Source organism: Sylvia atricapilla, chromosome 1 (genome assembly GCF_009819655.1).
Source record: "Sylvia atricapilla isolate bSylAtr1 chromosome 1, bSylAtr1.pri, whole genome shotgun sequence".
Classification (NCBI taxonomy): domain Eukaryota; kingdom Metazoa; phylum Chordata; class Aves; order Passeriformes; family Sylviidae; genus Sylvia; species Sylvia atricapilla.
The window spans coordinates 82,117,594-82,240,700 of record NC_089140.1 but is presented as its reverse complement, the minus strand read 5'-3'; the positions used below and the strand labels follow the sequence as shown (position 1 = coordinate 82,240,700).

The following is a 123,107-nucleotide window of genomic DNA, read 5'->3' as shown; positions in this document are numbered from 1 at the left end:
GGTGGTGTCCTGTCTGATTGCCATGTTAACATGGCAGATCAGGGTTCCAGGGTGCATCCTCACTAAGTGACTTTTACATGAGCTTTCTCACAGCTTGTCCTCTCGTGCTTTCCCCAGCAGAAAGCTTACACTCAGCAGATATGAAGAAAGAATTTTTATTCTAATGTTTTTCCTAGGAGGAACAATGCCTTATTTACAGATTCTTCTCCTAGAAGACAGTCTAGCCACATTTACTTTTTCCTTCCATAGCAGTGTACGTGCAACTACTCTGTGAGTTGGGATCCCTCCCCTCTGCCAGGATTCACACATGTTCTGCATGCCTTCAGCTGTCCTCCACAGTAGCCTGGAGAGTGACAACTTAAAGATGATCCTGGGACCCACCTAGATTGCAAACACGAGTAAGGCAAGAATCCTGACCAGTTTATTCCTATGAACTTTCATGAGAGTCTCCTTAACTCTCAACCTGTCATCCAAAGGCAAGCTACCCTTCTGACAAAAGCAACTCTTTGCTTTTGGGGCTCTGTGGCTCGGGGCTCTGTGTTAACCAGCACAGGAAGACAGAGCATCTGATTTCATGCAACTCTTTAGATACCACTTAGAAAAGCACTTTCAAAAGCTTTATAGATATTTAGCATAAACTTAATTTGTTTATGATCTCTCTCATAGACTATTTTCTACACTAAAATTTTTCTTAAAACCCTCCTTTTGCTTGTTATCACAATTTAATTTCACGTCTAAATAAAGCTTTGAAGAAAGAAAGTCTGTGAGATTTGTCTTCAATTAAGTGCTACTACTGGCAGAACATCCTCTCTTATGAAAAGTGACAAGTCTCGAAGACTGAATTCCTAATCCTTGAGTTAAAAAACAAACCTTCCAAAACCTGTATGCTCCCAAGTCTTCTCTAAATTATTAAAGAATAGAAACCAGAACACTAGAACAACTTTGAAACGTTCACAGGCATCCTTGATACAGAAGAATTAAATATGTCACTGAATACTGTAAAAATATGCTGTGTAAAGTATTAAATTACCATGTAACAAGCTAAGATAAACATTCATAATAAAGCAGACTTTTGAAAGTAATCCTTATCAGAGTCCCAAATATAGCAATGTAAACAGTCTGTGGTAATGTCAGGGTGGCACCTTTACCTTGCTCCTGTTGTAGTATTGCACATGCATACTGTGCATAGAGTGATGAAAGGTCTCCAAGGCAGAGTTCCCTCCAGAAGCCTTGACACACATCCAGCAGCGTGAGGCAAGAATCACACCCGCCTGTCCGTGCACTCTCTCCCACTGTGATGCCACCCTGAACGCAAAGAGAACGGAATGGCTTGTGAACCGCCTCCCACACTTTCTCCATTTACCACACAGCTATTTTATGTAGGCAGCTAGAGAAGGATTTTCATGTGCATGAACATGCCTGGCTGGAAGCTGCAGCTGTTCAGCTGCTGATTTATGATGTGTTCAGTTTCTGTGGCACAGGGCTGGCAACCCTTGTAAGAGCAAGGAAGACAGGGTGGGAAGAGGAGATGGCTGGTGGTTGACAGCTGTTTGAGGCTCTGTGCTTTAATTGGCTCTGAATATACCTCAACAACCTAAATTTGGCTGATGCTTACTGTTCATCAGAAGAGGCCATAGAGCCTTCAAGAGAGGAAGGACTGAGCCAAATAGCAGATTTAAGGGAGAATATATAACATGATTTAAGCCTGTTCAGGGTTACTTATGCCCAGCCTTCTTTAATGGGAGGCACAAGCCATTTTGAAGAAGGTAAAAGCCCCTATTTCCAGACAACAGATTAAAAGATTGCCCCAAATCATACCTTGTAAGAACCAGAAATTGATGTTCTGGATTTCTACTTGTCTTCCTATTGTGATCAGCTACATTTGAGACACGAAAATTGTATCTCCACACTCCCATTCAGGAATGTGTTTACTGAGAAAAAAAAAAAAAAAAAAAAAAGTGATGATAGTGCAGCTAAGGAAACCGTCTCCCTGTTACCTCCTCCCCAACATTATCTCCTGGTGACTAGCACACTCTGAAGGTCACTTGTGAGAGATGCACCTCCTTTGGTGCAACAGCCTTTCTCTCACACCCTCATCTAGCTTGAGACCTTGATTTGTTCAGTTCTTTCCTTTTCCTGCCTTCATCAGGTACAAGTGTGGTCAGATATACTGCTGAGCCCTAGTGTCTCTGCCTTCTCAATCCATCCCACCGTAGAACCACAGAATATTCTGAGTTGGAAGGGAACCTCAAGGATCATTGAGTCCAGCTCTTAAGTGAATGGGGCTACGGGGCACAAGGGCTACAAAGGATATCAGAGCTGGTGAGCATGAAGGAGGTGATGCATCAGTGGCATGCAGTGTGTTTCTGGGTGGCCAGAACCAAGGTCATATGGGCCAAAATCCAAATTTCATGTCCAGTCTTTCCTTACACGCCTCTAGGGATGGCGACTCCACCACCTCCCTGGGCAGCCCATTCCAATGTCTAATCAGCCCTTCTCTGAAGTAATTCCTCCTAATGTCCAACCTGAATCTCTGCCACAGTTTCAGGCTGTGTCTTCTCATTCTGTCATTGGTTGGCTGGGAGAAGAGACTCACCCTCACCTGGCTACAAACTCCTTTCAGGCAGTTGTAGATAGTGATAAGATCTAAACAACCTCAGGTTCTCTCAGCCATTCCTTAGAGAATTCATGCTCCAGACCCTTCATCAGTTTTGCTGCCCTTTTCTGAACTCACTCCAGTACCTCAATGTCCTTTCTCATTTGAGGGGCTCAGAACTGGACACAGGATTCAAGGTGCAGCCTCATCACTGCCAGGTAGAGGGGGAGACTTTTCATTATCTACATCCACACAAATTCAACAGGGGGAAGGACGCTTTATTGAAAAGAAAGGATATTTTCCTTATGATCCAAACTGTATTTGACTTTCAAACATTCTGAGAATTTTACCTTCAGTATGGAGTTTCACTAGTAAAGGACAGCTGAATTAAAATCAAGCAGACTTAAAAAAAAATTAATCCTTGCAAAGGAAGTTCTCGCTTGCTACATTTAGAGGGAAATTCTCACTTTAAGAAGACAAGATTAGAAATGTGCTTTATTTAGGTTTCTCACTGGAGAGGCTAGAAACAGAGGAGAAAAAAACCTGATGTTAGAAGATGATAATTTTTCTTGTCATCGTGCCACAACAGATCACACTGGCTATTATTTCCCCATATTGTACACATTTATGTAGGAAACATGTAATACCTCCTTTTTTTCAGAGATATTTCAGTGATGTGCCACAAGCTTTGACAAATCATCATGAGATAGATAAATGAATCGGTGTACTGTCAAACCCTTGCTTATCAATTTCTCAGAGATCTTCTTCTCCAAGTACTTAGAACGTGGACCTTCAAGCACATTGTGCCTACCCATCCCTCCCATGTCCTGTATTACATATATCTGCTGTCTTGAACCCATACAAAGAATTGAGAAAGCATTACTGTAGCTTCAGAAATTCTGTGTAACACAGCTTAGGCCAGTTAGAGATAACCCTCTCTGTGACTACTTCAGGAAACAGCCTGGCCTCTTTCAAGACAGTGTTGGAATGGGTGAAAGTGTCTCCTCATTCAAAAGCTGTTTCTGAGTTACTGCCTCTTACAAAGCAGTGGTCTCTACCACTTAGACCCGACAATTAAGTTGGAGATAATCTTAGCAAAGAGGGAAATCAGGCCCTCTTGAAAGTGCCAAGTTTTAAAAGATGGCAACAGGGCAGGGAAGGAAATAAAGAAAACAGGTCATGAAAATGCTGAGCTTGGAAAGGTCTCCATAAGATTAGTCATTGTGTCTTTTTGGTTTCCCCCTCCACCTCTTCGAGCAACCTGATCTAGTGGAACCCTGTCTATGGCAGGAGGGTTGGAACTAGATGACCTTTAAGGTTCCTTCCAATTTAAACCACTCTGTGATTCTATGATCCAATGAAAACATTGATCAGTATTCCTTTATTTTAAGAGTTTTAATTCAGCAGGTGGAAGATGTGATCTTTATTGGTTGTATGAAAAGTCAAAACATGGAAATAAAAAGGCAGAGATGCTGTAGCTCCCTCAGCCTTCTCAGTATTTCAGTTGATCTATAAAGTAACTCTTCCAAACATTGGCATACCACAGCAGCTACTATTTCTGGCAGAAATACTGTGGATCCTCACCTCTCCTTGCTGTACCCAGGCCATCATAGAGGCAAGAATGCTAAAAGAAGAGACAGTGTAATTCTCTGGTTTATTTCTTACACCATTTATAAAAAAAGAACAGAGTCCAGGGGCCGGGTTGTCTTTCTTTCAAGTTCAGTTAAAACTGAACCAAAAAAATCCAAAATCTTTTGGAAGATGAACCATAAAACCACGGACTGCTATCAGTAACTCAAGCTGAAATCTCTGCTGAAGACCTGAACACTTCATTGGCCATGCAAGAAATTGTGGTGAACATACTCCCACATGAGACATTAATTAATAGCTCTTTCATGTGGTTTGGGTTTGGTTAGTTTATTGTGTACTTTTATGTGTACTTCAGCTGTTAGTCCTGAAAATAGGCCTATTCCTTAACAAAAACAAATTAATGACCTGTTTTTTCTAAATTACTTCTGGAAATAAACATTAGGCTGTCACTCTCAGATCTGTTTCCCTTGCTCTGAAGTCTAAGGGTATAGTTCCAGAGTACAACTGCATGAAGCACAACTACCCTTTGCTAACAAATGACAGTCTTGTTCTCTCATACTCTCTCTGCCCCCTCCTTAGTGACAACTCTGATCACAAAGTAAGCTAACTCAAAATGAACTGCTGAAAACTACTACTTTTCTTCCAAGTGTGGTCTTTGAATTACCAAGTTAAATTAGCTCACTGATCAATATCAGGGATTGTGCAAAGCAGCAGGAAAAGGAATTAGCAGGATTGTGGAGAGCGGGACCTCTCCTTTTCTCACCTTCAGGGGCAGCTAGTTCATTCAAGTACCATGTAACTGCGTTGGAGAGCTGTTCTAACTAGGACTCCCTGATAGCATTTAGCTTTATGCATGTACAACCCTTTTCTGTGCTGTTCTGCAGTCAGGTTAAGGATTCTGGAGAGCCCTAGACAGTGGGAGTTTCTGGGGGTACCTCAGGAGAGGACACTTTATGCATATGCATGCTGAAGCTGCTCAAAGAAAATAGGCAAATCATTGAATTAGAAAGAGAACCATCATGGACATCATTCTGGGAGGCTGGCTGTTAAAGCCCACCTTCACACCATGGTGTGTCTGTGTCTGATCCCATTCCAGCAGCAGCATGCATTTTGCTCGATGATCACTGCACACAAACCCCTTCCATTAGAGATATCCCCTGGAACAGACACTGTCTCCCTGGCCTGTCCACAGTCCTGGACTCAAGCCCGATAGAACCTGAAGCACCCAGTGGAAATGTGGGGCTTTGCACTGCTGTCTTGGTGCTACCAATCCAAGGAAAGCCTTCCCTCGGTTATGAACTGCATGGTGCTGCCTGGACACATCACCCAGGGCTCCCCTTTCCCCCAGGGAGTGAGCGGCCCTGCTCAGCCTCCCCAAAGGAGGTCTGCCTGCACTTGCTTCTCCTCTGAATTGGCCCTCAAAACCCACCCTTTTATTTTTGTGGGAACTGGGCTACAGTTCTCCAGAGGGATGAGCTGGGGCATGGTGGGGTCAGACAATGCAGTATTTGTGAGAAACCAACAGAGGCAGGGCTGTGGCTGCACCAGCCGCTCAGGGAGATGAAGGGAAGACAAGTGAGAGGGATACTGTAAGTGTCTGAAGGAAAGGTGCCAAGAGGATGGAGTCAGGCTCTTCTCGGCGGTACCAAGCAGTAGGACAAGAAGCAAAGGGCAGCAACTGATGCAAAGGAAGTTCTACCTAAACATGAGGAAGAACCTCTTTTCTCTGTGAGGGACTGCACACTGGAGCAGGTTGCCCAGGGAGGTTGTCGAGCCTCCCTCACCGGAGATACTCAACAACTGTCTGGATGCAGTCGCCTGCCACGTGCTCTGGGATGCGCCTGCCTGAGCAGAGGCGCCGAACCGCTTCCAGCCTGCCCCATTCCGTGACTCAGGGAGTCGGGGAGCCGCGGCTCCCGCCGCCGGGCCCGAGGCACGGCATTCCCAGCTCCGCGCCGGCGCGGGCGGGCGAGCGCCGGGCGGGGGAGCATTCCCAGCTCCCGTCTCCCTCCCGCTTCCCGCGCATGTGCGGTTGCCAGGGCGGCCGTCTCCGGTGAAGGTTTAAAATCTGCGGGACATGCGCAGTGCCGGTTCTGGCCCTGGCGAGGGGGACACGCCACATTGGAACGGCGAGCGGAGCGCTCCGGGCAGCGCCGGGTACAGTTTGCGCCGCATTCGCTTCCTCCGGAGCCGCGCTCGCCTCGCCCGGCTCTGCCTCCGGCCGCGCTGCCGCCCTCCCGCGCTTCCTCCTCCCCGCGACACATGCCGCTGCTGCCGGGCCGCTCCTAGCGCCGCTGCCGGGCCGAGCGAGCGAGGGAGCGGGCGGTGAGCGGGCGGCGGCGCGGAGCTCTGGCCGGGCGGTGAGGGACGGCGGCGGCGGGCGGGCGTGGATGGATCCCCGCGTGGCCTGGATCCAGCCCGAGCAGAAAGGACCCGCGAATGCGCTGTGGATGCAGATCTGGGAGACCTCGCAGGGCGTGGGGGGCCGGGGCGGCGCCAGCTTCCCGCACTACCTCTGCCTCAACTCCCCGGCGCTGGACTCCGCCGCCTCTCCGCCCCGCGGGCACGGCTGCGTGCGGCTCGGGGCGCCCGGCGCCTGCTGCTCCTCTTCCTCGCCGCCTTCGCCTTCGCCTTCCCCGCCGGCCCTGCTGACCGGACTGGTGCCCGCTGTCCCCGGCGGCCCCGCGGCGGTGACCGGCGGCGGCGAGGGAGGGCGGCGGCTGCAGAAATCGCCTTCCGTGTCTTCCTCGTCCTCCTGCTCGTCGGTGGAGTCCGGCACCGAGAGTCCCGGCTTCTCCTCCTCGGGATCGTGCAGCGGTGGCGGAGGCGGCGGCTCCTCCTCTTCCTCCGGCGGCCCCCGGGCGGTGGCGGTGGCTCCTCCCGGGCTGCTGGGCAGCGGGGCCGGACCCGGGGAGTTTTTTAACTTCCACGAGAACAAAGTGAACGCTGTGAATGGGCACCACCAGCCGCCGCACCCGGCGCGCAGCCCGCACCCGCCCCCGGCGTCTCCCCAGCAGCACCAGTACCACCCGGGCCGCAGGAAACGGGAGAATAAAGCCAGCACCTATGGCATGAATTACCTGCTCTCCGGCAGCCGCGGCGTCGCCGTCAACAACTCCCCCCACCAGCAGCGGCAGCCGCCTGCGCCGGCGCTGCAGAGCCCCGGCACCCCCTGGAAGACCAGGAAATACAGCCCGGGCGTGCAGGGGTGAGCAGCCGGGGCCCCGGAGGGAAGGGGGGCCTCGGCCGCCTCCTGCGGCCCCGCCGGGAAGGGGGGCGGTGGGTTGGGATCGCACGAACTCCTTCTGGAGCCGGCCGATGGTTAGGGGATGGTGGGGCACAAAGCCGTGCCCTTCCGTAAATCACCTTGGTCTGTGCCGGCCTGGTGGCTCTTGGCCGAAGCAGTGATTCACGCAGTGCCAGGGAACCCATAGATACAGGGGGTTAGGCCTTACCTTGTAATGGGTTGAGAGGTGAAGTTGTCAGGCCATTATCAGAGGTCACCTACAATAATGAAAGCAAGGATGTGTGCAGGATTCTTGTCAGAGCTACCAAGTGTCAATTGACATTGGAAGTGGAAGGCTTCCTTTCAGCAGAACTCACAACGCTTGTGTAAATTTTTAAATGCTTCTGCTTAGGCTGCAGCAAGCTCCTTAGCTTGGGGAGTGTTAGTAACATCACTTGAAAAGGGAGGTGCCGAGTTCTCTCTGAGGTAGGCATGAAAGTCAGTGTGGTCTTAGAACATTTCTCTCAAGTGTGTTTTAGCTCTAGGATAGGTTGAACCAGCCAATACCTGTACAGAAATGTTGTCTTTTTGAAGAGAATGCTTTTATGAAGCTTATCCTATCCTGTAAGCCATACTTTCTTGTATAAATGGGTAGTTAGAAAGGCCGAGTGTTCAGTTTGATCTGATTGGCATGGAGAAGGGACTAAAATGGAACAAAGTGTGTCTGGGATGCTCTATGAGATTGCTGTGCTTCACCTGTCAAATTTTATTCAGTCAAGGGGAAATGTTACTTTCTAAAGTTAAGATTATTTTATTCTTGGAAAAAGTGCTAGCTGCATTGACTGACTGTAGCAGATTTCTGATGTGACTTCAAAAATAGTTTGTTGGAGCATCCTAACATCAAGACCCTTGGATGCCTGTGGAATAAAGGCACTGCATATTTGTAGAGGGGAAATAGCTCAAAATAACAGGGTATGAGCTGGGGATTTTCAAGTGAGAGATATAACTTAAGGACAGTGTCTTCATTTTCTCTTTTGTGTAGTACTGTCAGGTGCTGAGTATGTTAAAAGTTATGAGGAAGTATTAAAACATATTTTTAAAGTTACATTTTTGCAAACCATAACCTCAAGAGAGGGACAACAAGACTTGTGACTACTGCTTTTTAATTCTGGACTGGCAATGAAAATTCAAATATCTTAGAGGAAGTTAGAATTTGAATCTTTTAAACGTGTCTTATGGTAGGAGCTTTGAGTCCTCTACTAAGAAGTTTGTATGTCTCAAGTTCCAATAGTATCTTTAAAATAGTGTGAAGATTTTGTTTTATTTTTGTAGAGACGCGGTAGAGCACTGAGTTAACTTTTTAATTTGAGTCAGCTCAGTGTAAGTGAGGCAGATCTTGAGGCAGGTGGAGGAAGGAGCAGCCTGAGTTCACCCAGCAGCTCTATGGCAAATGGCAAACTTGTCAATCAAATCCAAGCCTTGCAAGTTATGTCCTGTAGCTGTTAGACAGCACCACCTATGCCATTCACATACACTTATTCTTCATCTTCTCTCCTCCTGTTTTCTTTTGGCTTTTCTGTAATAGTGGCTGTGCCACTTCTCAAGTACGAGTTTACAGAGAAGCCATACAACAAGAAAATTGTTTAGCTAACATTCAGTTGCACTATTCAGCTCCATAATGTAGGTAGTTCTTTTTCTGATGTGTTAATGACAAGGTTTTTGCTAAGTATCTTTGAAAGTGGAAGCTGTGTTTCCTGATCTTCTGTCAAGGATCTCTGTTACAAAAGTGGGACCTGATTCTGGCAGTGGGATGCCAGTGACTGCAGCATGTGTGATCCTGTAGTTCCAGAGCATTCCTTAAAGTAGCAGGGAACTAACTAGTGCTGAAGGAGAGCATGAATCTTGAAACCATAGACGTAAATATGATAAGCAGTTTCTGCCTTAAAGTTTGAGTTCTGTTACCCAAGGTGAATCTTGGACAAGTGTATATTCTTAAACAATTTTCTGTTCAGTGTTAGTAAAATTTTTATGAAGTGCTTGCATGATTGAAGTGAGAATACTGTCACTGATGGAGTGGATTTAGGTATCTCTCTTCTGCAATAATTCCTGCTTAGTGGTGAGCTTAACTTTTTCCTCAAGCCTGGCTGGTGTATTATTTGGCAATTCAAATAAAAATGCACTGTTTAGGCTGGGGTGGGGACAGACCCCTACAGGAGTTTCTTGTGGATCCCTTATGTTCCTTTAGTTGCCTGCTGTTCCCTGGAACCGTCAGCCTGGTCCTGAAGTATCACTTTGATAACTTATCATCTGCTGACAGAGCATCTTCAGTGTTGCCGTGCTGGTATATCCAACTGTTGAAAAATGTGATCCTGAAAATCTTCAGCTGCAGTCTGGTTTGGGCATTGATTATAGGATGCAGGCAGGACTTGATCATAGATGCTCTTATGCTCACCCTGTATGTTAGTGATAGAGCTTACTCTGCTGTGAATGTTGTTTGTAAAAGAACACTTTTCTACAACATGCTGAAATTCCAAGTGATACGCCGTGGCTCACGGTGTTACTGTATTGTCTTTTGGTAACAGAGTAAGCAGGGTAATCTCTGCAAGCCCTCTCCCAAGCTGCAGCTGCACTTGTTAGGAATTGCCTGCGTGCTTTGAAGCAGTACTATGCTCTCCTGCTTTCTCATTCAGAGCTGAGGATGGTCTGTAGCACTGCAAGTCATCGTTGTATTCACACGGCTTGTACTCGGTGGCTTTGTGATGGTAGGTGTGGTGATGTTTAGGAATGCTGTATAAGCACTGTGTTTTCCTGTTTTATATACAGCTTTCCTTTTTTCCCAGTGGCCTCATGCTTCCACTACTATAATGGCAGCGTGAAAATCTTTGTAAAGGAAATTTTTCCCATAAAACACAAGTGTGAAAAACCATGTTTGATTAGGTTTCGTCCTAAAGCTGTGCTTCTGGATGCCCTAGATTGCCCCATGTTACGCTTTTACAGAATTTTGGAAGGAGTGAGGAGATTGAAGCCATGTTTATTCCAGTGCTTTAACAGAGTGGTTAGTACAGCAACTGTGTAAATTCTTATGTGCTTGAGTTTAGTTTAGGACTACAGATGACAAAATGATTGGTTTCAGATGCAAGGCAGAGAAGTGATATTATGAGGTTAATTCAAACTGTTGTGACTGATGTTCAGAACTACATGTTATTTCTTCGTACTGTAGAGTGTCCTCTTATGTGGTTTAAAACTGCATCTAGAATCTTAGGGTGTGCATTCTTTGTTCAGTAATACCTTCTGTTTCTGTAAAGTCAGTATCTTAAATATATCTGAGTAATTTAAACATCCAGAGAGTTTAAAAGTGCTTGAATATTACTTCAAAAGAAGTACATCAAGCTATTCTAAACTTTTTGCTAAGGCCTCTACTGCTTTTGTTTGGATGCACAGCTAATACAGTACTTTCTCTGAAGGTGTAGCTGATAGCTATTAGTGAATAGTATAAGATCACATCAGATTTAATTTTTTTGCTTCTTAATATGAATTTTACAAAGTAAGTAAAAATTTAAAGCATTTATAACAATATGAGTCTGTTCTGCTTAATATTTTCAACTAAGTGTTCAATCTGATTGTGGATGCTCAGTGGATTAGTGCTGAAATACCTGGCATATGTGCTTGGCACATTACAGTGCTGTGCAGAAACAACAGAATTGGCTTGTTGAGGATTAGTTTGGATACCAGAACTGTTATGATACATTGGAATGGTTCTCTGCCTGGACTAATTAGTGTTACATAGTGTCTGATGACTTCCTGCGTTCATTTTTTCCCCCTATATAGCTGTTGTCTTTAACTCTCTCTTGATAATGACACATAAGTTCTGCCATAGAGTACAAGAGCACCAAGACCTCAACATTTCCTTATGCTGAAGGAGGGTTCAGAGCAGCATTCCCTGATGACTATAGCAGGTACTTGGGGAGATTCTCATAAGCAGGGTAAGGTTATGGCAGTGCTTCCAGAGAAGACTTGCTTCAGTGTTCACCAGTTTGCAGCTGAATGATACTGTGCACAAAAAGTGATGTCCAGATATGGTGCACCTGTATGCTAAGCCTATGTTAGGTCATCTTTATTTCTTCACCTGTGTACAGTGTTTCTAATTCCAGTCTTAGAGGTTTTTGGTTTTTTTTTTTTTTTTTTTGTATTTTTGATACATATTGTAACTTTAAGATAAATTTAATTACGGTTTAGTGCAGTGCACTATCAGAAATCCATTGCATTCAGAACTGTGCATAGCTCCAGTTGCATGTTTGTCAACCCTTGCTTCTTAATATCCTGCTGTCAGAGCTGTCAGATACAAATTAATGTGTGGGCATGCCACATTGTCAGCCCCTTCTGCAAATTTTCTTGTACTTTGAGGTGAAAGAATGTAGACTTTGGAAATACTCTGAAGCCTTTACTGTCTACAGTGAAATGTCCATCTCTTGTAAGGGCTTTAGGGGCCTTCTTAACTCCTCCCTGTGCTTAACAGTTCTGTCTGTCTTGCTCCAATACCTTCTAGTAAAGAATGAACACAGTGGGCTGTGCTTTACCCACACTGCTGTCCAGTCCTTGGTTTCTATCTCTGGTGCTAGCTGGACACCTGTAGTGGAGGTGTTCGTACAGGAGGCAGGTTGTGCTGGCATAGTACACTAAATTCTTGTTTTGCTTGACTATAGGGTCCAGGGTAGATCTAGGCAGTATGTGCTGGAATGTATGGAAGGAGAAGTGGGGGAGTAGTTGCCTGTTAGTCACAGTAAATTTCTGGAGAGAGCATCAGGATGTAGTTAAATGGATTGTTTTCATGCCTGAAGGTTGGTATGAAGGAAAGTTCCAGGTTAGCTGCTGGATGAATTGTCAGAAGAACAGAACCTCTCTCTTTCTCTGTGGTCAAGTTGCCTTGGTAAAGCACAAAGTTTCCATGTGAAGTGGATACCTACTGGAGAGTTAGAGACTGCTGCTTTGGGGAGTGGAATGAAAGGAATGTTTTGGCAGCAGTAGGCTCCAGAGCCATCAGAGGTACTAGAGTTCTGATGGGCTGAGCTACAGTAGTAAAACATGAGAAGGCCTTCTGTGACAGGTGCTCACATCTGTGTGTAAAGGAGAATGGACACGTTTGGAGCAGTTTAATCCTGGCATCAGCTTCATGGTGTTTTTGCCAGTTGTTAAGCTTTGGCAGTAGAGACAGCTGGCACTAAGAACATCAACAGCTGTACTGGGTGAGACCCTTAGAGGCCAATGCCAAGTATTGGGAAAAGAATATATGAACATGAGCTTGTGATATCTCCTGGAAGTATCTCCCAGCTTTAAATTATCTGTGGTTTTTGTACTACCTGGACTATAGGCAGTGCATTGTTATGCTTATTGTAGATTTTGTCTTGATATTTTATCATCTGGGATTAGTAATGACCTGTGGGAAGATGTTCCTCAGTAAAGCTGTGCATTATGTAATGATTCTGGTTTTTTATCCTGAGGCTGTCACTAGGGTTGTAGTGGCTGCCAGTTGCAGGTCTGTGCATTACTGAGGCAGACCTTGAGTGCTTTTTGCAGGGGACTTGAAAAAGGAGGAGGTGGGAGGTTGAATCACCTGACAGTTGCTTGTTTTTTAGTCTGTTAAATAATTTCTTGTATTGAAACTGTTTCCTGCCTCCAGATGTTTATCTCCTCTGTATGCTTTGCAGTCCTGTTTTATCTTTGGGACTCACATAAACCACACCTGTGTGTGACAGTGTCACAGTATTCCTGCATCTTGGGCTGTCTTGTTCTATCTCATGCTTTGTCTCCTGATTACTGACATGGGGCTTGCCTGATGTTTTTGTGCTTTGAGGCTTCACCTGTGATCTTTCCTTAATATTGAAACTGAGAGTTACAGCTGCTTGTTTCCTCTTTAAAACAATTCTTTATCTATATGAAGGGTCCTTCCCCTCATCCCATCAGCTTAGTTGCTTCATAAGCCTGCATAAAGGTGTATGGGGCCATTGTCACAAGCTATTTGTAAATCCAAGGGCATAATAGGTTTTCCTGTGTGGTTCTCTGATTCTTCCAAGTAGCTGTGAATGTGGGTTTTTTTTTAAGATACTACTTCCATTTATGATAGTTATGTTAGCATCTTGGCACAGTCATAGCGATTAATTTATTGCCTTGATTCTACTTTAGGCTACTTTGACTATTTTGTATGCCAAAGCTAATCCTTTTAAATTAAAAAAAGAAAATTGCTTATTGTTCTGGTACAAATGCAGTATCGAGTGAGTGTGACTTTTGGTGAGTACTGAATTACCAGGGATAGGTTTTGCTGTGAAGTATTTTCTATTAAAAAGTTTGGGACAAGTTCTCCCTTCATAGTTGTGAATCAGGGAAGTCTCTGAGGAATTAAAAAAACCTAAAATACTAGCTTCTCTACATATCATGCATTGGGATCACTTAACTTTCTCTGTGCTGATCACTTAATTCACTTAACAGAAGCAGGTTTTTGGGCTCTTGAACTAGTTTAGCCTTTCTCAATCATAGCTTTGCATCTCATTAAGTTGTTCCTTGTAATCGTTTTTGATATCCTTAATCTTCCAATCCTCTTTTCCTGCTTTGTACGTCTTCAGGATTTCTGAAGACATCTTCTGATGGAATCCTATGACAAAGTAGTAAAAGCTCTTTTTCCTCTAAAACCTGATGAGTGGTGCACACTAAACAACTAATGTGAAAACTTTACACACCGAATCACTAGGTTGGAAGAGACCTCCAAGATCATCAGATTTAGAAGTCTCTGAAACACATTGTTCTTTTGGTTATGATTTTAAAGGAGGTTCCTCTATTATGTGGCAAAATGCAGCCATGTAAGATTTTTCTAGCTTTTTTTTGCCTTGCAGAGATGCTGACTTTGAATGTGAAGGGTTCGTTGCCAGTAGTGGTTTGATGGGTGCCTTTTGAGTTAGAGTCTGCTGGTCAGAATTATGTCAAGAGTTGCTTGTCTTTAATGTTTTGGTGGCTAGCCTGATGTAATGAATACCTGATCTGCATGGGCATAATTAGTCTCTCATATGTTTCTGCTGTTGCCATCTGACTTGTCTGGGATGTTAATCTCTTGCTATCTTTGAGCATTTGGAAAAGAATGGTATTAAGATGGGAATTTCAGGGTTTAGTGGTTCTACTTATTGGCATAGAAAGCTTGTCCCAAGGTTTAACATATGGCATTCTCTTTCACTGGTGCAACAAAATGGTTGTGATGTTTCCTTGGTGGTGTAGGGAAGTCCATCAGTCCAAGTCAGGACTAATGCACTTCAGAAGCTTATGTAGCAGATCTACATTGCCGTGTACTAACTTGGGGATGTACATCTGCTTATTTTTATTTTTTTTTTTATGATGCAACTTTTTCAAAGTTCATCCAGCCATTAGTAAGGTAATTGGTTGAGTTTTATTGGATGGACATAGTTTGCAAAAATAGATTAGTTTCCGATTTTCTTCAAAATGTAGGCTAATTCTGTTTACTTAGGTCTGGCAATCTGCAGTGTAAATCAATACAACAAATGTAGTTTCTTGGGTGCGTTGACTGTCAAGGTGTTCCTAGGAGGTAAAATCTAATTGGCAAGAAACTTGGTCTAAAGTTAGGATGGGCTCTGACTTGCATGACTGTGGGGCAAAGAGAAAGCTTAGAGAGGAAATAAGAACAATATGATCTCTTGTGGAAAAGGTACAATATATTTTATAAACTACTCTTTGTTCTGTGGATGAGAACGAAGTACTTTTTCCTTCCAGTCTCTCCTTTGTAGCTAACTTGCAAAGTGAGCTCAATTCTTATTTGAGTTTGGTATTTAGGGTACCTGTCTGTGAAACATTTCACAGCTCTGATTCATAGGTTCAGTATAGTTGAGAATTTTTTTTAATTCAGTCACTGTAGTTTGCTGCCTTCCATACAATTACAGTGACAAAGATAATTGCTGTCTGAATAATGTAGTAGTGTGAGACTGATTTGCTGCAGCAGTACAGTCTGTGAATGTAGCACTGCATTTTCATAGTTTCTCTCATCTGTAAGCTTAGAACATTGCACAAGGTATAGAGTAGTACTGCCTGAGCCTTACTGGTTTGAGGAGGACTAGTGTGTAAAGGTAAAGGCATCTGATGGGTGTTGTGAGTGGGAATGTGAAGAATTCATCTTTTCTTGGTCATAGTTGTATTTTAGCCCCTTTTGCAGATGTCTTAATCTTAGATCATACTGGGAGAAATCTGTCTCAGAATGCATTGCTTTCACACACTCTCTGTCTCTGTGTGTGTGCATATATATATATATATACACACACACCTCGATATATATCTCCTTTATTTCACTGAACTGTGTTCCTTAGTTTTAGACTGTAAGACTGACTGATTTCAACTGTTGAATGCACTTGATGGTTGTGGTGTGGGATGTCACCTGCATTTCCAACATAATGCAATTGTGCTTTGCCCTAGTCATAAGTGAAGGTACAGTTCAACAGATTTCCGAAATATGTGCAGTGACTGATGTGCATTCATCATTTAGTCTCAAGACAGTGAAGTCACACATGTTTTGGAATTCATGCTTCATTGAAGGAATGGATTCTATGACTTTTAACCTTTATTTCAACAGAAATTCTTTGGAGATGCTGCCTATATCTCCCCACTTATTTACCTCCATTTTTACACACCCTTAGTGTTAGACCCCCATGCTTTAATGCTGGCATCTGTTCTTTCTTTTTATAAGGACTCTTGAATGATGTGTTGGCCTTCAGCTAGAAAAATACTTGTTCTAGTAAGTAAAGAATGTTTTTAAGAAGCGTTAGTTGTTCCACATCAGAGATGCAATCATGTTTCTATCTGTTCCCTTAGAATAAATTAATGTGCTTAGTAGTGTAGTCATGTTGAAAAGAAACCAGATGCTTACTTGAGGGAACAAAGTCTCAAGTAGCTTTTCATTTGCCTTCTAGTTTGTTGATGATGTTTGAGAATTTTGTTTCACTGTATTGAGGTTGGCCCTTGAAGTAATAATCCTCAGATTATTAGTCAATCTTATGTATAATAATGTTTGCAGTAAATGAGTAAAATGGATGATCTCCTTTCTTAGAAACCTGCCTTTGAGGAAAAACATTGCACAAGTCTGAAAATGTCACCTGAGTGTTACTTTAACCTAGAGACTAGAAGAGTGGAAGAGTGGCTGCCTTTCCTGAAACAGTAGAAGGGGTAATTTTTTGATAAAGAGAAGATGTTAATTCTGTTGCAGTAGTTCAGCCTGTAAGCAGCAGATGCTTGCTGTGCTTAGCAGTAAGAATATCAGTAAATGGTAGGTTCCTGCAGGCTGTTAAAATTAGCAACCTGAATGTTGTTGCAAGTATAAGTAGCCTCTCTTCTGCATCCCTGTGTTCTAATCTTTGCCATCTTTTATTAGGTAAGAGTACATTTACAGCTTACCTACAAGTTTCTTTCCCACTATTTCTATAAATACAGTAAAACCATCTTGTGAAAAAGTTGATTAAAAGGCCTACATTTGCTAGTAAAGTAATACAATAGGCATTTTAAAATGTTACAGGAGATTGCTAGGTGCTATGATGCTGTTGGGAATCCAAATTCTTTAAGAAGGCAGAAGAAAATTGAGAAGACTGATCTGTCTAGATGTTGAAGGAAGTTCTATAAATAGGAGTTAGGATGTTACTTGTATCTGCATGTATATCATGTGCTGCAGATGGAAATTGTGTTCCTAATGGTTAAAATACTGTCACAGTCCTGACTTAAGAAGTGCTTATGAAAATCGTAGAGGCTACATGGACAAAATACTTAAGTAAAAACGATCCCTGTGTTGGCTGGCTGAATATTCCACTGTTATCTCTTTTTTTCAGACACTGCATTATTCTTTCAGCTAGTAAGAAGTTATGCTGGGATTATTCCTGAACAGTATACAGGATCTTCTTTTATATACATGAGAGCTGTGGGTTTTTTGTGACAGTGTTCCAGTAGCCTTACCTGAGTGAAGATGTTTACAAAAATTCAAACTACTGTAACATTAAATTTTAAAAAAGCATCTCTGTTTTGAGAAGCTTATTCAGGTGTAAACCAGAAGGTAAAATGCTACAGTCAGTGATTGTGCTGCCATATGCTGGCTGTGAGTGTCATTGATTTTTATGTGGATGGACATAGACCAAGATGCTGATCTCTAAGAAGCAGAAACTTGAATTAAGCAAAACTGGAAACAGCAAACAAAATAGAAGTCTGTTAAGACAGAGGGCTGAGAACTGGTTTGCCATGTGTATTAAGACCTGAAAGTCTTGCAGATCAAAAAAGAAACTCGACAGTCAGTAGGGCTCAGAGAGAGACATGAAAAGGCACCAGGGGGAGCACAGATCGTGTAGTAAGAACTAAGTGAACTAATTGCATTCTGTCAGAGAAGGACTTAAGAGACTTCTTAGCAGAACTCTTTGACTCCAGGCTACGACAATTTTAAATTTCAGTAAGAGTTTAAATCCAGTCAGCAGAATGATATCTGTTATACACCCATGTCTTAGGGTATATGCCAGAGAATTTCAGAGGAATTAGCCATAAGTATGGCTTGAACTCTAAATGAGCTTTGATATCTAGACCTTTGCTGTTGTCCCATGCAGACTGAAGCATTAAACCAAGTACTGCCTTGCCAGTGCAAAATAGAAAATATGAACCTGACTTCATTACAAAGTAGATGAGGGAAGGAGATGTAGGTTAGTGATGAGTGATACTCTTCTGAGCCTTTCATAAAGTGGTTAACAATTGTGACAGTGTTAATCATCAGAGGAGAGGCTCAGTGGGGCATCAAAGTGAGAGTGCTGTTGTGTGTTGGCTGTTTTTCTGAGCTCGCTAAGGCGCTGGGGTTGTTTTTGAGAGGCTGTGCTGTGTGTGGTGGAGGTTGTGAGGGGATGGAGACCCCTTTCATGCTCTTCCCTAATACAGGATGGCTGCTGTAAATGCATTTTTTCCCAGGAATGTCTAGATCTCCTGGAGTGGTTGGATGGAGCTGATACCATAAAAAACCAGAACTTTTTGCCTGGCCAAACATAAAAGGGTCTACTGCATATTTTGATAAAGGTAGTTGTGTCTCACTGGTCTCATTTTCTTGAAGGATTCATTGTTAATCAATCTTCCTGTGTTCATTTTGATAACACAACTACTGATTTTTTTTCAGATAAGTGTTTGAGATTCCTTTCGTAAAAACCAAACAGGTTTGCTGCTTAGAAATAACCAAAGGAAATAATAAATTATTTCCTTTATAATAAGGGAAAGTTACAAATAGAATTACTCAAGACTGTAGCTTGATATGTTCATAAATACCTGGAGGGAAGAAATGAGTGAGAAAAAGATAGGAAGGATAATAGAAAGCAAAAACTGACTGCAGACAGACACAGTGGGAGTTCATTGTTCATTAGATTATAAAATTGCTGGTAAAATTAAATTCTAGTAAATATAGAATCATGACTGAAGAAAAATAATTCAGGCTGAATGCACTCAGTGAGTGGGCTTTATGTTGGTGATTTTGTTCAGAAAACACCTTGAAGCTCCTTCATTGTGGTCTCTTTTCAAGAGCAGCTGTGCGCTCAGGTACCCTGAAGCAGCAACAGTATTCCCAAGTGTAGGGACAATAAAATGAAAACAGGTGTGTGTTCTGGACTGAATGGCAGAATTACGTGTTGACTCTGTGTGTGTTTCTGCCCACCTGTCAGAAAACGTGGTGCGGATTGAAAACAAGCCGAAGAAGGTTAACAGTGACCAGACTTTGGACTTACTCTTGTGGAAGGAGATGGAAAGCCACGAGGGTTAATGGCTTGGAAAACTGCTGGTGGATAGAGATAAATGGATTGAGAGCCTGAGGAGTCTTGTGTTTTGAGATGAACTGCCAGTAACACCTTTTTTTTGCCCCAGGAGAAAACATCAGATAAAATCATTACCAGGCAGCAGTTTAAAATAAGGCACTCTTTATTCTGATGCATACTTAGATTCTCATGCAATGCCATGAATAACACAGCTGAAATGGATTAAAAGACTTGGAAAAATCTATGGAATGTAGTTCTTTGAGCTAGTATTTATCATGGTTGAGATTCACCTTGAGAGTATACCAGATGAAATTACTGGAGGCTTGGGAGAATGACTGCCCCTTTGCTTTTCTTGCCTTCACCCTGTACTTCCTGACTGCAGAGCATTATAGGCAGAACAGGAAGGCTTTAGATTATTCCCATTGCTATTAGGTATATTCAAGTATTTTGTTCATTGGTGGCTTTGTCTTGGAAAGGCAAGAAAAAGGATACTTTCTATAAACTAAACAAGAGCATTTTAGTTTGTATTTTCTGTCTTGCTCTAAAAATTTTGGAATCAAGTAGATTCATCAGTAAATTGAAATGTTGGTTAAATGTGGTGTGTAGTTAAATGTTCAGTTGTGGGTCCAGGCTCAGTTTAAGATAAGAGAAAGGGCAAACAGTAATTCAGAATATTTATGCTTTTTGGAAGTGTCTTTGAGCTTTGCTGTGAAAATCTCTTTGTGTGTGGAAAGGAATACTGACACTTAAAAATTAGGCATGTGGTCTCTTGGAAGATACCTGTTAGCAGGGGAGTTACCTAGTAAAATTAATTGCAAAACTCTCATATGAAGAGTTGAGTTCTACTAGAGAGGTATTAAATTTTCTTTTTGGAGGGCTAAGTGTATTAACCGTAGATGGATTTTTGGGTTTAGGACAGTGTTTGGATTTCTCTACAATGTTGACTAGATACATTTTGTGAGTTAGACAGAAATCTTAGAAATATGTCAACATCAAAAAGATGTTTTGGAAAAATCTTACGGCAGTAGTTAATTTGCATTTTCGTTTGGCATGGCTTGATGCTTTTCCATTGGAGGCAAACATGACACTCACCTGAAAACTCAAATTTGGCAGCTAGAGTTCTGTAGTACTGGTGGATGTGAAACAAAAGGGCTTAATAGGTGTATAAGGTTCCAGTGTCAAGACTCCTCTTGTAACATTGGTATAAAAATACTTCACACTTGAGAATATATTTAACATTTCTCACTTTGAGTTCAGCTGGAAGGTCACTTTCTATATGAATGAATGGCTTGAATGTCTGAGTGGATGTTTTTATGTCAAGAAATACTCAAACGTCCTTTTTATTGTCCTTTGCAAAAACTCACTGATGCCAGTGGCCTGTTTGTGGTCTGTGTAAACTACTACATACACAGAACTGAGGACTGCTGGAAGAATAAACCTGCTTGAAGACTTTGGTTGGTCTTGTGCTGCTTACCTTTGCATCACTATGTAGTTTTCAAGATTCAGCTTTGTTTTTTTAAAGAAAATAATCATTAAGAATCAGGAATTGAATTTGGCATTCACAGTTAAGCCAGTAAGAAATATAGTAAATGTCTCCTTGAGTTAGTGTTCTGAGCTCTCTGGTTAAAGGATGATACTAAATAAAGCCTTTGGCCTATAGAATTTATTGTCATAGTTAAATAGTTCAGTTGTCACTTTAACTGATCCTACTTTCTCCATTAGACTACATGAAGAAATCATTGACTTCTATGACTTCATGTCCCCTCGTCCTGAAGAAGCAGCTATGAGAAGAGAAGTGGTAAAAAGGATAGAAACAGTCATCAAAGATCTTTGGCCTACCGCTGATGTGAGTGTAGCTTCAGTTGTGACTTGCTTCTCTAGTAAATTGTAGGGCTTGGTTTACTTAACCTTGCTATTGCTTTTATTTCTTTTAGAAATGAACAGGTAACTCCTCCAGTTCAAGGCAATTGACTTAATATCACAGTTCTTGCAGTGTTTGGAAATTGATTTTAAAAAGTGGAGAAATTTCAAATCTGGATTTTGGGCTAATGAATTCTACTGAATGTTTTTTTCATTTTGAGAACTGGGAATGTGAAGAATTGTCAGCTTTTAGTAGTGCATTTCTTAAAGTAAAAGCATATTAAATTGATTGCCTCTGTATAACTTAATTTTGAATATTAAAGTGAGACTGACTACCAATATATCCTTTAGCTAGAAGTCCTGAATGTGTAGATATTTTTAAATCAAAATATTTAATGAAAGAACAATTAAATGCAAGGGTTTTTTTTTGTACTCTTCATAAATTTGACCTTCAAGGAATTACTTTAGCCCTGCTCTAGTGGGAAAATTGTGTTCCCTGAGATATGTTGCAATCTCAGCTGGTGTAATTTCAAACACTTTGTTACCCAATGAATAAGTCTTCTTATCAAAAAGAATGTATTCCGAACTGTATTTCTAGTATCACCTTTCTGATTGCCAGCTTGCAGCATTGTCATTAACAACTAGAAAAATGTTTCAGACCATAGTGATTTCATAGCATTTTATGGCAGACAGTGAGGGCTCAGGCCACAGAACTGATGTGAAAATACTGTAAAGCTCATCTGCTTCATCCTTACCCATGATTTTCCCTCATAGTGAGATTTTTCTGCCTTGTGGAAATTGATATAAACACTGGAAAGGGCATGTGTTGCCCAGGAAAAAACTAAGTGAGCTTGTAAATTGGGCTCTCCTGTATCAGAGAGGGATGAACATATCAATTCTTAAGATAGGAAGCTTGCTGAAAATATTTGTTGTGGTCTCTGGATGTATCTTCATTGTACCGGCTTTGCAACATACAAACACCTGCTGTTACTTCATAGTTATTAACAATAACATTTGGGGCATTTATATTTATCTGAATGATATATTTAGATGCACTTGCTAGTTTTTAAAGCTAAGCATTTGGAAAAATTTTCACTTAAGCTCTTCCAATTTCAGTAAAGCTGTCCTGTAAGGAAAGGAAGGAGCAAGAAGAAAGGAAATTGATAAAAGCTTGTATGTCTGTCAAATTGGAAATAAATAATGAAAATTGGTTAAATTTATTCTCTGCTAGCTGGATTGGTAGTTATTTCATGTTAAAGAAGCCAAGTTTCCTCTAAAGTTGCATCTGTAAGAAAAAGTGAGTTTGTACTAAGAGTATATAGTAAAGTAGCTTTTTTACTTGGCTATATCCTTAACAACTGGAGAAAAGTATGAAGTTTTGGGAAAGTAAAAGCAAGAGAGCATTCATAATTGCAAGATGTTTTCCTGCTGTGTTCTTTTCAGGTCCAGATATTTGGCAGCTTTAGTACAGGGCTTTATCTCCCAACTAGGTAAGTAATAGTTTACTCTTGTCTTCTTTTAGAGAAATGGTAAATTTCAAAGAGGCGTTAAGAATGAAATGTGCAAGTGTGTCAAACTTTCAGTAAAACTTGCATCTAATATTTCATGTGACAAAGGGAAGAGGTTTTGAACTTCAAGATTTGTGATAAGTATTTGATATATCATGAAGTATATCAAATGTGCTCTGCTCTGCTTATTGACCCTTTGATGAATTACTTTTTCTTCCTTATGTCTGGGGTTAGTCTTTAGGGTTTTTTTTTTTTTTTTTAAGAGACAGTAAAACTGAATGTTTAGCATTTCTTTTGGGAAGATTGTGTTTTGTTAAATAAGATGAATTACTGAGAATGTGTCACTTATCACAGTGTTACTGTGTAAAGTCGAAAAAACTATCATAGTGCTGTATGCCCATCTTTTTGGAGAGGGAAAATGTCTTACTTAATTTGGCATTTTATGTCACTTAATGGTTCAATTGGATGTGGAAACCTGTGTAGCTCTCCTTAAAGATGATGTTGTCTTTACATCAATTAAATTTTCAGAAGGAAAGCACTGGAAATTTTGTTTCTGTGAATACCAATCACTGATAAAATTCTTTGGATTAATAAAATGCCTGTCAACATGACTAGATAGATGAGAGATGGAATTGGACTGTGGAAGTCAGAGGGGAGGGGAGCACTCATCGCAGTAATGGGAGCAAGAAACTAGAATACTGCTTTGGGCCCTAAAACGCCTAAAAGTTTCTTGCTGGACATTCCTAGAAGAAGCTTATTGGGAAACTACATTGCAAATTGCAAAATCATTACCTTGTACAACTCATAATATGTAGAATGCCAATCTCACCATGTTTTTTGGTAGTGTGCTGTACTTTAGACTTAATGGATTTTATACTGTGTTCTTTTTGTGTAGTGATATTGATCTAGTTGTTTTTGGGAAATGGGAACGACCCCCTTTACAGCTGTTGGAGCAAGCACTGAGAAAACACAATGTGGCTGAGCCATATTCCATTAAAGTACTTGACAAAGCTACGGTAAGTAATGGCTTTGGAGCACTGAACTGAAAAACTTTCAGACTCTTTCAGATACTGGTGATAAATAATGTTCTTATTTCCTGAAGCAAGTTACATTGTCTTCAGCTCTCTGCAAGATTTCAGTAGAATCTGTATGTGCTTAGCAATACCATGGAGTCTTTTGCATGGACGTCAGTAATTATGTGTACTGTGTTTTCTGAAGGCCATACTTTATACTTACATTGTCAATAAAGATCTGAAAGTTAGTATTTGCAAAATATTCAGTAAAATAAGTTAATTATTTTCATAATGTTTTTCCACTGACCTTGGAGGGAAATTTGTTAAGCCAGTAACTAGAGCTGTCTAGCTTTCAACATGGTTTTCGGGTTGTCTTGTTTCTCATGGCATAGTGAAGTGTTCCAAACCTAACACTGGTTTTCCCTTCCAAAATATACTACTTGAGAGCTTTATGCCATTTGTGAGACTGATGTGTGTTATCTCTTGCATCTTTCTTGTGAGCCTGAATCATGTTGAATATGTTAAAAATTTAATGCATGAGAATTATATGTTACTAGGCAAGTGAGGTTTTCTTCAGGGGACTAAGGTGAGTATTCTAAACTTCTGTTAGCAAGCTTCTGTTTTGTGGTCTCTAAAACAGTCTTCCTCTTTTAGGTTCATCATATTCCTGTGGCTTTCATTAGAGTAGCAGTACATGAGAGTAGCTTTGGTAGTCTTTGGTTTACCTGAGAACTAATGGGATTTTCAGAATCTGTATTACCAGTTAATGATGGAAGATGGCCCTAGGCTAGGCTTACAATTCTACTATGCCTTCTTACTTTTTTTCTTCTGATGTTGGTGTAAAATGATGCTGTACTTCTGCTCTTTTTTTGTTTTCCATTTCAGATTAAAAATATGAGAAGTCCAATTTAAAAGAAACGCTATCAGCTGAAATTTAGATTATGATTGATTGTAAGATGATTTTGTAGGGCACTGCCTTCCAGGCAGTGGTGTGAAGCTAAACTTACATATTCATTCATTTTATATTAATTTACTCCTGCCATATTCCTATGACTGCTTTGCTTTATCTCTTCTGGCTTCCATTACTCTGCATTGAACCAGTTCATCTTGATAAACCAACAGGCATTACTTTATATGAGGTTGGTTTTCTGTCAGTTCAGTAAGTGAATGATGCAGTGCTGGGTCAGAGGAATGTGGTTCCCACAGGTTAGGAGATTAGAAGATCTCCTATTAACTGGAATGAGTCATTAAATTAAATAAGTTGAACTGTCATATGAAACACTCCTGTTGCAGTTATGAAGGCAGATAGCTAATGGCTATGGGAGAGTACCACAGTGATGGTAAGTTAATGTGATTGTATGTTAATCACCTCCCTATAAAGCATTTACTTGTCAGTCAGTCAGGATTGTTACCTCCTCTCAGACAGACTTGATAGTTGCATTCGTTTGCACTGCTGGTATCCATGTGTCTTGAGTAAGCTAGGGAACAGCACCAGTGTTCTATTTCTGGGGATTCACATTCTTGTCTTTAATTTTTTCAGGTACCAATAATAAAACTCACTGACCAGGAGACAGAAGTGAAAGTTGACATCAGTTTTAATGTAGAAACTGGTGTAAAGGCAGCTCGATTTATCAAGGAATACATGAAGGTATCAGCTGTGTATTGAATGTTATGCTGCTTACCAAGGATATGCTAGATGCTTAGCTAACTTTTTGATATGGCTTGACAATTTATTACTGAAGACTGCTCTCATTAATACTAACTAAACACAGATTTTTTAATTTATTATCTATTGCTGTCCATTGAGTGTTCCCTTTGATTGCTAGGTGTTTGAGTGAATAAATCTGTATACTGTGAAAGGACTTCTACAGTCATGTCTAGATTTGCAGATAGGCATGAAACTTTGCTTCTGAAGCAAGTCTCTTACCACGTTTTGCTTACCTTGAATTTAAGTGATGCTGCATTATGGATACTGTCCTGCTAAACTGTCAAAAAACAATTCTTATGTGACTACACACTTAAAAGTTTCCTTTTATGTTCTGTAGTAAAAGTCCTATTTAGAGTGAAAGCTTCAACTATGGTCAGTGACAGTGGCCTTCAAAGAAGGATATAAAAATATTACTGTTTAGGTGGGAAATAAATTTGATATGTAAGGTCTTCAATTAAATCAGAGTTGAAGTATGTTCATCCGTTTCTAGAATTAAAAAGCACATTTCAGTTCTTCCCATGGAAACACTGTATAGCACAGCACTGGATGGATTTTTGTATTAGATGAGTTGTGCGCTGAGACTGTGTACTTATTTTATCTGTTTTGGAATGTTGACATTGTCATTGATAAGACTTACTTTGCTTTGCAGAAATATTCTTTGCTACCTTACTTGATTTTAGTATTAAAACAGTTCCTCCTTCAGAGGGATTTGAATGAAGTTTTTACTGGTGGAATTAGCTCTTACAGCCTAATTTTAATGGCAATTAGTTTCCTGCAGGTAAGTTTGTTCCTTATTTGTTTCTATGTTCTTTAAAGTATTTTGGGTTCTGTACCTGTACACTTTTACTGTACTGTTTCTCCAGCTGCCCCTTGCAATGCGCAGCATTACTGTTATGGGTCTGAGTGTTTGATCCTGTGGACTACCTCTCAAACATCCAGGATCTATCCTGTGTGGACTGGAACAGCAGCAGGGGCCTTGTGAAAGGCAAAGAGGCTGTGCATTGCTCTCTACACCAGGGCCTGCACATGAATCACCTTAATGGTGCTTCATAAAACTGCAGGATGCATTTCGTCTTTTACTTCCCAGACTGCTGGGACTGAAGATGCAGAGTAGTTGATTTCAGTGTTTATAAAAATGATGAAATCCAGCAATCAAGTTAGTTTTTTTACTTACATGTTGGTTAGGTTTTGACATGCTTAAGACTGTCAGATGCTGTACTTGACTGATGAAATAGCCAAGTTACAATGTTGCAAAGTTACAACTTCTCAATAGACAGTGAGCCTGGAACACTCAGGTATGGGGTTAGCATCTCTCATCAGCTGTGGTAATGGAAAACTTCTGTATTCTGCTGCTGGTGGCGTTGACTGAAATATTACTATAAATTTTGTATACCAAACATAATAAGTGGAGATACAGACACAAACTGTAGTTCAGGTGGGGCAACTAGATTGCCCCTCACTTTCTGAAAACATTGAGGGGTGGATTTGCTGTGGAAAATCGGGTACTACTTTCTTACTAGCTAGGCTATAAATTAGCATGCAGTCCTTCTTTGTTGCTTTTGACTTAGGGATAAGAATTCCCTAATCGTCAAAAAGCTCCATGAGGAAAAACGAAAGAATTCTTTGGCTCTTAGATACTGCTGAAGTGCTGCCCCCTCTCGGTTATGTGAGTGCTTTAAGTACGTGAGGAGTGAATGACTCAGTTGAGACTTACGTGAGTTGTTTAAATAAGAGCTTTTTGTTGCCCTGTGTTATGGTCTGGAAAATACTAATTTTTAATAGAAAAAACTGATTTGTGTTACAGCTACATCCAAGAATTGATGCCAGGAGAGCTGATGAAAACCTTGGAATGCTTCTAATAGAATTTTTTGAACTCTATGGAAGGAATTTTAACTACTTGAAAACTGGTATTAGAATAAAAAATGGAGGTGCCTATATTGCCAAAGAAGAAATCATGAAAGTCATGACTAATGGATACAGACCATCTATGCTATGTATTGAAGATCCTCTTCTGCCTGGTAAGACTGTAACTTCTTGCAGTATTCCAGAGCTCTGTCTCAGCTTGTGCTCTCAGCTTGCATTAGTCTGTCAGACGAGTTCAGAAGTTGCACTGCGAAGAGGCTGCTGCTGGCACAGAGGTACAGTCGGGTAGGAGGTCTGAGGGATTTGGACCTCAGGTCTCACAAGATTCTTAGCCTGAGTAAATTGGATTACATGCAAACAGTGCAGTTGCATAATGCTTTGGAGGTCCAGAACTGTGTTGAGTATATAATAAGATTCTCTGAAAGCCCTGAGAGGTAATGAAAGAAAGAATTCCAGGAAATCCTGGATGGGGGTTGTTAGCAGAATAGCTCTCCATTATTTGTTGTGAGAATGAATTGGAAGGTGTAGCTTTTCCTGCCACAGTCTGTGATGCTATATAAATAAATCATACCATCTGGGAAAGAAATGTCTCAGATGCAGAACCTGTCCTGCAGGGCAGTGCCACAGAGACTGCGCAGAGCAGGGGTGGGTATCTGTAAAAACCAGTGGCACTGTGGTGTGGAGAGCACTTTGCATAACTGGCTTCTGTGCTGCACAGGGATCTTTAGGGAATGCCAGTTAGAGTTTTAGAGTTGCATGTTCTTTTGAAAGTACTTAACATAATTTTTTTTTAATGTATTTGGTTTTGATTCAGTAACTCTCAAAATAACTGAGCTTAATTTTGGCTAAGTGCCACAGGAAAATTTCCAGCTTTATAGTACTCAGTTTGTAGTCTATTTAGACCCTCACAAGTAGCTGAAATTCCAAACCAGCTTTTTAACAAAGTCAATTTTCAGTTAATTTGGACTTCAACACAAGTACTTCTGGAATGTAATTGGCAGTCAAAGTCCGTACTGTCCCATCTTGTGTGTAGATTGCTTATTTACAGCACTTTTAAAGCAAATACCATGATCAGGAGCTGAAGTCTGGCACCTTTCTAAATAGTCAATAGCTGAATGTTCACAGTTTCCTAGAACAGGTTGCAGCCTGTGGTACTCATTTGTCTAATCATATCTCTGATCTGTTTGTAACTCAGAGTTTATGTCCGTCATGACTCTTGTACTTGGCCAGGCATAAGTTAGGGTGTGAATGTGCATAACTGTCATCAGTGAGATTTCCTTTAGGAACTGTGTACTTACTTGCCTGAAGACCCATTTGAATAGCATCGTGAGGCACAATTGTTTAGAGTCAATAACCTTTACTGCCCTCCAGTTCTGGTCCTTTCTGTCTCCTGGGGTTTGAAGGAGAATAAATTGCATGCACTATGCAATGTTTTAATCACTGCTGATAGTACTCTGGAGAAGAAAAAACCTTTCAAGTCTAATAGGGGTCTGAACTGTTCCTCCTAGCATTAATCTTGGAGAAACAAAGAACTGTAGTTTAGGAGAAAGAACAGCTGTGCGCTGTCAAAGAGTTGATAAGAATTAAATTCTAGAAGAGTTTGTATGGTTCGAGATAATTTAATTCTTACAGGAGAATGGCAATGGAAATGAAAGCTGACAATATTTTGAAGTTATCTGACCACTGTGCCTCATAAGGATATTTTTTAGCAGATACCACAGACCCTCAGAACTTGCCAGATGAAGGTAGGAGAAAAATTATGTTGAACATATAGGATGGCTCTTTGAATCAGATCTCATGAGTACAGCCTCCTTAGATCCAGACTCAATCACTTATTCCAACAGTATCTAAAATAGCCTGTCAAGTGTATGTCAGTGACATCTAGAATTCTGTTAATTAGTTTAGTTCTGTTAGTCCTTCTGTCCCAGTACAAAAATCTTTTCCAAGGGTTCAGGTCCTTGCCCAGTTTATGGGTCGTTTCTGATTAGTTTGTGTTCAGATCCACTCTGTGTCTGACTCTGAGGTTTGGTGGAAATACTGTGAAGGAGATGGGGAACAAGTTATTTTGATAAAGAGTGGACACAGATGTCTTTACTTAAAGTAGCATAAGCTGGTGCAGAGTTTTACCCCTGCAAACTTATGTTTGCACTGTATGCACAAGTTTTTAATTTTGTTTTTCAATCCTTTTTTTTTTTTTTTTTTTTTTTTTTTTTTTTTTTTTTTTTTTTTTTTAGCCCGATCAAAACTGTCTCTAACGTTCCTGTTAAGCCATGGAGGAATACCTGAAAAGATGGCTTCTTAATCCCAAAATGAGATTAAAAAATACAAGGATTAAAAAACCCTCTCCCTTTCAATTTCTCAAAGATTATCAAAGTAGTAGAAGTTGCTCATGTGAGTGCATGCACTAGTTAAGCAATGAGATAGTGAAGGATATAAATGAAAAGAATATCTTTAAAACAGTCTTGTAGGGAACACAAGGACAACATTGTAGGAATGTGTTTAGTGGGATTAGTTTCTTTAAGTTGGAGGAACTGTTTTTTATTCAGCATGGAATGGTGGGTTATATCTGGCTGAGAGATGAAAGGTGTCGCCAAAAGGATGTGATACATCATTCTACCTGCTCATTATCTTCTGTTAGTTCCTGGATTTGGGAGGAACAGGCATCAAACTATTGTGTTGTTTTGGTTGTAGTGAGTTTTCTTAGATTCTTTTAGGTACTGCAGATTATTCAGAGACTGATTATTGTGTGCCAGAAGATAATTTCTGTGATTTAAGAACCAGGATTCCAACAAAGATGTCAGAAGTTTACACTTCAAGTGGGAAGCTTGTTGCGGTCTGGATTTGAATTATCAGACTACTATAGCAGTGATGCATTTTGAAGTAATCATTTATACTTGATCATTGTACATAGTCTAAAAGCTTCATCTTGAGTTAGTGTCCTAGGACAGGGTGATGAGTCATTCTCTTAGCATTGTCTAAAGGAGGGAGTTTCCATAAACTTTTTGTAGCTGCCCCATTTCAGTTTCTCAAAGCACTTGTCCTTTTTGTGAAATATGTCAAAAGTAAAAGCATTTATTAAGGAGAACTGCAAAGCCAGGCACCCAGAAGTTTGTTCATGGGAGTAGGGAGCTTGTTCATAGGAGGAGGGTAGCTGATGTCATCTTGAAAGAGGTTTGTTTGGAGTTGGTCTAGCAATATCCTGTCTTGGAAGACATGACTGTTTGCAGTTGACAAATCTTTTAATCTGTGGTTGTGAAACAAACTTGGCACTTATCCAGCAGACTGCTGTGGGGCTTGTTATTTTATGCCTTTGTGAATCAGGTGATTATCAAGGTCCTCCAGTCACTTCTGATGCTCAGAACAGGAATAATTTTGGTCTAGTTTCAGACTGGCAGTGCCTAGAGTAGCTAAATTGCTACTCTTTAGCACCAAGTTTTAAAACTTGGGGTTCCACCTTGTGCCACTCCGTACATGAGAAAGTTTGTTCTTCATTTTGAATTGTTATGGGCAATAATGAAAGTTCTAAACCTTAAATTCAATGTGTTTTCTTTGAAAAGAGCATCTTTACCTTGCAGGGTTTATTATGCTTCATGTTGCTTGCTTCTGCATCTTGATAGGTCACAAGTACAGGAAGTAAATAGATCTGAGATTGGCAACATCTATGAGATTATCTCTTCTAGCCGTAGTGGCTGCCTAAAATTATTCATTGTAGCTTTTCAGTATCAGCTATTTGTCATTGGAGGCTGCAAATATATATGTTCATGTGTGTGTGTCTAAAACGTGTTTATAAAAATACACAGGTTCATTGAAGTTAGCATATGAAAGAACCTCTTTAATGCTGAATGTTGCAAAAAGCTGTTTACTGGCTAATAGCTTAACATTAATGGGTCTGCTTCAGTCCTAGCTCATGGTCTTACCTTTACCTTTTCAGGCCGTGTTCTTAAAACTGCTTCAGGTAAAGGAAGGCTACCTGATGGAGTGGTAATTCTGATAGCAAGTGATGGAAATTTTGGACATGCTCCTTTAGGGATGAAGGCTTTGTAAGAAAAAATAAGGATTGAATAATACATGAAATCACACACCATTGTTATCTGCTAATGTACATCTGAGGATTGAAGTATGTATGATTTTTTTAAAGAGTGACAGCATTTGGGTTGCGTGCTTTAACTGATCAGTCTAGATTGTGACAAAAGAAGGATGCTCAGTTATGTAAGACATGGTTCTCTAATGAGAGTGATCTCAGAAGAAAATCTATTCAGGGCAGCAAATGCAAATGTGTGATCTTCTGGCTTCTTTAATATGTTGCTCTCTGGACTGGCTAGAGTCATCTTTATACAGACTTGGCAGGTGCAGTTCACAGTAGCTCCAGCTGAAGTCCAGGTAGAAAACTCTGCAGGTTGTATAACTGATTAAAACCTGTTAATTCAGACATTTTTATTAAGTAGCTACAGATGCAGAATGAGGCAACCCAGGTACCTAAGCGTGGTATGGCATGAGCTATTCTGCCTCTGTTCTCAAATCTGCCTCAGTCAAAATTCAAACATAACTTCATTGATTTAGACTAAACTGCCCAAGTTTACTCTAAGTGGTTTAGGGAAGGCTTATGATTTCTTTTGCTGGCACAACAGAGAAGGTAGTGACAACTGTGAAAGGAATAGGCAATATTTTGTGGCAGCCCTGTCTAACTTTATGCAGGATATTTGTCAAATGTACCTACCTAGCATTAGATTAGACTAAACTAATACAGATTCTTTGAGTGTGCATTGAGTGTGTATTCCTAATTCATGTTATGTGAATTTATAGAATCACTTAGGTTGGAAAAGAGCCCTAACATCAAGTCCAACCATAGATGGACTTGAATTTAGTGGTGGTTGTGATTACGCGTGTTCAGCCACTTGTATGTATTCCATTTCTGTATTGCTTCTCAATTTAATTCTTTTACATATCTATGTTTAGAATATCATTATGTGGCTGGATACAAATGTATTGCCTCTGAAAAGCCCATCCTGAATTAATTGTTACTTTTCTAGTAGAATTAACATTGTGTTCTGTTTTCGTGACCGCTAAAATATTTTGGTCACTTTTCAGCCACCTTTGGACTAAGTCCTTCGTGAAGTCCTCTGTGAAGAGCATTACTGTGTGTTTTCTGCTAGATTTACTGTCCCACACTGATCTCTGTTTTTACTTCAGAATAGAGTCCAATAGTAAATAAACCATTTGGAGAGGCTTCTATAACTTTAGGCCTAGTGGCTACTGGATGCTGCAGTGGTGCATTCAGAGCAAGATACTCAGTTATGTCAGTAAATAGGAAGTGTTTCTTGATCAGTTTTTATTTCACCATGTGAATTACTGGAAAAACTCTGTTTTCCCACAATGCTTTTATGTTTTCAGTTAATTTTCATTGATTTTGCTTTTCTGTTAGAGTGGCATTATGGTTGGAGAATTTTGAAAGGAATCTGTGGTTTTTTTCCCCCTGGATGGCAGATCTCAGCATGTTTGTCTATAGCAGCTTGCTGGACAAAACACTCAGGGGAGTGAAGTGTTCCTCTAAAGTCTGATTCAGCCTTGTTGGATTCGGTCCTCCAAAGGATGGATTGTCCTTTACCCATCAGTTTTCCAAAGCAGAATTTTCACTGATTTCTTTTATTCATGGGCCCTGAACTGATTTTCGTACTTGGTGGGATCATTGTTTTCTGGTGTTCTCATAGCATTTTGCACACCGGTCTGAAGGAGAGAACCTTTCACTGTAAGCAGTTTTCTACCCACTCAAGATCTAGTCCATATTTTATGCAATTTGAAAGCAGTTTTATTTGTTTCTTAAATTGAGTGCTGCCAGTGAATTTTGATGTCTGGTGCCAAATACATCCATAGAAAGCCCCCAGATGCTTTCTGCTAGTAACAGCAAGATTGTTCTAGGTATCAGATGGGTGATTTGTTCTCGTACATTATCACTGATACAGAAGGTGTCAGAATGTTCTTAACTTCTGCAATTCTTCACATGGCAATAGATTTGGAAAGGGTTCCAGTTAAACTGTCACTCATGCCTAAAGTAGGGCAGTTGAGACTTCCACAAACTTTATCAAAAAACAATACAATAAAAGCTTCTGGAATATTCTATGATAGATTTTGAAAAACTGGCTTATCCTGTGGAGATAAATATCTGTATGTCCTGGTTTATTAATCGGTAGTTTTGATAAGGTTAAATAGGGTTCGATGTGAGTCTGTCTGACCTAATGAAGGTAATGTGGTTGCACAAGTGAAATTTTAAACTGAATTTGGTCTTCAGGAACTCTACTGGTAAGTGAGATATGATGCTTTAAGCTTGATAGGTTCCCTCTTGAAGACAGCTCTAAGAGCTTTAAACTGATCTCTATGCTCTGTTTCTTTCAAGCACTATATGTGAGTATCTTAAAAGTGGTAAATTGAATGCATAATGTTAAGTATCATTCCTAAGGTCAATTTCCTTTGTTGAAATAGGCACACTTAGGTGTTCCTGATGTGGTTAGGATGGGATAACTGGTTTAAACAGAGTTAAGCTGTAGTGTTAAGGCTTCTGAACTTTAAGTATGAGTAATGTTTTGGTAACTGATATTAAAAAAAGATGATCTGATGACTCTCACATTATTTCAGGAAACGACGTTGGCAGAAGTTCTTACGGTGCCATGCAAGTGAAACAAGTTTTTGATTATGCCTACATTGTTCTTAGCCATGCAGTATCACCACTTGCAAGATCATATCCAAATAGAGATTCTGAGAGGTAATTAGTTCACTTTTTCAATATCCATTTGTCTGTGTAATCAGTTAGGAATGCTTGGGTCTGGATTCATAAAAGGAATGTTACTGTTTTAACCATGGTTGTATTGAAATCTGCACAGAAATTTAAGCTGCCCAGGGATATGAGTGCAATACTTCAATGTACAACACTGAAATGAAGAGAGTATGATAAAAGCCAGGATGAGTCCAGTGTGAGATTCTGATAGTGTGGAAGGGAGCCAGAAGATAATTGGTCTTTCCTCAAACATTCTGCTTGAAGCATTTCAAAGGAGGGTTTACTGATTTAATGTTTAGTATGATGCATGTCTGTATTGTGGCAAAAAAGAAATATGTGTGATAAAATTGCTTGTTTAGACAATTAGAAAACTGGACAACAAGGCTTAGATTTTCCTTGGTTCTTTAATACATGCCCCCATAAGCTGGTTTAAAAGACTTAATACTTATTTAAGCATTTAAAAAATAATTAAAAGTACTATATTAAAAAAACCTAATAGAATCAGTCCCGTTTGATTATAATGCCAGAACTGCCATTAAAAGTGGTATACTTCTGGATGTGCCATTTTAATGTAGTTCTTAGTCTCTTTCATAGAAACGCAGCCAGTACTTTGAGCTCTCACCTTTGCAATTTCTGTTGTTTGAAAGAGAGAGGAGAAAGGCAATGAAGGCATGGCAGCCATGTGGTATTTCCATTCAGGTATCTGCTCTAGCACCTTTTGTTCTAACCCTCAGTGTGAATTTGAGCTAGATCAGAGGATGTCTCTTCCCCAAGACTTCCTTAAAATCCCACTGGCTTTGAGCTCCCCAGCTAATGACAGGGAAGGATGGCTGTAAGATGTCACATAAACAATCTCAATACAACTGCAAAGTCTAGTCATGATGTAAACTTCCAGCATTAGTGTCACTGGAAGGTGAAATAGTTTCCTCTAGTAAGTTTACATCAAAGTGGACAGAGTCTTTCACTTTGAGTTTAAAACTGACAGTACTTGAAGAGTGCCTGTAAATCCTTTAGGTTTTCAGTGGTATTAAATTCACAAAGGTTGAGACTGCGCTGTGATGGAGGTACAGAAGAAGTAGAACAGAGTGTTGCACACTGACATTTGAGATTGCTGTTTTAAGATATTAAAGGTCACTGTTAAATGCACATTGGCTGACAATTCTTGCTACTGAATGAAACCTTGTTCTTACCTAAGTAAGATAGAGTAACTTGGAGATTCCTGAAGTTTTGCTTGTCTTGGGTCCTGGCCTCTATTAACTTCCCTGTTTTTTGCTGAAGGATATAGTCAATCTCTCATGAGGTATCTGTATTTACTACTATATTTGTGCAGGATTTAACGGGAGCCTCAGCTGTCATCAGTATGTGCATTTTGCATGGACTTGCACTTGTTACTGTATCTGGGAAATGTCTGAATGTTTTTTAACTACTGCAAACGTGTGGAGCAGTCCCAGCAGCAGTGTTCAGGTTCTGTTCATGTCTGACCTGTCCATGAGTTCTGGGCTGTCTGGGCCAGTGTCATCTGAATCTCAGACCCCATCATGCCACTGGCTTGCAAGAGGAACAGTATTCATCAAAGTTCTGTACACAAATAGTTCCCCTAGCACCAGTCTTGTCAGTGCCAAAGGAATTGTAAGTGGATAATGTTTGGTAACAAGTGCAGAAATCAGCTGTCCATGTTTGGTCTCAGTTAAACCTGATGTCCTTGGGTGATCCAGGTGTGTATGTGGATCCCTCTTCCTGCAGTAGGGCAGAGTGGTCCATGCTCTGTATGAAGACCTTTCTGGTGGCCTGACCATCTGGGAACCCCTTGTCCTGATCCATTTTTTCGTTTTTCTAGACTTGTTATTAGGTAGGTTAAACTATAGCATAACTGTAACTATAAACAATAGGCTCCATTTAAGACCAGGGTCTGACTTCTAGTAGAACATGATGTTCTACTAGAGGTATCAAGATTAAATAGAGTGCTTGAAAGGATAGGAGGTTGCAGGAGGCTGAACTCCCCAGGCTGAGTTTATTCAGTTTTGTCCTAACTGGGCGTAGCTTTTTCCAAAGTGGGCTGGTTCTTGACCTGTCTCATGGGTTTGTATTTCCTGTTCATATTTCCTCTTCCCAGGGAAGGTTTCTGTGTACTATTTCATAGATGACACTCAGCAGATTTCACATCTTTCTTGGTGACTGTTGCAGTTCCTTTTCAGGGTCAGTCCAACACAAAAATATGTCTGTAATAATTTAAAGCTTTCTAGAGATCTTCTGCTTTTGATAGTCCCAATGGGGAAAAAAAAAAAAAAAAAAAAAAAAAAAAGTCAGATTGTAGTCCTTCAGAAACATAGGCCTTCTTCTTCATGTTCTGTAGTAGCAAGTCCCACAGGACAGTAAGGGATAGATTCACATCACTCTTACTACCATAGTAATTTAGGCTTCCAAATAGAACATCTGAGGGGTGGGAATTACAAGCTATCTCCTGTCATGGAAAAGCTTTCTTCTCAGTGGGAACAGTAATGAGCTGAATCCTGAAGGTAATACTTATATCTACAGAAATTACCTTAACACTATTTTGTCCCAAGTCAATCTCACCTATCCCCTTCTAAAGGGGAAGATATCCTCTCCTAAGAACAGCTTAGGAGAGCTTGATTGACAGTTTGGTTGATTTTACTTGAGCAAACAGCTTTCTGTCATCTTGGAAAAAGGAGGTTTCTCTTAGGAAAATAAGAGACTGATCCATTTTGAACTTGTACAGCTTGTATGCAAGGTGAAGTTTGGTGTTGTGTCTTCAGCTGAGGTTACTGAAAATCATGATTGATTTCTTAATATTTAGGGCTACAGAGACATGAGTCTAGCTGTGGAATACAGTTATGGACAGGATATCTCCTGCTTAAGGATTGGTGTCAGTATGTGCTTTGAACAGCTTTCATATGATCTTTGCCCCTAGCCTGTCTTTGGGAAAGTGTATGCCATCTCAAGTGAGCTCATTTCTTTAGTCTGTGAGGAATTATAGTTTTATAGACTCATTTAGGTTGGAAAAGACCCCTAAGATCATTGGGTTCAGCTGTTAACCCAGCTACTACTGTGTTCACCACTAAACCATGTCCCTCAATGCCACAGTTACATGGCTTTTAAGTACACCTAGGGACAGTAACCCTGTCCCAGTGCTTCACAACCTGCTTCTTGGTGAAATACTTCCTTATATCTAATCTGAACCTTCTGTGGTGCAGCCTGAGGTAATTTCCTCTTATGCTTTCACTTATCTGGGTGAGGAGACCAATGTCCACCTGGTACAACCTCCTTTCAGGTAGTTTTAGAGAACGATAGGGTCCGACCTGAGCTGCTTTTTTTCCCAGGCTAAACAACCCGGATCCTCACAGGACTTGAGTATGTGCTCCATACTCTTCACCAGCTTCATTGCCCTTCTTTGGACTTAGTTTTGAGTCAGTGGCTGTTGCAGCAGCCCACTTGTTAGAGGGTAGAAACACGACAAGATACAAACTTTTTGTTAATCACAGCATGAAAAGGGTCCAGGTTTATTCCTCTTTACAAGCTTAGCCATCCTGACTCCAACTGTTCATTGACTCTGGCTGCAGAAAGCTCCTACAGGTTTCTCTTGCAGCCTCTGACTCCTGGTTATTTCTTGCTAAACTATGACTGCAGGTATTAGTTTGCAGACTCTGACTGCAGGGTTTACCCAGCTAGACTGTGACTGCAGGTTCCAACAACAGGCTCTAACTGCAGGCCCAGACTGACCTCACAACAGTCATTCTCTCTCCCCATGACCCTTCTTCATGATTCCCCCTCACCAGCTAACCCAACTCCCGTTTATCATACTTACCTTATTTGATATAGCTCTGACTCATCAGGAGCAAGGTTGTATTGTGTAATTAACACAGCTGTTATTTATCAGGAGCAAGGTCACCTCTATTTCCTTCTCCTACAAGTGACCATTTTTCCAGTTCTATTTCTTGATGAACCACAGGAAACCTTAGCAGATATTTGGCAACAAGCTCTTGCTTATTGATTCATGTTCATTTAAATAGTGGATTATCTGGTACCACCCTGTTCCATGGCTTTTATATTAAGGTGTAATTTCACATTATACCTTGCCCAGGCTAAGTACCTGTGTACTGTCTTCTGTCAGCTGTGCTGTTCCTTCCTTCTCAGTCTGAATCTTGCCTTGTATGAGCTCTAGCAATCCTGCAGTGAGGTGGTGAGTCAGGTGGATTTTCTGGTCTGACTGAAAAGAAGTATCTCAAGGCACCTGTCATGTCAGGAAGTTGATCCAGATGATGGGCAGATCAGAAGCAAGAGAAGCAGCAGGAGTTCACATTTGGGTCAAGAGGGAGGGAGTGGTGTTGTACCATTTCACAGCCTTAAGTTATGCTGCTCTGGATGTGACAAAAATGCATCCTTAAGTTAATATTTGTTTAGCAGATTTGGATGTTGGCTCACATGCTGGTCTGTCAGATAGTTCAGCTATGAATATGTGCTCAGACTGTGTCTCTAAAGAGCTCTGTAGCCACATTTAGGAAGCTGAGGAGGGCATACAGAATGAGGAATGGAAGACTTGGTTTTGCTGTCACAGGCCCTTCAGTATAAATTGGACCTTAGAAATCTTCTATATTGTGCTAGATGTGGTGATGATGGATTAGGGAAAGAAGCTGTCATGCCAAAAGGTCAGAGTTTGAGAAAGCCTAGGCAGTTTCCTACTGCATGTCTGGAGTTGTCATTTACAGGTGATAGTCTTCAAAACAACAATAGCCAAATAGAAAGTGGTCTTTCCATCTCTGTGCTTGGAAAGTTGTTGGGTTCTCTTCCTAATGTTCATCTCAAGTGATCCAGCTGCTCACAGTTAGAGTTATGTTAGCTTTGGGTTGCCACTGTTTGGCCAAAATAGTTCTGGGAGCTCTGGGAACTGTTACTAGAGAATGCCTTCTGTCCCTTAAAATGTGTCAGTAATACCAGTTTTTCCTACACAATGTATTTGTTAGGGTAAAGGTTTTAGGCTTGGGTCTTATTTAATGCTCATTCTCAAGGAGATCATTCTCAAGTGCACTTTAGTGTGCCTTTAGGCTATATTGCACTTTTAATACCTAGGGGATATTTCAGTTATTTTGACCCTTCTTTCACAGACTTGATGTTTTTCAGGCTCTGCTACTCACTTGTTCATGTGGAGCTTGGCTGGCACTTCCCATATTTGATTTTGCTAAATGTGATGTCATCACTCTGATCCTTTTTAGAGCGATCTTAAGATTGTTTTGCCCAGGAGTTGTGCTGTCATGAGAGCTAGACAGTGTCCCTATTAGCCAAGGTCTTGCAGCATGTGAGAGAAGCTTCTGAGTTCTTACTGTAAAATAAACTAGGTCTAGCTTATTCCTGGTCTTACTATATGATAATATTAAGGGAAAAAACTTTAGGGGGCATTTTTCTCAGGAAACCTGTCTGATTTTACTAACCAGTTAACAGTATTTTTTCATGTCTTTCAAACAAGCATCTTTGAAGAATTGTTTGTCTCAGACATCTATAGAAATTCTGGCCTCAGTCAAAATAAAAGCCCTAAAAGCATGACATTTTTTCCCAATAAAGGCAGGGTAGATTAACAGAAGTTTTTTTTTTTGTTCCTAGGCATTTTCAGTGCTGAAAACAGATTTAAGCACAATTTTCAAATGCTTATTTTAAAAAATTGTTCTTTGAACCCATGGATATGCTTGAGTCCCATACATAGGAAATGGTGTTCTTTTGAGATCAATACCTGGTTTGATCATACTTGCTTCCTCTTTCTTTGCCGCTTTATTAGGTATATGTCAGTATAACCTTAATCACCTTTCAGTTTCTGATGTCTCATAATGAATGTTTTTAATTTTGCTGCACAAGCAGTGTAGCATCAATCTGCCTTTGGACTCCTGACCTTCTAACTCTGAATTTCCTTTTTGCTGCCTTTATAGCAAAAAAGAGAGTTTAGATCTTTGATCTCGGTCCTCTTTGAAAGGAACTGGTGAGAGAACATATTCCCCCGTTTTGTGCATGCAGCTCTGCCACAATTGTTGGTGTAGTAGTCACTTCACCCATGTTGCCTATTTGATAGCGGACATTTTTGCTATGTCAGTCGCCCAGTCTGATAATAATACCAACCTCTATTGATCATTCTGCTTCTGCTATATCAAATCATTACTCTTGGTTTTTGTGACTCTTTACTTCTAGGAAAGTACTCCAAGAAGCATCAGGCTTCATAAACTCCTTACATGTAATAAGCTTGTGTTGCTCAGCCTGTGTTCACTTTCTTGTTCCACTGCTGCTGGTAGTTGTGAAATTTATGTGTAATCCTAGAGTAAAAGCTCAGTTCTTTCTGAATGCCTTCTCAGATGAAACTTTTTAATTGCAAGATTTCCTTCCCTGTCCTGGTGCTGAGGAAACCCAGCTGGTTCGAAACAGCTGGTGCATGTTTGAGTCCTGTGGCATTCTTCTCTTGGAAACTGCAGCTTTAGGGCTGCAGCTGAATCTCTGCAGTTTTGGTCATCTCTGTCTTCATTCTGCCTCCTCTTGCTCAACTTACTCTTTGAGACTGAGAAACCAGAACTGCAGTGAGTATTTAAAGTGTTGTTTCATCATGGGAGTATACATTAACAAAATGTGTTCCTCTGATTTATTTGTTCTTTTCTTAGTGTGCTTTGCTTAGCTATTGAACTGTGGTTCCCAACGTATGATCTGTTATAACCCAGATCTTTAATTTCTGAGTGGTGACAACCACACCTTTAATTCTGTTCTGTATTTAAAATTCAAGATTTTATTATCCAACATGCATTATTTTGTCCACATTACATAATGGTGAATGATGTGCATTCTGTCCTGGCGGCCGATCTGCAGTTATTGGACTTGTAATTTAGATGATATTACTTGATTCAGTGTTTGCTGGACCGACTTTTTCAGCTAACAGTAACATGTCTTTAAAGCTGGAACGCAAACATGGAACATGTGGTATTTGGTCTTGCATGAGATAGTAATCACTAGGATAGCAGGAGAATTATTGCTACCTAAAGTGTCACTATGAGACCTAGTAAAGGTAGTCTTAAGTATATTAGGGTTTTGTATGTCCTGCCTTCCCATTGTACACCTAAACAAGCCAAAACAAAATTCCCGTACAAAGTACCTTCATGATGTGAAAAACAAAATAAACTTCAATGTAACCATTGAAGATTAAAAGAAATAACATTACCTGCTCCTCAGTGGTAAATTTGCACAGCCCATTTTTGTACAATGGTCATTTCTTCATGTATCTTGAGTGTGGAATTTATAGTTAGTGTTTCAGTGACTAGTCTCTGGTGAAAAGAAAGCTTGAAAATTTATTTGTCAAACAAGAAGACAGGTCACTCCTGCTCAAGAAGTATGATTCAAATAGCTGAATGTTGGGAAAGTGTGTTAGAAATACAATACTTTTTAACTGGTCACTGTTCAGCAGGACCAGGTAAGCTTTTTCTCTGAGCTTCTTACTGTTACAAATTTATTGAAATTCTACCTTGTTTTGGAGCCAGTCTGTTTCATCTTCCACTACTTCAGGATCCATGGTACTTTCTTTACAATTGTGGGGGCCTTAACACCTTTTAAGTTGTTTTGTAAACCAGAAAGAGAATTAGTGAAGATCTGTCTCCAGTCAGTCAGTTGTGATGCTGGGATGTTTTTTTGTTTTCCTTGCGTCCCATATCTGTTTCTAATCTAGATTCTGTGGAAAAAACTTTCTGTATGGAGAAATGCAAGAACCTTAAATTGGTTTTATCAAATATACTGTTATCAGCATGTGCATTCTTTATAGTTTATGTGCACTCCATTTAGAATTACAGAGTAAAAATCTTACCTATGTGTTGCTGCTTGCATGTTAGTATGGTAGAAGAAAAATAATATAAGTGGTGCTTCAGTAGATTAAATGGTGTGCTAAAAGAAGGTTCAAAAAAAGCCTTTGGTTAGGGAATATCTTAAACTGACTTCTAGTGTCATTTCATAGCTTGTTAAAATGCTTGCAAATATGTAACCAACAGTCTTTGTTTAATACTTAATTGAAAAATTTTTTTAGCACATTAGGTAGAATCATCAAAGTGACCCAAGAAGTGATTGACTACAGGGCCTGGATTAAAAAGAAGTGGGGGAGCAAAATTAATTTATCACCTGAACTTGGTAGGTATAGCAGGAAACCAACTTAAAATTTTTTCTTGAATTTGATGTAATTCAAAATACTCTTACCTTAAAATTAATCATTCAGCTATACAGGAAAAGATAAAAGGAACTTGTAACTTTCTAACCCAAGATTAGTTTTTTCTGAGCCTGTTTTTAAATTAGCTTGTTAAACTGCAGCTCTTCTTAGACTTCAAGGCCCATGTATTTGTATTCTGTGATCTTAAATTATACTTATGTTTTCTGTTAACAGATAATAGGTTGAAAATAAGAGACCAGATAGCTCTCTGCAACGGAGAACAGCAGCAGAACAGAGACTCTGAACCATCTTACAATCAACACTTGGCATTGTCATTGGCTAGTACACAACAGTTATCCTCTGGTTCATCTGCCTCTTCTGTGTCATCACTCTCCAGCAGTGACATTGTAAGCTTTTTCTTTTAATGGGTTCAACTAGTAAGTAGCAGAGATTATCTTCAAAGCCTCAATTGATACAATAGCAGGTAATGTGATACTATCCCCGATGTGCTGCAGCAAATCAGTAATGTCCAACGCTCAGAAAAATTACTGAAATCAAGTATTTTTTAAAATTAAATAAATGGCTCTTATTTCCATCCTAAATCTTTGGTACCCTTTGTGGTAGCAGTTAGATGTAATGAAATATAACAACCCAACTTAACAGTAGCTAATTAAGTAGAAGAGGAGAAATGTCTTCATATATCCTTCCATTAAGTAAAATCTTCCATTGTCAAATTCTGATCCTTGTTCTCCATACCTGAAATTGAACATGAACATAATATTGTTCTGTGAAGGTGAATAATACTCATTATTTTCAGCCAAGCAGTGAGTTCATGTTTTAGTGGTAACAGGGCACTTGCATAAAACATTATTGTCAGCTTCCTTATTTTAAAGTAATTGCTGGGCTTTATTATAACTTCCTGGAAGAGGAGGCTGCCATCTCTTGAGGTATGTTCCCAGACTCTTTAAGGTTCTGCTAGGTGGCTTTGTTTTGGTATAAAGTTAAATCAGTGCAGAATTAGGCAGTACAGATTATAAAGCACAGCACTGCAAGGTATGAGCAGCTCACTGTAAATCTTCTGAAGTATTTTATCATAGGTAGAGGCATTGATGGAACAAGGTATCAGTCAGCTATGACAGTAAATAACTGGATGATGTCAAGAGAGGTCCAAATACACATTTCTTGACTGCTTTCAAAAGCTAGTCAAATACAGAATTAAAAATTGGGAAATAAAAAATTAGCAACTTCTTAGGAACAAGACCTGCCTATATATGTTCTGGTTACTTCCTGTAATTACTATAAGCTACTGTTTTTTTGGTGTTGAATTGCCTTTTTATGCCACCTTAAGTAAACAAGACCAATGTTTTAGTTGTATCATGTGGCTAATGAACAAAGAAGAGCATGATACTTACCAGTGATACTATTAGCCATGCTCCTGGTTTAAGTAAATCAGTGGGAAAGATTTTGCTGTAATAAGTTTTATGAAAAATGCAAATATGTGTTGATTACATTGGGAGTGCACAATATTGGGTGTTGAGTTGTTATGAACTCCCCTTAATCCTGTTTAGCCTGATGGTGAAAGTGAAACTTCATTGTCTGATGCCAGGGAAATTAATGAAAACTGAAAAGGAAGCTCTCAACAAGATAAAACTGAAATAAACTTGGACATTCACAAAGTAAAAGTAAATGCTATTTTTTCAAACAAAACCCTGTGTCCATGTCCTTGTGCAAAAGGCCAGGTCTTATATTGGCATTATGTGCTTAGCAGGCTGATAGCATGTTATCTTAATTTAGAATGGAATGGCAGTTTTCTGACAAATGACTGATGAATTCATCCTAGTCTTACTTAGGTGTGTGAGGAGGAGAAAGCTGTGGCTGAGCAGTCCTGAGCTGCACCTGATTCAGGCAGAGACGCCTATTCTGCCATAGTCAGGTGATCCGTGCCATGATCTAGCACATTGCTGGACCCAGGTTGCAGCAGAGGAACATGTGGCACATGTGACAACTTGGTATTCGTGCCAGAAATTCTGATACATTGTTAGCAGGCATTGTGTGGTGAGCTTTTCTGTCAGCTTCAGATGAAGGTAATTATGAATATGGCGCATCACATCACTTTAGAGTTAGATGCAGTGTTACCTCTGTTCCTGTGGAAGATTTGTTCTTCAGGAAGGGTTCTGTATTTATTTAAAGTTAAATAATTTGAAATTTTCTGGTACTGGAAGACTGAAAGGAAGGTATAGATTGTAAAGAAAATGCAGGAAACAAGGAGACCCTAGAGTTACAGCTTGCTGACCTCTTCCCAGTAATTAAAGTTTGATTTTAATAGCAAGATACTATTCCCTATGTCACTATTAACCTTAAGTGCAAAGTCTACATTAAGATATTGTTTCAGGAGGTGTGTTTTTCATGACTGCAGATTATCTTTTACTGTGTATGAGGTGCAGGATGCTATCTGTTACATTGTAGGGGCTAGATAGCCTATTTGCTTTTCTATTTACTGCTAAAGTTTCACTAGTGACAGGGATCAACTGCCTCTGGTCCTTTCTGAGTTCTACCTGCCAGTATAGTAGAAGTCAGCTTACTTGTGTTGAGGAAGAGGAAATAGGCTTGAAAACCTATGACATTACTTGCTCACATTGCCCCTCTCCAGCCATCCACTGAAGTAGTTGTATTTTGAAGGCATCACATCAGTGTTCACTGGTGATAAATCTGGAGGCCTTGCATATATTTGTCAACATGTCCTGGAAATAATATTGCAGTATTGCCCACAGGGATCCTAGAATTTTTATTAAACCCTATAGTCTAATAGTTGGTTGCAACGCAGCGTACTATATGGTTTTTAAAGGTTTGCTTCCTTGGAGTTCTGGCAGCATTACAGGTTTTGCATTAATAATTTGTAAATATGACTCAGTGGCTGAATAGATAATTGTTCTGGTGTCTTGGACTTACAGGTCTGTCAGCTAAAGCAGTGGTTATAGATTTATTCCAGCAGCAGCAGAACAGAACAATAACAAGGAGCATGTTGTTCTCAAGGCTGGATTGGCATAAGCCAGAGCTGATATTTAGAAGCCAGCCTCTCAATGTCTGTGTATCCTCAGAAAAATAGAAAATAAGAGCTTACAGTTACTGCCCTGAGTTCTCCATACTGGTGGCAGCCAGCCTTTTAAAGATGAGAACTTAAATACCACTGAGGAACAAGAGAACTGTCTCTTTAAAGGACAGTCTTCTCTTTCCCCATTTATTCTAGAACTTATGTGCTTTTTCTCAGCATACCATCTGAAACTCAGGAATATGTTTGCTTCTGTCTTTGGACATCTAGGACTAGCTTGCAGGAGAGCATGATTCTGGGCTGTTGTCTACACAGCCCAAAATTAGGAACTGGTTCTAATGAGACCAGACCATTATTTGAACAAAAGGTATCCTTTTATGGATTTTCCAAAGCAGCAAAGCTTTTTACAGAATGCCTTAGTCTAGCACACTCTGGCCAGTGGAATTCTAGCCATGCTGTCTTTAGTAGGTGTTCTAGCCAACTGCAAAATCTTAATCACAAAAGACAGCTTTTCAAAGGGCCAGTAATTTAGGATCAAAGCCCAAGAGAAGCCTGTCTTTGGATATCACTGTAACTATTAGCAGGAGAGCTGTTCAGTTTATGGGGTTGTCTTACTGTAAAAGTCAATACAGAGCTCTGACTCACTCAGCAGTCAAAACTTCTAATGCAGTTCTGTGCAAAATATTGAGTGTTAAAATTCCTGCCTTGTTACCTCAGCTCTGTGAAGAATATAAGTATTAGTGATCAGGAATGAACTAAAGAACACATAATAAAAAACTTTATGGATACAAGGAATTTAGTTATCAGAATATATTAGACAGTTCATATATTTTTCTTGATTATGTTAATTATCAAACTGGTCTATATAGTAAGTCTTCTCTTAATGAAGCTTTCTGCTGATTTCAAATACCCTATGCTGTCCTGAAAAAAAAGCAGGCATATTCCTCACGCATGCGAGCAGGTAAGTTGTATAATACCATGCATCCCTACATGATCCAACAAATGTTGAAGTGAATAATGGAAGATGCTTTATAAATGTCTTTACCATCAAGGACAGTGCAAAGTGTGTGAATTTTTACTGTATGTAAGCCAGATTCAAACTGTTCCACAAGAGAAAACAAGCCTCTGGCATTAAAAAAATCTCACCTTCATACTGATTTAAGTGATTGCTAGGAGAATGTGAAACCAGATGGAATGCGCTGTGTTCACCCCCAGCTCTCTCCTTGTTTTGGGTAGTTGTAGATGTCAGTCTCACAATCTAAGCAGTGACCAAATTCCTTTTGAAAATGATATTTTGGTTGGTTGTTGGGTGGTTTTTTTTCTGGGTACATTATTTTTCATTCTGGACCTGCACTCTGTAACTGGTGACCAGGATTTCTTGTTGCTTAAGCACTGTGGCAAAATGCTTTTCATCAGCTCAGGAAGCCCTAGAGCAGTGCTAGAGAATATCTACTGCCTGATGAACAGTCTCTGCCAAATAAGAAATAATCCTAGCTATGTTTCTGCAATCTCATTTTGGTCTGGTTTGATTTCTGGTGCTAAGTATGATCTGCAGTTCTGATGATTGTTGCTAAATAAAGCTTAACACTTTATGTGGCAGAGATGCATGCATATCAGTAGCAGATAAAATGGCTCAGGAAATTCTTAAAGCTGTTTTCTGTTACCTTATGGATATATAATGTTGTATCCAGTCCATCAACTGCAAGTTGTCTGTAAGAAGTTTGATTCTAACAAAATTCATACACATTGCCTTAGTCTTTCTGGTGATAATGTTGTGTGGGCTTCTATGCTGAGATTATTTTGTGAAGACCTCTGAGTTCTCAAGACCACGCAGTCATGCCAAGGCAGTTGAAGTTTCAGTGAACAAGATATCCCTGTAGTTTAGCTTTGGAGATGACACAATCCTTGCCACTTTTTAACATTTATACAACCTTCTTTCAGACTACTCTTGAAATTTTAACTGTAACCCTTGCAGTGTTATAAAGCTTGTCATCAGAGTATCAGTGCTTGATTTGCCCATGGTTCAGCTCCCTCAGCTAGAGAATGTGCTGAGCAGAACTTTGTGTTTTGTGAATCTGTTTTTTCCCATATTGAAGTATTGAGTATTCAGTACCTTGATTGTATGCTTACATTCTGAGACTAATACATAAATATGACTGATAAGAATAAGACTCATTATTCTTAAAGTTCTGCTGAATGCACACAAGAATCCACACTGATTTTTGGAACTGTTACCTGCTTTGCAGTAATTATGGCTTTGTACTTGAGCTCAACATACTTAATAAAGTTATTAACCATCTCACCTTCCTTCCTATTAGCCAGACTGAATTTCAGCTTATTAGCAAGAACTATTTGTGCTTCCATATTCACAGAGAGAGGTGATAGACATATCTTGTCTGGATAAATGTTGTGCGTTTTTAAAGTGATTAAATTTGCAGGCTTGAGGCATGCTTGTATGCAGTAGAGGGACAGACACTTCAGAATATATAACAGCTCTTCTTGTAAAATCTTTTAACAGTCTTTTTAAATCCATCTTAATGATTGATTAATTTGTAAAGTTGCAGTCGAAATTGTATGTATAAGGAAGGGGGGCAAAAGGAGGTTGCCTAATAAAATTCTCAGCCTGAGAACAAGAGCTATACACAGTTTTCTCTCTTCCTTCTACATGCCTGAATAGTCTCGTGTCCTAGCCAAAGTAACTATTCAAATATGTGTGAATAGTTGATCAGCTTTGTGTAGAATAATGCAGGCTTTGTCTTAAGTTTCCCCCCCTTCCTGAGCAAACAGAGGCAAGTTCTTTAAGAAGTGTCTTGATGTTTAGCCTTCAGAGAGATGTAAGTGCTGACTTGCAGCAGCTTGTCTCCAAATAAAGCAGTGGGCAACCCTGACTGCAGAGACAAGGACAACCTGGTGTTACTGGGGAAAAGCATTTAATTGACATTTCCCTTGGGGCATTTAAGAATTGAAGCCCCCAAATCCTTAAAATGCCGTTCTTTTTTTTATTTCTTGCTATGCACATTGCTATCACTTTGTGTGGATTAGAGGAGAGCAAATTTTTCCAGTGCTGCTTTTGCCTATTTTCCTCTTTTCACTGTATAGCCCCACATTTGTTCTTGAGGTTTTTAACCTGTATCTCTGCCATACTGCCTTACACTGATCTTCAGTTCTTCTGTAGCAGTTCCTTGAGTAGTCTCCTCTCCACATCCACTTGAAGTAAATTTCTGCAAAGCTGCAGGAGGCACTATTTTGAATTCAAAATTCTAAAGTAATTTTATTTAATAAGTTACTCTAAGCAGCAGAGGGTACAGAGAGAATCTGTAATTCAGCAGGTGAAGTGGGATTTTACTGCTGTGAGGTTAGTAAAGGGGAGAAGCATATAATTTTTTAAGAGTTGACTTCAGACTAGTTTCTAGTGGCAAAGTCTAAGCTGTAATCTTGCCATATCTTAATATTCCCTCCCATGAAAAAAAAAAATAATCACCTAGGTACCTAAGCCATTTTAAGATGGAAGAAAACCTAAACTCAGTATTAATAGTCTAGTATGGTGAATGTTCAGCTTTCACAATGAGTCCTGTAATTTACTGCATACCTTGAAAATCAGAGTGGAGATATTTCTTTATTGTTAGCAGTACAGACCAATTGAAAGTCTGTGAAATAGGAGTATTGGGGCAACTGGGGAAGTTTTAAATTCTGCACTTTTGGGACCTTTTTTATTTATGTCGGGTTATCTGAAATACAGTGGGTATTGATAAAACATGGAAAAAGCTTGCAGTCAGACCTCTCAGGGTATAATGAGGTGTGGTTGAAAGGGTACTGGGCTTGTGTTTAATCTGGTAGATACTAATTAGATAATGTTTTCAGTTGTCTTTCTGTAAAACAAACACTAATTTGCTAAGTGCTTTTAGAGGATGCATTTTTTTCAGTTTGCTTATGTATCCTGTGTTATTTTATTTCTCCCATTCTGTAATCACAATATCCAAGATAATTTTCTTTTTGTAATGGGAGGCAGAAAAACTAACCAATTTCACCTTAACTGAAGACTTACTGTCTATAGGCTGGCCACTGGAAGTGGAGCAACTGTATTGATGCAGATTATCTTGTGACCTTCCATAGAAGTAGAAATTTTGTTCACCTCAATTCTACTTTATTCATACCATAGTTGAAGTTATGGCTCCACCTACCAAGAAATGAAATGGCTCATCATGTGGCAGAAATGGGATGAGGGCAGGGGGTGATCCTACAGTCACCTTTGGAAGCATGGTGGTTTATCGAGCATAGTTAAATATGCTGGGGCTGAAGCTGTGCAAATGAGAGCATGCACTGAAGTTCTTCTCCTGTGCATGGCCCCAAACTATGAAATGTCTGAAGTCCTATGGTATTGCTTTATGTTCAAAGGAATGTGGTTTTGCACTTTACTAAGCCAATTCAGTAATAGGATGCATTTGCTAGCCAAATATCTTTGCTTTAGCTGCTCCTGCTTTTCTGAACTGGGATTCACCTAATCCTGTGGTGAGCTGATTCAGAAAATGAAACTAGTAAAAAGGGGATTACTGTTCTGTGGTTCACCTCTGAATTAGCACATAGTAATGTCAGATGCTAATGCAGGTGTAATGGAGAAAACTGGAATGGGAAAAGAGGCAGACTGACAGCCTCTTTTCTGTTAAATCACTTAATTTTAAGTAAGGAGAGGAACACTTGAAAATGTACAGTATAAAGTGCTAACTATAAACAACAATTTTCAGTTCTTTGCTTTCAAAGATGGAACAGAGTTTTTACTGAAATGATCATTGTTCTCTCACAGCTTCTAGTTCTTGAATGTTGTGGGAAAGAGAAAAAAATTGTTTAATTAGTGGAAGAAATTTTGAGGGTGGAAACAATAAGGATCTTTTTGCCAAGACTTTGGCAGTTCATTCTTGGAGATGGGGGTGAAAACCCAAATCCATCACATTATCAGGAAACTTGAGTTCTGTTGTTTTAAGGTTTTATTTTTGAATACTGGCTTTAGGATAGTAGACTCCTTTAGCATTGAGCCAGACTTAAACATACTGGGATCAGGAATTAATCTTAGGCAACTTCAACTCTTAAGAAAGCACACTGTCTTGGAAATGGAAAGCTGAAATGGTAGTTGTTATTAACTGAGAAGTTACGAGGTATCTTAAGCCTTGACTTATTAATGGAATTGAAATAAATTCTTATTGCCAGACCTAGTTAGTAATTTGGCAAGTAAATATTCTCTTGATGTTGGGGTCCTGGGTCTTTTTATAAGAGGAGATGCATTTTGCAGAAGAGTAAATGATTTTACTTTTTCATCCTGTGTCAGGAAGAGGAGTCTGGATTTCAGTTCTGCATCTTGCGTATGACTGCAGCGTTTCACTGTTTCTGTCTAGGCAGAAGTTCACTAGCAACACTTGAGTTTCTACATATCTTCTATAATTTCTTTTCTCCAGCATTAGAGTCCAGTCCTCAGTAATCAGAGCTGTGAGTAGTAGAAATCTTCCTTCTGCATACTAAGTTCTTAATCAAAAAGTTGAAACTGGTTAAAGAGCATGTTTTAAAATGGAAATGTCCTAGGAGGATAAACCTGGATTCGTTAGTCTTTTTTGGTTTCCAAACCCAAATCTTCAGAAGATACTTTCCTGGCAGGATGAGGTACTGCTACAAGGTGCAGTCTTATAGCTTTATCCCTACATTATCTGCTAGAATCAGTTGAGAGATCTTGCCCTTTTACTGAACATTTATCTTTTTTAATGTGACCTCCATAGCCCTCACCCTAGTTGTGGCCGGAGCTTTTGGCTTCCAGATCTGTACCTGATGTATCCAAAGTATTACTTCCATATATTTACTTGTAGATCATCAGAACTTCTGTAGTGCTTCAAGTTTGCATGTTACACTTAAGAATATGGTTCAGAAGACCAAGAAAGATTTAATCCTTCAGTATAGGCCGTGCTTATGGAAAATCAGATTTGTTTACATTGGGCTCAGTTTTCTGATTGGAAGTCGAGAAGGGTAATGCTGTTTTTTACAGAAGGATTTTGATACTCTTGAAAACTCACAATATCTGCTCCATACAGTAATGCCAATGGGAATCCAGGATTGCCTTAGAAAAAAGATACAATCTGCCTTTATGAGATGTGTTTTAGTAAATAACACTTGTGGCAGAAAGTTACTATTACAAAATTAAAAAAAGGCAACACAAGCTTTGTTTGTGGTGAAATCTAACCTCAGTTAAATGATGTGATGCTCTTTTCTCTTCCATCTGCTACTCTTTTTCTTTTAAGCAACTTTTTGTTGCTCTGAAGCCCCTTAGAAATCTAATTAATGAGAATATCCCATCTGAGTTAGGTGTGTGAACCTTCAGGCGTATAATTGTATTCAATCAGAAGAGAAAGGGGGAGATCCTTTGAATGGAGACACTAAAATTGTTCTTTGATCAGGTTTGTGAACGCTGCATTGAAGTAGATTTGCACATTGGTTTGACTAAACAATAAGATCCCTTTTTCCATCCTATCTACTAGTTCATGGCTCCTTGTGAGCATTCTTAGAACTTGTCTGTTCATTTTCCTCTCTTCTCGTTAGCTTTTTAATACTTCCATGACCAAAAGGGTCCAAGGACTCACCTTTGTGGAGACCTTAGCCTGTTCCCACTGTGTTGATACTGTTGCATGGGCAAAGGAGAAAAATGCCATCTAATCCAGGCATCAGCTAAACTTAATTTTTGGTCAGTGCTACAGCATGTAGTTTCCCTCTATAATGAACATATTTCTTAAAGAGTGAATACCTGATCTCATAAACAAGAACTTTCTGCACAGATTCTTTTTATGAGTATGATGTGTCTCTAGTGAATTCATGATACACTTATCTGCTTTACAGAGGCATACTGTGACTTTTATCATTAGCTGAACTAATAGGAAAGCACCTCCTTTCTTTCTAGATCTTATTTTTTAGTAAGCACAACTTTATACAGACTAATAAAAGACTGGTTGTTCTAACAAATTTGTTTTATTGAGGACCCTTTCTACTCTGAGTATTCAATTCAGCTGGGGTGCAAGTTTTGCTTTGTAGTAGCTCATTGCTTAGGCTGCTCAGTATTCATAGTTGTTAGTCTCACTTTTATAATCTTCTTCCCCAAGAAAAGCTTTTAAAAATTTTCTTGTTTGTGTTCTTAAGCAGCCTGTTCTCTAACTGAAGAATCTAATATAGAAAAACAAGGCCATTTGAGGGCAAGTAGTAGTGCTGGAGATCTATTTAAAGTTTATGTGTTTTAAGTGAAGTCTTTTCTTCCAGGCAATTAATCTTTAGAGACAGAGCAATAGAATACTTCAGTAATTACTTCAGCAGTGAAGATCCGTGTTGACCTGAGCCAATAATGCCTTTTAATGTGGTGACTTCTAAACTACTAATTGGCCAACCCCCATCTCTTGTTATATTTGAACTTAACAGCTGGAAATGGAAAAACACTAGTGGTTTGGGATAAAGAATAGGTTTTTCCATTGTTTTAAGTTCAGAATGCTTTGGAGTTAAAAAAAAAAAAAAAAAAAAACAAACAAAAACAAAACAGCAGTGAAGCATAGGGAAACTACTTCTGCCATTATGTTATGGCTGAAAAATAAGTTTTACAAAAGTTTTTGTCTTCAAAGTTGTTTTAAAAGTCTGTAGCTTGCTTTCCACCTTTCTCAGCTTAGAAAATAATTGATCGTTTAAGAATTGAGGTAATTGGATGTTTTCAGACTTCAGTAATTCCTGTAAACCCCTGCATCTGGGCTTGCCTCCTTGCTGTTAGGTGCTCCAGACACACAGTACTTCAGCATCACCAGAATGTCTGCTTAGGATGCATCTGAGATGGCTCATGATCAGGCTGGAAGGAGGAAATATAGTAATCAGTGATATTAGTTCCATTGGAGTGTATTTTCAGTTATCCTGCATCCATCTTGGTTTCCCTCAAGAACTATCCCTCAGATTTCAGATGGAAAATGAGGAGAGCAGAACTCCCTGCGAGCAGTGGCGTGTGTGACTAGTATGTATATACTGGTCCAGACTGGCAGAGCATCAGCTTGTTTCTTGGTAGGTGGAGCCCTAACTTGCTGTTGCTGGGTAGAGTGGGAGAAGATTTGTAACAATTGCAGTGAGTAACTTTGCCATATAAATCCATACACTCCAGAACATGTTCTGAGGACCAAAGCTGTAGTGACAACTAAAATTCTTGCCCTTCTATCGCCCAGAGTGTTGCTGTTCTCGTTCTGTTTTTTTCTCAGCTTTAGTTCTTATCTTCTAGTTTGAATTTGCCAGAGACATAACTTTGGCTTTAGGTTTGTGCTGACTGGAAGTGACCTGTGATTGCCATAGACCTGTTGGCATTGTCTTCTCAATGGTGGTTCAGTTAAACTTCTGCTAGATCTATAAAATAAACATAGCGCTGGCTTTTATTTTTTTTTTTACAATTGAAAAAAGATCATTACATATTACAGTATTCACTTGAGTTGATATTTGGGTGCAATTTCACGTGCATAGTCTGTATATACTGTACTTTCTGTAAAGTTGCTTTTCTTTTCCCCTTTTTCTCTGCCAAAAGGAATCAGATACACCACCTTGCACAGCTCCTAATGTTTACCAGTTCAGTCTTCAAGCACCGACTCAGCTTATGGCCAGTTTAGCGCCCGCATTGCCCCTGCCAAGTGGTAAACCCCAACCTGCGCCTCCGAGAGCCCTGATAATGGCCGCCAGTAATCAGGTATGAGCCAGCAACTCTGTCACCACAGCGCTCACATCGCAGGTGTAGGTCATGTGCTGTGCTGTTCAGTCTAAAAGCCTCTGAGGATGGCCTTCATAGAGCATGTGCTAAGCTTCATGTGGGCGTGAAAGTACTCACCTGCTGTGTCAGAGGTGCGGGGAGAGCTAAGGGTGGGTAAGGGTTTAGAGTGGAAGAGCCCCTACACAACACAGACACCTAGGAGTAAGGTAAAGGAGTGTCTGAATCCTTAGGTTGTATTTGAGTGTCCTAGTGCCCAACTAGTGGGGTATTTGTAGCTCTTTAAGCTATTTAATTTCCACCACCATATAGGTGGTGGTGTAGCTCTAAGATAGTTTTTGAATTTTAAGGAGTAGTACTGACCTTTCTAGGCATATTTAGTTGTCTTGATTTTGAATTATTAGAACAGATTTGGTTACACTTGTAAATATTACCCTTGTAATACTAAAATACATTTTAAAGGTAAAGAACAGAAGATTAATTATGGGCATGTGCACAAGATTTTTTAACAAAAAATTACATGTGTCCATAAATCTGCTGGTACCTGAATGTATTTTGGCTAATGTATCCATTCTGGTAAAACCTCTGTGCATCTTTCTGCAGGAAAATACTCCCTCGGTCTTAATAATTAAATCTGTTGGTCAAACATGCCTCACATGAGGCTTAATGCAAATTGTGGGTTATAGATTGCCTATAGTAACAAAACAATGAGCTGGTTTCTTTGAAACTTAGTTTTGGTCAGGTTCTCTTCCTTCTTCTCCAAGTCCTTCTATCGAAGTCCTTGGGAATCAAGGACCAGGAGATTTTCAGCTTAATGACTTTGCCTTTTTTAATTTGATTCAGCACTTACTTCATAGATCTTCACTGGACACTCTCCCTTTTGTCCACATCTCTGTTCCTGGGGAACCCAGAATTGGGCTCAGCACTTCATATGTGACCTCACCTGTTCTGAGTAGAGGGGAAATGATCACTTCCCTTGACTTGCCTTTGGTTTTAAACTTCTAACTGATTACACAGATTCTTCCCCTCATTACTTTCCTTACTGCTTAGTCCCACTGAGGCAATATCAGTTTACCTGCACAGGAAATGTATTAGTGAGAAGCTAAAAAAATAATATATTTCTATTATAGTGTCTGTAATTGATTATTCACTGACTAGTGAATACAGTCCAATCTGAAACTTCAGAAGTTTATTAAGAAAAAATAACTCTTCAGTTTTAAAGTTAAACATTGTCTGAAATACAAACTTAGTGTAGATTATTCTTTCCTTAAGAGATCTGCCTTTCTGACAAAGTACCCTGGAGCTAGTTAGGAGGCATGTAGTTGTTAGTACAGAACAAGTTGGCATTGAGAGTGTTTGCCACAGTTGTGAAAAGGCAATGTGTTGTGTGAATTTTGGATCTTTGCTAGAATTTTGAATCTTAGAAAACAACTGTTTTGTAGCACTTTTTCTGGCTTTCTGTTCCCTGGCTGTCCTTTCAAGTGATTAACCATTCTGTTAGTAGTTTTATAGTACTTATATGTTTAAAAGCAGGAAATTTTCTGTGGTTTTGCTTAACAAAGATATACCTTTGAGAATCACATGAAGTCAGAAGAATTTCTTGCTAGCTATAGTTTAGAAAAGGGATAATAGGCTATTTGCATTGAATTTACCACAAGCTTATATTTTTTGAAGCAGAAGTGCGATTTTTTGATAACATTTGAATGAGTCAGAAGTGGGAAATGAAGTCATTTTATCCAGATACTGTAAATATCTCCTTTCCACCTCCCAACTTTCTGGAACATGACTGTGCTGGATTAGGCTGATGGCTTTTTTTTTGAGTTGATGAGATTCAGCTGGCTTCTTACAACTCTTAATAGGTGCATTCTTCCATCTTATAGGACTCCTGTCCTGACAGATTTGAACATGTGTTAGACTATCTTAAAAGCAAGTCTTTCATACTCAAAAAATTTTGAAAGGGCCTCGTTTGTCTGCATGCTGTCTTCAGCTTTCTCCGTGGCAGCATTTTCTACCTCAGTTAAGCTTGGAAAGCTGTACCTAGGTGTTGAGTACAGCTCTCAAAAGCAGGAGGTGCCAAGAGCATTTAACTGTAGTTTGAACAAATCACTGTCTTCTAGGCAAGTTTGCTGCTGTTAAAGCTTTCTGATATTTTCATTTTTGAAACATGTTTGATGTGATTACCAGTTCTATTTATGTACTGCATAATGAATTGGAGAATTTCCAGATAGTTCAGGGACTGATTAAGCTCCTGGCACAGGTTTGTGTGCTTTTCAGGATCATCATCATCCATCATTTTTCCAAGGTAATAATTCTTCTACTCTGTTGACAACAATTTGAAAGTTTACTTGGGGGAGCAGAACTGTTTATGAAGCAGTGTTGCCCATTAGAAATAAGCAGAAAAACAGATGTTGACATCCATGTCCAGATGAGTAGAGGGGGTGGAAATTGCTTGTTAACTTCCCAAGGAGAGGAGGGGACTACATTCCCTGTTGCTACTTTGAGATAAGTTTAAGTCATGCTGGATTGCTCTTTGCTATGTTGCCAAAATGAAGACAGAAGAAACTTCCTTTTTCTTAGGTCAGAAGAACTCTTTCATTTAACTTTCAAGATACTTTCTTTTTTCCCCCCGAAGGGTTATGTTTTGATTCCAAGGTTTCTGAAGCCAGTAAGCACCAGTCCGTCTGCTGCTCTGGCTGGCTTCTAGTGTACCTGAGAAAGTCTCCAGTAAAGATGAGTGGTGTCTGATTGGGAGTATGTCCATTGCTATGGAGACAACTAGGAAATGGAACCTTAATGTCAGTGCTGGAATGCCACCGTCCAAACTCAGACTTGCAGGAGTAGATTATTTTCTTTTTCAGTTTCTTTTGAGTTTGGCCAAATTAGGCAGAACATTTAAACTTATAAACTGCTATTTTGTCTTGCATTACAGGCACTTCTCTGGCTAGCATGCTTTAAGAGTTTGTTTTTATCCAGGACAATTGTTAATGGTGTTGCATTGTCTCACTAGTACTGCTGATACTGCTGGAAGGTTAGCAGCATTGCAAACAAAATTGGTCAGGGACTTGAGTCAAAATTTCTTTTAGATGAGTGCAAACAGTGGCATGTAGCTCACTTGGATGAAGGATAAGTTTGTAAAGACACATTTTAATTCATGTCGGTGCAGAAGTGTGCTGAATTCCCTTTGTATATTGAGATACTTCAATGTTTTCAGTATGTCAGCTTCAATTTAGAAATGACCTGATTTGTTCAATAGCATTTTAAAGCTGTTTGGTTACTGAAGGCTTCTTCACTCAACCAAATGACATTTTTGTTATTTTTTTTTTAATTGAGAATGCTCTCATCTTGGGTAGAGTAATTTTTCAGCCTCCATGGGTTTTCATTGGAAGTAGGCTGTGGTTGTCTACTTTGGAAACAGTTTTGAGTCTAAATGTCAGACTCCCATCTTCTGTGTGTGACAGAGCATTGTTTGGTTTTTAACACATGCAAAACTTCATATGATGTTTTATTTCCTTTCCTAAGGAAAGAAGAGAAGGAAAAAGTGTATCTGAGTTTCAGAGGTTGTTCAGTTTAAAACAGTACTAGAGATTTTTTCGTCTAGGTTGCCCTATGCTTGTATGGACAATCTTTATGTGGTGTTAGCCTTCCAAGTGTGGAAACTGACTTAGCCTGACCAGACCCTGGATAACCTAATCTGACTGCTTGCAACAGAATGTTGGATTAAGTGATCTCCAGAGGTCTCCAGATAAACATCCAGTCTAGATGTGTATGGGATTGTTATGAGATGCTCTGGCCATATTGGCAGTTGCTTCCTGAGTGCTTTTTGAGTTGCAGGAAAGACAGAGTCTAAATAGTAGTTTCTTAGAAACATAAACAAACCCACCATAAATAAAAGACTTAGGGAAATGTAGAAATCATACCTTCCTTTTGTTAATATAGTACTCCTTTATCTTCCAGTGTCATTGTAATCAGATTTTGGCTAACTGAGATTGATTTGAATAATCACATATGTATTTCCTCTGCAGACTTTCTCACATGTACTGTATTAGTATCACCTCATCATTTGGAAAGGGTTTTTCTTACTGTAGTAGTAGTTTTTCTGTTCCAAAACAAAAGTGAGAATTCTCAGTGAGGTAAGATTTCTTTTTAAGGGATGAATCTGTCAGCTCTGTGCTAAAAAAGCTATTATCTCTTGTTCTCTGTAGTGACAAGTATGCAGATACACTTCATGGCCTATGTCACAACAGCAGCAAAGTTGCAGTATGAGTTCTGTCTTCTGGTAGCATTGTTTTGACTCTTGCCCCTTAGTTTTGAAACTTGGGTACTGACAAGATCAAAAAGGGTATATATTTCGTGTGTCATTCTACTTTCTTTACCATAATGTAGCTCAATATTTGCTGCAGTGCTGACTGTACAGTCTACTGTCAGTCCCTCATTTTGGGGACTAGAACCTCTGCTCTCTCAAATACTAGTTTATCTTGGAGCTGCTCATACTAGTATTGCCTAACCTGTTGTAAAAGGTGAAGAGAACTTTGACCTTTGGTAGCTCTGCCAGTAGTCTGTAATGAAGCGAAATAAGATAGAAAATATTTAAATAATCTGCTCCCTTGCAGCTTTAATTTTTCCAGTTCTCTTGTCTAGAAGATAAGAAACATTTAAAATTTTTCTTGCTTTTGGAATCTTTTTAGTCCCCATGTTGGTTTATCTTTTCTTTGGTGTTCTTAGGTTTGGCTCCATAAATTTCCCCTTTTAATAACAGCAGAAAAGAGTTCAGGCTCATTTTATAAAATCTATTCAGGACTCAAGACTTTATCAGTTGTCACTGAAAGTGGCCTGTAGGACCCAAAAAGAGAAGTGTCTTTGTTTGCTGTGCTTTGAGCCTTATTTTCCTGGATTGCCAAAACTAAACAACTTTTGGAAGAACTTATTTTGGTTTGTCTCTACTTCAGCTTAGAGTTATAAACCACATAGTAATAGAAACCTTACCAAGTTAAGAGTACACCCTGATAGCATGTGCAAATATCTTGTTGAATCTTGTTAACTAATCTAGAGTAATGAGGCTAGGTTGCCTAATAATTGACTTATTGCTTATGCAGTTGTGACTAAAATGTTGGATAGGTAATTGTCCATTATTTCTCTGCAAAACAATGAATCTATTTCATAAAGTAGAAGAAGCAGTACATTTTTATAGTTTATTTACAGATGTTGTTATGCTCAGAAGATCAGTGAGTGCTACAAGCCTAAAATAGATAATTTGGAAATATTGCAAACTTGGTGAAATATTTTGAGTTTTGAATATTTTGAATTAATAATAGGTTATTTAAGAGAGACTTAAATTGTTAATGGCACATGAAGGTAACACTGAATATTACTCTGGTGTTTCACCAGAAAATGAAATGGTTTTGAGGTGTGAGTTTGATTACAAGTCTGATCAACTGCAGACTAGATTCAGTCATGGCCTTCCATCCCGTCCTCTAAAAAACAGAATAGTAAATATGTGATCTTTCAAAACTGTCTTATGCCTTTTCTAAGCTTTCCCTTTACCTCTTCAAATACTTACCAGTTATTTTGGAGCACTGTATGTATAATTTCTTCTTAAATTGAGTACAGATACTTTATTACCAACATTTTTCTGCCTTTTATTTTTCCTTACTTTAGAAATGCTATTTGGCAAAAAAACCCCAACAAACTAACAAAAGACCAGAACAATTGAGAAGCCTGTTTATGTTTAGACTTCAGCTCTGTTAGGTTACTTGTATTATTTCAAACTGTAGGGGATTGATTTTTTGGCTATAAATTTTCATTTTGAATAATGGCATTCTTTAAATGTCAGCAGTTTTGTACAGTAAATTTGCCAGTAATTAAGAATAGAGATTTGGTTTCCTTAGCAAGTAATTACTTGGTATTTCTACTGCAACCAAATTTGTTTTCTTGAATTTTTTTCTGGGGCTTTTTCTTTTTTTCCTCCTGTTTTTCTCTTAAAGTTCTGGGGGCATTGTTTGTTTGCTTTCCTGTTTTCTGATATGGTGGCTTTTTTTTTTTTCCTGGAAACCTTTTTAATCTGATGTGTGACGCAGAATTTCACTGTATCTGCTCCCCCAACCTTGTCTTAAATGTGCATTTTTTAGTTTACTCTACAAATCTAGCAGATTATTAAACACAGCTAAAAACCAAACCAATTCTATCATTCATTTCTCGAATCAATAGCCCTAAGATGGATGAGATTGTTCTACCTAGATAACTAGATCCAAAGAAGTTGAAACTTCTATTTAGAAGATTTCTCTGTTGGATCACAGATGAAGAGTTTTCTGTTTGGATTATCTGATCTCTCTAGACATGATTTGGTTGCAGATGTCATCTCTCAGTGATTGCGTGAATGTGGAATGTTCTGAACATGGGAATGTTCAGAAGTTTGTGCACAGGAGAAAGATGTTTGATACAGCCTTTTGAGATTTCCAAAAACGTGAAGTAAATGTCTTTTATCAAAAGTCCTGAAAGAAGCTAAGTGAGTGATATGTGTCCCATTTTAAACAATTATTTAATTGGAAAATGCGGAACAAAAAATTCAGTTTTTGTAAAAGACGGGAGTTCACTAGGAAAGCCCTGCAGGAATTTGTGCTGCCTAATATCTAAAAGGCAGTGGATGAAGCCTGGTGGAGTTTGCTGGTGGTGTGAAGCACCTTAAGGACTACATGAGAAAGGATGCAGAAGGAGATGGAAGGTGATGCACCAGAAGGGAGAGAAATAATTTAAGCTTTGTAACGAATGGTAGGCCCTGAGCAGGAGCAGATAGCACCAACAGTGAGTATAATTTTGCCATTTCTTTCTTCATCAGAGGAAAGTCAAAACACAAATGGAAGCAGAATAGGGAAAGATGTTAATAGTGATGAAACACGTGGCATTGCTTCTGTGTGAAAAAAGAATGATTAACCTTGACAAGATGAGGTATTATGATCTAGGTCTGTGTTGTCATCAGCAGGATATGAAAAAGTTAGAGAACAGAATGACAAATTATTTACTCCAAGAACTGATAGATCATCCCGTAGTAGGCTCAAATTAAATGTGATGGTCATCTAAGGTGTGAAATGCCATAGGGTAGGATGCAGGATGCTAAAAACTGATTTCAAAAAAATTAACAAACTAGTGAACAAAATGTAGTTGAGAACTGGTAAATATAAAGGTGTCATCTCTGACTGAAAGGGTCCCTGAGTCAACTTCCTAGAGCACCTGTCTCAGGTGATGAGTCAAGACTTGATGGATTCAGATCCTGCTCCAATAGATTGACAGCGTTTATCTTGATGGCTTAAAAACAATGCAGAATGCTTCATCACAAGCTTGAGTTCACTTCCTGGCTAGGTTATTTATCATTCTTTGAAAGTTTGTTTAGCTTTTGAGCAAACAAAGGATATGACATCTTTTAGGATACAGGTAGGTGCACTTGCCATACTTGCTGTGCTGCTTGTCTGAGCTTGGGATCACCTGCCGTCCTGCTCCCAGTAGATTTTTTTTGGGTTTTTTTTGGTGAATCCTCATTCATATTGAGGAAGAAATTCCCAGATTTTTTACATTTTCAACTAAGTGGATGGATTGGCTTCCTGGAAGTTTGTATGCTCCTTGATCAGTTTTTTTCTGGTTGTTCAGTAGCAATACTAAAGTTTTCTCTACCTTTCTTCAGCACATAGTTAAGGGTCACACTGGCTACTTTTAGTATTTTACTATTATAGGGTAATTTTTAGTATTTTGATGTCATTTCAAGTAAATATTTATTTATAATTCAGTGAGAGATATATTTACTGAACTAGAAAACTTTGCACAAGAATGTGACACAGTGCGTTTGCTTGAAGGACCACTTACCAAAAATATAAAACATTCCATTTTTTTCTAGTTTCATGTTGTTTACTTGCTAAAACATCTACTAGAAGCTATTTATGAAACATACATCAATAAATTACGTTTGGGAAGTAGTGCTTCTTAAGAATGAGAAATTCTCAGCTTTTTCTGTTTGTCCTTGAATTATTTTGTTACTGGTAGTCTAACAATAACCCTCGGTGTATCTGTCTTGAGAGTTTAGAAGTTGCACATTGAAGGTTGATTGGGTGATTGGGTTGCTGTAGGACACTGTATAAATCAAAAACCATTTTAAGGGTTTTTTTGCCACCCTGCAGCTAACTGTGGCTGTTCCTCAACACTGGTTTTCATCAGTTTTTCTTTCTGGATGCTCAGTGTCTTGTCTAGTGACAGTTTGGCAGTAAAATGTTGCTTATGGAATTATGCTTTCAATAACTATTTTTATTCTGTGCACACAATTGTAATGGTGGCTTGGTGTTCTCATTTCTACTTCACACTTGTTTGGAAATACAGAATATGCAATACCTGCAGTATTTCATATACCTACTTCAGTGTTCTAAGCAATTGTCCCGAATGTTAGCTCTGTGTTCCTGTTCAACCACTTAAGGTTACAATTATTTCTTGTTACAGGCAATCAGTTCTTTTGAGTTATTGCTGTCAGGCATTGGTGTTACCAGTTTATTTAGGAAGTCTTCCAGTTTCATCTTCTGAAAGGCTTGTACTTAATTGAGGTACATATGCATTAAGCCAACTTGCTCTATGCCATTAAGTGATAGAGATGCCCGTTGTACTTTATGGTGGGGTAGGTTTACTCAGGCTGGTACTAAACTTCCTGGGCAGTTTTTGCTTCAAATTATTGGAGATCCCCCAAAGGAAGTGTTATGCTGCATTTCTGATTGCTTAGTTGTTTCGCCTTGGTCTGCATATGAGGTACAGTCTAGGAGCTGTGTAACCTAGTGAGCAGACCAGTAGGATTTACAGGCTCCTCGCAAGCCATATACTTAGTTTTCCTGTCTCTGATTTGAGATTATGGGCAAAGCAGACCTGTACTCCCCATGCATCCACTTATGGGATCATGCCTTTATACCTTTCTCCATGATGTTTCTGAAAGACTCAAGAATCTCACTTGGTCATGCTTTAACTGAGATACTCCAAAATAAACACATCTATCACAACTAGTATTTAATGTGGAGGTTCTCTGGTTTTATAAGGGAGTTGTACAGTGTGTATATTTCTTACTGAGATCCAAGGGGTTTAAGGATGCTTTGCTGCACCATTTCATTAGCAGGACGTTTTCTTCAGAAGACAATAAGCTGTTAGTGCCTTGAGACTTGCACAGCTACAAATAAACAAGCATGAAAAGACCTGTTGCTTCAAGCAGTGTTTTGTGGAAGTGGCTTAGATGTGAAAGACATACAACTGGTACTATATGTTTTGTTGGCTGGTTTTAGCCTAAATGAATGCTTATCTTATTTTATTTTCTTTCAGCAGCACAGTGGAATGAAGTTTTCCATGAAAGGAACTCATAACCAAGGCAACAGCTACAGCCCCGTCAGCAGTGGAGGCATGAGGCAACCAGTGGGTAACCGGGGACACCACCAGTACAATCGTAATATATGGAGAAGGAAAAAACACAGAGACAGCTTGCCTATCAGTCTGAGCAGATAATGGCAGGTGCCAAAATGACCTTCCCTGTTCAGACAAACTGAGTGAGTGCCACTCGACTTGAGGGATGGAGACCAGCGTCCAGCACATCGTTTTATTGGTGTTGCCAAATATCTGCAGCTGACTTCTTTGCATGTTTCTTTGTGTGGTGGTTCAGTCCATCTTCAAGAAGTAGTTGTGCTTATCTGTGAAGCCTTATTAAATGTGGAAGTTTGTTTTCTGCCTTCCTACAATGGTTCATTCAGTGCCGAAGCAGCTCTGACAATAGAACTGCAAGGACATTTACAAATGCTGTAGCTTTTTTGCTGTGGCTATATCTGTTCCTTTTCTTTTATTTTAGAAGTGAAGGAAACTTCAGCCCCTTGGATTTTTTTTTTAATTTTTTTTTTTTTGCAGCAAATCAAGTTGGGAATTCATAAGATTAAATTTGCTGCTCTCCTGGTGTGGTTTTTTTTTTTTTTCCCCAAAGCTCAGTTTGGTTTTTTTTCTCTGTAAATATTGGGAGTATGATTTGTGCAATAACTTGGAATTTTTAATTTAATTTCATATTATCACGTAAGTTATATTTAAGGGGAAGAGGTTTTTTAATTTACAGATCCTTTCCCAGGTTGCATTATCTAAGTTGGGGTCATAGTTTTGGCAGGTTGTCTGAGCAGTGTTATAAACATGACATTTGGTAATATTTGAGGCTTCTTGATTCACAATGAAAGTGCGATTTGGCTTACAGTTTTAAGAATTTACTAAGCTCCGAAGCATTTTGACCCTGTGTTTTTTAGCTCATTGTCTGGCCTCTATCAGTTGTCTTGCTCTGACCAATGAGTTTTAATTTTCTTTAACTAGACAACAAATCGAACATATGTAGTACCAGAAGTAAAACTTTTGAGAGGAATGGGGAAAAGGTTGGTTCAAGTCCTGATACGAAATTAAAAAGCTGTGAACTACATGCTTTGATGCATTTTAGTAACGTAACCTGTTAATGTTTGGGTTGAAACAACACTATTAAACAGAGGTACCCGGCTTAAGGAATGTGGAGAAAGGAAATATGTTGATTCCATTAAGGAATCTGTATAGTAGTATGCATTAGTTCTGTTAAGAGCAAATATATAAAAAGTACTTCAGCTGCTCTAAGCATTTCAAGAAGTATCTTTTAATGTGTTGCAGGAGAGCACAGCCCAGTGTTGTACACAGTATGAGTGGCTGGCACTTAATTTACAGATGCATACAGGTATACTATGCAAGTGTGTATTGCCATGACAAACACTGTCTTTAACTTTTTGAAAAAATGTACATCCTGCCTAACCCTGAGTTTTTAAAGCACCACAATTGTCCTGGGAGTAGGTCACATCTCATGCCCTCTGACTTCCCTTTTTTTAAGTGAGAGTTCTTAAGCTATACAGAAAATTACAGGTGAGTTATCTAAGTCCACTAGCAGAGAAAGCTGAAGAATCCTGTTAACAGGACATCTATACTGTGTACAGATATAGAAGGTTTTAAAACTGGTATCTGAATATTGAAATGAGGTGTCAAGCATGAAGCTTTTTAATATGCTGTATGCCTTTGAAGCAGAAGTAGTTCATGTTATTACTGAATCTGTCAAACACAAGCAGGTCCTTGAGGGGAGAGAGGGCAACATTCCAAACTAGAGTAGTGCATATCTGTTTGCAGAAAGTTTGTCTTAATGCTCCAGACTCATCACAATAAAAAAAGTTCTAAAAATTGTGAGCTGATTCATAAATAATATTTAAGGGCTGTTACATGAGCCTGTACTGCTTAGTATTCACACACTAGCAATATTGAGCATAACTACATTAAAGAGCCTTCAGAGGCTTCAATTGGTGTCTTATACTAGCGTCCATTTTAAAGCAAAACTCATTTGAAAAGTGGTATCATGTAACACTTCAGTCATGGTGAACCAAATTAATTGGCCTGGCTATCACTGTGGTTATGTGCTACAGGTTTAAAAAAATGTTTAAATTTTTTGTGTGGACAACTATGTGGAAGCTAAAATTGACATATTTTTATGTAAAGTTTTCTATTCTTTGATTTTTAATAAACTTTGGAGACCAGTCACTCTTCTGTACTTTTTTATGGGAAACTTAATGGATGAAGTGACACTTGACCTCATCCGTTTCTTTGATGTACACTTTGAACATCTGCTTTAAATTGTTCATGCTGAGCACCTTCAGAATGAATTTGGAAGGTGAGTGGGTGCCCTCAAATGATGATGATGTTTTTCTAAAGGGGATAATGAGCATGGATGTTGCTTTCATAATTGTGGATTTCATCCCTCCATAATGAGAATGCAGAGGAGCTGGAGGTAGTGCCCACAGTATTATCAAGAGGTGATCAACTGATTAATTCCTTGGGATCCCTTAATTTTTAATTAACTTTTTTTTTCTTTGTTCCTCCCTGTAGTTTGTAAATTCCTTTCAAAATATTTTTCTAGGTTTCAGCCTCCTCAAAGACTGGATTTATCTTGTCATCTTTTGTTGAGTTCTATTAACCCTCTGAAAGGACTAAGTGTTAGAGCAACTGGCTCTAAAAATTGAAAAAAATGAGTCTTTGGAAGGATCTAGTGTATATATGTATGTGTGAATGCCCAGAAAGGGAACTGAAGTGTATTTAATAGACAGCAATGCAGGGCTAGGGATTGACAATCAGAGAGGTCTGTGATACTTGGTCAGTCTTAATGCGTATTTGCAGGAGAAAAGCAAGTAAGTAGTGGGAAGAGAAAATAATAACCACTCAGTCATAGCTGGGATAATAACAATTATTTTTTCTGTCAAATCAGTTAGCCTGTGGGACATGGCGGACAGAGGGATATATAATCTCTGCTGACACAAAGATTAAGTGCAGCAGCATTGGTTTTGTAATTTCTGTTGTCCTAGATTCCGCCTTTTCCCTCTTTCTGTCCCAAATAATGATTTTGCTTTTTTCTTCCCACGAATTTGGATAACTATCTATCCTTGTTAGTAGTCTGCATTTAATGCCTTTGGATCTCCCCTGAACCCTTGTTCTCTGATAAAAATCTTAGATACCCCCTTGAACCCAGGCCTAGTGACTGTTTTGTACACTGTTCATAGGCAAAACTAGTCATGGACTTAAGAAGTGGAAGGAAGAGGCTGCAAATTGAATGGAGAGATGGGACCCAGAAGAGTCCATCATAGAAAGAGCTCAGTTGTGATCTATTCTTGTACAAGAGATGTCAGTGCTGATGTTGCGTTGGGCTTTCTCTGTAACTCCATTCCTGTGCACTGAGGCAGGGTAAGAAGAGAGAAATGTGACTGCTGGTGCCTTGCTCCTGGATCAGCACTGTTTCTTTCTGTGGGAACAGCCTCTTGAGAATAGGCACAGCAGTGGTCAGAGCAGCATTGGAATACAACACGCCTTCAGGCAATGTGAGCCGTTCATCATTTGTGGGTAACAAGAAAACCCTAAATTGTAAGGTAACAGGCAACTAACTGATCACTGTGTATACATGTGGGGAAGTTAATGTGTCAGCTTCTGTGCTCTCAAGGACAAGAAGTTGCCTGCTTGTTGACTGCTACCAGTACAGTCTGGTTATAAATTTAATAATACCTGGACTAAACCAAAGTTATGATCTGAATTCTTCAACTGTAAGGCATGACAGAGCCATTGTGGCTGCTCTTGTGCACTTACACTGTTTCAATTGGGACTTGAAGGGTTGTGAAAGCAGATGTGCCAAAAAAGCATGGTTTTGGAAGTAGCCTTAGAAAAGGAGCCTGAAAAAAGAAGCATCTTGGAAATCAGGAAAATGTGTGAAGAAAAATAGCAGAGGATGCCTCAGAACCTTAACTGAGTGCTTGTCTAAAGGTCTATTCATTCTCAGTAGTGTGCTACAGCAAGAGTTTTGGCTTAGAGCTGCCTATGGCACAGCAGTAGCCTTTTGGTTTCAAATCGATTAAGGATTCTCCAAGCGTTTGCTTTTTTTCATAATCCTTTTCTACTGACAGATTGTTGCCTGAGTATAAAAAGAAATTTTGAATGGCCCATGTGCAGCACATACTGATGATATATGCATGTCTGTGTGTGAGGTCAGGAAAGAAAAAGAGCATCTCATCCAGCACCAGCTATTTTCCCCCATTCACCAAAATGTGACATGTTGTTCTGATGTGAATTCTTAGGGAGCAGCAAGATGTTTCCTGCTTCGGTAACTTAGGAGAACTGAACAGTAGGTTTATGAATTTACTAAAACATGTCTTCCAAATAAATGCTTCACTGACTCATTTTCGACTTTAATCCAAAACAGAATTTAGGAGCTCCTATTACAGGATTTTCTGTGTAAGAGGATGAAAGTGATAATTACACTGGAGGTCCATAACCTCTGTGCTAAAATTGCCACATTTTATTAGTGAAAACTTTGGCACTGATCCTCAGTGGATGTTCTGATGAGAAAATCTTTGTACGAAAATTCTTTGCTTCATGCTCCTCCATTCCAGTGAAGAAAAACTCAATCTTCAGATGGGCTGCTTCCTTCCACTCCTTCAGGATTGCCATTGGACACATCTGGCTAATTTCAGGAGCCAAAATGAGTAGGTGCTGTCTTGCCCTTGTTAAGGCCTGCATGTCCAGGTGGTAGGAGTCACTTGGGTATCACTTACTGTGTAACTGTCGGTGAGATCAACAAGTCATCTCTCTTCTCTTGGGGAAATTTCTTAGGAAACTTAGGAACAGAAATAAGATCATTCTATGAGTCATTCATACATGTACATGCAGTCTTCTGTTGACAAGCAGAGCAGTGTTGAGGTTCCCATCTGCAAGTACATGATTTGTTCTGTCCTCACAAGGGTCCTGGAGGGAAGGAAGGCAGCCCACCAATTGTTTTTGCCCCTCAGATTAGGGGTTAACAGAGCAGGTCTGTGCAACAGTGTTCTGACCTGTTCCTGATAGAGTGGTTGAACAAAATGATTTGCTGTTTTCCTCCCATTCCTCTGTTAAAGAGGAATCATCAGGGAATGGAAGGTTATGGGAAATGTGCTGTGTGGGTGTGAGCATTAGAAGTTATGAGTGGTTAAGCACTGGGATGCAAGTGCTCTAGACTAGCAGTAAGATTTCCATCCTTTGAAGTTGTAAAAACGTGGCTGGACAAGGTCCCAGGTAGCCCATTCTGATTTCAGTCAGTCCTACTGGACCACTTCACCTCTGTAGGGCTTTTCCTTGTTAAATTTTTCTATGCTACCACAAAAAACACACTTTGTTTGGTGGGGGTTTTTTTGTTTGTTTTTGTTTTGTGGTTGGTTTTGTTTGTTTCTTTGTGGTGTTTTTTTTGTTTGTTTTTGGAGTGTTTTGTTGTGGTTTTGGGGTTTTGTTTGTTTGTTTAATTTTACTATATCTCTGCTGAGTTTATGAAGTTTTTTGATGGGGACATAAGTCAGGTAGATATTGTTTGGCTTTTTGCTTTGTCCTGCACTTGAGAAAATACATCTGCAAGTCCTAGGACTAATAGATTGAAACAGGTAAAAACCTACAGATTTCTGAAGCTGATAATTCCTGGAAATTAATAGTCCCCAATCATATATTACTGATCGAGAAATACAATTTTTGTATCCTCTGTATGATGATGATTACTTTTGGTAACATCTTTTCGTCTTCTGAGTTCAGTAAACTTGCATTTGCAATGGTGACAAAATGAAGGTGTGGTTTGTGTAGGATGTCAACAAAATACTCCAAATTTCCCAGTCCTTCCAGTGAGTGGCATAGATTCATCATGGAAATTTTTGATAATTAAAATTTGCTTGTTTGTCTTTATTCTGCAATTCAGGAGTAGGTAGATTACTTACACTTACACTCCCTGAAAGATTGTAAACTAGTACTGATGAAGCTGAAAGCATTGTGAAAAGACGTTTTTAGAGGTAAGATTTGGAAGCTGCCACTGGCCTAAGTTTTACCTAAATAACTAAAGGTTGTATCTGTCTAGATCAGAGTTGTTCCTTACAATGCATCATAGAAGTCTGAGGCTGAACAGTGTTAATCAAGAGTGGATATGTAGAAAAGAAAATTTGCATCAAGAAAAAGGAAGCAGAATTGAAGACCTTAATGATCTTAAAATAACCATTCCAGCAGAATGGCAATTGTGACATGACAAGATGCAGATCTATTAATAAGGACTTTTATCCCCCCCTATTACTGTTACTGCTACTGCTAGTAGTATGATGTATTCAGCACAGCTCCAGGATGCCTAAGATACTAATAAGGCTCACACATGCCGAAAGTCCTTATCTAGAAAACTCACACCAGTATTTCATTTCTATTTCTGTCGTGTAACAAAATAGGCCTAATTAGAAACAGAGGCAAAATTTAACACTAATTTATCAAGTGTTTTTAATGCCCAACCCACTATTGCCGCTATCAATACCTATATATTTAAATGGTTCAGTTAATCCTGTGGTGTGGTTCAGTGCTAGCTGGTGACTGAGCCAGGGTGTTCTGAACCCAAATAGCATCAATAGATGGCGCTGAGTGCAAATTTTTTGGCCAAAGGGGTGCAGTTAGTTGAAGATTAACTTTGGAAACAGATTATTTTATCTGTGTTTGCTAATGACTGTGACACAAGAACTGCCGCGCATGGGCTAAGTATCCTAATGTGACAAATAGGAGAAACGTGGCCTGTACACAGTGTTGGAGTTTTGTAGTACTGAGTGAATAGATATGGGATGAAATATAAAGCACAGAGCTGGAAAATGGGAATTTATAGCTACTTCCAAACAGTGAAAGGTGATGGCTTAGAAATTATGAAGAGGAGAGACACCTGGGCATATTTGTTAGCAGTGTGTTTAAATTCACCAGCTTGTCTCACAGAGTTGGTAAGTGAACCAAACAGATGAAATGTTTCCATTAGTGCTAGTGATTTCCTTTTATTGCTAGTCCAGAGTTTTATTGGTTAAATTACTTCTGGCTTTTCTCGTTGCCAGAATGAAAAAAAAAAAAATAGGAAAGAAGCACAATCCTCTTGTTGTCTTTATTCAGTTATGGCAGCAGCTACAGACACAGATTTAAAGAATTTTCTGACACCCGAAAATCTACTTCAGCTGGGGATTCATCAAAGCACGAGCTAGCTTTTATGATGCCATGTCAAAATGCTGTGAAGTGCCAGGGATGACAGATACCATCACCCAGCTTTTTGCACCCATTTGCACTGTTCTTGTATTGACAAACTTTTGATCTTGGGCTTTGATGTAGCAGTGACTTACCTCCTGGGGATGCTGAATGTGCTAGCTGGCTGTCACTTCAGATCTCTGGGTGACAAGTACAAGATCAGACTGGATGTAATCTGTCTAGGGATTGTGGAATGACTGAGGTAGTCAGCCTTCCTTTCTCAATTTTGGTGGAGAAAGACATGTGGTTTTATTCTGGGCTTCCTGTTAGATGCTTTTGTGGTATCTGGAATAAAAAGGAATGCAACATTTCAGACTGCTCCAATAACCACGACCATTTTAGTGGATAAAATTGGATGTGAATTACATGACACAGTTTGACCTAACTTGGGATCCTAGATTGGTACCTTATGGCTCTTGCTTCCCATTCCTGATCATTGGCCTACTGGCACAGATAGGCCCAAACTCAAAAGGAGAGCAGAGGTAGGGGGCATCTGACGTTTTGAAGAATGTAATCCTGCAGGCATGAAAACTGTTTAAATTCTCACTGTGTAGCATCTGGCTGTCTGCAATGGCTTGAAAATGGCGAATTCTTCACCACTGATAAGGGTCCTCACCCAGGGAGGAAGAGGTCTACTCCAGGACTGCTATGTCTAAATGGAATAAACTTTGCTGTCACTCCCATCTACTTATACAGTCTGGTCTTCATGACATGAAAAAATTTCCATCTCCACTGTTTTAGTGTATTTGCTTTCACTTGGAATATAGTCCTAATATAGTCTATACTGTCCCAAAGGGAACAATAACTCTGTTCGGCTGACTTGTTACTTAGTCTTCAGCATTCTCATCTTAATGCAGGATATGGCTGAGGAGGTTTTTTCCCCCTCTGTACATTCCCTGCAGTTCTAAATTTGAGGCTTAAAAGAAAAATCTCTCATCAATGTGCCCTTAGAGTATAGCATGCTCTTACAGCTTTTTTGGTGGTAAATGTTTATAAACACTTTTCAAAATTACTCAATCTGTTCATCCACCTCACAGCTTCCTTCTCCTTTTCTCTACAGCCTTTATGTTCTGTAGCAGCTAAAAACCTGTGCTTTCTGGCTCTGGTGAACTCCTGAGAGGAGAGGCATCTGATTGTGAGGACTGTAATACTCTGAGCAGGAATCCTATTTAATTACCAAGGCAAAAAGCACTATTCATTCATTATGTATTTAAATTTCAGAGGCCCTTTTGATGCAAGAGGTAAAAAGAGGCTCAGCAGGATCTTTCTAAGGATGTTTTATGAAAAGGATTCATGGTGAACATGAATTAATTTTCCAGCAATGTTTGAGCAGATTGCTGTTGGTAGTTACTTCATAATTAGTTTTTCCTTGTGTCTTTCTGGGTGAGTATTGAATCTGGAGGAGAAAAAAGCTTTTTTTTTCCTGTGCATTTTGCAGAGACTTTGGTTGTTTATTATTATTATTACTTCATGTTTAAGTAAAAGTCCCTGTGGAATCTTGGAACTGAATGTTGCTCATCTAGCAATAAGACTTTAAATTGACTCAAGCATAGGATTTTTTTTTTTTTCTATTTATTTATCTCCTTACAGAGTATTACAAGATTTTGCCGCTGTTAATCAGGAAAATGGGATTTGCTAAATTCAATTTGCTCCAGTGACAGGGAGGGTGCGCTCTTGCATCACTCTTATTTCCCGATGCAAAAGCAACAGCTCGACAGTCTCTGCTTTGGAGGTGGTGCTACCATGATGGAAAAACCTTTCCTGAGGCACAGGGTAGATTTAAAGGTAGTTTCGTTTTGTTTCATATGGATAAGACTCAAAACACTTTACTTATAGTCAGTAATGGATGTATGAGCAAGGTAGTTGTTTTTCTGTCTATCAGAATTGTACTTGGGAAGCCCACGTTTGATTTGTGCTGTGCGACTGTACTAACAGAAAAATATTTAATCCTTCTAGAGGTTAAACTGTTGTTTCCTTCTTAGGTTTCTCTCAGTCCCTTAACTGTGCATATCCAGCTCAGGTGCATGAGCTCCAAATTGTTTAAACATGCAGAAAAGATTTTTTTCCCTAAGTGCTCCTGGAAATGGAACTGGGACACTGACAGGTTTTCTCCAGCTAGCCTGAAATGGCTTTTTCAGGTTGGGTTTTATTTTTCCTCTCCCTTCAACTTTAAGATATCAGCTGAAAATAGAATATTCTCAGCATGCATATAAAAGACACTCTTGAAAATAGCTCCAGGCATTATCCAGTTTGGGGATTCTTTGATTTGTGCAAATCAGTACTTGTCTTCAGGTAACACAGTTGCTGGTGTTATTCAGCATTAGTTTAACAGTCAATTTACCATTAATAATGTTTTCTAAAGGCTAGAGTTGGTAGAGCAAAATCTTTATTCAGTAGCATAATATCAGCAATCACCATGGCAAACAAGTTTGTATTCACTAACTGTGCATGGGAAAGAATAAATAGGAATAAGACTTCTAACAGAAAGCAAGGACGTGCAACCCAGAACTTTATTCAGTTCTTCTGTTGCAGTTCAGGTTGCATGCAGGGAGTCTGTGTTACCATCAGTTTAAGAGTGAAATTCGTGTTTTTAAAGAAGAATTGGAATTGTAAGTGAAGCAGGCTACATCAGTAGGCATTGCGTTTAAATAGACTCTTATGTTTAGTTAAAGAACTTCTGAACACAATTGTGTTTGTTCATAGGGTTTTCCATTCTTGCAGATTAGAATAAGAATTATTTCAATCACGGTTTGGGTGTTGGCTTTATGCTTGAGATTCTCCCCTCCCCCTGCAAAAGCTTCCATCCCATTTCTCCCTGGAAGTTACTAGAGAGAAGAGTACTGATACCTGTTTCTCTCCTGTACCATTTGCTGGGGTTTTACCTCCATTTAGACTCAGAATTGTTCAGAATGAACATCTAAGATTTTCTTGTGTTTATATTAACATCGTGAGGAATGGGAGGGGGGTTTGCAGAGTTGACTTTCACTGTCATAAGTAAGCATTTGTTTTGCCATAGCAGAAGGACTCGATCTTTCCTGGAGCCTGTTTCTCTCTTCAGCTACTTCATACGCTGTATAATGAGTAGTCCTTTAAAAAAAAAAATCATGGTGTGTCAGTCCTGTGTATCAAGCCTTCTGTGTTTTACCAGACTTTTGTATGTTGAATGTTCATAAAATATTTTAGCTTTCTGGTTTGGTTACTGTATTTCTTAATTTGAATTCAACCTACATTTAAAAAAAGCTTTCAGCAGTGCAGCCTAGAGCAGATGTCTTTTTCTTTTCCCCCACATAATTTTACATATTTCTCAGTCATTACATGCATGCTTCAATTCAGATGAATTTAAGAATCTAAGCCATCTATTCAAATATGGTCAGATTTGAAGACACCAAAAACAATACCCTGTTTAGCTTCTGTGTAAACTGTACAGTTTCCACATAAGACTGCATAGGATACACAGATAGGACTTTTCACCTATGACAAAAGATAAATGAAGATGGATTTGACAAAGGTCTAAACTATCAGGTGAGGTAATAGTTGCCAGTCTCTTCTGACAGCAGTTGAACATCATCTAATAAATCATATTGGTGCAGGCTGAAAGAGAGAAAAAGGAATCATATTTGTAACTCCTGGTTTAGTTGCAGAATTTTTTCCTGAAAGATTTTTGTATGTGAAATCCTGAGTTTGAAGATCAGTTGAACAAATCCCAGAAAACAACATTCAGGGCTATTAAATGTGAGATAACACCTCTGGATGCAGCAACCAGAGCTGCAAAGGAGTTGGTTTGGAAAAGGAGCTGTGTGGTCCAGATGGAAGCGTCTCTTTTCACCCCGTTTCAGAGGCAGGCAACAGTTTCCAGAGCTTTGGCTGGCTTCAGATTGAGGTAAACTGTCTCCAGCTAAACTGAAAGTGGTTTGTGTGGAGAAGGAAAGGGACAGAAGAGAAAAGCAGTTTCTACAATGAAAAGGATCCAGGAAAAAGCATAATAAGATTAAATTAAAGAAAATTGCATTAAAAGAGTCTGGTGATCCTTCTTGAACTGTACTGGAGAGTGGAGAACAGTAAAGGGCTTTAGAGAGAAGAGAAAAATGAAGAATAAGCTAATTGCACAGAGGTGCAAGTGGAAGGGCAGGGGGAGGTAAGTGGAACTTGTGAGAAAAAAATGAAAGAATAAAAAGAGAGAAAATTGACAGCTGTCTATGGGGCTCAAATGCTTGGTTTGTTCACTGTGCCCCAATTGCTCACCTAGCACAAAATGCCACATGCTTCTACAGCATCCAACTGCTGTTTTCACTGCCATCTGTCTCTTCTCTGGTTTGTCTCTGTTGCCACCACTCTGCTGGGTGGCCCAGGCTTTTTTTAGCTCTGCTGCTGGTCACCTGTGGGATTCACACCAGCAGTCTAGAGTGAATGTTAGCAAGGCTAATGCACTTTTATATGTGAAAACAAGCTCTCTCTAGTGTGTAGAAGCCTCTTCAGTATGTGTCTGTACCTTATCCTTTCAATGTACCACTGATTGTTTTAGCTGTACCAAATTTTGGAGTGTTGTTTACTGGGTCTGCCCTCTGGCTTAGGATAATGTCTGTTTTGATTTGCTACAGGTTTGGGCAGCCTGAGAGCTGCTGTAACCTCTGTGGTAATCCCTTGGTCATGCTTTTAAAGGTTTTTTTGATTTTAAGCCTAATATGTCTCGTCTTTCTATGTATTTAGTCAATACCGCACAATGTTTACCAGCGGTATGTAGCAATACTCTTAATCCTTGTGTCTGACACTAAACCAGTTTCCTTCCAATGGTTTCACATGCAGGGAATGACTCCATTTTTACTCCATAAGTATTCTGTCTATACATGGACTTTTGGGGATGAAATCTAGATGACTTATTACTTCGTTATAAAAACATTTAGTATGCCCCTGTACAGAAAGAAGAATTATACCAGGTAGACTATTTAATGCATCAGGGCTATTCTTTTCTCCTTAGCTGAAGTTTTTTTTTTTTTTTTTTTTTATGGGAATTCTTTCTCTGGTGGTGCATATCAGAATGCCACTGTTGAATTAGCTGATGTACAGCAGCTAAGAAAGGGCTCTCAAAAATTTAAATGCAGGATATAATGTTTGTGAAATGTCTTGAGAAGTGTAAAATACTGAAATAATTAGTAAGTCCTTATAAAAATCTGAAAGGGTGATAGTAGGATTTAAAAGTCAGCATCTCATCAGTGATTGATGGAGTGTGTTGGAAACTGAATTCTGCACTTACCCTTCCCAGGTAGGCTGCTGTGATCAGGTGTGGCTGCTCACACTCCTGTGGATTTGAGTAACAAGATCATCTTCTTAATATTCACCCCTTTTGAGCCTGTCTGAAGTTGGCCAACAGAGTCCAACCTTCTAATAGAAGATACGTAGATGTGGCAACTATACAGTTGAATTGTATTAGCTTTGTCTTCTCAGGAAACTCCCCTAAAAATATGGCTTTTTAGACCTATTCATGGCTCTTGCATACCACTGAACTGCAGTTTCTCTTGTGTGACAGATACCAAGATTTGGAAGCAGAGAACAACTTGATTAAATTTGTCTCCTTTGTTGCCTCAGGTACATTTTGTGTATTCTTAGAATATAAATCCTGCTGCTAATTAAGTTGTTCTCTATTTGATATGATATTCTTAAAAAATATATAACTCACCTCAGGGAGTCTCAGAAAATAAAATGTCCATACACAGGATTGTAATTTACCAAGAATAACTACTGTGTATTCTTTCACTGGAAACAATTGGAGCTATTTTCATTTTCTTATAAATTCTTTTCCGTTTGCAGAAGTTACTTTTATTCTCAAAAGGTGGAAAACAATCATAATTCTGAGAAATTCGCATATTGATTATTTGAGCTGAACAATGGAGAGTACAGTTGTTCAAGCTGATCTCTGCTCCATGCTCCATTTTAACTGCAGAGAGGTGAGCAGTGATTAAATATAACATTTATGCAGTAGCTTTTTTGTATTTGCTGCTACCCTCTGCAGCAAAGGGTAGCAGCAAATACAAATCTTGCATAATGACTTTGAATTAACTTTGTATCTGAAGAAAACAAAACCCGATAGAAGCAGGTTGTTTTATGAGCAGCAGATCTAATCCATTCCAGTATGTCTGGATTGTTTCTGCTTCTGTTCTAAAGACTGTGTTGGAGAATATCTTGGGGATTGTTTTGCTGATCTTGTGCTGAGGTTGTATAAGATGACCTTCAGAAGCTGAAGTCCTGCCCAGCCTGTGTTATTCTATGACCCTATTTTTCTATCCAATTTGGTTGACTTTGTGAGATAGCTGCATGGAATACGTAGGGAATTGAATAAACAGGAGAGTGTTTTTCCTCTTAAAAAGACCCCTTCCTTTTGTTTGTGATAAAAATAGGTATAAATTTTGTTTTTCTTCTTCACATCAAGCTCATAATATTTGGAGGGGAAGCCTTTCCTTCACCACATCCTACACCCTCATCAGGTCAAGGGAAGTGAGGAAAACTTCCCTGTTAAAACAGGACTGTGCAGGGTGAACTGAAGAAAGCTGTTTTCTGTGCTTTGATATTTCAGTTTCTCTGCCAAAGAATTTCAGTGGGTGTAAGCATCTCTGTTCCCACCTACTTAACAGTTCAAATATTTATTTATATAATTTGTCTTTAAACCAATAACTATTTTATCCATAGTAGGAATAAGAAACAAAAGGTAAACTTCTTATAAAGATTCTTTCTTTTAGTAGGAGTGTTTACTGCTTTCTAGGCTGACACCTTACAGCGCCTTTTTACTTCTGCAGCCACTCTTGCAAGTGTGTCCCAAATCCTAAAACAAAGGAGCCAGTTGGGCTAATTAGGAATATTCCCCATATTTCTTGTCTATTTGCTTCATTTAAATATGGAAAAAGCCTCAGAGGCTGTGTGACTTTCTCTTTGGTGTTAACATTTCTGTATAAACCTGCTACACCTGTCTTGAGCATTCTTGAGGTGTGATGAGTGCTGTTCTTTTTCATATCCTTTTTTATATACCCATTCCCTGCTCCTCTAGATCCTGCAGTCTGTGGTTTTATCCTGGTGGATATGCTGGATGCTATGATGAATTGCCAGCACCTGATGTCCTTTGCCAGGAGGATTATGATGTTCATATCGATAATTTTGTCTTCCTCCTTCTAGGAGCTACTCGGGTCATTTCTGTTTGCTCTCTAACACACTTTTACACCTTTGCTCTTCCTCAATTTTTCTCCAACTCAAGTGTTACATCAACATTTGCTGGATCTTGTGTCGTTTATATATTGCTCCTAATAAATATATTATTGTTCTACTATCTTATGAGGACTATATTTCCCTGTACCCCATCATCATGTTGCAGGCATAAATATGCCATTCTGCTTAGAATAAATTATTACTACTGCTAACTACATAAAGCTGTGGTTATACAATGCAAAGATAAATGAAAATAAAACAAATTAGCCATGGACACCTGGTAACCAAGTAAACTAACTTAGAACAACCCAATAAAGCAAATTTACAGACAGATCAGGGAAACTGAGCCAGAGCACTCTGAGAAACTTATGGTCTAATGCCTTTTAAACTCATTACAAAGCTTGTGGCCTGTCAGAGACCATGCCAAAACTGTACAACACGTTACATGGTCAAACTATTAATAATTTTATTCCAGATTTTCTAGTTTTGAATCACTAAGTTGAGATTTGGTTTAGTGTCTTCAGATCTGTTGTTCCTCCTACATGAATTATGCATAAGAAACAAGAGTTCCTAAGTATAGTAACTTGCTGGCTTCTAGCATCATCACATTTGGATGCTGCACTACTTCTGTCATAATGAACTAGCCTGTTTGGTTTAATGGCCGTGATGTCAGGCTCCAGGAAGAGCCCATTATATAACATTAGATCTTTAAGATGAAAATTATGTCAGAGTCATTTGTTCTCATGCATAATAGTTCTTGAGTTGTAGCGGTATCTTCTGTACTTGGATTGTATAAACACCGTGAAGTGCTTTTCATTCAGCCTCTTCTTTACTATAGGCTAGAGAACATCTCACCTCTATATATCAAGAGAAACTTCTTGCATTACTACTTTTGAGGTCAAGGTTTCATAGTGCTCTTAGTGTAAGAATTGAAATTGCCTGTGTTTTTTCTCTTTTGTCTTTCTGCCTTTGTTGAACACCAGGTTAAAGGGAGTGCAGGTGAGCTACTTAATGTTTGCATTTTCAGATTATCTGTACATTCTAGTCACTCTATATTTACTCTTTGTCTTGTCTAGGGGAAGGACCATTCCCATGGGTATTCTCTGGTAGGCTTTGCTTGTTTCAATATCTTGTCACTCAATTAACATTCATTAAAGACATAGCCTTTGGGAGAGTCTGCTGGGAGAGGGCTGGTACTGCCTGCTGCATCTAGTTATGGACCTGAATAGAAATCTGTCACTTAAGAGCAAGGATGAAGCCGGATAGGAATAGAAAATTATCTCTAGATGTTGTTTAAGATGCAGTTTTAATCTGAATTTAGATGCAGATATCTATAAATAGAATAAAGATTTAAATTTAAAGGTAGTTAAACAGATTTTAAAATGCAAGTGGAAGACTCCATTTCCTGAGAGTTTTCTTTAGCTTGGATCTTTCATTTCCCACTTCATGAAGTCCATTCTCATGAGTTTAAATTATTTCATTTTCAGTTTCAAAGTAGTTTACAGACAGGGAAATATCCATGAAATGTGCTTATGGTCATATAAATGTGCTTGGGTCATAGCCAAGTGAGATTGCCCCCTGCAACTTTGTGAGCAGCCATATCAGTCCAGACGTATTGCAAGCGTGAACTTACTAAGACCAATGAGGTTTTTGATCCTGCTCTAATAATAATCTGTTTTCAGAACATGGTTGCATTAATAGTGCAGAGGTATCCTATCCTTATTAGAAATGGGGTTTTTATTCACAGCTCATTAAGAGTCATTTGTTCTCATGCATAGTGGTTCATTCACTTCCATCTCTGATGTTAACTGAAATATCTGCCATTGTGTGTATAGGTATAAATGCTAGAATACCTTTTTGCCTTTGGAGGAGGATTGCTTGGAACCCGACAGGAGATAATTTCTCACAGTTTCTCTTAAAACAACACCTCACACCTTTCATCTCTCAGGCAGGCCTTCTCCACATGATTTCAAGATTTGTCTTTCTTGAGCATAGGTCATCAGCCCTGGATCGACAATTGGGGGCAACTTTCCGTCTACTGGGAATACCTCTGTTGACAGAATTTAAGGTTTTATTCTTGGTTGTTTTGAGGTTTTATAAGTGCTGGCTTTCTGCTTATAAAACCAGACCAGCTGTGCCTGTGATATGCACTGACCATGTTCAAAGCAAAGCTTTGCACTGATCATCTTCAAAGCAAGGCTTTATCTACTGCTTCTTCACAGTGTTGGTACTGACAACAAAGTTCTTCCAAAATCATCTGTCTTTCATAAAAATGAGATGAAGTGAAAGGAAAACTCTTACATAAAGCATTTTGCTAGCAAAAGCTCTTCTCTCTTGCAACAATATGTTGCAAGTGAGTAGATTCTACATCTGAGAGGATTCTTTATGATAATGACATTTCCTTGTTCATATATTCAGACTTCTATTTTTAAATCTTACTTGAAAAGTTTCTGTACAGTTTGTCAGCTTTATGCACTCACTTGTGCCAATATGCATTGCTATACTTTAGGATAGGAGATCTGAAATGTAGTTTGCAAAATTCTAGTTAGGGGAAAATTTGCCTCTAAATTCTTAGGTAGGAGAAAATAATCATCTGACTTGAGCAGCACTGTTAAATCAGTTTCTTTCAAGTCATTGTGTTTTCCCAACAAATATGATTTTATTATAAAATATGTAAGGATCTGGGTAACATCCCTGGCCAAATGTCTCTTTTCTGGGTGTTTAATCATATCCATCACAGTAGTACCTATGGCTGCCTGGAACTCAAAAATCCATGATCTTTGGAAGTACATGGATTGCAAGGGGTAACAACAGAAATTAATCTCTTGGGTCATATCTAAAAAGCAACTGTCTGGTCCTAGATTTTCTTTCTGCATTGTCACCTGTAAAATTCATGTGATATTTGGATTCTTAACAATGAAAATGAAAGTTAGGTATAAAAGAGTATGGAAGCTCCAGATAGAGAATTCTAAAATTATTTTTAAAAATTAATAATTTAAAAGTAATATGTAAATGCTTAATAGTAATTTCTTATTAATCAATAACTACTGATTTAATTAATAAGAAACAATTTAATATTATTCAATACTAGAATATTAAAATAAATTCTTAAAATGCACATAATGTTTATTGACATACTCTTTTAATTTTACATACATGCATGCATACATAATTGAGTGCATAGTTATTTTCATATCACATTGTAGTGATCCCTTGTCAGAGGCTGGCTTTTGTCAAAATTATTTGGATCTATCCCCAGTGAATCTCCCCCTGTGAATGACTGGCCTTGTTCAGGTAGGGTGGCATTTGGACTCATGCCTCAGCACGTGCCCAGCGGATTTTGCACATGATTTTTTCACTGGTCTGCTTGTCGTGTTCAGCATTCCTGTCCCTCACTTTGCAGCAGCCAGCAGCTCATTACTGTGTTTGTTGCTGATATCAGCTGCTGCTGGTGCTCCTTAGCTGCTGTGTTTGCTCCTGTGCTTCTCCCATCCCAGGGCACCTGCTCCATCAGGGCTTCCAGTGTTTGGGCAAATAGGTGGAACAGATCAGTGTCTTTGGATGAAGTCCCTTGCCAGAGCTTTAGAGGACACTATACAACTGTGGCCTAGGGCAGCAGGTCCATTCACCAGTCCATGACTGGTTACAGAGATAACAGAGCCTGATAGGTCTGGCTAAAGAGAGATCACCAACTTGCCTGCAGCTGCTGCTCACCAGGAAAGGACATGGGTTAAGAAAATTGCAAATAGAACACAGTTACTTGTAGCAGTAAAGGTTTAGATCAGGCTGTGAAGAGTTGAAGGACATTACCAAACCACTCAGTCTTGTAACAAGCTTACCCAGATGTACTTCAACAGAGGCAGGTGAGGCAATGGGCTCTGGGGAAGGACAGGTGTCGTGTCAATTGTAAACTGGCAGGCTCAGAGCTGATCTGCACAACTCAGGGGCAAGATGGTGGGGTTGGGCTAAATGATTCCATGAAGACTTTGGCCTAGAACCCAGTAGCAGTCCAAATAGAAACCAAAGAGGAACTTCCAGGAAAACAATTGTGCTGTTCTTCCATTGTATAGTTCTATTCACTTACCATGTAAGTTGACAGCCTAGCAAACACATGTGGATAAAATAGGGGACTACAAATATCTTCACTGCTCTAAAATAGAAAACGTAGAGGCTTAAACTTCCAAAGCTAGCAGACAACCAGTTTAATAACAGCAAAAGCCTGTTGAAAGAGTACTGGAAAGGACCATACCTACAATTCTCAGCCCCACCGGGGTGGAGCAGACCATTGGGTTTGACCTTTTCTCCACTGAAATTGTTGCCAGACACTGGAGCAGGCTGCCCAGGGGTGTGGTGGGATCACCGCTGCTGAAAGCATTTAAAGGATGAGCAGATCCGGCACTTGGGGGCGTGTTTTAGAGGTGGACTTGGCAACACTGGGTTAATGGTTGGATTTGATGATGTTAGAGGTCTTTTCTATCCGTAATTATTCTGTGTTTCTGTGACTTTGGAGCAGAGGATTTACCTTCCCTTGTCTCTGCTGTGACCTGCTTAACCCACCGCTGGTGTCACACGGAGCCTCTCGGTGACGCACTCTGGGTGACAAACACCATGCAAAAATGCAAACTCCCACAGCAGGGAGGCCTCAGCAATGGTTTGTGTGTGCATTGGTGATTTTGGCAATCTGTTTCTGGAATAAGCTATTACCAACTGTTTGTCTATTTAGAAATGATCAGTTTGACAAATGGTGGTTATAAAACGAAGGCTCTTAAATTGCTGACCTTAGGAAGCCCAAGGAGGAGGTAGCTTTAGAAACCATAAAGACTGAAGACATCTTAAAATAGACACAAATCATATTTGCCATCATGAAGGTTATCCATCAAAAAAAAAAAAAAGAACAGAAAGCAACCTTTTTTCCTTTTGAAATTCAATGCATATGGAGAACTTGCAGTTATATTTAGGAAAATAAGAAAGGAAATTACAACATCATGAATATATCTCTATGGATTTTATGTTAAATGACTGCAAATCTGGTAAAAATACCTCTGCTGAATTGGAACCAGACCTGAGACTAAGCTTGAAGTTTTATATGAATGTAAAGTAGACATGAACTTGTGCATTTATCATAGTTCAGGAGAAACCACAATTGAGGAGTTTGAATTTAGAATATGTTTCCATTTACTATTAAATTTGTTGTTTTGTGTATCTCCCAAATAATTCAGTACAGCTGGTGTGATTTTATTATGCCATGACTTTATCAAGTTGGTGTGGTCCAACTACTCGGCTCACAAACAGAAAATGGTCAGAAGTTGACTTTGCCCAGACTTTGCCCATCTTTCTTTATTATTTATCCACAAGGGACAAATTATTCCTTAGGTCTGATGAAAGAGCTGTGGTTCATTTTGAGGACAATGTTTAACAGTGTCTACTCTGACACTCTCTGTAAATTTCCTGAGGGATTCCAAATGTATGCTATTAGTTATGAAGATGACATAAACGGCAGAGATTATATATAATAAGCTGGCAGTAAAGTAAGATTTTAATGGACAGCTGAGAGAGTGTACATTTAAATTCAGATGGAGATGAAAAACTGTATAGTAATAAACATTTAAAATAGCAGGGAAATGAAAAACTATACTATTCAATCTTAAAAAGAACCATTCTGCTTTTTATTAACAACCTTTTGGTTTTGCTCTACAGTGAGAAAAGATGGGAGAAACACAAAAAATAACTACTGATTAACTGCAGTCACTCTCCAGTGTACATGCCAGGTACCCCTGTATCCACAAATAATTTTCCAACTTCCATGACTGCAGGTGTCATTTGTGAAGACAAGCTACAGATCAATAAAAACCAGAGTGAAGCTTTTCTAATTTTATGCTGTATTTTGATCCCTGTATATATTCTGACATAAAGCTTTGTACAAATTGAGGATATACTGAACCAGCATCCTGTGAAGCCTCACTAGCTATGCATCCTGAAGTACAACTATTCCAAGAAACCAGAAATCAGTAATGAGGCATTTTTGTGTGTTTCATTGCGTCCTACTGCTGTATTACAGACTTATTGTACATAAGAAAAGTTAAGTGTTGCCCGAATCAAAGTGATAAATTTTTAACATTGAATAACTTTCCATGAAGGTTTTTGCCCTCAAGGAGCAGCCACAGTTATCACACCCTTTTCCCTACGGGATCAGGGGAAAGAAAACCTGCAGGTGAACTCAATGGGTTTACGAAGGGTAAATATCTAGTGGTCTTTCCAGTTAGTACAAGTAGAAAGAAAAGCTTAGTTCAACCATTGAAGACTTATTCTTCTTAAAAATAAATAGCAAGAAAAACTGCAAACCAGAGGAATTGAATTCCATTGTGACAATCTCATTGTGACTAACATCTCTTGTACAGTTTCACAGGTGTTGTGCAGAGCCAGTGCTTGGATCAGGATTATATCTGCTGTGAGTTACAGTGGATAGCCATTAAAATGGATTCACTGGTACTGTAAACAGTGGCTGGGGAGAAGCCACCCAGAAATTAGGGAAAAATCTCTTCTCTTTTAACTGGAGGAAATAAGGGAGCCATAATGGTTCCCAAAATCCAGCCAAACACTTGTGAATTTGAAGATATAGGACTCTGAATCTCAAGTCTCTAGTGGCCTAAGTAGCATTCAGAGCTTTGCATGGAAAAAACTCATCATCAGGTACAGGAAGGCTTCAGGAAAAGTTATTATGCATTTTGTAATTTGATGTGTAGATTTTGCATTAATGTCTTGGTTTTCAAGATTTATACTGCAGTTCCTTGTTCCTCCTCTGGGTGTCTGAATTGTATCACCTGGAAATCTTCCCTGTTTGTAAAAAGAGTGCAGCAGGCCTAAGGTTTAAGCATCAAGGTAGGCCCATAGAATTTGGGATTGTGGAGTCTGGTATTGGAGGGCAGAGGTAATATAGGTGGAAGAAGAAATAGAAGGGATCAAACAAAACAAATCAGTGGTATGTCCAAGCTCAAGTTGCTCTTTGCATCCAGTTCCTGTAGTGAAAAATCTAGGTCCATTGCATGTAGTCTCCCTGCTTGTGGCCTTTGATGCCACTTAGAGGATCTGTGCATGGCTGGGTTGACTGGGAGCAGCCTTTGGGGCAAGAATTAACTTTGTAGGTCCAGATTCTCAGGTGCCTTTGCTTCTCTGTCACTACCTTCTCATGGAAAAAGATTGGGAAGAGAGTTTATTTGATCAACATGTCAGCTAGAGTGTGCTAGAAAAGGAAAAATAGATTTTTAAAAGGATAAAAATCACTAAATTTACTGTGCAAAGAGAGTGTGTTCTAAAGGCAAGCATGTTGTGATGATTCTGGATATAAGAAGATAGGAAAGTTGAACAACTGAATAAGCCATAGAAAATATTTTTTTGCATGCATCACCCAGGGCTTGTGAATTTTTCCAAGTACATGTCTATAGAAGAAAGAAATTAGGATAATAAAGATGAAAAATGCAAACAGACATGAAATACTAAAGGAAGTACTCACAGTATATTGGCAGTGAAGAACTAGTAAAGACATCCTTCAATGCAGTTCAGTGTTCTGGTTTTGAAAAAGTAAACATTTTTTGGCTAAAATTGGGATTGTTCAACAGAACAGAATTAATTGAAAATGTAGATTATAATAATTAGGACAAAGACTTATATCTTTGCTAATTTTTGCATAGTTCACTCTGAAAAACTTTGCTTGAAATAAAGGAAAATATACTTAGATTTTTAAACTGTACTGAATAACAAATTACCTTTACATCCTGTAGTCAATTTTGATAGACCATTTGTATTATTCACCCATTGGTGTATTGCTCCTGCACTTGTTAGTACCTCTTGAATAGATATTCCCTATCTATTTCATTTAATTTGTCAGCAGTAATAAATCACAGTCGGTTGGTTTGTGTGTCCCTGAAGTAAGACAAATAACTTTGCCTTACTGCACTTAGCCCCAGGCTTCCTTGTGGGTGATATGTATGCCTGGGAATTTAAGTCAGAAGCAATACTTGTTTTTTCATTATCCAGTTGCTGTCTGTACAGCCCTAGAGAATGAAAAATTAATACTTCAAATTTCAAATATTTGGGACTGAGCTGGAAAAAAACACCTCCAACTTCCAATCTGGAACCTCATTGAAAAGTTTCCACAAATGAGTAGATAAGACCTCTTCTAAAAAGAAACAAGCTTGAAGTATGAGGGAAGTAGAGCCACGCACTAACAGCTCTCAGCATCTAAAGAGCCATTGTCAAAATGCGTTGAATTTAAACAAGCTAATTTTGTGGTAACCCTATCATCATCCAAGCTGTCTGTCTGTATTTAGGGCAGAACTGAGTAGTTTCAAAGATGATTTTAAATAGCTCACTTGCTAAAATATGCGTATTTAAGAGACCTCAACATAGCAAAAAAATTGTGTAGAATAGTTTTGTCTGAAACAGTTACCTAAAGCTGTAGAGGAAACAGTGCTCTCTTTGCTACAGGATGAGCCGATATTTTGGATGTTCAAGCTCTGGAGAGCACCAGTGGGCTTTAAAGGCCCCTGCCAGCCTCACCCAAAGGATTCCACTCACCTCTTTGACCAGGGCACCCAGGCCCTCATTTAAGCTGAGGATTAGGTCCTCAGTTTTGCTTGTGCTATGTCATGGACATAATGGTCTCCAGCTCCTCCTCAGAACACACCCTGAACATATGCATCAGGTAACATTATTTCCACTCCTGCTTGTGGCCCTGCCTTTCCTAAGTCACCCCCAGACCTGATTGATGGCTTTCCTTTTCCTGTGGCTCCTGATAGAGCCCATTACCAACATTCTGCCCTGTCCACTGTGTGCAGGTCCTGTGGGACTGTGCCCTGTTGGTGAGGACACTGCCTGGGCTGTGGTCACCCTCACTTTCTGTCTGTACTGTTCCTTGTTTGTTTCTCCAAGCAGTACCACTCATGCTGCTCCCTGACACTGCTTTGGGATAACCAAAATACAAACCATTCTTTGCCGGTTTCGGAGATGGACCTGCACAAAGCCCTTTTTTTTTTTTTCCAGGATAAGCTCCTGTCTCACAGACTCATGGCATGATATTTAAGGAGGATGGTATAGGATGCTCTGGGATGCAGTGTTTTGAGCATTTTCACTAAAAGACATTTAATTGTGCTGACTCTAATGTGGTCACAGGTGTAAAGAGCAGTCAATCCTGCTGTACCTCATCAAGTGTTTATTTAATTCTCAGTTCACATGGAACTCTGTTCTCTGCCCCTCTCTGAGGGGAACCTACTACATTTAAATGCCATTTGGAACAGAGCTCCTTCTGTGCACTGCATCCATGAGATTCCAGAGACCTGCTCACTGCCTTCTTCACAGAGCCAGAACTAGCCAGGCACTCTGTGACTTGCCACCTTTCGGGTTACAGCTTTGGCAAAGCAAGACTGAGTGCTCTGTCATTGATGGTGATTGCTCTGGCTCTGGAGGATAAAGAAGGGATGCAGCACTCCATCTTCACTGTCTCTCTGAATGCTACCTAAAACCTAACGCTCCTCTGTTGGTTTGCTTTAAGATTGTTTCTTTGTGACTCTGTAGGGGATAAATGGAGTATGAGATACCCATACAGACAGAGAGGATGATGCTACAGGTTTGCCAAGAAGGTCCTCTTATGATTTAAAACCTCTTCTGAAGAATAAGAAAGATAAAGGCAGGATTGATGGTCATTTTCCAGGATAGAAAAGTATCAGCAGTGGCATCCCAGGGGTTCTTACTAGATCAAGATCTGAGATTTGCCCATCATCTTCATCACTTTCATTAGAAATGGTGGTGCACAGCGAAAGTTTGCAAGAGATGTATTTTGGCATCCGAAGTCTGTTTAAATTGCAAGGAACTCCATAAAACAGAGTAAGTGAATATCCATGGAATTTTGACTGGGAAACGTGAAGAGGACATGGACAAACCTCTCAAGGTGATACGAAATTCCATGAACAGCATCAATCTGTGGTTGTCCCTATCGACATTGAATCGGCAGAGGATGAACCTTGGTGCCAAGTGGGCCAGTCTCTACACTTGCAGACGACAGTACCCAGTAAGCTTGAGATAAACAGCAGTGAGTGCAGGGCTTTGGGGTCTGAAGTCCCTCCCCATCAAGATACAACCATTGGTGGCTATTTTGGGACAACCACAAGCAACCCAAACACCTAGATCAGTCTCTGAATTTCTGAAGAGTTTAGTGTTATTCAAAAACTCAGAGATTTCATAGCGGATTTCTTTCTCTAAATTGGTTATAAACATATTGAATAGAATAAGTCCCTCTACTGATTCCTGCTGGGAATATAAATAAAATTCTGGGAGGACAGACACTCAGACTGTGACTATACTAGTGAATTAAACTGTGACTAAAAATAGACACGGTTTGGGCCAGGAAATGTGCCTAGCTCCCAGGATTAATGACATCATGCCATCTTGGCAAAAATCTCTCTGTTTCAGTCATCCATCTCTTTCCCATTAGGTCTTTGTGCTCCCATGTAGATCTGCATGTCCTGAAAAAAACATCCTTTGCTTTATGTTGTGAAAACCCTATTCTCAGAGGCTGTTTTTTAAGCCTTTGACACGAGAAACAGCTCAGAGCTATGTGGGATCCTGAAGGAGTGAAGATCCTCATTTTGAGGACCCTGTGTGGGAAGATGGACCAGGAGTCTGTGTATGGGGGGTGAAGGTGTGTGTAGCATCAAACGTATCTTCCCAAGTATATGTGAAGTGCCAGTATGAAGTCTAGAGATAGAGATTATCAGTGATTTTCCACCTGCTATTGCATCGCTGGTTACAGGCCAGAAGAGAGCTCCAGTGAGCATTAAATAGGGTTCCTACACATGCTTTTGGGGTAGAACATGGAGCCTTTCTAACATCAGATGCTTGGTCACAGTGGACAACACATGAAGAAACTTGGCACATGCTTTTGTGAGTGGTGGAGAGCTACCATCTCCTCAAATGACAGTCTCCCATGGCAACCACAGCAGTCATAGCAGCAGCTGCTGGAGATTATGGATAAACCAAAACCAGCTATCTCACAGACCCAAGCACTGCCTCCTGAGAACTGATAATGCAGCATCTGTAAAGATGCACAGATGCTTGTCTTCCTAACCAGACTGCCATGGCTGTCCCTGCCCAGGGAGTCCAGCCAGCTCCTTTACTGTTGAGCACCCAGGACACTGCTAAACCACCAAAATTGGTGTTTTGCATCTTAGCCACACAGATAAAGTTCACCTCTGCAATAATGGAAGCAACTTTTTTGGCTAATCTTGGGAGGTACTTCGACCCTGAGGAGGAACTACCACGGCAAATATCTTCTCTCTCCCTCTTCTCACACCTGGAGAGGACCCAACTTGCAGATTTGGTGTAGTGCCAAGGCAGCCTTGGGTAACATCCTCAGCTGTTTTTGCCTGCTTTTTCTGCATGCAGGTCCTTCAAATTCCCTCTACCCTCCAGTACCCTTGCTTTACTTTTCAGCCAGCCCTCTCTGGGCTCCAAAGTGTCTTCTCTCACATGATGTGTAAGGAGGTGTGTGCTAGAAGTGTAAGATGGACACTTGCAGTTCCTCATGCAGGGTAGGACAAAAGAGGGAGGTGTAAAACCTTTATCAGAGGCTTGATTTGATCTACTCCCATAGATGAAGCAGAAAGGCATCTTTCTCATGCTGACCCTCTATCAGCACAGGTAGTCACTCCTTCTCAGCTGTTGTTCCACTCAAGGTTTTGTTAGAGACAAACACAAGCTCTCTTTTATTTGTTACTAATTAAAAATCTAATGAAAATACCACAGACTGGTTATTATTAGTCCAGTTAAAATATTGCTTGCAATCACAATAATGTTTACCCGTGAATGCAGGAAAGCTTCATTAAAATTGTACCCCTAAAAGGGGAGAATTGGATAGAAGGAAAAGTTTTTCACCACAAGGACAAAATCATCAGTGGAACAGGTAGCCCAGAAACACTCTGCTGCTTCCATCCTTGGAGGTTTGTGAAGTCTTGTTGTAGAGCAGACCAAATCCCTGGCAATGCAGCCTTGTCTCATGGCTGTTCTTTGAGCAGGAGGTTTGACTTCATGAACCTCTGTCTGATGCTCCCACCTGGATTATCCTCTGACGGTGAGGCAGATGGCACCCAGAGGAAACAGCAGGGTGATATCCAGCAGGAGCTCAGGTGCTGTGCTGCAGGGTGGGCTGCCCTGGTGCTGGGGGAATGGGTCAACAGGAACCTCATCAACTGCACAGGTAAAGGCTGGTCACTGCCCCAGGAACAGCATTATTCCATGGAACAAGGGAGTCTGAACTCCCACCAGCTGGGCAGCAGATTTGCAAAACTGGTAACCCAAGCAGGACATCAGGCAGGGCTACTCTGTCATAGAGTGTGTGGTCTCTGGAATAGGAGAGGAGCTCCTCTGGAGAGGAGCTGGTAGGCTGAAGAAAATAATTCTTCCCCTCTATCTGACAATCATTAGATACCAGCAGACGAACCAGACTCATTTGGAGGCTTTAGTGAGCAAAAGGAGATCTATAGGCAGAAGAAGCAGCTACTGGGTACAAAGGATGGCTTTTGAAATACTGCCCAGGAATGCAGGGACAGTATAGAAAAGTCAGTGCTCAGCTGCAGTTGAAACTAATGATAACATCACGGCTACCATGAATTTCTAATCTTACTTTAGTAACAAAACATGGCCCACTTGCCTAGTGGGTCAGTGGTTTTAATAAAATAGATGCAGGCTGAGGTACTCAAAGCCTCGCTCTTCATCAGCAATGTCTGCCAGCCCTCTATGCTTGGTGAAATTGTTCAAGGACAAGGGGAGCTTCCAGTAGTAGGTGAAGATTGAGTCAGGGACTGTATGTGGGAGCTCAGCTGCCACAAGTCCAAAGGACCCTAATGGGCTCTATCTGAGGATACCAAGACAACTGGCCAATGCCTTTGTATGAACATACTCCATAGTTTTGAAGGCTTAGGAGATCAGGAGAGATTCCTGATATAACTGAAGAAAAGATGCATCCAACTTCAAAAAGTCCCAAAAAGTCAACACAGAGAAACAGACCCTCGCTTTGGTTCTGTAAAAGTCACAAAGTGAGTCACCTTGGAACTCCTCTAAACATGCAGAGAAACACTGGAAACAGTGATTATGGAATTAGTTTCCAAGGGTAGGTTATACTTTACCCACAGCTTGCCTGTTGTGATTGAATGACTGCATGTGTGGAACTGGAGAGGGGAAACCAGCTAATGTCATCTCTCACAGCTTCAGGAAAGCTCTCAACACTCTCTCCCACAGTCTTGAAAGGTAAAGAACAGGTTGGAAGGAAGAGTCCACAGGGTAGTAGTTAATGGATTTCCACATCCCACCACGTTTCTCTTTTGGATCTAATTTTTCTTATGATCCTGTCACACTCTGGTGGTTACTTAAGGACCCATTAGATACACTCCAGCTTCACTGTTCACATAAAATGCAGGAAAGAAGAATGAGGGAGTACAGCTCATGGTTGGTATGGAATATATGTGTCATGTAATGGGAACAGATGTTCAGAATTTTAGGAACAATAAGAACAGTTAAAAGATTTGGTTTTATAAGCACAGTTTCACCGCTTATAAAGTGGTTAGGGTAGGGGGAATCTATCTAATTGTTGAGCATGGGCTGTGTGATCGGTTCTGAAGTTGTCAGCATACACAGTTTTTTTATCATGGCCCCTATTAAATCTAAGCATTATGAATGTGGAGACATTTTTAAAAAGGGCCACTGATATGCATATTGATAGGGTGTTTTTTTAATCCACTTTGTGTTTGACTTCTACTGTTGTCAAAGCATTCAAGATACTGTATGCAGTCTACCCTCAATTCTAAGATTACTGACAAGTAACAAAAAACAGTTTTGCTGCCAATCTCACAGCAGTGACAAATCTGACAGCTCCAGAACTCTTTGAGTGATACAGAAGTTCTACATGACTGGTGAGCTGGTCCATGAACTGGAAAGGCTCACAAATTGGTACTCCTTTGTTGTTGTATCTGCTTTGTGTTAATGTATGTCATGACCTGGTGTGACAGGAAAAATGGGGACAAGCTGTCCTCATGTCTTATGTTTCCAGACCGATTTCCTCCTTTTACACAGTGACCATTAGGGCTAAAGTGTCAGGAAGGATTTTGGGCCAAGACATTTTTGTGAGGTTTGTCATTCATTGTACAAACATCTCTGAGAGTGTCAATATTACAGCTAGCTCTACCTGCCAAGTGCCTGTAAGGATAAGATGGGCACAAGAATAAGGTGTCCTAACCCTTGTGCATGGAAGCCCCAGCACTAATGTCTTAAAATCTTTAGATATTTTTAATTAATGAAATTAAAGAGTCATTCCCAAGCTCTGTGGTCCTTGACCTGTGAGCGTCTCTCCTCCTCCCATCCTTCCTTAAATACTTTCAAAACCAAAATGATACAATCCATTCCTCAACACGAATAATAAATATTTTGTGTGTTAGGCGACATGGATGACAGGCTTCTTTCTCAGGGAGGATGAGCTATGCAAGGCAATGGAGTCAGCAGGGCTGATGCCTCTCTGTCTGGATCACAGCCCTGCGCTATCTGAGCAAGATGAGCAAGGCAAGCCCCAGAGGTGAAAACCAGGTAGAACGGCGAGTCCAGATCAGAGGGTAAGTCAGGTCCAGGGGTCAAGTCAAATGAGTCAGACCCAGGTGGAGGCAGGAAGCCAAACTACAGGCCAGGGTCAGGTTTGGTGAGGGTAATCAGGATTAAGTACAGCCCAGTGATTGTTGTCTGATGAGAAGTAGTTCTTGCAACAGTCCATAGCAATGAAGGAGAAAATTTTTGATGTGCAAAGACTGCATTTTCTCCTGAAAAAGGTGAAACTTTTGAGAGGCTACAGGAGTGAGAAAATGGCGAGGATCATCTCCCTTGCTATGAGAGAGATGGTGATGAAAATGTGTGAGTAGAATGCCGGATGGAAAGCAATGCTGCATCTGCATTTGTATGTTCCTGTTAGTATTTCTCATGCCTAAGACTGTAGTGCTAATAGGCAAAAGTATAGAGGCACATTTCAAAATAAAATTTGAGTAGAAAGATGTTCAGTGAGGTTACAGCGACCTTCTTCATTTCAAGTGGCTTGTGTACATTTTTACCAAAAACTCTGTAAAAACTGACCTTCACCCAGTCCTTGAACACCACATTGGCTGCGTTTGCCCCCAGCATGAATTATATCAGTTAATAGGTTCCCATATTCCCAGTCTTTTCTTAAATTACAATACTAAATGCATTTAATGCAAATTATGGCAGCCTCTAAGGCTGTTTTTATAGGGCATCAGCCATCTCACTGCGACTGGCCAGTATGAAATAGCATCTTGTTTTGATTTTAATGGAAATCCCCTGCAAGCACAATGTTCCAACATCCATAAACTGCATTTGCACCACAAACTGTTTCATTGCAGAGAAGCTAAAAATACTGGTGCACTCTCCTGCACTTTGTGCCTGCTGTCTCCAAACAACTCCACCTCCAAACAACAACCACCATATGTAGATACTGAAATAAACAGAGCTGGGTTTTGGTTGGTAATTGGACTTAACATTTTTAATACTTCTTCTGTGGTTTGTATGCAGTTTGGGGTGACTGTAGCAGACCTAGTCAGAAGACTATTGCCCACCCAGAAAGTGGTGTCCATCAAAAATCAACCTGAGCAGGCACAAGCCTGTGTTCTGAGCAACAGGCACAGGCAAGGTTAACAAGACAGGTCCAAGATCAAGCCAGAAAAGACAAATAGCTATCCAGAAATAAGGCTAGGGATAGGCACATGATACATGGCTAAAGAAGGGGCTGAGGGCCCAGAACAGAGCTTAAAGGGAGCCCCTGGGCTATGGACATGAGTGGAGGCTGTGGACGTGCTTGGAGGAATTAGGGACTACTAGTGCCTTCACAAATTAGTCCTTTAAAAACTCTTGGCATGTCACACAGCTAGTAAGGAGGAAATGTGTCACCTTCAAAAAGAGCTGAGTTTCCACTATTGCTGATCCCTGGGGTGTGCTTCTGGGCAGAGGGACCTGTGCCTTTACTCTGTATGGTGGAGCAGACTGGGGAGAAGATACATTATTTAGATTTTACTAATCATCATCACTTCATCAACAGAACAATACTGTTTTGGACATCCCCGAGTTATTTCTGAGAGTTCTAGGACCCTGATGGCCTTTTGGACTGGTGAAAGCAAACACTTGCTGCCAGTGGGGAAAGAACCAGATGAGTTGTTATGGTTTAGGAATGGTATTCTTCAATCTAGTATTTCTTCTGAAAGCACTCTAAACCATGTGCTGCTCCCTGCCTCCCTTACTCCTTCCATCCTCTCCCCTATGGAGGGCTGGAAAGGAGAACTGGAGGCATAAAAGGTTAAGATCACAGGTTGAAATAAGAACAATTTACTGGAAACATCCTAGAGACAAAAAAATGAACAGTTACAGCCACAATGTAAATGACAGAGGATACAAGAAAGAGGTGAACAATTCACATGAAAACAATACCTGACCATCCCCTCTGCCACCCTGCACCGACCCAGAAGAGATCTCTTCCCCTCACCTTGGAAATGATGTATGAAGTACAAAATAACTTCCATGTTCCTGCCATGGCCCCTCCTGGCTACTGCATAAATCAACCCTATCCTGTCTGGAACCAAGAAAATGGTATGACTGCCTCTTTTCTCTCACTTTCACTGTGTTCAATTGTTATTTTAATGAGCATGTGCATGGCAAAGTGTCAAAAGAGGTGTGACCCTAGAACACAGCACTAACATTTTACTTTGCCCTGGCACATGTAGGCTTAGAGCTTTATGACATCTTAGGTGTCCTCTAGTGGCACTAATTTTATAATGACACAGCATCTGAACAATTTAATGAATTATTTAGGGGACCAAACACCCCGGACTTGGTGACTGATTAGGTGACCTGATGAGTGAGCTGCTGCTAGACAAGCACTTTACTGTAGAGTTTGCATCATCAGCACTCAAATCCTATGGCTCCCTGTGATGTGTATGGAAGTTAAAGGCATCACTCTAAATGAAGCAAAGATAAAACTGATTGATTTTGAATTGCTGAGGGGTTCCATCTTGGACTATGGCACAAATACAGGCAGGGATGCACCCCAAAAAATCACGAGAACAACAGTGCTGTGTTGTCAGGAACAAGAAGTGTGTCATAGGTGCAAAGCACCTTCAGAAGGTGCAGAGATGATATATGTCAAGAAGGTAGTCATTGATTAAAAATATTGACAGCCTTGCCAACTGTTTTGGATCACTTGTCATTTGGTCACTCTTAGGAACATCCTTTTACTGCTATTCTGACAAGGCACAGCAGCTGTGGAAAAAATTACTTTGCAAAAGTCCTGGAGAAGGCCAACTGCTTTTTGCTCTTCCTGACAGCCTCATGTTTAGTTAAAGTTGCTGGTAACTGTTGTATCAGAACAGGAAAAAAAAAGAAAGAGAAAAAGAAGGAGGAAAAGAAGTAGAAAAATAAAAATAAAAGAAAAAAAGAACCCCCCCCCAAAAACCCCATAAACACCAACCCAGAACTGCTTTGCAAATATTTTTGTAATTAAATTTGTGGAGGATTTAGCTGAATATGCTAGTGACTCTTGGTATGGGGAGAGGCTGAGAGAGTTGAGATTGCTCAGGCAGGAGAGGATTAGGCTAAAGAGTACTAAGTGCATAAAAACACTTGACGGGAGAATGTAAAGAAGATGAAGCCAGAGTCTTCTTAGTGCTATACATGGACAAACAAGAGACAAGAGTCAAATAGAAATAAGAAGCTTTTAGTATAAAAACTGATTTTTTTTTCTTGTCAATGCATCTATTTACATACTGTGAAAAGCTACTGGCATTCAGTGCTAAAGAGGAAGGACCAAGGCCAGCATCCTGCCTTTCTGTCAGGGCAGGCTTAGGAGCATGATATCCCACCATCTGACAAGTGACCTGTACCTTCTGGAGCAATGATCTGTTGGTGTGCTCAGGGCTGTGCCATCTTGGGTGCATGCCTAGAAAGGATTGTCTGGCTTAGGGGTTTGTTGAAAAAAATAATAGTGAGAGCTCTTTGATGCTGCTCTTCACATTTAGTCAAAAGACTTGCATCTCCTCTGGTTTGTCTATATCACATTGCCAAATATTGTTGTACACAATCATATTAACAGTGATGGCCAAAGCCCTTGCAAAACATATTTCTGCTCTAATTTTTTTTTTCTCTTTTATTCAAGGAATAAGGAACAACACGATACTACTCTGAAGATAGGCTGAAGGTAAATAGGTTCAGCCAGGGGTGAACTATCCCCTGTTGGCTGAGAATATATGTGGTCTTTGCTATGGCTGCCAATTCTCTGCAGGTATTTTATCACACCACAGCCATTTCTAAAGTCAAGATACAGTGGTTTCACTAGAGTTTGTTCATCATCCACATATGGAACCACAAGATTTATATCTTACCATTTGAGAGGGTTCTAAGCATAATTACTGCCAAAAGCCTTATTATCTGTCACTATGATTACAAGAAACTCAAGCAGCTGTCTCAGAAACAGATTCTCCTGTTTGTTGACATGGCTGCCTGCCTGTTTTGGTGAATCCTTTCATGTCCACCTGGTCAACCAGGTATTTAATGCTGGCTCTCTGTAAAGACTCAGCATGTCCCAAACACACCCTCTGTGCCACCCACGTTCTCTTCACACACAGCAGGCCATGGATAATAACTGGCTTGGAGGTTCCTGTTGCCAGGGAGCACATCAAACAAATGCTGTCTTTGCTGCACAAGCCTAATTTTTACATGTGTTCAGATCTTTCTGATCTTCTCTAGTCCTGGTTATGGAGAAGTCCACACGAGAGGTGCAGACTACCATGGTAGAAAGTGGAGTCACCTCCTCAGGCTTCTAAATGCTTCAAAGAAATCCATCTTTGGTTTGCTGTACCTGAGGAGCCTTAAATATAACTCACGCCTTTTAAAATTATCTATCTCCTTTACTAGTCATAGAACAGATATTTTTTTTTTCCCTAGGCTTTCAATTTCTTTTGTACCATTTGGCCTGGGTTGTTCTTTTTCTTCTTCACAGCCAGACTGCTGTCTGTTGCCTCCTGTCCTCATCTTTTTAAAGGACAGACACAGGCTGCCCTGTGTCAGAAGGCATGACCAGTGTCCCTTTCTTTTAAAGTTTTCCTGCATATGTGAATAAGTTGCAAGCTCTCCTTGATTTTTTGCTGCTTCCAACTTCCCCAACACAGGCTTGGAAATTCATCCAAATATATTTTCTGCACTACCTTGAGTGAGACTTTTAACGTGTGACTTTATAATTCCCAAAACCTTTTAAAATTTCTGGTCTTTCTCTAGCTGAAGTGTATGGAATTCCACCTATATATGGAATATACCTCCTTCATACACAGAATGCATGGCAGGCTGTAGGGCATGCCACCTACACATGTGACATACATAGCAGGAATGCTTGGAATACCAGGCACACCATGGCTAGCCTGGTCAATATAGTTCAGTTACAAGGCTGGATCCCTGTAACAATTTGCTTCTGTAATGTTGGTGTGGTTTATTAAAATACCAGAGACTTACAGGGCTGCAGATTCTACTTTACAATCAACTTTCAAAAGCAAAATGCACTTGTTGGGTCAGTCTTTATTTCAACACTGACTGTGTCAACACACAGCAGCAGGCAGACAGTGCAGCTATGGTTATAGGTGTTTATATAGCCTGATAATGTATTTTGTAGCAAAAAGTGCTGTGCACTATTTGGTTTAGAGTGCTCAGTTAAAGTGCTTTATGATGGAGGCTTTTACTTCACTAATAGTAAGTGAAGTGTTAAAGGTTATACAGCTTTAAAAGCCTTCTTTGAAGAGCAACCTAAAACGTCTTTTTCCAGTCAGTATGCAGCTTCTGAGGTGTCTGAGGAGTCTGTGCCTGCTGTAAAATTGGTTCTAAATTGCTGTCCTTGGCTATTATGCAGTGGCCTGCACAATGTACCTGTCACCTTGAAGATGCACTTAATACCAGCCTTGTATTTGGAAAATTGTTGCAACATTTGCCAGGGCAGCCATTGTACCTCCACGTCTGCCACAATTACCTTGTTATTTTAAGTTCTTACTTGCTGCCTTACCGAAGCTTTAAGCTTCTTGGTTTGCAAGCCACATGGTGCTTTAGCTACTCCAATCAGGTGATTTCTTCCCCCCTGAGATTCCCATTTTACCAGGACCATAGTGTCTTCTAACAAGAGTTGTGGCATAGATACATCTTTCAATGCACCATTACTACACATGATAAGAAATGAAACACTGGGCAATCTCAAATACAGAGGAATTTTATTAACTGGGTATGAGGAGTAAGGGCTGCTGCTCAGGCTTCTCTAGCTCCAGCACTGATGAAGTGTTCCCTGTGTGTTCCTCATCTTCTTTTCCTGTTATGGATTTACATCACAGTTTATAATGGGTATGACTAGAAGACACCAGTGTCTTCCCATTACTTGAAGCTGAATTACAAAGAAGCAGCTGTAGTAAGAGAGAGTTTTCTTCTCTCCCTTTGCTGATTGGGATGAGTATTTTTCCTTCTATATCTAACAAGCTACCTTCAGTGGGGTCTGTTGGAGTCTGTATGTAGCATTTTGGAAGCTACACTGATTCACAGGAAAATTAGTTGTTCATTTTGAGAGAAACAAAAAGTAAAATGTTCCCAACTTACAGACAACAGCAGAGAATGTGGTCTCTAAATGATGTGCTCAGAAGGGAAGTTGAACACATGACTGGAAGTCCAATAACTTGTTTGTTTTCAGATTTCAGTGCAAACAACCTGAAGGTTCACTACTGATGTTGCAGATGACTGCATACTATGCTGCACTGAATTTTTCTGTTGTTCTCTTTTGATGCTATGTTATTTGATAAGCTGTAGTCATACTTATGTTATCCCATTTGTTCTCCCAAGCTAGCATCCTAATGACTTGGATAATGAAATATGTAAATCCTGTATTTGGCTCAGCAAATGTTTTAAAGCAGGAAAACACAAAGAAATGGAGCCAAGCAAAAGCTTGAATTCTGTGTTTTGATGTATTAATTTCAATATCAATTTCATGCTAATTTTTCATATGGATTATTTTTTCTGTTAAAAGGGATCATTTAGCAGACTAGTAAAGAATGACTGTGGTTTTAATTTAGATCCCTAACAGATATCAGGACCATGTTTATTTTTATAAAGACAATTTTTAAAAATAGTTTAAAAACTTTGCAATCAGCAAGACAAAAGAATTTCCATCACTTGATACTAATGTTGCATTACTGTGACATTGAGAAAGAGCTTCTTAGCCAAATGAAGTGTTTCATTCCTTTTTCTTAGATTTTTCATCTCACACAATCTCAGTCACTACAGGATGGTGAAAATAGCCTTTCAAATCTGACTGTTCAAATGAAAACTGAGGTTGATATTTTCTTCACCTCCCAGCTGCCATATTAACCTCTGGTAATGTCAAGAATGAGAGAATATTGCTACAGTTCTGTATCTGCTTTTTAGTGACCACACTTCAGTCTAGTACACAGGCAAAAGTCTCAATATATATATATAAATGGGACATTACTTACCTTCACTTTCTTGCCTTGAATGGCTTGTCTATGTCTATAGAGAAAAAATGAAAATGTGCATGTGATTCTCAACAACATACTTTGTCCATTCTGGGCATAAATACAAAGGTCCAGTCTGTGAGCTTGTAATTTCATGATCTTCCATGAGAATTCAGTTGACACACATTTCACAATGCAGTCACACCATTAAAAGAACTACAGTGACAACGTTTAATTTTTTTAAAATTCCTTTAAAATTAGCATTCATTTTATTACGCACAGCCTGTACTGCTGCAGGGGTGAGCTAGCTGACATCTTTAGAAAGCTTTTATATTTGATCATGGCACTTCATTAGGTGAAGATGAGGTAGGTCTACTAGAAGATGGTATCCACCAATAATGAGAAGATCCCTGTGGATGGACTTAATAATGAAATAAGACATTCATGAAGTATGCTCAAGAACACAGACCTTGACATGGAGTCAAGTAAGGAAGTGCTGCATGTGGAGGAGGTGGCATGAGAAGAAGTTACAAGCAGGACTTTTCACTTCACTATTCAAAATGAAGGACATTCCAAGGACATATATCAAATGCGTGGATATTGGTGCTTGGAGTTTGAGCCACAACAAGAAGCAGTGAAGGTGCATGTGCTGAGTCAAAGAGCTTCTTCAAGATCAGAACAGTGAATATCCATGTAGCTGATAACAAGACTTTTTCATTTATATACAAATTGAGCTTCCTCAAGAGGGAAACTGCAGATACAAAGACATTCTGCCAGTCTTATAAGTGTTACTGCTGTAATAATTTTCTCCATAATTATTTTGTTGGATGAGTGTAGCTACCACAGAGAAGAAGATATTTTCAACCTGATATGTTGCATCAGAAGACTCAAACTGAAGACACCTTATATCTCTTGAGAATTTACATGAGTTATGCATATGGAAAATCAAATGAAAGGTAATACCCCCACTCCATTTCTCTCCTGATTTCCAGTTAATTCTCTTTTCCTACATTTCTCTCTCAAATTTGCATTTACTTTAGCAAATCTTTGAAATGGAAGGGAGAAAGAGCTGTTATCACTATTTAGTAAACTTCACTGAATTCTCTCCCCTTTACCTGATTACATGCTGTTCTAAACCTAAATTTCTCTTCACCCATGCATATATTTTCCTCTGGAAAGTCAGAAAATTTATGCAGAAGAAGTCTGTGCTTTCTAGAAGAGCAGCCTTGTATTGATGAAAGGAAACACTGTGTTGAATGAAGTGTGGTGGGCTGACCTTGGCGGGGTGCTATGTGCCCACCAAAGCCACTCTGTCATTTCCCCTTCTCAGCTGGGCAGGAGAGAAAATGGTTGTGGGTCAAGACAGGGATTGGGAGAGATCACTCACCAGTTACCATCAAGGGCAAAACTGGCCTGACATAATTATTGGATTTTATCACCAATCAAATCAGAGTAGGATAACGAGAAATAGAACCAAATCTTACAACCTTCCCCCCCACCCCTCTCTTCTTCCTGGGCTCAACTTCATTCCCAATTCTCTCTCAGTTCTTACCCAACAGTGGTGCAGGGGAGCAGAGAATGGAGGAGGCAGTCAGTTCATCCCTCAGTGTCTCTGCTGCTCCTTCTTTCTCAGGGGGAAGACTCCTCACACTCTTCCCCTGACTACCGTGGCAGGCAGTCCTCTATGAACTTTTCCAACATGAGTTCTTCCCATTGGCTCCAGTATTTCCTGCTCTGCTCCAGTGTTAGTCCCTTCCATGCCTAGAACACCTTCTTCCCTTCATTTGCCTCCTTTCTCACTGACTTTGGTCTCTGCAGGGCTCTTTCTCTCCATATTCTCACTCCTCTTTTCCCTGGTAGCATTTGCTCTTGTAAAACAACACTTTTACCCTTGAGCACATTATCCCAGAGGTGCCAGCACCATCACTGCTGGGCTCACCCCTGGCCAGCAGTGGGTCCATCCTGGAGCCATCTGACATTGGCTCTGTTGGATACAGGGGGAAGCTTCTGGCAACTTCTCACAGAAGCCATTACTGTAGCCCCCCTACCAGAATCCTGCCACCCAAATGCAACACATGCATATATTTATCTTGAGACACAAATACAACTGGTTTTTTTTTTTTTTTTTTTTTTCCCCCACTGAATCTGCTCTTCTTCTATAGCTTATCTATCTAGAATGAAATAAAATTGGGGTGTACTTGAATGTCAGCTAATGAATTTTTAAGAGGGAATAAAGCTTTTTAAAACTGAAGCATGTGAGTCAGTAGAGTACATTTAACCATGGACCAGAACCGTAATTTTCAATAGTCAATCTTACTTGATTAAGGCTTTTAGGATGTGGTTGTTCAGCTGGCGTGTGCTGGTCTTCTATGTAGGGTCTCATGTCACTATGCACTAACATAATGCTGACATGTTACTTACACATTTCACCTCCTATCCACAACAATTACAACTTCATGCCTAGATGAGATTTTAGCATGGCAGAAACAAGACTGATGAAGATCCATCTTGGGTGAAGTGGAAATGTTTTTCACTCTGAAATATCAGTAGTAAATCAAAACAAGCAGGGATTATTCCACAAAAATATTGCCTCTTTTTTTTAAAAAAAATTTTTTATTAATTTTTATTTATTCTTTAAACTGCATTAGTAGCTACAGCATGAAAGGCACACATGAGTGCCTTAGTCCTGTCTATGAGAGATACCCAGAATATTCAATGCATCCAGAGTTTTCTAACATTAAAATGACTAGGCATGGGTCAAAGATATTTTGACTGAAATGTGAATGTACTTTAGATCAGGGTTTTGGTCTCAGGCATGCAGATAAAGTGAGCAAGCATTTCAAGTCCACGAAGAGTATCTGTGTATCCACAGTTTTTTGTGCTTCTTTCCATTGCTAGCTTTCTTTCTTCAACAAAATCCATCAAAAGAAGTGGCTCTATGTGGGATTTTCTAGTTTTAGTACTGTCTCTTGAAACTGTAAACACCAAAGTTTTTGGACAACGTCATTGCTAATATGAAACACTTTCCAGAATTTTTTGTTACAGGGATTCTATCAGGACTGAGTTGCATGGATACCCTTTAACAGTTAAATTTTAATCCTAGCCTTGCAGCAGATAGACCTGGGCAGATGGAAGTGCAGCAGCATCACCTCTAGATAATTTGGTTTTTCATTCAAAATTTGAAGACTTTGTTTCTAGATTAACACTTGGATCTCTTGACTTAAATATTTGCCTGAGGTGAAGAGACCATGGTTTAGTACATCTAAATTTTCATGTAAACAGAACAAGCTTAGCACCTGAGCCGGTCAACGACTGAGCATATTTCTTTTCCTGGCTATAATAAGGACATGCAGGTATGAATGATGGTTTTAAGACCTAATGTTGCCTAGTTCAACTATTTAACAATAAAGAATTTCATAAGATTTTGATGTGAATTTTCCAGCTAAATCCTTCGGGTATTTCTGCCTTCTTCATTAATATTGCTACAAATAAATCTCTGTTTGCTGTGATATTTTGGTAATTTAGAGACTCAACTAATTTAAATCTATTTCCTCTAAGGCAATATGTTCACTACAACTCTTTTTTTTCACCTTCTCCTCATTCTTCAGTAATATCTTCATTCTTTTAAATGAGCGAGATTAGGAAATCAGCACATGAGGAACTGAAAAGGCAGCAGTTTATGGTACACACTTCTATCCACATGGAGTATCTGCTTCTTGTGGTGATGAAGATTGCTCCAAGGATGCAGTTACAGCAGTTTGATCCCACTAGAGACATAAAGACCCTACAGCAAGAAGACCTGATGGTCCATCTCACATGGGCAATATTTTAGAAGGTTCAAGAGAAAATCATCTTTTCAAGAGAATGAGTCCCTCCTTAAAATGATATGAAGGAGCTTTGTGTCAGAAACCATATTGGATGATAATTGTCCCAATGTTAGTAAAAAATCCATTCACTTTCAGAAACATATTGGGAGTTCCTTCTCCATTCCTCTCAAAAAAATAGAGTTCATCTTTCTTATATTTTTCTGGCTGCTCTAATCACAGCAGCAGTGGTTTTTTGTTTACATAAGCTCATGTGTGCAGCTGTGTATTGATGGTGCTCTGCTGATCTGTACGCTGTAAGATGTGTTTATGACAACAGTGCTTTTTCTTAAATAAATACGTCATTATTTCTGAAATATTCAGCTGTTCTCTGGCTATATTTGGAGTTCATCTGTTTGTGAAGTTATTTGTGAACTGAATTAATATTATTTTTATGTTCAGAAGTGTTAATCTAAGTCTTCTGTTAATAGAACACTTATTTTTAGGGTGAAACCTTTAATAAATTCCCTTTATTGTCCTTTAATGTTTTTCCCAAAGTTGTCATCAGCCAAAGGAACATATTGGTACAGCTACAAGGCAGCCTATGCACAATTCAAAAATAGATAAGTTCACTTGAGCAAAACACTGTGAGTTCATGAAATAGTGATGTTATTTTACTTACTCTATTAATGGCTGTTCTCTTGACTATCATTCTATTAGTTGGTCTGAAAACAGATACAGATCTGTACACCTGGTTTCAAACCTGGCCCTATGCTGCTCATGAGCAGCACTTGATCTATCCAGCCACAATCTACTCACACTGATATCACCAGTGAAACCAGAAGTTATCCCAGTGAAAGGTCTCTCTAAGTGCCCTGTTTGTTCTAGCACTCTCCCACCAAATGAGGCTGTTTGCTCCCTCAGAGATGACTCCTTTTTAAATCACAAGATTTAAAATTCTTTAAAGTGCTTTTACCAATGACTTAGAAATTTGCTTCATGCAAAGACAGTGAATAAATCTATGGCACCCTTCTTTTTCTGCAGTGTTCAGTTATCAGTGAAGTCAACACGCAGGGGAAATCTGTGGAGCAAATGAAAATATGAGAAGGCGTACCCACACAATTTCTCACTTAGCTAATGCAGGAAATGAGAGTAAAGAAGCCATGTTCAGTTCTAGCTTGGATGCTGTAGCGCAGACAAAGTTTTATGAGCAGTCTAAGCTGATACTTGATATCTGCAATATTGCATATTCTGTTCAGCTAATGTGTAGGGAGTAGATAAAAAGAGCTAAAGTCAGATACAGAGTCAAGGCAATAATCTCTTGAACTACTTCAGTAAGGTCTCATCTGCCACAATGACATTTCCATCACTATGTATTATTCTTATTTAAGCTAGAAAGAATTATTCTTCTTCAGGTGCACCTCTTAACTACCAATGTTAATTTCTTGATAGTGTTGTCATTTGTGCCAGTTCTATACTGGGTTTAAAATTTAACTGTTAAGGGTACCAGTAGAAAAATAGAGTGACTTCCTACCAAGTCACTAGGAATTTTTTTAATAGGTTATTCTGAATAGAAGTTGATGGAGTCACAGCACTCTCTGGGTGAATTTAATATACTATCTCCCTTACTATCCTTAAAAAAAAAAAAAAAAAAAAAAAAAAAAAAAAAGGGTTTTGTGTTAAGCAATTTACAGTTCACTAGGCAGAAATGAAAAGGAAAGGAGAAATAGAGAGCAGAGCACTAGAAAAGTCCATGTTAGGAAAAGTACCCTTTCCCTATGTTTATATTTCCTTTAGAAATGTCAGTGTTACCTTGAAACTCAAATACCTTCTGGAAGCTTTTATATCAAAGTTTTCTTGTTTCAAGGTTTCTTCATAGTATAAAGTGAGGTTAAGAAAACTCCACTTTCCAACATCAGTTGATGTTGTGTCTTATTTATGTCTGAAACACATACTGGAAGGGAGCTTTTATGTTATACTCAAGGAGTATACATCCATAGAGACTATGAGGACCCAAAGGTTAGGTCATAACTACATTAAGTCATTCTGGAAAAAAGTCACATCTTAAGCAGTGCTATTGAAGACACAAGAAAGCGAGTCAGGGAGGAAGTACTCTTTCCCATTTTCAGTTTTCAGACATGTTTTTAGGAACTTACAGCAGCAGATATATTGAAAAATGAACACTTATGTAATGGTTTATACCAGGGACAATGCATTGTTGGCTTGCACAAGCATATAAATATTTTTCACTGAACCATGGATATTCCTTCAGTTGTTTTTATATTATCACTTCTAGAGCCTCAAATCTTTACTTTGTGAAAACCAGAGGACATTTTTAACCATTATTACTAGTTTTGATCGCTGAATTATTGTAAAATTAGTGTACTGATAGAGCCACTATTGGCCTCTATTCTCTATTTTGAACAGTTGCACCTCTAAATGTTACTAGAAGTAAGGTAATTATACTGAAGCATATGAAGGATTTGATGCTTTCAGCCTTGTCCTAACTTCTGTGTCTCTTTAACCACACCTGGGACTGAACTTTAGCCCATAAATGAGGCAAACAGTGCTTACAGTGTTCCTCTGTAATCTCCCTGCATAGAACCCAGAACATGGATTCTGGGGACTGTGGCTGAACCCAGAGGGCACTGCAGAGAACTTGGGATAATCCAGCCACACTCCAGGCCTGCTCTGGATGAGCACCATCAGTGTACCCCTGAAGTGCAGAGGGGCATGTCTCAGCGTAAGTCCTGCTGCTAGACTTGTCTCCAGGCTGGGTCTGACCCTGGCTTTGCTCTGGACCTGCCTCTAACCCCAGTGATAGTGCAGGGCTGTGCAGGTGCCTACTGGGAACACATGCTCAGCCCTGCTGCTGCTGGACATGGAGGCCTGGAGCTGTGTCTGCCATGCCCATGTGCTGCTCCTGCCATAGCTCCTCTGGGACTCACCAGAATTCCCCCCATGCTCCCAGTGCCACTGTGAAGTCAATTTATCTGCACAGGGTGGTCCATAGATCTGGTTTTCCCCTTATGCTTATGTCTTGGTTTGGAAAGCCTAGTGTCTGCTAGGCAAAGCTGGAGCTCCCCTTGGAATGGAGAATGTGAACCCCCTCCTTCCAAATTAATATACTTTTGCATTTAGGGGCTTTCAGGCAATTTTCAGGAATAGGAAAAACAGGTTTTTTTGCTAGGAATAATAAAAATACAAATGTAGTAAACCCCCCCCCCCCAAAAAAAAAACAACCAAACAACAAAACCAAAAAACCAAGCAAACAAAGAGATAAAAATCCTAGAAAACCCTGACAGAGTCAGAAATACAACCTGACACTTGTTGGTCAGGGTGTTGGGGGCAGTCCAAATAATTCCTCCTGGAGTAAACAGATGTAGTTCTGTTGGAGTAGAGATGATTCTGTAGAAAGGGTCCAGTGGTCATGAGATGGATCCAGTCTTTCTCTAGGAAATCTAATGGAAACAGGCTCCTTTGGTGTTTTGGATTTCCAGTTTTTATCTAGGTTGGCCTCTCCCAATGGGTGGAGCCTCTCACAATGGGATGATGTAATTTCATCAGTCATGTGGTGAGCCTTAATGGCCCATTGACAGAAGATATCACACTGGAGGGAGAATGGGTCCTGGAAGAGATAAAGAATGTTGCTCCATCTGGTTTTAACAGCTGGCTCGCTAACAGAAGACACCCCCCCCCCCCCCCCCTCGAGTTAGGAGGAATGGGTTATACAAAAGATAAAGAAAACACCTCCCCAACCAGTTTCAACAGATGAAAATAGAATGCACATTTTTGGTTACATATTGCAAACCAAGGCACCTTGCCATGTACAAATTAGTTCATCCTCCTCATTTGATCAAGAGCAATCCAGAGAATGCGGGAAGATAGGCAAGTGCAAAAACCTAATTTACTCAAGTCTTTACACAGAGGTGTAGACATGAATTTCCATTACCCAACTAATTGCTGTATGGGAAGACCTCTAACACACTAAGAAGCCCTCATAACAAATCCCAGCACATGCACCATGTTCCAGAGCTACAATGAGCTGCAGAGAGAACCTCTCACTGTTCTGCCTTCTGTCCTATTGGCTGCAGAATAGTGAGGCAGCAGAATCAGAGAGGATTAACCTGGGACCTGAAGGGACCCAGTCTCCAGCTGTGACAATCTTGATGACTGGCAGTTAAAACACGAGTTCAATTGTGCAGATGACAGCAAAGAGTGTGAAAGTAGGAAGAGAGGCAGCTGGAAGGTAAGGATGTAGGAGCAGGATTTGCAGCTCCTTTAGGTGCTGTTCAGACCCATCTGTACCTTTAGGGGCAGTTCAGACCTGCTGAATCATCAGTGGTTCCCACTGCAGCCATCTGGGGAAACTGCCTGAGGGACCAGGGCTTCCTCATGAGTGCAAATCAGGAAAATAGGTGTCTCCTTCTGTTTGTGGGTATCACACAATAAGCATTGAGACCAAATTCTTGATACCCACATGCCATGTCTTATCCTGTAGTTAGGAAAGAAATGCAGGCTGTCTTTTTCTTCATGATACTGTCAACAGAAGGCTCAGAGAGATAGCTGTGAGCTGACTTACTGCAACTGAATGTTCACTTCAGTTTTAAATAAAAGTTGCATTGGATCCCCCTGACCCATGCCCACCCCAGAAAGCCATGCAGAAGTCTCTAGAAGTAGTCCTGATGGTGTTTCCACCTGTAAGCAATGAGGGTAGAAGCTGTTTTAGTCTCTAAATCATAATCTAAAGGAGATCAGATGCAGTCATGATGCTTCTTTTTTCAGTTCCCTGCTGTGAAATTACATTAAAAGAAACTAAAAATACACTTTCTATTACTACTTTTTATGCAAACAGGTGTACTTACTACAGGGATGTTATTTACCTGTCAGGATAAAGACAAGGTTGGTAATAGGAAGTCCTGAAAACATTACTTCTACTTTTAGGGGCTCCAAACTTCAGTGTGACAATTAGCACGATTAGGATTTACAAGCTGAAAACTAAAATTGTGATTTTTTTGTTTAGGAGACTTTTTTAAAAAAGACATCTAATTACTACATAATAAAATGAAAGTACTGGCAATCTCACTGGTTATTTTTATTTAGAACTAGAATAGAAAGCACATTAAAAAGGAATACTGGGAGAAACTGTCCTGTCCTTTCATAGTTTCTTCAGATATTGGCAGTCTAAAAAAAGCCTATTTTTCCCCAGTTAGATAATTAGAGCAATTCAGACATTTGCATTCAGGAAAGCAGTCACTTTCAAATGTGTTCTACAAAGCCATTTTCTGAAAAGAGCCATTTCCAAATCATGCTGTTCTTCTAAGTGCGCTAAAGCATAAAGTGTAATTAGACTTATTGCCTTAGAATTTAGTGGAAAATGTTTTAAAAAAATTTAGCCCTCCTTAAAACATGACTCATCGGCTGGCTGGGGGCTTGAAGAGCCATGGCACAGTCTTCTATTTCTTTGCTAGAAGGGATGCTGGTACAAGAGATTGCCCTTAAAAAAAAAAAAAAAAAAAAAAAGGCAAACATTTTGCTGGTGGTATTCCAGTCTGTCTGCAGAGAGATGCAGAGGATCTGTTCCTGTCTCTGCTTCAAGGATCCCACTCCCATTACAAAAAGGACCACCAGGAGAAAAGTCTGGCTTTCCTCATGTTCTTTGCCACAGGAAGGAGTGCTGCGAAACCCAAAGAAGGCCATTCTGCTTTGTCTGTTGTGGGGAGGATCAGCAGGCAACGTCCTTTCAGCCCAGCACTGAGGAGAGATACCCAAGGATCTGCTTGATGGCTCATGGAGCAGTTGCCATTTGTTTGATATGTAAAAGAGTAAAGGGATGGACCATCCTCAGCAAAAGCCACATCTTTAGACAATTTGGCAGCCTTTCAATATATGTGAACTTCCGATTTCTCATTTCCAGAGGATTGTCATTTTAATGCAATTAGGCAATCTTGAGAACCAAAGTACCCCTTCTTGTTACATATGTAGTGACTATAGCAACTCCTTCATCTGCAAAAGTACTAGAACTTCTAAAAGAAAACTGTATAAAAGGTATTTTTCTTTTTCTTCTCCACCCCCTCCCCCCCCCTTATTGTTTTCAGATTGGTGGAAAAAATGTTTTGGCACGTTTGTCATGGAAACATCTGTATTACACGAGCTAAAATTCAAAAAGGTAGCAGCTAATTACAGCAAACACATAAATGAAGGAATTCAAGCCCAAACAGCTTAAGACTCACAAAACTGTAATTAGCAGAGACTAAGTTTTACAACAAAAAAGTGTTAGGCAATCTTAATTGTATGCTAAATATCCAATTGGTTGCTTACATATGAGCATGAAAATTTTAAAACACAGCCTGCCCCCACTTCCAATGAAGTGTTAGTGGATGCATTCAATTTGCAATGTGGTAGTCATGACTTCAACAGGAACTATAATTTTCGCTTGTGCTGTTCAGCATAGTCTCTGGAGAATCCCTCACACTCAGTTCTTTTCAAAGTCAAAGCAGTCTCTGCCAGCCAGTGTAAACTCACATGGAACATTGTTGGGTTATGTATCAGAGGATGAGCTGTTTAATACCAGCCTTCTCTCATCTGCCTCCTAGATTCATGGTTACGTGACAATTAAAAATACTGAAGAAGGCAAAAGCATGTTTCATATGTTTCAATCAGGAATGCTGAGACACACTCCACTTTTCTTTGAGGCATTTTCTAACTTTGGTGCAACTTTCTGTTCAGGTTCAATTCACTGAAGTGCTGCAATATATCAAGCAAGAAGGAGAACCCCAGAAGCATCACACAGAGGTAAAACAAAATGGTGAGCTAGAGAGGAGTTACAAGCAAAATTTATAACAATCCCTCAACAGTTTGGGGGTTTAGGCAAGGTGTGCATGTACCTTTCCAAGAATTTGGGCTGGTTTATTTATAGGAGAAATAATGTGTGCTCAGAGAACAGATAAAGATGGCTTACACTTTACTAACGAAGGAGAATATTTTGTAATGACATTTTCATTTTCTCAAAAGAGGGAAGTTGTTTAACATTTTCATGAAGTAGAACTCTCACTAACCGATTGACTGCTTAAATTTTTCATCAGAGATAGACAGTTCTTATGTTGGTCTTTAGCTCTGACAAAATGCTTTTTGGATCATTAAAGTTAAGTTCTTCTGAATGCTTATTTATTTAAAACAATCTCTGAGCATTTTCTGTAGTTGGCTGAGTGTGGTTTTAATAGTGTTTTACCAGCCAGTATAAGTGGAGGCTGCAGTATATAGGAAATATGCTCTGGAAAGATAATGCGGTCTAGATGTGCATTCAGTATCTCCGTTCTACTCATCTGTTAGCTTTATTATCTGTACTATCAGAGCCTGTATTTTGGTGTTATTTCTCATCCAAAGCATTATCCATTTTTTAAAGTGTTCTGCTGTTTGGTGAGTAATTTGGATTGACTCTACAGCATAAGACAAGTTACCAGCTGCTGCTGGCAACTGATTGTATTCTTATTTATTATGGTCATAATGCATGCAATATGCACTAATCCCAGTATTACTTTAGCTTTTGAATCATTCTAATAAGCTTAATGCCACTGAGGGTTTTGCCTCTTGTCAGATCAAATTTTACAGGTTGTTGTACTAAAAGGATCAGAGTTTCTGAAGCAGAGAAAATTTTGTCAGTGAAATCCTGATTTTATTGCAGTCAGTTGGAGTTTTCCCCAAAGCTTAGATGGCAGTCAGCTTTCTAGCAGCTTTTTCATTTTTGAGTAAGGGAAAGAAAAAGAAAGGAAGGTGTGCCAGCCATTTATTTGCATCTCTCTCTGTAACATTTAACATAAAATAGAGTAGCTGGCTGAATGATAACATGAGATAAAGATGATCGGTGGCCCATAACACATGACTTAAGGAAGCATATGACACTGTTGAGACTAAGACAAAAGTGATGAAGGATCTAGTTACTCCTTATATCATAGTAGGCAGTTACAAAATGGATGGAACACTTGTTAGTGGCAAGTAGTAAAACAAGGGGGTGCCCTAAAGATATGTGAGGGCTTTGCACTTTCCTCTGCTTTATAGCTGACACTTTATAGCCCCAGGAGCTGATTCCTAGTACGGTCAGGACTGATGACTCACCTTGTTTATACCATGGCAGCAAGGTTTTTCAAAGACAGGTCAGTGCCAGCACTAATCATTTCTATTTCAGCCACCTCACTGTAAGAGTTTGAGACCCTTTCTCCAAAAAAGCCACTCCAAATAGAAAGAGTGTTGTCAACCTCAATTCCAGGTCTTTTCTGAGCAGTGACCTTTCTGTGGCTGGTGGCAGGGATGACAGGCAGCAGGAATAAGGCACTGTATGTTCTGTATAGTGACCCCTCCTGAGGAGACCACCCGACCAGGGTGACAGCATGTGCCACTCTGCATTTCTGGTCTGCCTTCTCTGACCAGGCTGTGAAGGACCCTTCTTGGGGTGGGATGGCTGGAGTTACTGCTTCAGTACCCTTGTGTTGATCCCAGAGAACCTTCTGCTCACCATTGTAAAGGTGAAGCACGCTCCCAACCTGCCTGTGACCATGTAGCTGCCCCAGCACACATCCTGCATGATCCAAGTCTTGTTCCTCCCTGCCATTCAGAGGTTTCCCTCTTTGCAGGCACTGTCTGTAGGCATGATGGGCCTCCTGTGTGAGCAGTACCTGCTATCCATGCTAAAGAGTCTTGTTAAAAATGAGTTGCCTAGGGGATGGAAATATCCTGGGGGCATGAGATGATGTGAATGTCACATTACCTTTGGGGTATGTATAGGAGAACAGATCTGCTTTAGCATTAGATATTAAAGGTCAGAGTCCAATGGCTCATGTCACCCCAGAAAGCAACACAAAGACCAAGCAGCCCCAGCTTTTCAGTAGAGCACATTCACTGGGCTTGTAAGCATCCTTCGAGACTAAACATGCTGCTGCTGCTGCTGCTTGGGAAATTTAGCCTTGCATGTATTGTGTGGCATGATGAAAGCATGAGGTAGCAAAAAGGTATTGCAATTGTTCACCTTCCTCTTTGAGCACCTAAGTCCATTGTTTACATGTACTACTGACATGCTCGAAATCGCTGATGTCTGGTTCTTTGTAAACCTGCACCTCATCAAGTCATCCACATTTCTGCTGATGGCCTGCCACAAATGCCTTAGGGCTGAAACTGTTATGCAACTAATATGCTGCTTGGTGGCCTTGACATGCCAGAGAGAGAATTCCCAAAGGCTGTTTCTCCTGCATAATCTGTCAATGCATCTTATCCCTGTGACATGTAGGAGATGATGCCGCACAGAGTGAAGCTGGCATATCACAGTATCATATTGCTGGATGTCAGGAACCACTATGTGAGCAGAGTCAGATCCCTCCTGCATCAGGAAATGGGGCAAGCTCAAAACTAAAAAAAAGGGTAAAATAAACCCACAACAGTCAGTGACTTTGTAATTAATCCCACTGGATATAAAGTTGAAATATTCAAGTAAAATTCCTACCCTGAACCCCTTGAACATTTCAGTTCCATTGTTCCATTTTCATGCTCTTCTAAGATAAAATAGCTTGCAATGCATGTTTTATTATGGTACATGTTTTCTTTTCACACTTCATTATATATTTCTGTTTCCATATTCCATTATGCATCTCAGCTACTGTACTTCCTCAGCAATTCACATGCCATACTGCATTAGCATTTCAGTTCTTGTTTTTGCCTGTCATAATAAATTATTGTTATCACAAATAATTTTATTTCTGATTTCACATCTCATCACTCATTTTCCAGACCCTCACTGTGGATTTCAGTGCTCATATTACAATATATACCAGAGGGTTTGCTTACCATCAAACACTGATTTTTCACAACCTGTTACAGATTTTTCTTCCTGTATTTTTTCATGGATTTAATCTTTCTTAATTCGTTCTGCATTTTTCCTACTGCATCACAGAATTCACTACCTAATTTTAAACTTTATTTAATTTTTCCTCTTTGATCTTAAGGGTGCATTTCTGGTATTGCCTATCATTAGTCTTTCTGATTTTATGTTTCCTGACTTACTAAAATTTTTCAACTTATTATGTATTCCTGATGTTAAATCTTGTTATGGGTTTTCATATTTCATTACTCACATTTTTTTATTCTGGATCTCCATATAAATACTCTTTTGCATCTTGTTTCCAGTTTTGATTTTTGATGTGCATGTTCATTTTTATTTCACTGCTTGGTTTTGTTTCAGTGTCTCATTATGTGCTTTTATATCTAATTAGGAATTTCATGTATCATTTCTTATTAGCCAATTTCCTCTTTGCCCTTACAGATTGTGCATTGTATTCCCTCTACATTTTTATTTCTTCACATTCTTGAGTTAACTTTCTACATCTTATGAGAAATCTCATATATTCCTACTAGCACCCTACTATGATTTCTCAAGACTGTAATTTTTGTTACTCCTGGGTAGACTGTCTTTCTTTTGCATCTCAATAAACTTATTCTTTTAATATCTCATTAGCATTTGAATGATATCATATTGCAAATTTCAATTTTATATCTCATACTAGATTTTCATTGAAAGAATGCATAATGAAGTTCCATCTTTGCATTTTTTAAGACTTGAAGATGGGGGTGGTGCCTATTAGCAGACATTTTCATATCTGAAAATCCTGTCATGTTTTCTTTTCACATTGTGCACTTTCTCTGTGTTTTCTTTTTCAGAGCTATTTCTGCACTTTCTCTAATGCCTACAATTTCAGCTTGAGTTATTTCTAGTGACGTTTCATATTTTATTGGTCATGACACATTTCTGATGTTGAATATGTCAAGCTTTCCTTCTTTATTTATTAATTTTTAATTTTTGCATTTTTATTAATTTCCCCATTGAGAATAATTTTTCCTTTTATGTTTGCCACCAAACACAATTTTTCTTATAAGTTTTCCTGAATGAATCACCTGGATTGGTTTTTTCAGCTTACATTCTTTGGTATGTAACATTACCCAATTCAGATTTGTGTGTCTCCTCTTTTAATGTTCATAACTATGCTGTATTCATTCTGCAGCTTCATTATTCACATCCTGTTCCCCATTTGTCTTTAAAATGCCATTATACATTTCCATTTTACAAGCCTCTCTGCATTGCTCACATTTCTTTTATCTACCTATGAGTACTTGTTTGTGTTTTTGAGAAGTTTCATGTGCACCAGATGTGATTTTTGCCCATCTCATAATCCATTTCTCTATTGCCTCATTATGTTTTTTTAGGTTTTCCTTTTTTTATCTATGTTCTTACTGCACATTGGGTTTTTTTTAGAATTTATTAGGTCTCAAATTACACATCTCATTATATTTTTCCGTTCAGTTCTCATTGAAGAATTTCACTTCTTTGACTCAGTATGTATTTTCACCTCTAACACAGGCATGTGTTAAAGACATGTTGAGCTCTGTAGCTCAACATTTATTTTAACTTGCTTATCACATAGACTCATATTACCCTGCATTCATTCTTGCACCTGTTATTTCCCACTTGCCATTATGTTCCATTATATAATTTTTACTTTCAAAGAAAAAGTGCCTTCTTTGTATCACATTACAGCTTTTCATTTCTACCCCTTTTTAAATTTTTCATTTGTCATCTCATTTTGACTCTTCCTCAGGATGTTTTATTTCCTTTTTATATAACATTACGTGTCTTTTTTATTTGAATTTTCTTTTGTTTACACATTCTTATTACATATTTGTGTGCAATATTTTCTGCATTTTTCCTCCGCTTGCATGCTTGCATTTTGTCATAATTTTTCCATCTCATCATGACTTTTCCTCCTTACCTATGACTTATAAAGGTTTTACTTTTCATATGCATTCATTTTTATATATCACCTTTCATTCTACGTCTTGTTGGTTTCGGTTCTTATTGAATGTGCTTCTTTCTGCAGCACAGTAGGTTTTGCTGGTATAACTCATATACTCCTCCTTTTTTACTTAAACTTGCCTGCATCTCATTACTTCTGTCTTTCTGCTCCTCATCATGCCAGTATTTTCGCATGCCACCCCAGATCTGGATTTCACATCTCAGAATTAGTTTTCATGCCCTCTCACAATGATTTTGAGTAGCTGATCACTCAGAGGCAGTTATTTTGCCTTTGTGTATGCTTACTTAATGCTGAAAAGAAAGTTTACTTCCTCATGTGGTTTACTTGGTCCTTCTCTTTTTTCTAGTTGCTACTTGTGTATGCAAAACCAAGTAAATTGATAGTTCTTTCTTTTCTTTCTATTGACTAAGTGCCTTTGGTTCACACAAAAAGCCAGAAGGAAATACAACAGAAAACAGAGATGTCAGCACAGAACATACATTGCAGACACTATAGGAATACAGAAAGATGAGGATGAACATCTGCTTAAAAGAGTACTTAGGAAACTTTGGTCAGGTTTTTTCATTAAAATCATACATGTTTTGAAATGCTGATTGCGTTAGCAAGCACTTGCTGCTTTCAGAATCAGATTTACTTTATGAAAGGCAGAACAGAAAGTCTTTCTGCCCTCTCCAGTTGATCTTGGGGGATAGGAAAAAAAGGTGAAGGAAATCTGGTTTCCATCTTGCTCCATGGATTCAGTAACACAGATGAGGAGAAAGGTGGTGGAGGTTATGCAGCTGCTGGCCCTGATTAGCTGAACTCCATCTGAAGAGGCCCAGAAATGCTGTTTGGAGGACACCTCTACCTTTGGAGGACACCTGTGGTTTGGAGGACTCCAGTTCTGCATCTCATTGGAGGGCTGGGTGCTGTCCAGACTCCTGGCCCTGACTAGCCCCATCTGGGGCCTCTCCTCCCCTATCAGTGGCCCTGGAACCCCACTTCAAGCTGAACTTGCTCCTTGATCGCCTCATCTTGAGCAGAACAACAGGAGTTTGTGCCAGTTGGGGATTTGCCAAGCCCCAGGTTGAGAGCCTCCAGCTGTGCATCCTGCACCTCTATCCGGGCAGGCTGCTCTGCTCTGGTGCTCTCCTGGGGAAGCTCCAAGGTGCTGGATGTAACTTTTGCTGTGAATGGTACAGCCTGGCATTATGATGGGATTTTTTTTCCTTGCCTGTGTAGCTCCCTCTTTAAGCAGTGTAGGCAGGGACTGTGTGGTCCTTCCAGTGTCTCCAGCACTCTTCCTTAGCTGGAGAGGGGAGCAGGATAGGGCCATGGTGCTGGCTCTGTGTGCCTGTCAGTGCTGAGCCCCATGGTGTGTCTGTGCAGTGGTGTGTGTGTACGTGAACACCTGCTGTTCCCCTGTGTGTGGGTGTGTCTGTATTTGGCCAAAACCTGACCAGCCTTCACACCTGCTGGTCCTGCAGGCAGGAAGTGGCAACAGAATTCCACTCCTTGGACTAATGAGTTTGGCGAATCCTAATAGTCACACCCCCAGGTCAGTGTGCTTTACATATTTGCTGAAGATGGTGCCAGATCATCTTCACCATCCAGGTGACACCATCTTCAGGCCACAGATGGAAACATAGGACCATAGGTGAACAGATATAAATCTCTTTCATTCACTGTCATCTTCCAGATGGAGATACTGAACATTTTAGTCCAGACAGTTTTAACAATCTTACCCATTACACTCAGCTTTAGAATGAGAATGCTCCTGCAGGAAGTACCCCAAGCCAAGGTACATCCCATCCACCTCTCTTTCAAAGTTTTGTGTCCTTTTCTTCTTCCTTTTTCTTCTCTCTCCAAGAGGCATCTTAGGAAAGAAAACCTCACTCTGTTTCAAGACCTACTTCTCTGATCCCTAGACCTTTGCTATGATGGAAATTGCAGACATGCTCATATTAAATGTTTATCACACTAATTATTATTTCCATGCCTGGCATGAGCTGCTACAAGTTGTAGGTCTTGAGAGAGATACATGGTCTCCTGCTTTAACTATGTGGGGTTAGAAGTTTGGGAAGGAGTTGTTACTCTGTTCTGGCAGTTAGGAACTTGGCAGCATTGTTGCAGAAACACGTTAGAGGGAAATTAATTACCATGAATCCACAATAATTTAATCCCATCCCAGTGAAACTGTTTGATCAAGGACTGTGGCTTCTTACAATTTTCTATGTTATCAGTGCTACTAATTTGTCTAAATATTCTTTTGAAGTGCATTTAACTGAAAAATTATATTTACAGGAGAGAAAACAAAAGATGTGATTCCAAATAAACTTGCCTGTTGAAGATAAATGATATTTAAAGCTGAAAACATAAAGAAGTAGGAAACAACTGAACTGTTACTTTCACTTATCAGTAAAATGAAGATTTTGTTTTGGTTTCAGTTGAGAGAGAGCTATTTCAGCACAGGACTGATGTTCTTGCTTCATTTCATGGGTATGTAGACTAAATAAGTTCACTTACATGTGCAAAAATTATAAACCAATGTAAATACAATACAACAAAGACTTTTGGCTCAGGATAAAAGTGGGTCAAAGACTTATCAAAAATTTATCCTTTTTTTTTTCATAGTTTCTGAAATTCTTCTTAGAGATGATGATAAGTCTTGAAACATTCCTTTGTCTCTGCCCTTAATTCCTGCATTTCTGAGTGCTGAAGACCAACATGTTACTTCTTTACATACCACTTCATTTTAAAATGAAAACATAGAATCCCCAAATACAGCAATTTAAAGGGATGTGAATAAATGAGATTATGAGAGACTTTTTTGTTCTTGAATGCTTCCTATATCAATATTATCTTCCCTAATGACAGTTCACTTAGTTTCAGACCTTGTTAGGAAAAGCTTGTTTGTCTGGACAGCAGTTTCCTGTGAATCTGGAAGGCATTTGGTTGCTGCTGTGCATAATTTATTTCCTGGCTGGCTCCTGTAGCACTGATGTGTACCCTGAACATGGCTGCATTCATATTTGCTCTGAATGAAGGTAAGCAAGAAAAATTGCAGTAAGTTTGTTTAACCTCTAACCTCTTTCAAAAGGGCACAGAAGATTGACATTCTTTTGGTCATGTGTTCCTTTTGCAGTTACTTGTAGGCCATTAAAAAAATGAACTGTATGAAGAGCATGTGGAGCTTGCAGTTCTACTATATCCAGTAAGAGTATTATTTCCCATTTTCATTCACAGTCTGTTAGTAAAGGATGTCTCCACTTGCTATCTGACAGGTAGTCATGAGAAAGGCAATCTAGAGATTCTTCAACTCAAATTCAACTTTGAAGATTCAAATCCTGGGTACTGCACAGTCTGGGTTCTGGTGTTGAGTGCTGGCTTAATATTCACCAATGGCCAAAAGTTTAAGCCATCTGATGACTTTTACGTATGTATACAGAACAAAAGGGTATGTTAGTATTTCAGATACTCAAGGGCAAATTAAGCTGGCATAGCCTGGGATTAGTGCCTGGGATCAGTGCACTGCACTAGGCTATTATCCAGGGTAAATATATTTGAGAAACGTTAGGTCAAGATCCAAGACTGGAGATCTGACAATCCAGCTGCATCCCCTGTGGATGTTAAAGACCAACATCAAACATGAAGATCCGAAACCAAGTATTGCATTTTTTATAAACATGATGGTCTAAAGATATTGTTAGGATGAGGCCTATAGGAAGAAATTAACTTATTAAACTATGTAGTGTGGTATCATGAGGAGAAAAGTGGACAAGTTTTGAGCCGAAAATCCCTTCCCCAGGATGTAGTTAGGAATTAATTCCCCTGATGTGAGTTATTTATCAGACAGTTATCACTTATCAGTGAATTATTTGACTTTACAAGGAAAGGTGTCTGGAGTCTTTGGAGCAGACAGGATATTAGTGCGAGTGGGGAAAGAAAGAAGGAGAGAGAAGTTTTGTATTCTGTGGAGCACAAAATATTTGGAGAGTGAGGAAGTAGGTCACAATGTGCCATAAAAAGAATGTTTATTAAGTCCATGGCTCCAAGCTGTCTGTGACCCCTTGGAAGGAAGAATTTGCAGCAAACATGCATATGCCAGCTTGGTGCTCTAAGGTGTCTGAAAAACAAATGGAACCCTATAAGTGGGGGCAGGCTCAGTCCTCCAGCTGCTCTTGGGCAGAAGAAGCAGGATGCTAGAATGTACCAAGAAGATGTATTTTAGGTTTGACCCAACATGGTCATCTTTGTATTGAAGATCCTGTCACATTGCAGTGTAAGTGGTGTTCTGTTGACAAACTTTTGTTTTGTTGAAACTGATTTCTTGCAGTCTAGATATTTTTTTTTTTTTTCTGTATTTTGTAGAGTGGAAACGTGCTGGATTTAGCAAGTTTTGGAGGCTTCTCAGAGGTTTGTAGGAAGGTTTCCTAAATGTTCCAGGTATCTTGGGTTGCAATGCAGGATACAACCAGGGGTGTGTATTCTATTAGCATCTGCTAAAACAATGTGGAGCAGTGTTCTTGATCTCTTCCAGGACCCATCCCTCCTCGGGGGATATCTTCTGTTAATGAGTCATTTGGTCTCACTGCATGACTGATGAAATGACATTGTCCTGTTGTGAGATGCTCCACCCAGTGGGAGGAGCCAACCATTCCTAGCTGGATAAAACCAGACAGTTAGATCAGTAAGGCAGCCTGTTTTCCACTGGATTTCTTAGAGAAAGACTGGACCCATCTCACCACCACTGGACCCTTCTACAGGATCATCTCTACTCTAAAAGAACTACATGTGTTACTCCAGAAGGAATTATTTGGACTGCCCCAAACACCCTGACCAACAAGGTGTCTGGTCGTATTCTGACTCTGTCAGTATTTCTAGGATTTTTTGTTTGTTTGTTTTATTGGGTTTTTTTACTACTATATTTGTATTTTTAATATTCCTAGTAAAGAACTGTTGTTCCTATTCTCATATCTTTGCCTGAAAGCCCCTAATTGCAAAATTATAATACTTTGGAGGGAGGCAGTTTATATTTTCCACTCCAAGGGAAACTCCGCATTCCTAGGCATACACCTGTCTTTCCAAACCAAGACACCAGGGAAGGGCTTTTGTGTTCAAAAATCTGTGTCACGTTTGCAGCTGTGTCACTTGGAGCAGTGGCCAGTAATCACAGGACTGAGGGGCCAGGACTGAGTAAAAGCCTTTGGTCCTACACATGCATCACATCACAGCTGTGCATCCATCATGTGGCAATAAAGTACCCAGCACATGACAATCACATGCCCATCATATGCCAGGCACATGACAAGCAGAGGCCCGTTGTGTGCCTGGGTGTCTGTTAATCTTAAACAAAAGCTGTCCTTTTGGAAGAGATGGCCTTTCTACTGTGTGACTCCTCTGGCATTTAGGGAGTGACACAGCGGAGAGAATGGGGCAGGGATGCAAATAAAGCTCTGGGGTTGAATAGATAATTCAGGGAAAACAGGCTGGTAGAGAGCTTTAAGTAAGAGGTTAATGGGTGTTTTAGAAACCTCTTGTGGTTTCTAAATGTTGAACCCAAGTACCTATATGTTCTTTTACCTCCATTTATAAAAGGTTTTTAGAGTTCTTTACTTCATCCAGTCACTCAATTGCTCTTGTCTTTACAGATAATGTTTTTTTAAGTATGTTATAGGACTTTCCTGTGTGCTTCAAGTTACAAAATAAAATCAGAGTAATTTAATTTGAATGAAGCCATTGAATACCACCTAGGCTGACCTCCTGCTCTAAGCACAGTTAACTTCAAAGCTAGATGTGGGATACTCCTTAAAATACCTTCTGCACTTTGTTGAGACATTAAGAGCAGCTCACTTCAATTTCTTGCTTCTCTGAGCTCTTTGAACGCAAAGTGGTATTCTAGTGATAGATTCTGTGTCCATATGTGAAAAAAAAACCAAAAAAACAACTGCATTGCCTGCTCTTTGCTAGTTTGTGACAGCAGCTTGACTGTTTTATTTTGCATCCAGAGGCCCACCTCTCAGCTGCTGCTGTGTCAAGAAACTCCTGGTTAATCCAAATGTGGATTGGGAGCTCGCCATTTGGGATAGAGTGACATGCAATCACTGTATATTGCCATTACCTCTCATGCTGGGGAAGATGGTTAGGAGGCTGGAGCATGTTGTGTGTGGGGAGGCTGTGGGAGCTGTGTTTGCAAGTCTGGAGAGAAGACGTTTGAAGGGTGAAGAGGGAACCTCACTGCAATCTTCCTTTACCTTAGGGAATGGCAGGGAAGATGGAACCAGATTCCTGGGAAATAACTATCCTTAAAGATTTCTGAGATATGAAACAACATAAAGGTTGTCCTGTGTCAAAATTCTGTTTACATTAAAGAAAATTTTGGACTGTTCAGTCTGTGACTGTTGCCTCTATGGAATCCATAGAAACAAACTGTTTTTCCTTAGCAAAATTTATGATCTTTTGCCTACTGTTACTTTTCCCTAAAAATAAAAGAGTTAAATAACAAAATGTTCTCATTTGTGGGCTATGGAAGCTGTCTCTTTTACCTTGTGTTCTTTTTCCAGCCAAGTTTCTGCAAGGAGAAATAAAATTTTAATAGTCTACTTTTCAAATTATCTGATAAGAACAAAGTTACCCATCATAGAAACACACATTCTGTGCTGGCTAAAGTATGAGCTGCCTGTTGACCAGATTTGTAGCTGTTGTGAATCATGACAAAGGATATAGAATAAGTGCCCATAAAAATTAAAGAAAATCACAGCCTTACCTATTAATTTTCACTAATTAGATTCTGTTGGATTGGGACACAAACACCAGAATTGATTAATATTAAAGTTTGGATCAAAGCCTTTCCCAAGCCTGAAGAACTCTCCAGTTTCATACAGCACATTTTCAGAAACTGTGCAAAATCTTCTAAGCCACAAAAGTAAATTACCCCCATCCCTAACCTCTTGTTATCTTCAGAAGCTTAATCTGGAATTTCTTGACTCTTGTAAGGTTTGATGTGGCTGATGCATCTCTCAAGGAGTATTTTGCCCTCCAATTCCATGAAGGGTAGTGTGATACAAATGGGTCTTGAGCACAAATAATTTTTGAGACCCAATGTTTTTTCATTCTCAGATCTTTCCCAAGCCCCAAGACTATGCCTTCCTTAGACTTGAAAATTGGAGAAAAAAAATCCATGACCATATTTGAAGCAAGACAGGGAGTTATCCATGAATGTAGGCCAATGCTACTTCTTGTCAGATCCAGCCCAGCAGTTTCAAGGCAGGAGGCAAGACAAGCCTGAGGTCAAACCAGGCAGTCAGTCCAGAGCTTAGGCACAGCAGTCAGGTTCCTGGGCAGGCACTCAGGTGTGCCATGGTATGGCTAGAGACAAGTGAACCTACAGCACAGATCAGAACAACAGCGACTTACAGCACAGGATGGGCCTTAAAAGGGCCTGAACTCATGAGCAGAATGGGTGGAAGGAGCTGTTGGTGAGGCTGACCAAGGCCTCTCACTGTCCTCAGTGTTCTGATACATCTTGGAACTTTCAAGGACTGTCACTAGCATTTCACAAACAGAAGGAAATGAGATTTTGGGCCATGAAGACCTTTTTGTGTTCACCATAAACCTTAGAACTTCTTTAGATGTACCCCACTATCATCCTCCATCTTTCAGTGTGCAGCTTATCTGGAGATAATTTAAGCAATTTTTCATTATTTGCTTTTTCTTCTTATTTTTAAAGGTACCTTGTTTACTATGTACCATTCTCTCTAATAAAAACCCAAATATTTTTTATTTATATATTATTGTCCTAAATTTATCACAGCACTATGAATGTGCATAATACATTGCTATTGTATCTTCACAGTACCCTTGAGGGGAAGGAAATTCTTGTAGAGTCAAAGACATGGTACAAATAATTTAATTTAAAGCTGTAAGTACTTGATACAGTCATAACACAGAAAAATAAATTTAAATCAGGCAGTAGAGCCTCAGCTAAGGAATCAAATAATAAATTAGGTTTTACTTTCAGGTAACTTCATTTACTTATTTAACAAGTGTCCTTACATGAACAGTGATGAAGCAAGACTAAGCCCTCTAATCAGCACTTAATTTGCTTAAACATGAGACCAGTTGGTCTCACACAGCCCTGTGCCTTGATGACACCATGCCTTCCAACTCTGGCAGT

The 123,107-nt window shown here is 39.6% G+C and overlaps 1 protein-coding gene across 4 annotated transcripts; it reads left to right on the top strand.

The window, feature by feature from the left end:
* The first annotated feature begins 6,298 nt into the window (after window positions 1–6,298).
* On the top strand, window positions 6,299–65,479 carry TENT4A (terminal nucleotidyltransferase 4A). Of its 4 annotated transcripts, none has more exons than XM_066326686.1 (12): window positions 6,299–7,394; window positions 20,936–21,059; window positions 22,517–22,563; window positions 23,477–23,597; window positions 25,135–25,242; window positions 25,952–26,080; window positions 27,107–27,320; window positions 33,796–33,922; window positions 41,988–42,088; window positions 42,339–42,511; window positions 53,723–53,881; window positions 63,236–65,479. In XM_066326686.1, exons 1-12 carry the CDS (start codon window positions 6,577–6,579, stop codon window positions 63,410–63,412), a joined length of 2,298 nt encoding a protein of 765 aa, XP_066182783.1. In that variant the 5' UTR covers window positions 6,299–6,576; the 3' UTR covers window positions 63,413–65,479. The 4 variants fall into 4 exon arrangements, with proteins under 4 accessions (XP_066182783.1, XP_066182776.1, XP_066182801.1 ...); XM_066326679.1 differs by having other exon boundaries at window positions 63,233–65,479; XM_066326704.1 differs by lacking the exon at window positions 53,723–53,881.
* The last annotated feature ends 57,628 nt before the right edge of the window (window positions 65,480–123,107 follow it).

Excerpts from the sequence above, each read along its gene's own strand:
- TENT4A (XM_066326679.1), top strand. The coding sequence starts at position 6,577 with ATGGATCCCCGCGTGGCCTGGATCCAGCCCGAGCAGAAAGGACCCGCG. Across the intron at positions 23,598-25,134 it reads AAGTACTTGACAAAGCTACG|GTACCAATAATAAAACTCAC; the intron begins GTAAGTAATGGC and ends TAATTTTTTCAG. Across the intron at positions 27,321-33,795 it reads TGAAGATCCTCTTCTGCCTG|GAAACGACGTTGGCAGAAGT; the intron begins GTAAGACTGTAA and ends ACATTATTTCAG.